Genomic DNA, 113903 nt, shown 5'->3' with positions numbered 1-113903 from the left:
AGAGATAATGGTGACTACAGAGAGATAATGGTGACTACAGAGAGATAATGGTGACTATAGAGAGATAATGGTGACTACAGAGAGATAATGGTGACTACAGAGAGATAATGGTGACTACAGAGAGATAATGGTGACTACATAGAGATAATGGTGACTACAGAGAGATAATGGTGACTACAGAGAGATAATGGTGACTACAGAGAGATAATGGTGACTACATAGAGATAATGGTGACTACAGAGATAATGGTGACTATAGAGAGATAATGGTGACTACAGAGAGATAATGGTGACTATAGAGAGATAATGGTGACTACAGAGAGATAATGGTGACTACAGAGAGATAATGGTGACTACAGAGAGATAATGGTGACTACAGAGATAATGGTGACTACAGAGAGATAATTGTGACTACTGAGAGATAATGGTGACTACATAGAGAGATAATGGTGACTTACATAGGAGATAATGGTGACTACAGAGAGATAATGGTGACTATCAGAGAGATAATGGTGACTACAGAGAGATAATGGTGACTACAGAGAGATAATGGTGACTACAGAGAGATAATGGTGACTACAGAGAGATAATGGTGACTACAAGAAGATAATGGTGACTATAGAGAGATAATGGTGACTACAGAGAGATAATGGTGACTACAGAGAGATAATGGTGACTACATAGAGATAATGGTGACTACAGAGAGATAATGGTGACTACAGAGAGATAATGGTGACTACAGAGAGATAATGGTGACTACAGAGAGATAATGGTGACTACAGAGAGATAATGGTGACTACAGAGAGAGAATGGTGACTACAGAGAGATAATGGTGACTACATAGAGATAATGGTGACTTCAGAGAGATAATGGTGACTACATAGAGATAATGGTGACTAGGAGAGATAATGGTGACTACAGAGAGATAATGGGTGACTACAGAGAGATAATGGTGACTACAGAGAGATAATGGTGACTACAGAGAGATAATGGTGACTACAGAGAGATATGGTGGACTACTAGAGAGATAATGGTGACTACAGAGAGATAATGGTGACTACAGAGAGATAATGGTGACTACAGAGAGATAATGGTGACTATAGAGAGATAATGGTGACTACAGAGAGATAATGGTGACTACAGAGAGATAATGGGTGACTACAGAGAGATAATGGTGACTACTGAGAGATAATGGTGACTACAGAGAGATAATGGTGACTACAGAGAGATAATGGTGACTACAGAGAGATAATGGTGACTTCAGAGAGATAATGGTGACTTCAGAGAGATAATGGTGACTACAGAGAGATAATGGTGACTACAGAGAGATAATGGTGACTACAGAGAGATAATGGTGGTGACTACATAGAGATAATGGTGACTACAGAGAGATAATGGTGACTACAGAGAGATAATGGTGACTACAGAGAGATAATGGTGACTACAGAGAGATAATGGTGACTAAGAGAGATAATGGTGACTACAGAGAGATAATGGTGACTACAGAGAGATAATGGTGACTACAGAGAGATAATGGTGACTACAGAGAGATAATGGTGACTACAGAGAGATAATGGTGACTACAGAGAGATAATGGTGACTACAGAGAGATAATGGTGACTACAGAGAGATAATGGTGACTACAGAGAGATAATGGTGACTACAGAGAGATAATGGTGACTACATAGAGATAATGGTGACTACAGAGAGATAATGGTGACTACAGAGAGATAATGGTGACTACAGAGAGATAATGGTGACTACAGAGAGATAATGGTGACTACAGAGAGATAATGGTGACTACATAGAGATAATGGTGACTACAGAGAGATAATGGTGACTACAGAGAGATAATGGTGACTACAGAGAGATAATGGTGACTACAGAGAGATAATGGTGACTACAGAGAGATAATGGTGACTAAGAGAGATAATGGTGACTACAGAGAGATAATGGTGACTACAGAGAGATAATGGTGACTACAGAGAGATAATGGTGACTACATAGAGATAATGGTGACTACAGAGAGATAATGGTGACTACATAGATAATGGTGACTACAGAGAGATAATGGTGACTACATAGAGATAATGGTGACTACATAGAGATAATGGTGACTACAGAGAGATAATGGTGACTACAGAGAGATAATGGTGACTACAGAGAGATAATGGTGACTACAGAGAGATAATGGTGACTACAGAGAGATAATGGTGACTACAGAGAGATAATGGTGACTATAGAGAGAATGGTGACTACAGAGAGATAATGGTGACTACAGAGAGATAATGGTGACTACAGAGAGATAATGGTGACTACAGAGAGATAATGGTGACTACAGAGAGATAATGGTGACTACAGAGAGATAATGGTGACTACATAGAGATAATGGTGACTATAGAGAGATAATGGTGACTACAGAGAGATAATGGTGACTACTGAGAGATAATGGTGACTATAGAGAGATAATGGTGACTACAGAGAGATAATGGTGACTACAGAGAGATAATGGTGACTACAGAGAGATAATGGTGACTACAGAGAGATAATGGTGACTACAGAGAGATAATGGTGACTACTGAGAGATAATGGTGACTACAGAGATAATGGTGACTACATAGAGATAATGGTGACTACAGAGAGATAATGGTGGTGACTTCAGAGAGATAATGGTGGTGACTACAGAGACCCCTGAAGAGATAATGGTGATTACAGAGACCCCTGAAGAGATAATGGTGACTACAGAGACCCCTGAAGAGATAATGGTGATTACAGAGACCCCTGAAGAGATAATGGTGATTACAGAGACCCCTGAAGAGATAATGGTGATTACAGAGACCCCTGAAGAGATAATGGTGACTACAGAGACCCCTGAAGAGATAATGGTGATTACAGAGACCCCTGAAGAGATAATGGTGACTACAGAGACCCCTGAATGGGGTGTTGAGAGTTCTGGAGGGTTTACACACCTGTAGCTTACGGGCCATGGCCACCACCTCGTGGTCCGGAGGGTTGTACTTGTAACAGTTGGAGAACATTAACCTGACGTCCGTTGCAAAACTTTGAGGATCACTGTACTCTCCTTTATCCATCTTTTTCTGTTGGGGAGACAAAATGCAGAGATGAAGAAGCTGTATGAACTCTGAGTTCCCCATGCTAGAACAATATGCAGACACAAAACACAAAGATGGTGCAACTGTGGACTGCTCAAGGTTCAAGGCTTTTATTGGTCATACGGCTGATCCTTAAACATGGAGTTCACCACCATCTTTAACCTGGACACTCATAACCCATGGCTGTGTGTCGCAGTGACTAATGGGAATGTAGGTGTGGTATTGAATGAGAGGAATTAGTCCTAAACCCTGGCATGTTTCTGCAATAATCAAAAAGTGTGCTTGGTGTGGTATTGAATGAGAGCTACAATAGAGTGGTGCAGGAATTAGTCCTAAACCCTGACATTATTATTATATACTTAAAAGTAATATTATATTTCATTTTATTAATTGCACTATTATCTGTTTTATTGTGTTGCACTGTTGGAGGAGCCTGTGACCTCAGAATGTCCTTGTCATAACTACACTGTAGCTATGTACACGTGACAATAAAAGCCTTGAATCCTTGAAAAAAAGTGTGTGTTTACCCGCGCGCTGCTGAGGTCCATGGGGTGTTTGATGATGTCGTGGTAGTCGTGCAGCTCCAGCGCCTCTGCGTCCACCGGCTTGTAGAAGGGCCAGGCGTAGGCGGCGTGTTTCTTGGAGAGCATTTCCTTCAGGATGGCGTCGCAGTGTTTCATTTGCTCGCCCAGCTTCCCGCCCTTACTCCTGGCGGCCACCCCCCCTCCGGCGGCCCCCACCTCGCCCACCGCCACCTCCTCCACCGTCTCACGCCGGGTCTTAGCGGGCCGGGCGGCCGCTTCACGCCTCGACAGGGCCAGTTTGGGAGGCTTAGTGTCCTGAGCGGACGGAGAGTCGGCTCGTCCTGCAGAGATGGCTGACGTGGTCGGGGTGGTGGTGTCGGCTTTCCTCTTCACACCTTTCTTCTGTTGAAGACACAGACAGATGTGAGAGACAGATGGGGAGAGAGAGACAGACAGGTGTGAGAGACAGACGGGGAGGGAGAGACAGGTGTGAGAGACAGACAGGTGTGAGAGACGGACGGGGAGGGAGAGACAGACAGATGTGAGAGACAGACAGATGTGAGAGACTGACAGGTGTGAGAGAGAGACGGGGAGGGAGAGACAGACAGGTGTGAGAGAGAGACGGGGAGGGAGAGACAGGTGTGAGAGACAGACAGGTGTGAGAGACTGACAGGTGTGAGAGAGAGACGGGGAGGGAGAGACAGACAGGTGTGAGAGAGAGACGGGGAGGGAGAGACAGGTGTGAGAGACAGACAGGTGTGAGAGACGGACGGGGAGGGAGAGACAGACAGATGTGAGAGACTGACAGGTGTGAGAGAGAGACGGGGAGGGAGAGACAGGTGTGAGAGACGGACGGGGAGGGACAGACAGACAGATGTGAGAGACAGACAGGTGTGAGAGACAGACGGGGAAGGAGAGACAGCCAGATGTGAGAGACAGACAGGTGTGAGAGACAGACGGGGAGACACAGGTGTGAGAGACAGACGGAGAGGGAGAGACAGACAGATATGAGGGAGGGAGAGACAGACAGGTGTGAGAGACAGACGGGGAGACACAGGTGTGAGAGACAGACGGGGAGAGACAGGTGTGAGAGACAGACGGGGAAGGAGAGACAGACAGATATGAGGGAGGGAGAGACAGACAGATATGAGAGACAGACAGGTGTGAGAGACAGACGGGGAGACACAGGTGTGAGAGACAGACGGGGAGAGACAGGTGTGAGAGACAGACGGAGAGGGAGAGACAGACAGATATGAGGGAGGGAGAGACAGACAGATATGAGAGACAGACAGGTGTGAGAGACAGACGGGGAGACACAGGTGTGAGAGACAGACGGGGAGAGACAGGTGTGAGAGACAGACGGAGAGGGAGAGACAGACAGATATGAGGGAGGGAGAGACAGACAGATATGAGAGACAGACAGGTGTGAGAGACAGACGGGGAGACACAGGTGTGAGAGACAGACGGGGAGAGACAGGTGTGAGAGACAGACGGGGAAGGAGAGACAGCCAGATGTGAGAGACAGACAGGTGTGAGAGACAGACGGGGAGACACAGGTGTGAGAGACAGACGGGGAGAGACAGGTGTGAGAGACAGACGGGGAAGGAGAGACAGCCAGATGTGAGAGACAGACAGGTGTGAGAGACAGACGGGGAGACACAGGTGTGAGAGACAGACGGGGAGAGACAGGTGTGAGAGACAGACGGGGAAGGAGAGACAGCCAGATGTGAGAGACAGACAGGTGTGAGAGACAGACGGGGAGACACATGTGTGAGAGACAGACGGAGAGGGAGAGACAGACAGATATGAGGGAGGGAGAGACAGACAGATATGAGAGACAGACGGGGAAGGAGAGACAGACAGGTGTGAGAGACAGACGGGGAGGGAGAGACAGATGTGAGAGACGGACAGGTGTGAGAGACAGATGTGAGAGACAGACAGGTGTGAGAGACAGACAGGTGTGAGAGACGGACGGGGAGGGAGAGACAGACAGATGTGAGAGACAGACAGATGTGAGAGACTGACAGGTGTGAGAGAGAGACGGGGAGGGAGAGACAGGTGTGAGAGACGGACGGGGAGGGACAGACAGACAGATGTGAGAGACAGACAGGTGTGAGACAGGTGTGAGAGACAGACGGGGAAGGTGTGAGAGACAGACGGAGAGGGAGAGACAGACAGATATGAGGGAGGGAGAGACAGACAGATATGAGAGACAGACGGGGAAGGAGAGACAGACAGGTGTGAGAGACAGACGGGGAGGGAGAGACAGATGTGAGAGACGGACAGGTGTGAGAGACAGATGTGAGAGACAGACAGGTGTGAGAGAGATAGACAGGTGTAGAACCATTTCAATATATAAAGATTGAGACGGACAGGTAGCAAGACTGCCATCGAAACAGGTAGAGAGAGACGGGTATACAGGTAGAGAGAGACGGGTATACAGGTAGAGAGAGACGGGTATACAGTTAGAGAGAGACGGGTATACAGGTAGAGAGAGACGGGTATACAGGTAGAGAGAGACGGGTATACAGGTAGAGAGAGACGGGTATACAGGTAGAGAGAGACGGGTATACAGGTAGAGAGAGACGGGTATACAGGTGACGGGTATACAGGTAGAGAGAGACGGGTATACAGGTAGAGAGAGACGGGTATACAGGTAGAGAGAGACGGGTATACAGGTAGAGAGAGACGGGTATACAGGTAGAGAGAGACGGGTATACAGGTGACGGGTATACAGGTAGAGAGAGACGGGTATACAGGTAGAGAGAGACGGGTATACAGGTAGAGAGACACAGGTATACAGGTAGAGAGATACAGGTAGAGAGAGACGGGTATACAGGTAGAGAGAGACGACAGGTATACAGGTATAGAGAGACAGGTAGAGAGAGACGACAGGTATACAGGTATAGAGAGACAGGTAGAGAGAGACGACAGGTATACAGGTATAGAGAGACAGGTAGAGCGAGACGACAGGTATACAGGTAGAGAGAGACGACAGGTATACAGGTAGAGAGAGACAGGTAGAGAGACGACAGGTATACAGGTAGAGAGACAGGTAGAGAGAGACGACAGGTATACAGGTATAGAGAGACAGGTAGAGAGAGACGACAGGTATACAGGTATAGAGAGACAGGTAGAGAGAGACGACAGGTATACAGGTATAGAGAGACAGGTAGAGCGAGACGACAGGTATACAGGTAGAGAGAGACGACAGGTATACAGGTAGAGAGAGACAGGTAGAGAGACGACAGGTATACAGGTAGAGAGACAGGTAGAGAGAGACGACAGGTATACAGGTATAGAGAGACAGGTAGAGAGAGACGACAGGTATACAGGTATAGAGAGACAGGTAGAGAGAGACGACAGGTATACAGGTATAGAGAGACAGGTAGAGCGAGACGACAGGTATACAGGTAGAGAGAGACGACAGGTATACAGGTAGAGAGAGACGACAGGTATACAGGTATAGAGAGACAGGTAGAGAGAGACGACAGGTATACAGGTAGAGAGAGACGACAGGTATACAGGTAGAGAGAGACAGGTAGAGAGACGACAGGTATACAGGTAGAGCGAGACGACAGGTATACAGGTAGAGAGAGACGACAGGTATACAGGTAGAGAGAGACAGGTAGAGAGACGACAGGTATACAGGTAGAGAGAGACGACAGGTATACAGGTAGAAAGAGACAGGTAGAGAGACGACAGGTATACAGGTAGAGAGAGACATGTAGAGAGAGACGACAGGTATACAGGTAGAAAGAGACAGGTAGAGAGAGACGACAGGTATACAGGTATAGAGAGACAGGTAGAGAGAGACGACAGGTATAGAGAGACAGCTAGAGAGAGACGGGTAGAGAGAGACAGGTAGAGAGAGACGACAGGTATACAGGTAGAGAGAGACGACAGGTATGCAGGTAGAGAGACAGGGAGAGAGAGACGACAGGTATGCAGGTAGAGAGAGACGACAGGTATACAGGTAGAAAGAAACAGGTAGAGATAGACGACAGGTATGCAGGTAGAGAGAGACGACAGGTATACAGGTAGAGAGAGACAGGTAGAGAGAGACGACAGGTATACAGGTCGAGAGAGACGACAGGTATACAGGTAGAAAGAAACAGGTAGAGATAGACGACAGGTATGCAGGTAGAGAGACAGGGAGAGAGAGACGACAGGTATACAGGTAGAGAGACAGGTAGAGAGAGATACAGGTAGAGAGAGACGACAGGTATGCAGGTAGAGAGACAGGGAGAGAGAGACGACAGGTATACAGGTAGAGAGAGATACAGGTAGAGAGAGACGACAGGTATACAGGTATAGAGAGATACAGGTAGAGAGAGACGACAGGTATACAGGTATAGAGAGATACAGGTAGAGAGAGACGACAGGTATACAGGTATAGAGAGATACAGGTAGAGAGAGACGACAGGTATACAGGTATAGAGAGATAGAGGTAGAGAGAGACGACAGGTATACAGGTATAGAGAGATACAGGTAGAGAGAGACGACAGGTATACAGGTATAGAGAGATAGAGGTAGAGAGAGACGACAGGTATACAGGTAGAGAGAGACAGGTAGAGAGAGACGACAGGTATACAGGTATAGAGAGATACAGGTAGAGAGAGACGACAGGTATACAGGTATAGAGAGATACAGGTAGAGAGAGACGACAGGTATACAGGTATAGAGAGATAGAGGTAGAGAGAGACGACAGGTATACAGGTAGAGAGAGACAGGTAGAGAGAGACGACAGGTATACAGGTATAGAGAGACAGGTAGAGAGACACGACAGGTATACAGGTATAGAGAGATACAGGTAGAGAGAGACGGACAGGTATACAGGTATATAGAGACAGGTAGAGAGAGACGACAGGTATACAGGTAGAAAGAGACAGGTAGAGCGAGACGACAGGTATACAGGTAGAGAGAGACGACAGGTATACAGGTAGAGAGAGACAGGTAGAGAGACGACAGGTATACAGGTAGAGAGAGACGACAGGTATACAGGTAGAGAGAGACAGGTAGAGAGACGACAGGTATACAGGTAGAGAGAGACATGTAGAGAGAGACGACAGGTATACAGGTAGAAAGAGACAGGTAGAGAGAGACGACAGGTATACAGGTATAGAGAGACAGGTAGAGAGAGACGACAGGTATAGAGAGACAGCTAGAGAGAGACGGGTAGAGAGAGACAGGTAGAGAGAGACGACAGGTATACAGGTAGAGAGAGACGACAGGTATACAGGTAGAAAGAAACAGGTAGAGATAGACGACAGGTATGCAGGTAGAGAGAGACGACAGGTATACAGGTAGAGAGAGACAGGTAGAGAGAGACGACAGGTATACAGGTAGAGAGAGACGACAGGTATACAGGTAGAGAGAGACAGGTAGAGAGAGACGACAGGTATACAGGTCGAGAGAGACGACAGGTATACAGGTAGAAAGAAACAGGTAGAGATAGACGACAGGTATGCAGGTAGAGAGACAGGGAGAGAGAGACGACAGGTATACAGGTAGAGAGACAGGTAGAGAGAGATACAGGTAGAGAGAGACGACAGGTATACAGGTATAGAGAGATACAGGTAGAGAGAGACGACAGGTATACAGGTATAGAGAGATACAGGTAGAGAGAGACGACAGGTATACAGGTATAGAGAGATACAGGTAGAGAGAGACGACAGGTATACAGGTATAGAGAGATACAGGTAGAGAGAGACGACAGGTATACAGGTATAGAGAGACAGGTAGAGAGAGACGGGTATATCTGGGGTCATGTGATGCTGTTACCTTGACGACCGGCTGTGCAGACGGCATCATGGTTGCCGGGAGCTGCGGGGCGGAGACAGGGGCGTGGTCTGAACAGGTGTGGGCGTGGCTGAGATGACAGGTGTCAGAGAGGGGGAGGGAGACGGGTATGAGGGGGGAGGGGAGGCCGAGGACTCCGCCTGCTGACTCACTGAGAGAGAGAGACAGGAAGTACTGTTAGTAATCCTCTTCAACATTTAAATACAACATTTATGCAGTGCATTGTGTTTCATTAACATTCTGTACTGCACTGTGTTTATGTACTGCGTTCCATTAACACTGCACCGCGTTCCCTTAACACTGCACCGCGTTCCAATAACACTGCACCGTGTTCCATTAACACTGCAACGCGTTCCCTTAACACTGCAACGCGTTCCATTAACACTGCACCGCGTTCCCTTAACACTGCAAGGCGTTCCATTAACACTGCACCGCGTTCCCTTAACATTGCAACGCGTTCCATTAACACTGCACCGCGTTCCCTTAACACTGCAAGGCGTTCCATTAACACTGCAAGGCGTTCCATTAACACTGCACCGCGTTCCCTTAACATTGCAACGCGTTCCATTAACACTGCACCGCGTTCCCTTAACACTGCAACGCGTTCCATTAACACTGCAACGCGTTCCCTTAACACTGCAACGCGTTCCCTTAACACTGCAACGCGTTCCATTAACACTGCAACGCGTTCCCTTAACACTGCAACGCGTTCCCTTAACACTGCAACGCGTTCCATTAACACTGCAACGCGTTCCCTTAACACTGCAACGCGTTCCATTAACACTGCAACGCGTTCCATTAACACTGCACCGCGTTCCATTAACACTGCAACGTAGGGCTGTGCGATTATGGCAAAAATCATAATCACGATTATTTGGGTCAATAATTGATATCACGATTATTTTGACGATTATTCATTGACCATTTATTGAACTTTAAAACAAATAATATTTTACCAATAAACAAGATCAACAAATATGTTGGAGCACACTTCCAAAACCATACTAAACATATATTATTAATATGATAAATACAAATAAATTAGACCAAAATAAATTAAATCAAACATGTTGCAGTGCAATGTCACAACCTACTGAAAACTCCTTAACATATAGCCAACATTTTGGTAAAACATATTCATTATTCCACTCAGTTAAACGTTGAAGACTGGCCAACCGTCATGGTCCAGAAGTAACAGGAAATAAATGTTGAACTACAATTTAAGACCAAATAAAAATGTTTAGGCCACCATGGCAAATGCTGGTAGGGCTGCTCGTGTCATCTCTTAAAGATGTTTTGCAAGAAACAACAGCCTGTTTACATGGTCTGGTTTCAGAGATGAGCGCAGGCAGGTGACGATATTGCCACCTGTACTGAAGACCCTCAGCCACGCCCTGACACATGGGGTGACGCCGGCCAATCACAAAGCTTTGATGCGTTCATGTGCATTATTCTGGCACAGGAAGATTATGTTACAGGACATTAACGATAAAACAGAATATTGTTGTTCTATTTTTAGACACATCTTGCGATCGACTGGTTGGGCACCCCTGGGCTAGACCATAGGTCCGTTGTGGTCGCAAAGTAGTCAGCTGAAGCCACATCTCTCTCAACTTCCCCACGGCATTTGTCACATAGCGCAGGCAGCGCAGACCTGCTGAAATAATACCGAGACGGCATCGCGTAACGCTTGTCCAACGTGTTGACAAGTTGCTTAAAGCCCTGGTTGCTAACAGTGCTAACTGGGCACATATCTTTAGCGATGTGGAATGTAATGGCAAAGTACTTGCAAATAGTGGAAATAGTTTTACCCTTCTTTTTAACGAGTTGCTGCTCTTGTTCTGACATCTTCGCTCGCGCTGAACACTCACAACACATGTCAGTCCCACGTGGCCGAGTGGGCTTTTAGGGAGGGGCGAAAGCGCACCCAGCAAAATAATCGTATTTTGTCAATTATGCTGTTTTCATAATCGTCGCAAGCCATAATCGTAATCGCGATTAAAATACGATTAAAATACGATTAATTGCACAGCCCTACTGCAACGCGTTCCATTAGCACTGCACCGCGTTCCATTAGCACTGCACCGCGTTCCCTTAACACTGCAACGCATTCCCTTAACACTGCAACGCGTTCCCTTAACACTGCAACGCGTTCCATTAACACTGCGCCGCGTTCCATTAACACTGCAACGCGTTCCATTAACACTGCGCCGCGTTCCATTAACACTGCAACGCGTTCCATTAGCACTGCACCGCGTTCCATTAGCACTGCACCGCGTTCCCTTAACACTGCACCGCGTTCCCTTAACACTGCACCGCGTTCCATTAACACTGCACCGCGTTCCCTTAACACTGCACCGCGTTCCCTTAACACAGCACCGCGTTCCCTTAACACTGCAACGCGTTCCCTTAACACTGCAACGCGTTCCCTTAACACTGCAACGCGTTCCCTTAACACTGCAACGCGTTCCATTAACACTGCACCGCGTTCCATTAACACTGCACCGCGTTCCCTTAACACTGCACCGCGTTCCCTTAACACTGCACCGCGTTCCATTAACACTGCACCGCGTTCCCCACAGCACCGAGTTCCATTAACACTGCACAGCGTTCCCTTAACACTGCACAGCGTTCCCTTAACACTGCACCGCGTTCCCTTAACACTGCACCGCGTTCCCCTAACACTGCACCGCGTTCCCTTAACACTGCACCACGTTCCCTTAACACTGCACCGCGTTCCATTAACACTGCGTTCCCTTAACACTGCACCGCGTTCGAAAATGACATTCCCAGAACAAATGACAAATAACTTCCCTTCTAAAAGGGGTACATTTATCATCTTTTTTCTCAAAGTAATGATAAACCTGTGAGTTGGATGTAGAAAAGTCAGAATCAATATAGATTTTTTTTATCTTAAAGTAAATTCAGATTGAACTTGGTAAAATAATGTAAATATAGTGTCCGTCCAAAAACAACCCATTACTTATAGTGAAAACTAACCTTGGATGATGGTAAGGTAGACTAAAAGCTTTAGGAATCCAAAGTAAAACATATAATAAGTACCCTGTATCAAGATTGATGCAAAACAAGTGACCTTTGACCTTTTTAGACAGATTTAGAAGAAAAAACTCCACCTCTGAGGTGATTTGGGTGGAAATGGGTGTATTTGCCGTTTCTCTAGAACCCATTGGTCGATTTTGGTGATTGACATCTCTTTTTAACCGTTAGAGCCAATAGAATATAAGGGGAATTTCCACACACACGTTACCATTGAGAAATGAGAGCTATGCGCACGCAGTTTGCCCAAAGCGAAACCTATCTTCTGCTCTGAAATCTGAAAACTAGTTTTATTGCTCATGGATGATCAGAAATCATTCAAAGGGACGCAGACACATTGGATTAACCTATGGATTAACCTTCAGCAGCGTTTTTATCGTTTTAATGCCATTGAAGACCACTTTAGATCAGAAAACAACAAAGGTAAGACAATGTCCCGTGTTGGCTACCTAATGCTACGTGGTGTGATGTCTTTGTTAGCTTCTCATGTCGCGAGTTCGGATCGTAATCAGTAATGATACCAATACCTGTCGAATCTGTGCAATCGATATCTTGTTTGTGCAGATACCATAAGTAATAAGGGTATTTTAACGTGAGTTCTGTGCTAAGGTTGTTAGCATTTTTTCACTCAGGGCTAATTCAGAGCCTTTGTTATTACCCTTAAGTTTCGTTTTGCTAAAACTGGTTAATATTGTCTGATAGCTGAGTTTCTTCCCGTTAAGTGAGTATGACACATTAATAGGTTTTTAAATGTTAAGAAGCCCTCAGACTAGGGGTGTAACGGTATCCGTCCCGTACCGTCACGGTTCGGATGTCAGGATTCGGCACATGCAGTCACACGACGAATGCGCCTTTTTTTTTACGAGTGGGAAAAAAGTCTGTCATTCAGGGCAGTATCCACTACACTATATATAATCCAGGGGGCGGTATTGCGCCTAAAAGCTGTTTGCCAGCCGCCCTTAAACAACAAATGAAGAACAAGAAGAAACACAACAACAAAACGAACAAAATACAAGAAGAAGAAAAGTTAGTCTGGCGATTTCAGATAACACACAGGAGCTAGAACCCACCTGCTTCTTTTAAATCAGCTGTGTGGGAACATTTCGGGTTTCCTGTGGACTACAATAACGATGGAGTGCGAATGGTGGAACGGACGAGGACGGTGTGTCGGCGTTGTTCGATAGCGGTGCGGTATGCTAATGGGAACACACGCCAAACATGCTACATCATATCAGAAGGCATCAGCCAGATTTGCCAATCACCGGAGCCCGGCAAAAGACAGTAGCAGTTCAGCAGCTGATCCCCGCTGTTTTTAAGAAGCCAAGAGACATGAGCCGAGAGACCAAAATAAATTAAAACTGCGGTCGCACTTGTGCGCGCAGTGATGAGCGGGCCCTCGCGTCCGTGCGCCTGTCGGGGAGGGCGGCAGGTCGTCCCGGCGTCAAGCAGACGTGCGCGAGTCCTGGGAAATGAGCCGTTTGTCATTTCTCTAATTTTCGCGTCCCAGACTCCCAGGTGCTCCGGCAGCGACCCGGAAACGGATGTGGAAGGAAAACAAATTTCTCTAAAGGCTCGTCGAGGATCGATTATCGAGGAGGCTGTCTGGAGGAGCCGTAACCGAGGATACACTGATTTAGAGGAGAAAGGAGTGTCTCTGGAGGAGCTATAACCGAGGGTACACTGAAGTATTCTCCTGAGACGATTTCAGCCAACAGTGATGTTTAAAAGAGACGTGACGCATGGCTGGACTTCTGTCAAATGAAGCACAGCTCTGCAAACTGTTCCCGTTGTGATTATAAGTTATTTGAGATGATCAAATGTGCATCAGACTTTCTGCCCTTTACAGTTTGTTTACTCACTAATCACATGTCCCCTGGATGTTAGGTGATGTTACAGTGAGAACAGCTGCTGAGGGCAGTGCAGAAAGCAGAACAGTGTGTATAATATATATCGCTCAATAACAAATGTAACAGGCCTACATGTCACACTTTATCTGTAGGCTTTAGGAGATATCTACAAATAAACATTAGGGTTAGGGTTAGGGTTAGTGAGGGGGTGTGTGTGTGTGTGTGTGTGTGTGTGTGTGTGTGTGTGTGTGTGTGTGTGTGTGTGTGTGTGTGTGTGTGTGTGTGTGTGTGTGTGTGTGTGTGTGTGTGTGAGAGTTGATGTGCCAGGCAGACAGGCAGGGCTCAGTAGCTTATCTGACATATAATGGGTCAAAAATGGTACATTCTCCGTTAGCCTACGAGCTCCCCGTTTGAGCGAAAGACTATTCCTTCTCAATGTAGCATGACATTGGATATGCGCTGAAGTTGTCCTGGATTGGAATTTTTCCGATCATTCCCCTAGGAGGAGTTGGCAAGAACGTGCGTAAAATGGCTGAAAACCGCACATTTTTCAAAATGGCCGACTTTCTGGGGGGCGGGGCTAATGGAAGGCAATTTGAAATATGTGTGCAATCATAATAGCAATATGTATACAGCGTTTCGTGAATATTGGAAAAAGTATACGCGAGTAGTTTGGAGTAATTTGGAGTAATTTGTGACATGTGAATCGTCAAAAATGGTGTATTCGCTGTTAGCCTACGACCTCCACGAGTAATTTTTCAAAAATGTGCTCCTGAATTAAGTATCCTATTGGATAGGGGCTAAACCTGTCCTGCATTGGAATTGTTCTGATCATTCCCCTAGGAGAAGTTTGCAAGAACGTGCGTAAAATGGCTGAAAAACGCACATTTTCAAAATGGCCGACTTTATGGGGGGCGGGGCTAATGGAAGGCAATTTGAAATATATGTGCAATCATAATAGCAATATGTATACAGCGTTTCGTGAATATCGGAACAACTGTATCCGAGTAGTTTGGAGTAATTTGCAACATGTAAATCGTCAAAAATGGTATATTCGCTATTAGCCTACGACCTCCACGAGTAATTTTTCAAAAATGTGCTCCTGAATTAAGTATCCTATTGGATAGGGGCTAAACCTGTCCTGCATTGGAATTTTTCTGATCATTCCCCTAGGAGGAGTTTGCAAGAACGTGCGTAAAAATGGCTGAAAAAACGCACATTTTTCAAAATGGCCGACTTTATGGGGGGCGGGGCTAATGGAAGGCAATTTGAAATATGTGTGCAATCATAATAGCAATATGTATACAGCGTTTCGTGAATATCGGAAAAACTATATGCGACCAGTTTGGAGCAATTTGCGCCATGTGAATAGTCAAAAATGGTGTATTCGCTGTTAGCCTACGACCTCCACGAGTAATTTTTCAAAAATGTGCTCCTGAATTAAGTATCCTATTGGATAGGGGCTAAACGTGTCCTGCATGGGAATTTTTCTGATCATTCCCCTAGGAGGAGTTTGCAAGAACGTGCGTAAAATGGCTGAAAAACGCACATTTTTCAAAATGGCCCACTTTCTGGGGGGCGGGGCTAATGGAAGGCAATGTGAAATATGTGTGCAATCATAATAGCAATATGTATACAGCGTTTCGTGAATATCGGAATAACTATATCCGAGAAGTTTGGAGTAATTTGCGACATGTAAATCGTCAAAAATGGTGTATTCGCTGTTAGCTTACGACCTCCACGAGTAATTTTTCAAAAATGTGCTTCTCAATTAAGTTTCATATTGGATAGGGGCTGAACGTGTCCTGGATTGGAATTTTTCCGATCATTCCCCTAGGAGAAGTGTGCAAGAATGTGCTTAAAATGGCTGAAAAACGCACATATTTCAAAATGGCCGACTTGTTGGGGGGCGGGGCTAATGGAATGTATGTACAAATATGTCTTCAATTCCATGAGGAATGTCTGTGCCAAAATTTGTGAAGTTCTGAGAAACTATGAGACTACCACACAATAGGGGGCGCTAGTGAGCAGTATTTTAGAAAAATTACGTTTTTTTTTTACATTCTTGAAAAGGTCGTGGGCTGTGACGTGTGTACCAAGTTTTGCGTACCGAAACACATTTTAGCACATCGTCATAAAAAAAAAAGTACAGGCCACGCCCACATTTGTCATTCGTTGTGACAATTTAAATATAAGTCCATACTCATCCCCAGAGTATGTCTAAAAAAATATATATATATTTCGTCCATCAGTTCATGAGTTATACATTTGTCATGTTTTTGGCGCCCCCTATAGTCCAAAATGGAAATTACTTGTGCCTATTTCCCAATACAGATTGAACATTACCACCAAAATGTGTGTTTTTTTTTTGTACATTGTTGATGAGTTATGAGCATTTCTATCTAAGCCCCGCCTTTTTGCGAACACGTTTAGAGTAATGAGGGCCACATTTATCGACTGAACATGCTCATTTCCTACGATAATGTGTCTGACCCTCCGGCGATACTGTATACTGAGTTTGGTGTTGAAAAACCAAAATTTGAAATTTAAGTGAATATTTAACTGTTTTTCAAATTATGCTAATTTAAAAAAAAATAAAGTAGGCGGAGCTTACGGGTACTTGGACCTTATATGTAGAGCAGGTCCACCCGAGTAAGTGTGAAAAATTTCAGGTCATTTGGAGTTACGGTGCGACTTTGTACATCTTTCCAAAAACGGAAATGGCCATAGGTGGCGCTAGAGAGCATGTTGGACAATTTGAACACATTGAGTCCAGAATATTGTAGTTTTCACCGATTCTGGAATCTGTGCAAAATTATACAACTTTTTCAGCGTCCTAAAGGCCTCAAAAACAGGAAACGCCAGCAGAAAAATAAGAATTAAAACTGCGGTCGCACTTGTGCGCGCAGTGATGAGCGGGCCCTCGCGTCCGTGCGCCTGTCGGGGAGGGCGGCAGGTCGTCCCGGCGTCAAGCAGACGTGCGCGAGTCCTGGGAAATGAGCCGTTTGTCATTTCTCTAATTTCCGCGTCCCAGACTCCAAGGTGCTCCGGCAGCGACCCGGAAACGGATGTCGAAGGAAAACAAATTTCTCTAAAGGGTCGTCGAGGATCGATTATCGAGGAGGCTGTCTGGAGGAGCCGTAACCGAGGATACACTGATTTAGAGGAGAGAGGAGTGTCTCTGGAGGAGCTATAACCGAGGGTACACTGAAGTATTCTCCTGAGACGATTTCAGCCAACAGTGATGTTTAAAAGAGGCGTGACGCATGGCTGGACTTCTGTCAAATGAAGCACAGCTCTGCAAACTGTTCCCGTTGTGATTATAAGTTATTTGAGATGATCAAATGTGCATCAGACTTTCTGCCCTTTACAGTTTGTTTACTCACTAATCACATGTCCCCTGGATGTTAGGTGATGTTACAGTGAGAACAGCTGCTGAGGGCAGTGCAGAAAGCAGAACAGTGTGTATAATATATATCGCTCAATAACAAATGTAACAGGCCTACATGTCACACTTTATTTGTAGACTTTAGGAGATATCTACAAATAAACATTAGGGTTAGGGTTAGGGTTAGGGTTAGCGAGTGTCTTTTGTAATGAATATGCTGCCAGCAAAGGGCGTTGTTGGACTAACAGTGTGTGTGTGTGTGTGTGTGTGTGTGTGTGTGTGTGTGTGTGTGTGTGTGTGTGTGTGGGTTAGGGTTAGCGAGTGTATAGGTGTCTGTTGTAATGAATATGCCGCCAGCAAAGGGTGTTGTTGGACAAACAGTAGGTGTGTGTGTGTGTGTGTGTGTGTGAGAGTTGATGTGCCAGGCAAACAGGCAGGCCTCAGTAGCTTATCTGACATATAATTGGTCAAAAATGGTACATTCTCCGTTAGCCTACGAGCTCCCCGTTTGAGCGAAGGACTATTCCTTCTCAATGTAACATGACATTGGATATGCGCTGAAGTTGTCCTGGATTGGAATTGTTCCGATCATTCCCCTATGAGGAGTTTGCAGAAATGTCCTTAAAATGCATGAAAAACGGCCATTTTTCAAAATGGCTGACTTTCTGGTGGGCGGGGCTAATGGAAGGCAATTTGAAATATGTGTGCAATCATAATAGCAATATGTATACAGCGTTTGGTGAATATTGGAAAAAGTATACGCGAGTAGTTTGGAGTCATTTGTGACATGTAAATCGTAATAAATGGTGTATTGGCTGTTAGCTTACGACCTCCACGATTGAGCTATAAAAAACGTTCTTCTCAATTTAGCATCATATTGGATAGGGGCTGAACTAGTGCTGGATTAGAATTTTTCCGATCATTCCCCTAGGAGCAGTTTGCAAGAATGTGCTTAAAATGCATGAAAAACGCACATTTTTCTAAATGGCCGACTTCCTGGGGGGCGGGGCTAATGGAAGGCAATTTGAAATATGTGTGCAATCATAATAGCAATATGTATACAGCGTTTCATGAATATTGGAAAAAGTATACGCGAGTAGTTTGGAGTAATTTGGGACATGTAAATCGTCAAAAATGGAAAGTTCTCCGTTAGCTTACGAAGTCGTCGTTTGAGCGATCAACTATTCCTTCGCAATTTAGCATCACATTGGAAATGGGCTGAACTTGTCCTGGATTGGATTTTTTCCGATCATTCCCCTAGGAGGAGTTCGCAAGAACGTGCGTAAAATGGCTGAAAACCGCACATTTTAAAAGATGGCCGACTTTCTGGGGGGCGGGGCTAATGGAAGGCAATTTGAAATATGTGTGCAATCTTAATAGCAATATGTATACAGCGTTTCGTGAATATCGGATTAACTATATCCGAGTAATTTGGAGTAATTAGCGACATGTAAATCGTCAACAATGGTGTATTCGCTGTTAGCTTACGACCTCCACGATTGAGCTATCAAAAATGTTCTTCTCCATTAAGTATCATATTGGATAGGGGCTGAACGTGTCCTGGATTGGAATTTTTCCGATCATTCCCCTAGGAGGAATCCGCACGAATGTGCTTAAAAAGCATAAAAAACGCACATATTTCAAAATGGCCGACTTTTTGGGGGGCGGGGCTAATGGAATGTATGTACAAATATGTCCGCAATTCCATGAGGAATATCTATGCCAACATTCGTGAAGTTTTGAGAAACTATATGCGACTACCACACAATAGGGGGCGCTAGTGAGCAGTTTTTTTGAAAATGTACGTTTTTTTTTTACATTATGGAAAAGGTCGTGGGCTGTGACTCGTGTACCAATTTTTGCGTTACGAAAACCATTTTAGCTCATCGTCATAAAAAAAAAAGTACAGGCCACGCCCACATTTGTCATTCGTTGTGACACTTTGAATATAAGTCCATACTCATCCCCAGAGTATGTCTACAAAAAAATAAAAATATTTCGTCCATCAGTTCATGAGTTAGACATTTGTCATGTTTTTGGCGCCCCCTATAGTCCAAAATGGAAATTAATTTTTGTGCTTCTTCCCCAATACAGACTGAACCTTAACACCAAAATGTGTGTTTTTTTGGTACATTGTTGATGAGTTATGAGCATTTGTATCTAAGCCCCGCCTTTTTTGCGAAGACATTTAGAGTAATGACGACCACATTTATCAACTGAACATGCTCATTTCCTACGATAATGTGTCTGACCCTCCGGCGATACTGTATACTGAGTTTGGTGTTGAAAAACCAAAATTTGAAATTTAAGTGAATATTGAACTGTTTTTCAAATTATGCTAATTTAAAAAAAAATAAAGTAGGCGGAGCTTACGGGTACTTGGACCTTATATGTAGAGCAGGTCCACCCGAGTAAGTGTGAAAAATTTCAGGTCATTTGGAGTTACGGTGCAACTTTGTACATCTTTCCAAAAACGGAAATGGCCATAGGTGGCGCTAGAGAGCATGTTGAACAATGTGAAAAAATTGAGTCCAGAATATTGTATTTTTCACCGATTCTGGAATCTGTGCAAAATTATACAACTTTTTCAGCGTCTTAAAGGCCTCAAAAACAGGAAACGCTGGCAGAAAAATAATAATAATACCACGAATAACAATAGGTATCCTTGCACTTCGTGCTAGGACGCCGTTGGGTCCTAGCACTCTCGTGCTCGGGCCCTAATAATTCCACGAATAACAATAGGTATCCTTGCACTTCGTGCTAGGACGCCGTTGGGTCCTAGCACTCTCGTGCTCGGGCCCTAATAACGGAAGCTTTTGGTATATGTTTTTCAACGGCTATGCGCTCTTGAAACAATTTCTTATTATTTATGATGTTATATTTTCAAGACATTCTTTTTAGTTTTACAGCTTAATGAAACCTTTTTGTTTGACATCAGCCATTATAGATAATATGGCCATCTGAGTGTGTGTGGTGCTGTTTGTGGTTTGTTTTTAACTGTGTAATACAGTTAATTATTCAAAATGTTAGAGTTTCTTATTTTTAAACTCAAACTTGCTACTGTTCAAAAGTAAATAACAACAAACCTGGAATTATGCATTTGGGACTTTTTTTTTGCTTTGTCTTGTTGTACCGAACCCGTACCGAACCGTGACCCCCAAACCGAGGTACGTACCGAACCGTGAATTCTGTGAACCGTTACACCCCTACCTCAGAAGCTTTTTCTTGCAGATGTTGCCATTTTTGGGGCTCAACAGGTTAACACTGCGTTCCATTATGACTGCACCGCGTTCCTTTAACCTGTCAAACCCCATCCCTGTTTTTCAGGTCTCAGGCTCGAAAATGACATTCCCAGAACAAATGACCATATCTTCCCTTCTAAAAATGGGAAAATGAATAATCTTTATTCTCAAAGTAAGGATAAACCTGTGAGTTGGATGTAGAAAAGTCAGAATCAATAAAGATGTTTTTTATTTGAAAGAAAATTCAGATTGAACATGGTAAAAAACATCCAAAAATTATTTTGTACTTATAGTGAAAACTAACCTTGGATGATGGTAAGGTAGACTAAAAGCTTTAGGAATCCAAAGTACAACATATAATAAGTACCCTGTATCAAGATTGATGCAAAACAAGTGATGTTTGACCTTTTTAGAGAGATTTAGCACAAAAAAAAAAACACCAAAAACACCTCTGAGGTGATTTGGGTGGAAATGGGGGTTTTACCGTTTCTCTGGAACCCATTGGTCGATTTTGGTGATTGACATCTCTTTTTGACCGTTAGAGCCAATAGAATTGAAGGGGGATTTCCACATACACACCAACGTTACCAAAAAAAAGTGGGAGCTATGCGCATGCAGTTTGCCTAAAGCGAAACCTCTCTCACGCTCTGAAATCTGAAAACGGAAAAGCAGGTTTATTGCTCATGGATTATCAGAAATCATTCAAAGGGACACAGACACATTGGATTAACCTATGGATTAACTCCAGCAGCGTTTTTATCGTTTTAATGCCATTGAAGACCACTTTTTACCAGAAAACAACAGAGGTAAGACATATTGCCGTTTTGGCTAACTAGCGCCACGTGTTGTGATGTCTGTTTTTGTTTATAAAGTCGCAAGTTCTTATCATGGAGTGATGATATATATACCTATCGATTCTGTGTTGTCACGATGCTAATCGATGGGTTGGATTTGCATTTACGATAAGTAATAAGGGTGTTATACCGTGTTTTCTGTGCTAAAGGCGTTAGCATTTTTTCGCTCAGGACTAATTCAGAGGCTCAGCGTTAGCCTTGTGTTTTTTTTGCTAAAAATGGTTCATATCATCAGTTAGCTGAGTTTCTTCCTGTTACATGGATATGAAACATTCATAGTTAATTAAATATTAAGAAGCCCTCAGACACTGTTTCCTGCAGATGATGCGTTTTTCCTTCCGGGGGCGGGGGGATGGTGCTTAACAGGTTAAAACTGCACAACGTTCCATTAACACTTCACCGCGTTCCATTAACACTGCGATGCCTTCATCGCGTTTCATTAACACTGCACCGCGTTCCATTAACACTGCACCGCGTTCCATTAACACTGCGATGCCTTCATCGCGTTCCATTAACACTGCACCGCGTTCCATTAACACTGCGATGCCTTCATCGCGTTCCATTAACACTGCACCGCGTTCCATTAACACTGCACCGCGTTCCATTAACACTGCACCGCGTTCCATTAACACTGTACCGCGTTCCATTAACACTGCACCGCGTTCCATTAACACTGCACCGCGTTCCATTAACACCGCGTTCCATTAACACTGCACCGCCTTCCATTAACACTGTACCGCGTTCCATTAACACCGCGTTCCATTAACACTGTACCGCGTTCCCTTAACACTGCACCGCGTTCCATTAACACTGTACCGCGTTCCCTTAACACTGCACCGCGTTCCATTAACACCGCGTTCCATTAACACCGCGTTCCATTAACACCGCGTTCCATTAACACTGCACCGCGTTCCATTAACACTGTACCGCGTTCCATTAACACTGCACCGCGTTCCATTAACACCGCGTTCCATTAACACTGCACCGCGTTCCATTAACACTGTACCGCGTTCCATTAACACTGTACCGCGTTCCCTTAACACTGCACCGCGTTCCATTAACACTGTACCGCGTTCCCTTAACACTGCACCGCGTTCCATTAACACCGCGTTCCATTAACACTGTACCGTGTTCCATTAACACCGCGTTCCATTAACACTGCACCGCGTTCCATTAACACCGCGTTCCATTAACACTAAACTGCGTTCCATTAACACCGCGTTCCATTAACACTGTATCGCGTTCCATTAACACCGCGTTCCATGAACACTGTACCGCGTTCCTTTAACACTGCACCGCATTCCATTAACACCGCGTTCCATTAACACTGCGTTCCATTAACACTGCACCGCGTTCCATTAACACCGCGTTCCATTAACACTGCACCGCGTTCCATTAACACTGTACCGCGTTCCATTAACACTGCACCGCGTTCCATTAACACCGCATTCCATTAACACTGCACCGCGTTCCATTAACACTGTACCGCGTTCCCTTAACACTGCACCGCGTTCCATTAACACTGTACCGCGTTCCATTAACACTGTACCGCGTTCCCTTAACACTGCACCGCGTTCCATTAACACTGTACCGCGTTCCCTTAACACTGCACCGCGTTCCATTAACACCGCGTTCCATTAACACTGTACCGCGTTCCATTAACACCGCGTTCCATTAACACTGCACCGCGTTCCATTAACACTAAACTGCGTTCCATTAACACCGCGTTCCATTAACACTGTATCGCGTTCCATTAACACCGCGTTCCATTAACACTGTACCGCGTTCCATTAACACTGCACCGCATTCCATTAACACCGCATTCCATTAACACCGCGTTCCATTAACACTGCGTTCCATTAACACTGCACCGCGTTCCATTAACACCGCGTTCCATTAACACTGCACCGCGTTCCATTAACACTGTACCGCGTTCCATTAACACTGCACCGCGTTCCATTAACACCGCGTTCCATTAACACTGCGATGCCTTCATCGCGTTCCATTAACACTGCACTGTTAGGAGAGGGCACTTAGGCCTCTCTACTTCCTTCTTTTGATTAGTTTAGTTTTTCACCCCCTTTCCCTTTAACTAATTTATACAGGAGAGTGCATTTTCGTAGTCACGTTGTGCCTCTCGGCGTATACTTTGACTTTCTGTCTCTTTGGAGAGTGCTAGTATGTTGGATACGTTGGGCTTTTTCACTGTTGTCCCTCTTCACTAGTATCCCGTGTCCCCTCTTCCTAATTTGGGTCTTCATAATTTCCACCCTATTCTAAGGGGAAGCATGATGGTGCCTTTTCTTTTCAATTTCTGGCTTTGTGTTTCTTCACCTCTAACTCGTTTAATATTTAGGAGAGTGCATTTACGTAGTCACGTTGTGCCTCTCTTCCTCTGTTTCTGGCTGCTCTTTTCATACCCTTGTTTCTCTGAGAAGAGAAGAAATTATATTCTAAAAGGAGCTGACACACGGTGTCCCTTCACTTGTACACTTGAGGGGTTAGAGTTCATTTGGTGAGGGATTCCATGAGCGGTATGCGCCGGCCTGTGCCTTTACCTTGGACTTCTAATAGAACTGCTCGGGTCTTGATAGATTGAGTGGGGAAGTTCATGAGATCTTTCTAGAGGGTTATCAAGAATAACTTTTATCCAATGACCTTTCCCCTCTCTGTCTGTGTCTGTGTATTCTCTAGTTCCGATTAACCCAGCTAAATCTTTGTTCTTGTTTTGTATCTATATCTACGTCGGGATCCGGAGTCGAGGCTGATCCTCTTGCTGTAGTCCTGTGTCCTGGATCCTCTATCCTGAGTTCTGGATTAAGTCGTGGACTTCGGGTCGTGGCTGAACCTGTCTCTGCGGTCCTGCCTTGGGTCTCGCCATGCTGCTTCCCTGATGGCTTCCACAGGATTGTAGCTGACATCCTCGTGGATTCATCCTCTTATTACAGACACATGCATTTCCTAACATTCGGTCTATATGCTGTAAAATGTATTATCTCTTCGATTTACACACGGCATCTATTGCACGTCTGTCCGTCCTGGGAGAGGGATCCCTCCTCTGTTGCTCTCCCTGAGGTTTCTCCAATTTTCCCTTAAACTGTGGGTTTTCTCTGGAAGTTTTTCCTTGTACGATGTGAGGGTCTAAGGATAGAGGGTGTCATTTTTATTTCTCATACTGATATTCTGAACAATCTGTGCTGTTGTATTTGCTGTAAAGTGTCTCCACTGTAGGCTAATTTTATTATATGTACAGCACTTTGGCTCGACCAAAAATCGTTTATAAATGTGCTATATAAATAAAACTTGATTTGATTTGACTGCACCGCGTTCCATTAACACTGCACAGCGTTCCATTAACACCACGTTCCATTAACACTGCACAGCGTTCCATTAACACCGCGTTCCATTAACACTGCGTTTCATTAACACTGCGTTTCATTAACACTGCGTTCCATTAACACTGCGTTCCATTAACACTGCGTTTCACTAACACCGCGTTCCATTAACACTGTGTTCCATTAACACCGCGTTTCACTAACACCGCGTTTCATTACCACTGCGTTTCACTAACACTGCGTTTCACTAACACCGCGTTCCACTAACACAGCGTTCCATTAACACTGCGTTCCATTAACACTGTGTTCCATTAACACTGCGTTCCATTAACACTGCGTTTCACTAACACCGCGTTCCATTAACACCGCGTTCCATTAACACTGCGTTTCACTAACACCGCGTTTCATTAACACTGCGTTCCATTACCACTGCGTTTCACTAACACCGCGTTTCACTAACACCGCGTTCCATTAACTCCGCGTTCCATTAACACCGCGTTCCATTAACTCCGCGTTCCATTAACACCGCGTTCCATTAACTCCGCGTTCCATTAACACCGCGTTCCATTAACTCCGCGTTCCATTAACTCCGCGTTCCATTAACACCGCGTTCCATCAACACTGCACAGCGTTCCATTAACACCGCGTTCCATTAACACTGCGTTTCATTAACACTGCGTTCCATTACCACTGCGTTTCACTAACACTGCGTTTCATTAACACTGCGTTCCATTAACACTGCGTTCCATTAACACTGCGTTTCACTAACACCGCGTTCCATTAACACTGTGTTCCATTAACACTGTGTTCCATTAACACTGCGTTTCACTAACACCGCGTTTCATTAACACTGCGTTTCACTAACACCGCGTTTCACTAACACCGCGTTTCACTAACACCGCGTTCCATTAACTCCGTGTTTCATTAACACCGCCACCCATTAACTCCACGTTCCATTAACACCGCGTTCCATTAACTCCGCGTTCCATTAACACCGCGTTCCATTAACTCCGCGTTCCATTAACACCGCGTTCCATTAACTCCGCGTTCCATTAACACCGCGTTCCATTAACTCCGCGTTCCATTAACACTGCGTTCCATTAACTCCGCGTTCCAATAACACCGCGTTCCATTAACTCCGCGTTCCGTTAACACCGCGTTCCATTAACACCGCGTTCCATTAACTCCGCGTTCCATTAACTCCGCGTTCCGTTAACACCGCGTTCCATTAACACCGCGTTCCATTAACTCCGCGTTCCGTTAACACCGCGTTCCGTTAACACCGCGTTCCGTTAACACCGCGTTCCATTAACACCGCGTTCCATTAACTCCGCGTTCCATTAACACCGCGTTCCATTAACACCGCGTTCCATTAACTCCGCGTTCCATTAACACTGCGTTCCATTAACACCGCGTTCCATTAACACTGCGTTCCACTGCTCTGTACTCTGGTCCGTACTGCATTTCTGCAGTGCTCTTCAGCACTGCATTGTGCAGTACTCACCTGTAGTAGCGGTGGCAGGCAGTTTGCTCTTGGTCTTGCCTTTAGGGGCTGGGGGCAGCAGAGCCACTTCTTCTTGAGGCATTTGAGCCACTTTCTGCAGGAAGATCTTCTCCAGAGCCTGAGCCATGAGGACGATGTCGTCTGTGGGCTGAAACACAAAACACACAGCCGAGGGTAAATAAAGAATAATGACAACACAGCCGTGGGGTAAAAATAAATCACCCGCTGTGTAGATGTAGCAGTAGAGTGTGTGTGTGTGTGTACCTGGTTGTAGATGTAGCAGTAGTGTGTGTACCTTGTTGTAGCAGTAGTGTGTGTACATTGTTTTGTGTGTGTGTGTGTCTTGTTGTAGCTATAACCAATTGCCCCTTGCGGGATTAATAAAGTTGTTGATTGATTGATAGCAGTAGTGTGTGTACCTTGTTGTAGCAGTAGTGTGTGTACCTTGTTGTAGCAGTAGTGTGTGTGTACCTTGCTGTAGATGTAGCAGTAGAGTGTGTGTGTGTGTGTGTGTGTGCCTTGTTGTAGATGTAGCAGTAGTGTGTGTGTGTGTGTGTGTGTGTGTGTGTGCCTTGTTGTAGATGTAGCAGTAGAGTGTGTGTGTGTGTCTTGTTGTAGATGTAGCAGTAGTGTGTGTGTGTGCGTGTGTGTGTGTGTGTGTGTGTGTGTGTGTGCCTTGTTGTAGATGTAGCAGTAGAGTGTGTGTGTGTGTGTGTGTGTACCTTGTTGTAGAATTAGCAGTAGTGTGTGTGTGTGTGTGTGTGTGTGTGCCTTGTTGTAGATGTAGCAGTAGAGTGTGTGTGTGTGTGTGTGTGTACCTTGTTGTAGAATTAGCAGTAGTGTGTGTGTGTGTGTGTGTGTGTGTGTGTGCCTTGTTGTAGATGTAGCAGTAGAGTGTGTGTGTGTACCTTGTTGTAGAATTAGCAGTAGTGTGTGTGTGCGTGTGTGTGTGTGCCTTGTTGTAGATGTAGCAGTAGAGTGTGTGTGTGTACCTTGTTGTAGAATTATCAGTAGTGTGTGTGTGTGTGTACCTTGTTGTAGAATTATCAGTAGTGTGTGTGTGTGTACCTTGTTGTAGAATTAGCAGTAGTGTGTGTGTGTGTGTGTGTGTGTGTGTGTGTACCTTGTTGTAGATGTAGCAGTAGAGTGTGTGTGTGTGTGTGTGTGTGTGTGTGTGTGTGCCTTGTTGTAGATGTAGCAGTAGAGTGTGTGTGTGTGTGTGTGTACCTTGTTGTAGAATTAGCAGTAGTGTGTGTGTGTGTGTGTGTGTGTGTGTGTGCCTTGTTGTAGATGTAGCAGTAGAGTGTGTGTGTGTACCTTGTTGTAGAATTAGCAGTAGTGTGTGTGTGCGTGTGTGTGTGTGCCTTGTTGTAGATGTAGCAGTAGAGTGTGTGTGTGTGTACCTTGTTGTAGAATTATCAGTAGTGTGTGTGTGTGTGTACCTTGTTGTAGAATTAGCAGTAGTGTGTGTGTGTGTGTACCTTGTTGTAGAATTAGCAGTAGTGTGTGTGTGTGTGTGTGTGTGTGTACCTTGTTGTAGATGTAGCAGTTGGTGAACATGGTGTTGAAGTCCTGCATGGCTTCACTGGCGCTCCAGTAGTAGTTGTTCTCCAGACGTTTCTTGATGGTTCCCATGTCCATCGGGTTCTTGATCACCTTGTGATAGTCCTGGAATATGGAGGGGTTAGCTTAGACACTGGAAACAGGAAAAGAGCTCATACAGCTTCAAAGTGTCACATCTGAATCAGGTCTGGCAATAGTAACGCTCACTCTGGAAACCTTTAAAGAATCCCCAGAGCGGAGCGTCACAGATCAACACCATGAACCTTTGATTGATTGTGAGGCACTTACAGCCAGGCAGAGTTTGATGGCATCCACCGGCAGGTAGAAGGGCCAGGCGAACTGATGCTTCCACAGCGTCTTCACCACCACATTCTGCATGTACTGCAGCTGGTTGGTCTTCCTGAGGACGAACACACACGATCAGATCACTGTTGGGAGCTGGCTTTATTACAGGGATGCAAACACACGTGAAAAAAGAGAGAACTATTTGAAGCAGAGAGAAACACCGTAATAAACCATCTGACAAAGGCCTGCGCTTTAATGCTTCAATGAACTGTATCATATACTCTGATCAATAGAGACAGAGATGTCAAGTTATAAATCAAGGGTTTTTATTATTATCTACAGCAGGGGGGGGAACATCCTCCGAGGGCCGTACAAATGATTGAACTCTGCTTAAAAAAACTCAAATCACAGCCCATTCATTTGGCCTTTCTTTCATGCTGTGCAAAGAACAAGCAACCTCTTAATTAGGGCTGGGTACCGAGCCCCGGTATCAAACGGGCCCCGGGGCTGAATTATTAAAGACAGTGGTACCGTTATGCTCCGACGTTATCGTTTTTTTATCGGTACTGGAGACATGTTAAATATAGATGTGTATTATTGCTACACAAACATTATATTGCAGTTTTAGTTTCGCCAACTCCGTTTCTAATTCGCAAAAAGACTGCAGAATGCGTCTATGATTATTTTTAGTATTTTCGATCTCTCTCCCCCGCCTGCTTGGGAGGGGGCGGGGCAGTTTACACACACGCGGCTGCTACATGCAACACACACACACGGAGGAGATGGCGCAGAGAACGCGCTCCGAGGTGGTTAAACTTTACCCGTCTCGATGCTCGTTGCCTAAAGCCCAATCAGAGTTCAGCATGTGAGGGCGGGAACACGAGCAATGTGTCTAAACATTTAGCAAAAGTGCTCCACATCCAGACGGAGGAATGCACCGGGTTCCACTGTCTTTCTAGCAGCTCTGTAGCCCCATCCACGAGTAACGTTTCCACGTCAGGTGTTATGTATGCTAGCAGCACCACACGGAGTTAACACCATGATACAAACATGGGTTAATGATTAGAGGGAACTGAGTTATTTATTTGGTTAAAGTTTCAGCTATTCTGTTCACAGTTCTGTCATCAGATTATTTAATACCATTTGTTAAAACATTGTTGTTTATTTTGATGTGAAATATTATTTATTTAATTTAAATAAAAAGCAATGTTAGTTTTGTTTACAATTTGTTTAGTTAGTTAACCTTATTTTTTTCTCCAAAAGAACCGATAAGAGTACCGTTAAAAGACCAGACCGATAAGCGGTATCGATAAAAGTAGTAGTACCGTTAAAACCATAACGATACCCATCCCTGCTCTGAATCCAGATCTCTCACCATGACTCGCGCATGCACGTGCACGGTGTGGCGTGACCACCAAAACAGAAAGATATGGACACAAGATGTGTGCCAATGGATTTAGTTTCCTATCCATGTGAACATGGTTTAATTTGGGGGGGGGAACTAACCTCCTCTAGGGGGGTCCTCATCTCCTCTAGGGGGAACTAACCTCCTCTAGGGGGGGTCCTCATCTCCTCTAGGGGGGACCTAACCTCCTCTAGGGGGACCTAACCTCCTCTAGGGAGGTCCTCATCTCCTCTAGGGGGGACCTAACCTCCTCTAGGGGGACCTAACCTCCTCTAGGGGGGTCCTCATCTCCTCTAGGGGGACCTAACCTCCTCTAGGGGGGTCCTCACCTCTTCTAGGGGGACCTAACCTCCACTAGGGGGACCTAACCTCCTCTAGGGGGGTCCTCACCTCTTCTAGGGGGACCTAACCTCCTCTAGGGGGACCTAACCTCCTCTAGGGGGGTCCTCACCTCCTCTAGGGGGGTCCTCACTTCCTCTAGGGGTGGACGTAACCCCCGGGAAGATTTTTTTTTAAATATTGAAGTTGAAAGCATCAATCTGGTGCACCTTGAGAGCAACATGAGGAGATCTATGGAGACATCTCTCAACACCAGATGAAACAGAACTGGAAACAGATTTTCTCTTTCTTTATGGATATTTTACAAATCACTCTCCTTTCAAACTGGATTCTTTTTAACAACTTTTTTGTTTCTGTCATATAGTATTTGATACCTGTTTTTCATTTAGTCTCATTAATAACTATAATGATCATATCAAGGTGTGCCTTAACCTCCTCACTGAGCTGAGGTTATGTGAGCCTCTCAGGAGAGAGCTCTCTTCCACCTGGTTGTAGAAAAGCTCTTTAAGTTCGTTAGCATAGCTAGCTAACCAGATGCTAACAACAGATCGCCACTGTGCTTACAACTAAAGACACAGCCACGCAAACATGCGTGTGTACGGCTCCTTATGGGTACTGCAATATCTGAAGTGATGGAGGCATTCCGGCAGCACTGCACCACGTGATGACACGTTACGCTCGTGTTGTGTTCAAGGAACCTGTTCTTGGCCAGGAAAAACAGGCACTCGCTTTTTTAATTATTTTGTGGTCTAGATTTCTTAAAAAAAATTTGAAGTGAGAAGTTGTCCATCAGTCCGTGAGTCGGATCCCCCCCAAAACTAAAACTCTTCGGTTCTCCACGAATTACACAAGTCACCGAAATCAGCTTTAAAAAAGCGGGAGGCGCTGAAAAGTGACTAATTTGCATGCATGCTATTAAAGTTGTTCTCATGTTAGATTAGATTTTAAACTTGGGGTTCACAATAAAAAAAGATATCCAGTGATACATCAGCCGTCTGAAAGGCTTCTGTTTGCCGTTCAACACCATTTCTTCCCTGACGACATCTACTGCTCCCATCTGATCTTAGAACAGCAACGATGTTAAGTACATTAAAGACATATCTTCTTCATTTGCCTTATCATTTGGGGCAGTTGTTATTTTTTAGTAGTATCACTGTTCATGTGTTATGGTTCAGAGATATCACTCTTTCTGTTTATACCTTGTTTTTAAGGATGTTATTCTCATTTTCTGTCATACTCTGTAAGGCTGCGTGAAAGATGCTATATAAGTCTGCAGGTGAGCGAGCTCACGCTGACATTATTATATACGTCAATCACTTCTGAGTATTGAGCAAAGGGAAATCAAAAGGTCATCATGAACTCATGTAAGTTCATCCAAAGGCTCATGGAGACGTTGCCTTCAGGGTCCAGCAGGAATACTGCAGCTCTGTATACGACCTGCTATTTAAACTGCTCAGTAACAAAGAGTGAATGTTCAGAGCTGGGAGGAGTGCAAATATTTTGGTAATGTACTCAAGTAAATATTTCTGCTATCAGTACTTTACTCCACTACTTATTTTTCTGACCACTTTCTACTTCTTACATGTTGAACACAAATACCTGTACTTTCTACTTCTTACATGTTGAATACAAATACCTGTACTTTCTACTTCTCACATGTTGAACACAAATACCTGTACTTTCTACTTCTCACATGTTGAACACAAATACCTGTACTTTCTACTTCTCACATGTTGAACACTAATACCTGTACTTTCTACTTCTTACATGTTGAACTCAAATACCTGTACTTTCTACTTCTTACATGTTGAACACAAATACCTGTACTTTCTACTTCTTACATGTTGAACTCAAATACCTGTACTTTCTACTTCTTACATGTTGAACTCAAATACCTGTACTTTCTACTTCTTACATGTTGAACACAAATACCTGTACTTTCTACTTCTTACATGTTGAACTCAAATACCTGTACTTTCTACTTCTTACATGTTGAACACTAATACCTGTACTTTCTACTTCTTACATGTTGAACTCAAATACCTGTACTTTCTACTTCTTACATGTTGAACACTAATACCTGTACTTTCTACTTCTTACATGTTGAACTCAAATACCTGTACTTTCTACTTCTTACATGTTGAACACAAATACCTGTACTTTCTACTTCTTACATGTTGAACTCAAATACCTGTACTTTCTACTTCTTACATGTTGAACACAAATACCTGTACTTTCTACTTCTTACATGTTGAACTCAAATACCTGTACTTTCTACTTCTTACATGTTGAACACAAATACCTGTACTTTCTACTTCTTACATGTTGAACTCAAATACCTGTACTTTCTACTTCTACATGTTGAACACAAATACCTGTACTTTCTACTTCTTACATGTTTGAACTCAAATACCTGTACTTTCTACTTCTCACATGTTGAACTCAAATACCTGTACTTCTACTTCTTACATGTTGAACACTAATACCTGTACTTTCTACTTCTTACATGTTGAACACTAATACCTGTACTTTCTACTTCTTACATGTTGAACTCAAATACCTGTACTTTCTACTTCTTACATGTTGAACACTAATACCTGTACTTTCTACTTCTCACATGTTGAACTCAAATACCTGTACTTTCTACTTCTTACATGTTGAACTCAAATACCTGTACTTTCTACTTCTTACATGTTGAACACTAATACCTGTACTTTCTACTTCTCACATGTTGAACTCAAATACCTGTACTTTCTACTTCTTACATGTTGAACACTAATACCTGTACTTTCTACTTCTTACATGTTGAACTCAAATACCTGTACTTTCTACTTCTTACATGTTGAACACAAATACCTGTACTTTCTACTTCTCACATGTTGAACTCAAATACCTGTACTTTCTACTTCTTACATGTTGAACACAAATACCTGTACTTTCTACTTCTCACATGTTGAACACAAATACCTGTACTTTCTACTTCTTACATGTTGAACACAAATACCTGTACTTTCTACTTCTCACATGTTGAACTCAAATACCTGTACTTTCTACTTCTTACATGTTGAACTCAAATACCTGTACTTTCTACTTCTTACATGTTGAACTCAAATACCTGTACTTTCTACTTCTTACATGTTGAACTCAAATACCTGTACTTTCTACTTCTTACATGTTGAACACAAATACCTGTACTTTCTACTTCTTACATGTTGAACTCAAATACCTGTACTTTCTACTTCTTACATGTTGAACTCAAATACCTGTACTTTCTACTTCTTACATGTTGAACTCAAATACCTGTACTTTCTACTTCTTACATGTTGAACTCAAATACCTGTACTTTCTACTTCTCACATGTTGAACTCAAATACTTGTACTTTCTACTTCGTACATGTTGAACTCAAATACCTGTACTTTCTACTTCTTACATGTTGAACACAAATACCTGTACTTTCTACTTCTCACATGTTGAACTCAAATACCTGTACTTTCTACTTCTTACATGTTGAACCCAAATACCTGTACTTTCTACTTCTTACATGTTGAACACAAATACCTGTACTTTATACTTCTTACATGTTGAACCCAAATACCTGTACTTTCTACTTCTCACATGTTGAACACAAATACCTGTACTTTCTACTTCTTACCTGTTGAACCCAAATACCTGTACTTTCTACTTCTTACATGTTGAACTCAAATACCTGTACTTTCTACTTCTTACATGTTGAACTCAAATACCTGTACTTTCCACTTCTCACATGTTGAACTCAAGTACCTGTACTTTCTACTTCTTACCTGTTGAACCCAAATACCTGTACTTTCCACTTCTCACATGTTGAACCCAAATACCTGTACTTTCCACTTCTCACATGTTGAACTCAAGTACCTGTACTTTCTACTTCTTACCTGTTGAACCCAAATACCTGTACTTTCTACTTCTCACATGTTGAACACTAATACCTGTACTTTCTACTTCTTACATGTTGAACTCAAATACCTGTACTTTCTACTTCTTACATGTTGAACACTAATACCTGTACTTTCTACTTCTTACATGTTGAACACTAATACCTGTACTTTCTACTTCTACATGTTGAACACTAATACCTGTACTTTCTACTTCTTACATGTTGAACACTAATACCTGTACTTTCTACTTCTTACATGTTGAACACTAATACCTGTACTTTCTACTTCTCACATGTTGAACTCAAATACCTGTACTTTCTACTTCTTACATGTTGAACACTAATACCTGTACTTTCTACTTCTTACATGTTGAACTCAAATACCTGTACTTTCTACTTCTCACATGTTGAACTCAAATACCTGTACTTTCTACTTCTTACATGTTGAACTCAAATACCTGTACTTTCTACTTCTTACATGTTGAACTCAAATACCTGTACTTTCTACTTCTTACATGTTGAACACAAATACCTGTACTTTCTACTTCTTACATGTTGAACACTAATACCTGTACTTTCTACTTCTTACATGTTGAACACTAATACCTGTACTTTCTACTTCTCACATGTTGAACTCAAATACCTGTACTTTCTACTTCTTACATGTTGAACTCAAATACCTGTACTTTCTACTTCTTACATGTTGAACTCAAATACCTGTACTTTCTACTTCTTACATGTTGAACACTAATACCTGTACTTTCTACTTCTTACATGTTGAACACAAATACCTGTACTTTCTACTTCTCACATGTTGAACTCAAATACCTGTACTTTCTACTTCTCACATGTTGAACCCAAATACCTGTACTTTCTACTTCTTACATGTTGAACACAAATACCTGTACTTTCTACTTCTCACATGTTGAACTCAATACCTGTACTTTCTACTTCTTACATGTTGAACTCAAATACCTGTACTTTCTACTTCTTACATGTTGAACACAAATACCTGTACTTTCTACTTCTCACATGTTGAACTCAAATACCTGTACTTTCTACTTCTTACATGTTGAACTCAAATACCTGTACTTTCTACTTCTTACATGTTGAACTCAAATACCTGTACTTTCTACTTCTTACATGTTGAACCCAAATACCTGTACTTTCTACTTCTTACATGTTTTACACAAATACCTGTACTTTCTACTTCTTACATGTTGAACACAAATACCTGTACTTTCTACTTCTTACATGTTTTACACAAATACCTGTACTTTCTACTTCTCACATGTTGAACACAAATACCTGTACTTTCTACTTCTTACATGTTGAACTCAAATACCTGTACTTTCTACTTCTTACATGTTGAACTCAAATACCTGTACTTTCTACTTCTCACATGTTGAACTCAAATACCTGTACTTTCTACTTCTTACATGTTGAACTCAAATACCTGTACTTTCTACTTCTTACATGTTTTACACAAATACCTGTACTTTCTACTTCTTACATGTTGAACACAAATACCTGTACTTTCTACTTCTTACATTTTGAACTCAAATACCTGTACTTTCTACTTCTCACATGTTGAACTCAAATACCTGTACTTTCTACTTCTTACATGTTGAACACAAATACCTGTACTTTCTACTTCTTACATGTTTTACACAAATACCTGTACTTTCTACTTCTTACATGTTGAACCCAAATACCTGTACTTTCTACTTCTTACATGTTGAACACAAATACCTGTACTTTCTACTTCTTACATGTTGAACTCAAATACCTGTACTTTCTACTTCTTACATGTTGAACTCAAATACCTGTACTTTCTACTTCTTACATGTTGAACACAAATACCTGTACTTTCTACTTCTCACATGTTGAACTCAAATACCTGTACTTTCTACTTCTTACATGTTTTACACAAATACCTGTACTTTCTACTTCTTACATGTTGAACACAAATACCTGTACTTTCTACTTCTTACATGTTGAACACAAATACCTGTACTTTCTACTTCTTACATGTTGAACACAAATACCTGTACTTTCTACTTCTTACATGTTGAACACAAATACCTGTACTTTCTACTTCTTACATTTTGAACTCAAATACCTGTACTTTCTACTTCTCACATGTTGAACACAAATACCTGTACTTTCTACTTCTTACATGTTGAACACAAATACCTGTACTTTCTACTTCTTACATGTTGAACTCAAATACCTGTACTTTCTACTTCTTACATTTTGAACTCAAATACCTGTACTTTCTACTTCTTACATGTTGAACACAAATACCTGTACTTTCTACTTCTTACATGTTGAACTCAAATACCTGTACTTTCTACTTCTTACATGTTGAACACAAATACCTGTACTTTCTACTTCTTACATTTTGAACTCAAATACCTGTACTTTCTACTTCTTACATGTGAACACAAATACCTGTACTTTCTACTTCTTACATTTTGAACTCAAATACCTGTACTTTCTACTTCTTACATGTTGAACTCAAATACCTGTACTTTCTACTTCTTACATGTTGAACCCAAATACCTGTACTTTCTACTTCTTACATGTTGAACACAAATACCTGTACTTTCTACTTCTCACATGTTGAACTCAAATACCTGTACTTTCTACTTCTTACATGTTGAACCCAAATACCTGTACTTTCTACTTCTTACATGTTTAACCCAAATACCTGTACTTTCTACTTCTTACATGTTAAACACAAATACCTGTACTTTCTACTTCTTACATGTTGAACCCAAATACCTGTACTTTCTACTTCTTACATGTTGAACACAAATACCTGTACTTTCTACTTCTTACATGTTGAACCCAAATACCTGTACTTTCTACTTCATACATGTTGAACACAAATACCTGTACTTTCTACTTCTCACATGTTGAACACAAATACCTGTACTTTCTACTTCTTACATGTTGAACACAAATACCTGTACTTTCTACTTCTTACATGTTGAACACAAATACCTGTACTTTCTACTTCTTACATGTTGAACACAAATACCTGTACTTTCTACTTCTCACATGTTGAACTCAAATACCTGTACTTTCTACTTCTTACATGTTGAACACAAATACCTGTACTTTCTACTTCTTACATGTTGAACTCAAATACCTGTACTTTCTACTTCTTACATGTTGAACACAAATACCTGTACTTTCTACTTCTTACATGTTGAACACAAATACCTGTACTTTCTACTTCTTACCTGTTGAACTCAAATACCTGTACTTTCTACTTCTCACATGTTGAACTCAAATACCTGTACTTTCTACTTCTCACATGTTGAACTCAAATACCTGTACTTTCTACTTCTTACATGTTGAACTCAAATACCTGTACTTCTACTTCTTACATGTTGAACTCAAATACCTGTACTTTCTACTTCTTACACGTTGAACTCAAATACCTGTACTTTCTACTTCTTACATGTTGAACTCAAATACCTGTACTTTCTACTTCTTACATGTTGAACCCAAATACCTGTACTTTCTACTTCTCACATGTTGAACTCAAATACCTGTACTTTCTACTTCTTACATGTTGAACTCAAATACCTGTACTTTCTACTTCTTACATGTTGAACACAAATACCTGTACTTTCTACTTCTTACATGTTGAACTCAAATACCTGTACTTTCTACTTCTTACATGTTGAACACAAATACCTGTACTTTCTACTTCTCACATGTTGAACTCAAATACCTGTACTTTCTACTTCTTACATGTTGAACACAAATACCTGTACTTTCTACTTCTTACATGTTGAACACAAATACCTGTACTTTCTACTTCTTACATGTTGAACACAAATACCTGTACTTTCTACTTCTCACATGTTGAACACAAATACCTGTACTTTCTACTTCTTACATGTTGAACCCAAATACCTGTACTTTCTACTTCTTACATGTTGAACTCAAATACCTGTACTTTCTACTTCTTACATGTTGAACTCAAATACCTGTACTTTCTACTTCTCACATGTTGAACTCAAATACCTGTACTTTCTACTTCTTACATGTTGAACACAAATACCTGTACTTTCTACTTCTTACATGTTGAACTCAAATACCTGTACTTTCTACTTCTTACATGTTGAACCCAAATACCTGTACTTTCTACTTCTTACATGTTGAACTCAAATACCTGTACTTTCTACTTCTCACATGTTGAACTCAAATACCTGTACTTTCTACTTCTTACATGTTGAACACAAATACCTGTACTTTCTACTTCTTACATGTTGAACTCAAATACCTGTACTTTCTACTTCTTACATGTTGAACACTAATACCTGTACTTTCTACTTCTCACATGTTGAACACAAATACCTGTACTTTCTACTTCTCACATGTTGAACCCAAATACCTGTACTTTCTACTTCTTACATGTTGAACACAAATACCTGTACTTTCTACTTCTCACATGTTGAACCCAAATACCTGTACTTTCTACTTCTTACATGTTGAACCCAAATACCTGTACTTTCTACTTCTCACATGTTGAACACAAATACCTGTACTTTCTACTTCTCACATGTTGAACTCAAATACCTGTACTTTCTACTTCTTACATGTTGAACACAAATACCTGTACTTTCTACTTCTCACATGTTGAACTCAAATACCTGTACTTTCTACTTCTCACATGTTGAACACTAATACCTGTACTTTCTACTTCTCACATGTTGAACACAAATACCTGTACTTTCTACTTCTTACATGTTGAACACAAATACCTGTACTTTCTACTTCTTACATGTTGAACACAAATACATGTACTTTCTACTTCTTACATGTTGAACCCAAATAGCTGTACTTTCTACTTCATACATGTTGAACACAAATACCTGTACTTTCTACTTCTTACATGTTGAACACAAATACCTGTACTTTCTACTTCTTACATGTTGAACACAAATACCTGTACTTTCTACTTCTCACATGTTGAACCCAAATACCTGTACTTTCTACTTCTTACATGTTGAACTCAAATACCTGTACTTTCTACTTCATACATGTTGAACACAAATACCTGTACTTTCTACTTCTTACATGTTGAACCCAAATACCTGTACTTTCTACTTCTTACATGTTGAACACAAATACCTGTACTTTCTACTTCTTACATGTTGAACCCAAATACCTGTACTTTCTACTTCTTACATGTTGAACACAAATACCTGTACTTTCTACTTCTCACATGTTGAACTCAAATACCTGTACTTTCTACTTCTCACATGTTTAACCCAAATACCTGTACTTTCTACTTCTTACATGTTGAACCCAAATACCTGTACTTTCTACTTCTTACATGTTGAACACAAATACCTGTACTTTCTACTTCTCACATGTTGAACACAAATACCTGTACTTTCTACTTCTTACATGTTGAACACAAATACCTGTACTTTCTACTTCTCACATGTTGAACTCAAATACCTGTACTTTCTACTTCTTACATGTTGAACCCAAATAGCTGTACTTTCTACTTCATACATGTTGAACACAAATACCTGTACTTTCTACTTCTTACATGTTGAACCCAAATACCTGTACTTTCTACTTCTTACATGTTGAACACAAATACCTGTACTTTCTACTTCTTACATGTTGAACACAAATACCTGTACTTTCTACTTCTTACATGTTGAACACAAATACCTGTACTTTCTACTTCTTACATGTTGAATACAAATACCTGTACTTTCTACTTCTTACATGTTGAACCCAAATAGCTGTACTTTCTACTTCATACATGTTGAACACAAATACCTGTACTTTCTACTTCTTACATGTTGAACACAAATACCTGTACTTTCTACTTCTTACATGTTGAACACAAATACCTGTACTTTCTACTTCTTACATGTTGAACACAAATACCTGTACTTTCTACTTCTTACATGTTGAATACAAATACCTGTACTTTCTACTTCTTACATGTTGAACCCAAATAGCTGTACTTTCTACTTCTTACATGTTGAACACAAATACCTGTACTTTCTACTTCGTACATGTTGAACCCAAATAGCTGTACTTTCTACTTCTTACATGTTGAACTCAAATACCTGTACTTTCTACTTCTCACATGTTGAACCCAAATACCTGTACTTTCTACTTCTTACATGTTGAACACAAATACCTGTACTTTCTACTTCTTACATGTTGAACACAAATACCTGTACTTTCTACTTCTCACATGTTGAACACAAATACCTGTACTTTCTACTTCTTACATGTTGAACCCAAATACCTGTACTTTCTACTTCTCACATGTTGAACTCAAATACCTGTACTTTCTACTTCTTACATGTTGAACACAAATACCTGTACTTTCTACTTCTTACATGTTGAACACAAATACCTGTACTTTCTACTTCTTACATGTTGAACACAAATACCTGTACTTTCTACTTCTTACATGTTGAACTCAAATACCTGTACTTTCTACTTCTTACATTTTCAAAACAGGCTGGTTACTCTAGTTTAACAGCATTCCCACTAACTGTTATTCTACGCACGAAAAGTTTATTATTATTATTCCGCCGGGTTATTTTGGCCCTCTTCTTCTCCCGCATTGAACATCGCAGAAACTCTGTTCAAACATCAAAACGTTCAGCTCGGTCGGGAATCGATGGCTCTTACTTTTCTCATTCATAACTTTCATAATTCCAGAGATACATCTCATAATACATCAACTTTTTAACATTGAAGTCAATGGAGGAAATCTTCAGACTTCAACAAATCTTCATGCGATTCAACTGCTAACTGTTCATTCATACTTTCACTCAGAAACCTCATTCCAACTTTAAAATGTTACACATCTTGTTGACATTATTCGTGTGAAACAACTTTTAAATCTGATTCTTACTTTTAGAGATATTAACATTTGTTCAGACCTTGTTTTAGAGGTTTTCTTCACATTTTAACATTAACTAGAGTGCGTGATGTCACAGCTAGAGGGTGAGAAATCTTGAAATTTGCCTTCATATTTTTTTTTTTAAACTGCCATAATTCCCAAACCCTACATTCCTGGGACATCATTTATCATGATAAACGTAGGAAAACATCTCTTAGCTTGGAAAATGACAAATAATTAAGCAAAAATAATTCAACAAAATGCCTCTTGAGGGCATGAAGTGACAAAAACGTTCAACATGCCTCCATTGAAGCCCATTGTAATTTCAGGCAGATATTTCCTCATGGTAGCAGCCGCACACCTTTAGTTAAACTGCCAAAAAGGCCACATTATTAACTCGAAAGTACACAAATATTACACTTCAGATACTCAACTTCCTTGACATGCTCCACGTTTTGAAATGTCACAGATATCTGTTACGGTTCTTCCACAAAGTGTTCACATGTAAGAGGTTCATCTCTCATAAAGAGCAATGGAAACCTGTGATCTCTGCAGAGCTCGTTAGCTCAACTAGAAACACCTGTGTCATGGAACACGATGCTGTCATCGCTCCAGCTGACACGCTCAGACTTCAGGTACAGTGTGCTAACAGTCCAGCCGTGAAGACATCTACGGGACAGTTTGGAGAGTTCTTCAAATGCCGTTGTCATGGCAACACAATGCTCGCCTTGAAACACGGTTTTCTCATAGCTTCAGTGAAAATACTCCAAACAGCCCAGAACTTCACAGGTTTGATAACGATGCAGCCATCAATGCATCTAAGCGTAGTATGGGGTGTTATGAAATGCCGTTGCCATGGCGACAGACCACTCACCATGAAACACGATGTGGCTGTAAGTCCAATGGACACGGTCCAATCGTCCCCCAATCTTCACTTGTATATCACCGGTCCATGCCTCCACAGCTCTACGCCAACTCTGAGATCTTACCATATGCCGTTTCCATGGAAACGCATCCCTCGCCATAAAACATGATGCCGCTATAACTCCTATGCAAATGTTCAAAAAGTGCTCAGACTTCACAAGTGTGCTAACAGTCCAGCCGTGAAGACATCTATGGGACAGTTTTGAGATTTCTTCAAATGTCGTTGCCATGGCAACACAATGCTCGCTTTGAAACACGGTTTTCTCATAACTTCAGTGAAATTACTCCAAACAGCCCAAGACTTCACAGGTTTGGTAACGATGCAGCCATCAACGCATCTAAGCGTATTATGGGGTGTCATCAAATGCCGTTGCCATGGCGACAGATCATTCACCATCAACTTAGTTCAGAAGATTGCGGTTCAAATATTCTGCTGCTTTTCCAAACCTTTTTACTTTCTTTTCTTCTCTCATCACACATTCAAGCCCCCAGTGTTCATGTATCATTTCAATCTAAATTATTCACTTTCTTCTTACACATTACATTTCAGCATAGCAGTTTAGCGTCAGCTTTTCAGCATAAAGCATTCCCACTAGCAATTTCTTCAGGAATTGCATTCTCTAGTTTAGTTCTGTTATGCTACGCACAAAATTCTTTATTATTCTGCCGGGTTATTTTGCGCCACTTCTCCTCCCGCATTGAACATCGCAGAAACTCCGTTCAAACATCAAAACGTTCAACTCGGTCGGGAATCGATGGCTATTACTTTTATCATTCATAACTTTCATAATTCCAGAGATACATCCCATAATACATCACTCAGAAACCTTTACAGTTCTTCAACAAAACGTTCACATGTAACAGGTTTATCTCTCATTCAGAACAATGAAAATGCTCTCCTCTCACTAATCACCATGGAAACCTTTGATCTCTGGACACGTCGTTAGCTCAAATATAAACACCTGTGTCATGGAACACGATGATGTCATAACTCCAATTGACATCATTAGAGCAGCAGACTCATGACGTGGTCACTGGAGTTGAACAGACTGTCTCAGCCTATTCTTTTCCGTCTGATGGAGACTTCATACTGACTTCAACATGTTCCACATATTTTAGACATTATTGGTGACGTATTATTTTACGTATGCGCTGTCTTTAAACAACTCTCCTATTATCTCCATCAGAACAACCTTCTGGATCCGCACCAGTCTGGTTTCAAGGCAGGTCACTCCACAGAAACTGCTCTCATTGCTGTCACGGAGGAACTGCACACTGCTAAAGCAGCCTCCCTCTCCTCTGTCATCATCCTGTTGGACCTGTCTGCTGCATTCGACACGGTGAATCATCAGATCCTCCTTCGCACTCTCCAAAAACTTGGAGTTTCAGGCTCTGCACTTTCCCTCCTCACCTCATACCTGAAAGACCGTACCTACAGGGTGACTTGGAGAGGGTCTGAGTCCGACCCTTGTCAATTAACTACAGGGGGTCCCTCAGGGCTCTGTTCTTGGTCCCCTCCTCTTCTCCTTGTACACAAACTCGCTCTGGATCAGTCATTAGCCCGCATGGTTTTTCATACCACTGCTACGCTGACGACACCCAATTAATTCTGTCCTTTCCCCGCTCAGAGACCCAGGTCGTCGCACGCATCTCTGCTTGTCTAGCTGACATCTCTCAGTGGATGTCTGCTCACCACCTCAAGCTCAACCTTGACAAGACTGAGCTGCTCTTCCTCCCGGGAAAAGATTGTCCCACTCTTGACCTAACAATCAACATCGGCACCTCAGTTGTTTCCCCGACTCAGACTGCAAGGAATCTGGGTGTGACCCTAGATAACAACCTGTCCTTCACTGCAAACATCGCTGCTACAACCCGCTGCTGCAGATACACGCTTTTCAACATCAGGAAGATACGTTCCCAGCTGACTCAGAAAGCGACTCAGGTTCTGGTCCAGGCTCTCGTCATCTCACGCCTAGACTACTGCAACTCCCTCCTGGCTGGTCTACCTGCATGTGCCATCCGACCTCTGCAGCTCATCCAGAATGCAGCGGCTCGTCTGGTCTTCAACCTTCCTAAATGTTCCCACACCACTCCGCTCCTCCGCTCCCTTCACTGGCTTCCGGTAACTGCTAGAATCCACTTCAAGACACTGGTACTTGCTTACCGTGCTGCGAATGGATCTGGCCCTTCCTACATCCAGGACATGGTTAAACCGTACACCCCAGCGCGTGCACTCCGCTCTGCATCAGCCAAACGGCTCGTTGCACCCTCGCTGCGAGGGGGACCCAAGTTCCCATCAGCAGAAACACGTGGGTTTGCTATCCTGGCTCCAAGATGGTGGAATGAGCTCCCCATTGACATCAGGACAGCAGATAGCTTACACACCTTCCAGACTGAAAACTCATCTCTTTCGACTCCACTTCGAGCGATAGAACTATTAACGAAGCACTTTTATACTAATAAAGGACTGGCTTACCTAAAGCCAGTTGAGTAGCACTTGAAATGTTTTTGCTCTATGAAACCTGATGTACTTTATGATTCCGTTTTCTTCAAGGTTGTATTTTGTTGGTCGAACGCACTTATTGTAAGTCGCTTTGGATAAAAGCCTCAGCTAAATGCAATATAATGTAATAATATTCTGCTGCTTTTTCATGCATTTAGACTTTTATTTTCTTGTTCTTATTTCACATTCAAGTCCCCTCTATTCATGAACCCTTTAAAGTACTCAGCCACATCACTTATATACCACGTGCGACTGTTGCTATGTCAGTTAATCTTTCAAATACAAGGTTGCTTGTTTGATTCAAGCTCTTGTAGTCAATATATTTATCCCTAACGGCCCGTCTACATTACAGGCGTAGAAAAAGCTTGAAGCTGGGCGTGTCTGAGGCTTGGCGATTTTTTGCGAGCAACGCGACCAACAACCAATCACATGAATCTCCCGCCCCCGACATACAAAGCAATAGCAATGTTAAAACGAAGTAAACTGGATATAAAATCCCCAAACAGGCGAAAACCTACCAGTTTCACCCACTGTCTCTGCCACCTCCCTCCATGCCTCGCTCCTCCGGTTTGTATCCCGGTAAATGAACAGAGACTGATCATACAGCACCGGGTGATTCACTACCGCTATAATGAATTTTCCCTCCATTTTTTTGAATATGAGGAAAAGACCTGCGTAGTCTCCCAGCATACACGCGGTTTGATTGGCTAGCTTGTACTGGCAGATTTGCATAAACGGGATTTCATTGGCTGACGCCAGCTTCGAGCAAGCATCGAGCCTCAAAAGTTGAACATTGTTCAACTTTTGACGCCGATAGACGCTCGCGATGCTTGCAACGCCTTGCCATGCTACCCACAATGCAGTTCGGCGAAGTTTGAAAATATCCTACGTCACCCCATTCAAATGAATGGGCGAAGCGTTGAAAGCATTTTTTGACGCCTGTAGTGTAGACGGGCCGTAAGCCATTTGATCAGCTAACTAACGACACACACTATTGCACATCTTTAAACATGACTCTTATAAATCACTTTTAAAACCAGCGATGCACTACAGTGTCAGCTTTTCTAAAATAGAAACTTGGTTTTGGTTCTAGTATGTTCACTGTACTGTAGGTTATTTAGTGGGAATTCTGATACAGCATTCCAACTATCCGTTATGCTACGCACAAAATTATTTATTATTATATCACCATGGAAACCTTTGATCTCTGGACACGTCATTAGCTCAAATATAAACACCTGTTTCATGGAACACGATGATGTCATAACTCCAACTGACATGCTCAGAGCAGCAGACTTCAGATAATGGTCCTGCCCTCAACAGCTCTACGTCAATTATGGGGTGTCATCATATGCCGTTTCCATGGAAACACATCCCTCGCCATTAAAGACGATGTCGCTATAACTCCTATGAAAATGTTCAAAAAGTGCTCAAACTTCACATGTGTGCTAACAGTCCAGCCGTGAAGACATATACGGGTCTTTTTTTAGATTTCTTCAAATGTCGTTGCCATGGCAAGTTGGCAACACAATGCTTGCCATGAAACACGGTTTTCTCATAACTTCAGTGAAAATGCTCGAAATGGCCCAAAACTTCACAGGTTTGATAACGATGCAGCCATCAACGCATCTAAGCGTATTATGGGATGTCATCAAATGCCGTTGGCATGGCGACAGATCATTCGCCATCAAGTTAGTTCAGAAGTTTGCAGTTCAAATATTCTGCTGCTTTTCCAAACCTTTTTACTTTCTTTTCTTCTCTCATCACACATTCAAGCCCCCAGAGTTCATGTGTCATTTCAATCTAAATTATTCACTTTCTTCTTACACATTACATTTCAGCATAGCAGTTTAGCGTCAGCTTTTCAGCATAAAGCATTCCCACTAGGGCTGTGCAATTTAATCGATCCTGCGATATATATATCGATATTTAGTTTTCCGAGAAAGTATCGATATTTCAGCCGCGGGTATCGATACATTAAGTCTGATAACTGTGTTCGTTATTCTCGCGTCCAGGAGAGAAGCTTTAAAAAGGAGACTAATTGAGTCTCTGAGAAGGTTCAAATGTATACTTTAATTAATAAAAAGCGCGGTAATGTTACAAGCAGAAGATGGTTCAGTCAGAAAAACAGCTGTGTTCTGGCTCTCGTGAGCGAAGGGAAGAGAGCGAGCTCCACCTTTCCAGCTGTTAAATATCCTCTGCAGGGGGCCGGCCCTCCACGTCTCCAATGTTCGTTGTTGCGCATTACAGAGGATTCAGACATTGTACATTAAATATATAACTAAACACGCCTTTTCTTCTCCTTATCTCTTTCATGACTTTTCATTTAATACATTTTAAACGCTGTAATCAATACTCTAAAAATACTTCACGGCTGGTATCATTTCCGGTAGTTCCGAATGTTGTCTCATGCTACCCACGTCTGTAAACAAACGTATTCAAATAAACTGTACCTTCATTTAATATTATGTAATAATAATATCTCGACGTCTATAGTTGTAGTGTTGAAATCAGTAGGTTTCGGTGTGCAACACTCCGTGTCATATCGCTACTAAATTCACCTCTATAGTAAATGGTATATTAGCCACATGCTAAATGCTAACCAGAGATGAAGGATTTTCAGAATAAAAGCTTAACAACTGGTTGTGCACAAGAACTTCTGGTTTTTCAGTATAAAACAGCATTTAAACTGACGGTATGTTTAAGGTACTTTATGCCATCAAAACATTGATTTTAATTTCTAACAAGTCCCATTCAAATCCCCCGTGTTCCGCCACCTGCTGCACCTTTTAATTCTCCATTGTGATACTGCACTTTATGTACTTACGTTTCAAAGGCTTGTAAGCTACAGTTTGCACTGTTTCAATAAATGAAACTAATTTTCTCACCACATCTTTTGATTCATTTTGTCCAGCATTTGCAAGCTGTAGACTCTCTGTCGGAGCCATATATTGTATAATTTCAGTTTTCAGTTGAATTAATTCAATCCAAGTCAATGGAACACTCACAAGATGTCACCAAAATCACACTGTCCCTTTAAAATCTTTCAGAAAATGATATAAGTGTATCGAATTATATCGAATTGTATTGTTGGCTGAATATCGTGATATATATCGTATCGTTGGCTGAATATCGTGTATCGTATCGTATCGTGAGATTAGTGTATCGCTACAGCCCTACTGCTCACTAGCAATTTCTTCAGGAATTGCATTCTCTAGTTTTAATCTGTGTTTCATTACATTTATTAGAGCACTTTTCTGAATGCTCAAAGCGCTTTACATCACTACATTACACATATCAGACATGGAACAGTGAATACAGCAAATCAGGTGAAGAGTCACAAGGACACAAAGTTATGGGTACTTTTTACTTAATACATGAGACTTGTACAGCGCTTTTCTAGAAACTCAAAGACGCTTTGACAGAGAATTAAAAAAAAGGATGTGTGTACTTCTACTTGAGTAAAGGATGTGTGTACTTGTACTTGAGTAAAGGATGTGTACTTCCACTTGAGAAAAGGATGTGTGTACTTCTACTTGAGGAAAGGATGTGTACTTCTTGAGGAAAGGATGTGTACTTCAACTTGAGGAGAGGATGTGTACTTCTACTCGAGGAAAGGATGTGTGTACTTCTACTCGAGGAAAGGATGTGTACTTCTACTCGAGGAAAGGATGTGTACTTCTACTCGAGGAAAGGATGTGTACTTCTACTCGAGGAAAGGATGTGTACTTCTACTTAAGGAAAGGATGTGTACTTCTACTTGAGGAAAGGATGTGTACTTCTACTTGAGGAGAGGATGTGTACTTCAACTTGAGGAGAGGATGTGTACTTCAACTTGAGGAGAGGATGTGTACTTCTACTCGAGGAAAGGATGTGTGTAATTCTACTCGAGGAAAGGATGTGTACTTCTACTCGAGGAAAGGATGTGTACTTCTACTCGAGTAAAGGATGTGTACTTCTACTCGAGTAAAGGATGTGTACTTCTACTCGAGTAAAGGATGTGTACTTCTACTCGAGTAAAGGATGTGTACTTCTACTCGAGGAAAGGATGTGTACTTCTACTCGAGGAAAGGATGTGTACTTCTACTTGAGGAAAGGATGTGTACTTCAACTCGAGGAGAGGATGTGTACTTCTACTCGAGGAAAGGATGTGTGTACTTCTACTCGAGGAAAGGATGTGTGTACTTCTACTCGAGGAAAGGATGTGTGTACTTCTACTCGAGGAAAGGATGTGTGTACTTCTACTCGAGGAAAGGATGTGTACTTCTACTCGAGGAAAGGATGTGTACTTCTACTCGAGGAAAGGATGTGTACTTCTACTCGAGGAAAGGATGTGTACTTCTACTCGAGGAAAGGATGTGTACTTCTACTCGAGGAAAGGATGTGTACTTCTACTCGAGGAAAGGATGTGTACTTCTACTCGAGGAAAGGATGTGTACTTCTACTTGAGGAAAGGATGTGTGTACTTCTACTTGAGGAAGGACAGTGTGTGTCTCCTGTCTCTAGTGAGCTGAGTGTAAATGAGGGGTACTGAGTAAAGGTGAAGGTGTTCCTACCTGTCTGGGAGATTGAGGGGTACTGAGTAAAGGTAAAGGTGTTCCTTCCGGCCTGGGGGATTGAGGGGTACTGAGTAAAGGTAAAGGTGTTCCTACCTGTCTGGGGGATACTGAGTAAAGGTAAAGGTGTTCCTTCCGGCCTGGGAGATTGAGGGGTACTGAGTAAAGGTGTGTGTGTGTGTGTGTGTGTGTGTGTGTGTGTGTGTGTGTGTGTGTGTGTGTGTGTGTGTGTGTGTGTGTCCCTACCTGCCGGGCTTGGTGGCGTTGGTGACCTCGGGGGGCTGAGGGTTGGTGACCGTGGGGGGGCTGGGGGGCGCAGCCTCAGGGGCGTCCGACATGGTGGACGGCGGTGACGCTGCAATGCACTGTGGGACGGCAGTGTCTGACCTGAAGGGGAAAACAACTCCCTCTGCAGCCTGAGGGGGTGTGTATGTGTGTGAGGGCACACAGGTACGTTAGTGTGCGTTCAGTCCAGGTCTCGTTGGTGGCGTTGATTCTTCTGCTCGATGTTTCCCCCGAGGAGACAAACTCCCATCGCACAACCTGACACACACACACACACACACTCATTAACAGCTGAAACACAGGAGCCTCAGACATTAAAATACTTCACATTAAGATATTAATTAATCACTAAAGTCCTGTTTCTGCAGGAATATCATTTTCTCTGGGTTTCATATTAAAGGGAATTAATTGATATTATTCTGTAAATGGACGTTTCTCCCCAGAACTATTGACCCATGTTTTGTGAGATGTTCGACAGACTCTTGATATAGCAGCTTCTTCAGAGCGGAGATGTCTCTAAACCGCTCCTCTGTAATCTGCCCTGTTTATATTAAAGTGAATATCTCCATCTTGGACTCTTGCGGCTTTCACACCAGCGCTTTTCCCTTTCTAGTTCCGAGCGGGAGCTTTTCTGGTTCAGCTCCGGTTTCCCCTTTTCTGCTCCCGCTCTGTTCACACCGCCCAGAGCTGCCGCTGCTGCGTCATGACGTCACCGTTTACGTGCCTGCTTCATAAAATCCAAACCGCGTGGAAATCCCTCACATCGACAACAACAACAATAACGTATCCTCTTACGAAACGAAATGGAAGGCATCGGACGACTTTACAAGGGACGACTTTACTTGGAACTTTACAAACATCACATGCGAAATGCAAGACTTCTTTGTTGTCTTCAGCATCTACTTCAACGCCGCCGCCCCCGCCTCGTAAGCGACGCCGCCTCTTAGCTCCGAAGCTCTTGCCTCGAGACCGACAATTTTTTGGAGCTGGAAGTGAACCGGATTCCGGAGCTAAGAGGTGGCGCCTCTGCGGTGTGAACAGGAAAAACCGGTACTTTTCAGGCTCCAGCTCCGAGCCGGCGCTGAATACGCGTTTCTGTGAAAGGGGCATCTGAGACGTAACGTAGAAGATCTGCAGATTAATCCACAATAACAGAGCAATACAGTTCTGATTCAATAACAGACGATTCCAACAAAACCACACATTTCCAAAATGTTAAATCCTAGCAGCAGAAGCGCCTGATGATCAGTTTCAATGTTTATCATTAATACTGATATTTGGGGGAGAAGCAGTGTCTGATCGGACCGCTAGGAACAAGATTTAGATAATACATATCTATCTTTGGATAGCTTGGACTCCCATTTACACACAGTCATATGATGTGTGGTTTTATTAAATGTGCCAAGTGCTAGGACTGTCTTAGGGAAGAAAGCTTTTAGATGTGCAGCTCCACTAACATGGAACAGTCTGCAAAAAGAATGGAAAATGACCAAGCTAGCACCACTACATGTTTTTAAAGCTCGGTTGGATGCTACTCAATCAGATGCTGTTGGTACCTGTACTTGTGGTTAAATATGTAAATTGTAATCCCTGTACATTTTGCTGTATGATGTCCTTTTGTTGTTCTGTTGTTTATGTCTTCTTGTGGAACCTACTGCTGCAGGTCTCCCTTGAAAAATAGATCATTGATCTCAATGGGATTTTACCTGATAAATAAAGGTTTTGAATTGAATTGAATTGAATAAACTAAATACTTGTAGCTCTGGTTGTAATATGGGTCAGAATAAAGAGGATAATTCAGGGTGTCTTTCAGATGCAGACTGTGTTCATGTCTTCAGGAGCAGAGAGGTGTTCAGATGCAGACTGTGTTCATGTCTCAGGAGCAGAGAGGTGTTCAGATGCAGACTGTGTTCATGTCTCAGGAGCAGAGAGGTGTTCAGATGCAGACTGTGTTCATGTCTTCAGGAGCAGAGAGGTGTTCAGATGCAGACTGTGTTCATGTCTTCAGGAGCAGAGAGGTGTTCAGATGCAGACTGTGTTCATGTCTTCAGGAGCAGAGAGGTGTTCAGATGCAGACTGTGTTCATGTCTTCAGGAGCAGAGAGGTGTTCAGATGCAGACTGTGTTCATGTCTTCAGGAGCAGAGAGGTGTTCAGATGCAGACTGTGTTCATGTCTCAGGAGCAGAGAGGTGTTCAGATGCAGACTGTGTTCATGTCTCAGGAGCAGAGAGGTGTTCAGATGCAGACTGTGTTCATGTCTCAGGAGCAGAGAGGTGTTCAGATGCAGACTGTGTTCATGTCTCAGGAGCAGAGAGGTGTTCAGATGCAGACTGTGTTCATGTCTTCAGGAGCAGAGAGGTGTTCAGATGCAGACTGTGTTCATGTCTCAGGAGCAGAGAGGTGTTCAGATGCAGACTGTGTTCATGTCTCAGGAGCAGAGAGGTGTTCAGATGCAGACTGTGTTCATGTCTCAGGAGCAGAGAGGTGTTCAGATGCAGACTGTGTTCATGTCTTCAGGAGCAGAGAAGTGATCAGATGCAGACTGTGTTCATGTCTCAGGAGCAGAGAGGTGTTCAGATGCAGACTGTGTTCATGTCTCAGGAGCAGAGAGGTGTTCAGATGCAGACTGTGTTCATGTCTCAGGAGCAGAGAGGTGTTCAGATGCAGACTGTGTTCATGTCTCAGGAGCAGAGAGGTGTTCAGATGCAGACTGTGTTCATGTCTCAGGAGCAGAGAGGTGTTCAGATGCAGACTGTGTTCATGTCTCAGGAGCAGAGAGGTGTTCAGATGCAGACTGTGTTCATGTCTTCAGGAGCAGAGAGGTGTTCAGATGCAGACTGTGTTCATGTCTCAGGAGCAGAGAGGTGTTCAGATGCAGACTGTGTTCATGTCTCAGGAGCAGAGAGGTGTTCAGATGCAGACTGTGTTCATGTCTCAGGAGCAGAGAGGTGTTCAGATGCAGACTGTGTTCATGTCTTCAGGAGCAGAGAGGTGTTCAGATGCAGACTGTGTTCATGTCTCAGGAGCAGAGAGGTGTTCAGATGCAGACTGTGTTCATGTCTCAGGAGCAGAGAGGTGTTCAGATGCAGACTGTGTTCATGTCTTCAGGAGCAGAGAGGTGTTCAGATGCAGACTGTGTTCATGTCTCAGGAGCAGAGAGGTGTTCAGATGCAGACTGTGTTCATGTCTTCAGGAGCAGAGAGGTGTTCAGATGCAGACTGTGTTCATGTCTTCAGGAGCAGAGAGGTGTTCAGATGCAGACTGTGTTCATGTCTCAGGAGCAGAGAGGTGTTCAGATGCAGACTGTGTTCATGTCTCAGGAGCAGAGAGGTGTTCAGATGCAGACTGTGTTCATGTCTCAGGAGCAGAGAGGTGTTCAGATGCAGACTGTGTTCATGTCTTCAGGAGCAGAGAGGTGTTCAGATGCAGACTGTGTTCATGTCTCAGGAGCAGAGAGGTGTTCAGATGCAGACTGTGTTCATGTCTCAGGAGCAGAGAGGTGTTCAGATGCAGACTGTGTTCATGTCTTCAGGAGCAGAGAGGTGTTCAGATGCAGACTGTGTTCATGTCTTCAGGAGCAGAGAGGTGTTCAGATGCAGACTGTGTTCATGTCTCAGGAGCAGAGAGGTGTTCAGATGCAGACTGTGTTCATGTCTCAGGAGCAGAGAGGTGTTCAGATGCAGACTGTGTTCATGTCTTCAGGAGCAGAGAAGTGATCAGACGCAGACTGTGTTCATGTCTCAGGAGCCTGTTAGTGGTTGGTAGGAGCAGAGAAGTGATCAGACGCAGACTGTGTTCATGTCTCAGGAGCAGAGATTTGAGATCCACGAGCAGAGATTTGAGATCCAGGAGCAGAGATTTGAGATCCAGGAGCAGAGATTTGAGATCCAGGAGCAGAGATTTGAGATCCAGGAGCAGAGATTTGAGATCCAGGAGCAGAGATTTGAGATCCAGGAGCAGAGATTTGAGATCCAGGAGCAGAGATTTGAGATCCAGGAGCAGAGATTTGAGATCCAGAAGCAGAGATTTGAGATCCAGGAGCAGAGATTTGAGATCCAGGAGCAGAGATTTAAGATCCAGGAGCAGAGATTTGAGATCCAGGAGCAGAGATTTGAGATCCAGAAGCAGAGATTTGAGATCCAGGAGCAGAGATTTGAGATCCAGGAGCAGAGATTTGGCCCCGTGTATCTCCTAATCGATATAACCGGCCTGCTCTCGTCTATCCCACGTGCTCCACTGAGATCCATCATCTAGTTTCAGGTGGCCTGTGGAACTGCCAGTCAGCTGTTCCTAAGGCTGACTTCATCTCTGGCTACGCCTCCCTGCAGTCTCTGGATTTCCTTGCTCTCACTGAGACCTGGATTACTCCATCCAACACATCCACCTCAGCAGCTCTCTCCACTGCATATTCCTTCTCCCATACACCCAGACCCACTGGCAGAGGAGGTGGCACTGGTCTCCTGCTCTCTCCCAAATGGAGCTTTTCCCTCTTCAAGCTACCTAACTTTACTCCTTCCACCTTTGAGTTCCATGCCGTCACAGTAACCCATCCTATACAGTTAACCATTGTTGTTCTCTACCGTCCGCCAGGCGCCTTGGGGGACTTCTTGGAGGAATTAGATCATCTCCTCTCACTCATCCCTGAAACTGGCCCTCCCGCTGTACTTCTCGGAGACTTCAACCTCCAGATGGGGAAGATAGACGAACTAACATCTCTGTTAACCGCTTTTGCTTTCTCACTCTCTCCGTCCCCACCGACTCATAAAGCTGGCAATGTCCTTGATCTCATATTCTCAAGGAACTGCGCTACTTCTAACCTCTCTGTAAACCCGCTCCACACATCCGATCACTTCTTCATTTCATTCTCTCTATCCCTTTCCAAACATAACAAACTAATCTCTTCTCATACTGCACTTGTACGCCGTAACCTTCGCTCCCTCTCCCCCTCTACCTTTGCCTCATCGGTGCTCTCAGCCCTCCCTTCCTCTGATTCGTTCCAACTCCTGCCTCCAAACTCTGCTGCAGAAACTCTCCTCTCTACTCTCTCATCCACTCTGGACTCGCTCTGTCCTCTCACATCTCTGCAGGCTCGTCAGTCCCCTCCGGCTCCCTGGCTAAATGATGCACTGCGTGCTAATAGAACCGTCCTTAGGGCAGCAGAGCGGAAATGGTGGAAATCCAAACACCGTGACGACCTCCTAACCTATCAGGCTCTCCTCTCCTCTTTCTCTGCTTCGATCTCTCAGGCAAAAAGCACTTTCTTTCAAGATAAGATCCAATCTTCCTATTCCAATCCTAAAAAACTATTTTCCATCTTCTCCACCCTCTTGGACCCTCCAAAAGCTCCTCCCCCCTCCTCACTTCTGTCAAGCGACTTTGTTACCCACTTTGAAAAAAAGGTTAATGATATTCGCTCTTCTTTTTCTGACTCACCTTTACTCACCGCTGGGTCACCTGACCTTCCTTCCACCAACACACTAACCTCCTTTTCCCCTCTCTCTCCAAGTGAGGTTCTTACCCTCATTACCTCTGCCCGCCCTACCACCTGTCCTCTGGACCCTATCCCTTCAAACCTCCTTCAGACTATCGCTCCTGATATTCTACCGTTTCTCACCCATTTCATCAACACTTCTCTAACTTCTGGTCACTTTCCAAACAGTCTCAAGGAGGCAAGAGTAAACCCTCTCCTAAAGAAACCCACTCTCAACCCGTCTGATGTTATAAACTACAGGCCTGTCTCTCTCCTCCCGTTCCTGTCTAAATCACTTGAACGCGCTGTCTTTAAACAACTCTCCTGTTATCTCAATCAGAACAACCTTCTGGATCCGCACCAGTCTGGTTTCAAGGCAGGTCACTCCACAGAAACTGCTCTCATTGCTGTCACGGAGGAACTGCACACTGCCAAAACTGCATCCCTCTCCTCTGTCATCATCCTGTTGGACCTGTCTGCTGCATTCGACACGGTGAATCATCAGATCCTCCTTCGCACTCTCCAAAAACTTGGAGTTTCTGGCTCTGCTCTTTCCCTCCTCATCTCATACCTGAAAGACCGTACCTACAGGGTGACTTGGAGAGGGTCTGAGTCCGACCCTTGTCAATTAACTACAGGGGTCCCTCAGGGCTCTGTTCTTGGTCCCCTCCTCTTCTCCTTGTACACAAACTCGCTCGGATCAGTCATTAGCCCGCATGGTTTTTCTTACCACTGCTACGCTGACGACACCCAATTAATTCTGTCCTTTCCCCGCTCAGAGACCCAGGTCGTCGCACGCATCTCTGCTTGTCTAGCTGACATCTCTCAGTGGATGTCTGCTCACCACCTCAAGCTCAACCTTGACAAGACTGAGCTGCTCTTCCTCCCGGGAAAAGATTGTCCCACTCTTGACCTAACAATCAACATCGGCACCTCAGTTGTTTCCCCGACTCAGACTGCAAGGAATCTGGGTGTGACCCTAGATAACAACCTGTCCTTCACTGCAAACATCGCTGCTACAACCCGCTGCTGCAGATACACGCTTTACAACATCAGGAGGATACGTCCCCAGCTGACTCAGAAAGCGACTCAGGTTCTGGTCCAGGCTCTCGTCATCTCACGCCTAGACTACTGCAACTCCCTCCTGGCTGGTCTACCTGCATGTACCATCCGACCTCTGCAGCTCATCCAGAATGCAGCGGCTCGTCTGGTCTTCAACCTTCCTAAATGTTCCCACACCACTCCGCTCCTCCGCTCCCTTCACTGGCTTCCGGTAACTGCTAGAATCCACTTCAAGACACTGGTACTTGCTTACCATGCTGCGAATGGATCTGGCCCTTCCTACATCCAGGACATGGTTAAACCGTACACCCCAGCGCGTGCACTACGCTCTGCATCAGCCAAACGACTCGCTGCACCCTCGCTGCGAGGGGGACCCAAGTTCCCATCGGCGAAAACACGTGGGTTTGCTATCCTGGCTCCAAGATGGTGGAATGAGCTCCCCATTGACATCAGGACAGCAGATAGCTTGCACATCTTCCGGCGCAAACTGAAAACTCATCTCTTTCGACTCCACTTCGAGCGTTAGAACGATTAACGAAGCACTTTTATACTAATAAAGGACTGGATTACCTAAAGCCAGTTGAGTAGCACTTGAAATGTTTGGCTCTATGAAACCTGATGTACTTTATGATTCTGTTTTCTTCAAGGTTGTGTCTTCCTGGTCGAATGTACTTATTGTAAGTCGCTTTGGATAAAAGCGTCAGCTAAATGTGATGAAATGTAATAAAAAGATTTGAGATCCAGAAGCAGAGATTTGAGATCCAGGAGCAGAGATTTGAGATCCACGAGCAGAGATTTAAGATCCAGAAGCAGAGATTTGAGATCCAGGAGCAGAGATTTGAGATCCAGGAGCAGAGATTTGAGATCCAGAAGCAGAGATTTAAGATCCAGAAGCAGAGATTTGAGATCCACTAGCAGAGATTTGAGATCCAGGAGCAGAGATTTGAGATCCAGAAGCAGAGATTTGAGATCCAGGAGCAGAGATTTAAGATCCAGAAGCAGAGATTTGAGATCCAGAAGCAGAGATTTGAGATCCAGGAGCAGAGATTTGAGATCCAGGAGCAGAGATTTGAGATCCAGGAGCAGAGATTTGAGATCCAGGAGCAGAGATTTAAGATCCAGGAGCAGAGATTTGAGATCCAGGAGCAGAGATTTGAGATCCAGGAGCAGAGATTTAAGATCCAGAAGCAGAGATTTGAGATCCACGAGCAGAGATTTAAGATCCAGGAGCAGAGATTTAAGATCCAGAAGCAGAGATTTGAGATCCACGAGCAGAGATTTAAGATCCAGGAGCAGAGATTTGAGATCCACGAGCAGAGATTTAAGATCCAGAAGCAGAGATTTAAGATCCACGAGCAGAGATTTGAGATCCACGAGCAGAGATTTGAGATCCAGGAGCAGAGATTTGAGATCCAGAAGCAGAGATTTGAGATCCACGAGCAGAGATTTGAGATCCAGAAGCAGAGATTTGAGATCCACGAGCAGAGATTTAAGATCCACGAGCAGAGATTTAAGATCCACGAGCAGAGATTTGAGATCCAGAAGCAGAGATTTGAGATCAACGAGCAGAGATTTTGAGATCCAGGAGCAGAGATTTGAGATCCAGGAGCAGAGATTTGAGATCCAGGAGCAGAGATTTGAGATCCACGAGCAGAGATTTGAGATCCAGGAGCAGAGATTTAAGATCCAGAAGCAGAGATTTAAGATCCACGAGCAGAGATTTGAGATCCAGGAGCAGAGATTTGAGATCCAGGAGCAGAGATTTGAGATCCAGGAGCAGAGATTTGAGATCCAGGAGCAGAGATTTAAGATCCAGGAGCAGAGATTTGAGATCCACGAGCAGAGATTTAAGATCCAGGAGCAGAGATTTGAGATCCAGGAGCAGAGATTTGAGATCCACGAGCAGAGATTTGAGATCCAGGAGCAGAGATTTGAGATCCACGAGCAGAGATTTAAGATCCAGGAGCAGAGATTTAAGATCCAGGAGCAGAGATTTGAGATCCACGAGCAGAGATTTGAGATCCAGGAGCAGAGATTTAAGATCCAGGAGCAGAGATTTGAGATCCACAATCAGAGATTTGAGATCCACGAGCAGAGATTTAAGATCCAGAGCAGAGATTTGAGATTCCAGGAGCAGAGATTTGAGATCCCGAGCAGAGATTTGAGATCCACGAGCAGAGATTATAAGATCCAGGAGCAGAGATTTAAGATCCAGGAGCAGAGATTTGAGATCCACGAGCAGAGATTTGAGATCCAGGAGCAGAGATTTAAGATCCAGGAGCAGAGATTTGAGATCCACGAGCAGAGATTTGAGATCCACGAGCAGAGATTTAAGATCCAGGAGCAGAGATTTGAGATCCAGGAGCAGAGATTTGAGATCACGGAGCAGAGATTTGAGATCCACGAGCAGAGATTTGAGATCCACGAGCAGAGATTAAGATCCAGGAGCAGAGATTTAAGATCCAGAAGCAGAGATTTAAGATCCAGGAGCAGAGATTTGAGATCCAGGAGCAGAGATTTGAGATCCAGGAGCAGAGATTTAAGATCCAGGAGCAGAGATTTGAGATCCACGAGCAGAGATTTAAGATCCAGGAGCAGAGATTTAAGATCCAGGAGCAGAGATTTAAGATCCAGGAGCAGAGATTTGAGATCCAGGAGCAGAGATTTGAGATCCAGGAGCAGAGATTTGAGATCCAGGAGCAGAGATTTAAGATCCAGGAGCAGAGATTTAGATCCAGGAGCAGAGATTTTGAGATCCAAGGAGCAGAGATTTAAGATCCAGGAGCAGAGATTTAAGATCCAGGAGCAGAGATTTGAGATCCACGAGCAGAGATTTGAGATCCAGGAGCAGAGATTTGAGATCCACGAGCAGAGATTTAAGATCCAGGAGCAGAGATTTAAGATCCACGAGCAGAGATTTGAGATCCAGGAGCAGAGATTTGAGATCCACGAGCAGAGATTTGAGATCCAGGAGCAGAGATTTAAGATCCACGAGCAGAGATTTAAGATCCACTAGCAGAGATTTAAGATCCACGAGCAGAGATTTGAGATCCAGGAGCAGAGATTTGAGATCCAGGAGCAGAGATTTGAGATCCAGGAGCAGAGATTTAAGATCCACGAGCAGAGATTTGAGATCCCAGGAGCAGAGATGTAAGATCCAGGAGCAGAGATTTAAGATCCAGGAGCAGAGATTTGAGATCCAGGAGCAGAGATTTGAGATCCAGGAGCAGAGATTTAAGATCCACGAGCAGAGATTTGAGATCCAGGAGCAGAGATTTAAGATCCACGAGCAGAGATTTGAGATCCACGAGCAGAGATTTGAGATCCAGGAGCAGAGATTTGAGATCCAGGAGCAGAGATTGAGATCCAGGAGCAGAGATTTGAGATCCACGAGCAGAGATTTGAGATCCAGGAGCAGAGATTTGAGATCCAGGAGCAGAGATTTGAGATCCAGGAGCAGAGATTTAAGATCCACGAGCAGAGATTTGAGATCCACGAGCAGAGATTTGAGATCCAGGAGCAGAGATTTGAGATCCAGGAGCAGAGATTTGAGATCCAGGAGCAGAGATTTGAGATCCACGAGCAGAGATTTGAGATCCAGGAGCAGAGATTTGAGATCCAGGAGCAGAGATTTGAGATCCAGGAGCAGAGATTTGAGATCCAGGAGCAGAGATTTGAGATCCAGGAGCAGAGATTTGAGATCCAGGAGCAGAGATTTAAGATCCAGGAGCAGAGATTTGAGATCCAGGAGCAGAGATTTGAGATCCACGAGCAGAGATTTGAGATCCAGGAGCAGAGATTTGAGATCCAGGAGCAGAGATTTGAGATCCGCAAGCGCATTTTTGGTTGACAAATACAAAATGGATTCACAAATGCCTGATCGAAAGTTGTCAATGTTAAAGAGATAATCACAGATCTTTTTTTTATTTGTGAAAATATTTAGCGTATTTGCAGATCTGTTTTACACTTGCACATTTATTTGTGAGTTTGCAAATCTTTTAAATGCATTTCTGGTGTTTTACAAATCACATATTTACACACAAATAATTACGAGACATATCTATGCCCACATATTGGGCTATATAAATAAACATTGATTGATTGAATGTTTGCAAGGCGGAGGTTCCGCGTGGTGGAAAGAACAGAGCTACGTTCAACACGACCAATCTAATACGCCACCTGAGAAACAAACACCATCAACAACACAACGAGTGCAGAGCGGCCACTCAGGGAACGGCACAGACACAACCCACACTTTGAGAGACTTTCAAAAGGAAAGAGAAACTGCCCCAGAACAGTGAAAAGGCCAAGATAGCTGAATTCATCGCGTTGGATGACCAGCCGTTATCTGTTACCTTTTTTTTCTCTTAATGCATTGCATAAAGATCGGATCGGGAAAAATCGGTATCGGCAGATTGTCAAAATCAAATGATCGGAAGCAAAAAAATGTGATCGGGGACATCCCTAACTTTGACTTAAGTAACATTTTGAAGGCAGGGCTGCTACCTGAGTACTTTTGACTGTTGGTACTTTGACTTAAATCAGAAGTCAAAGTACTTCTCCTTGTAAACAAAGCGTCCCACAATGCATCAGTCCCTCACTACATCACAACAGGTCTTTCTAAAAGTTATTCTGTCAGTTTATAAAACGCTGAGTCATGTTGTATCAAATATATGTGAGCACATCCCTGAAGGAGGGGCTGTTTGCATCTGATGACCTCCCCCTTCAAAACCCACCTAACAGCAAAACACACCAATACACTACACTCTGAGAACCCGTCTCACTCCTGCTACCTGTGGACAGCTACACTCTGAGGAGACACCAGTCTCACTCCTGCTACCTGTGGACAGGTACACTCTGAGGAGACACCTGTCTCACTCCTGCTACCTGTGGACAGCTACACTCTGAGGAGACACCAGTCTCACTCCTGCTACCTGTGGACAGCTACACTCTGAGGAGACACCAGTCTCACTCCTGCTACCTGTGGACAGCTACACTCTGAGGAGACACCAGTCTCACTCCTGCTACCTGTGGACAGGTACACTCTGAGGAGACACCAGTCTCACTCCTGCTACCTGTGGACAGGTACACTCTGAGGAGACACCAGTCTTACTCCTGCTACCTGTGGACAGCTACACTCTGAGGAGACACCAGTCTCACTCCTGCTACCTGTGGACAGGTACACTCTGAGGAGACACCAGTCTCACTCCTGCTACCTGTGGACAGCTACACTCTGAGGAGACACCAGTCTCACTCCTGCTACCTGTGGACAGGTACACTCTGAGGAGACACCAGTCTCACTCCTGCTACCTGTGGACAGGTACACTCTGAGGAGACACCAGTCTCACTCCTGCTACCTGTGGACAGCTACACTCTGAGGAGACACCAGTCTCACTCCTGCTACCTGTGGACAGGTACACTCTGAGGAGACACCAGTCTCACTCACTGCTACCTGTGGACAGCTACACTCTGAGGAGACACTAGTCTCACTCCTGCTACCTGTGGACAGCTACACTCTGAGGAGACACCAGTCTCACTCCTGCTACCTGTGGACAGGTACACTCTGAGGAGACACCAGTCTCATCTGCTACCTGTGGACAGCTACACTCTGAGGAGACACCAGTCTCACTCCTGCTACCTGTGGACAGGTACACTCTGAGGAGACACCTGTCTCACTCCTGCTACCTGTGGACAGGTACACTCTGAGGAGACACCAGTCTCACTCCTGCTACCTGTGGACAGGTACACTCTGAGAACCCGTCTCACTCCTGCTACCTGTGGACAGGTTACACTCTGAGGAGACACCAGTCTCACTCCTGCTACCTGTGGACAGCTACACTCTGAGGAGACACCAGGTCTCACTCCTGCTACCTGTGGACAGGTACACTCTGAGGAGACACCTGTCTCACTCCTGCTAACCTGTGGACAGGTACACTCTGAGGAGACACCAGTCTCACTCCTGCGTACCTGTGGACAGGTACACTCTGAGAACCCGTCTCACTCCTGCTACACTGTGGACAGGTACACTCTGAGGAGACACCAGTCTCACTCCTGCTACCTGTGGACAGGTACCACCTGAGGAGACACCAGTCTCACTCCTGCTACCTGTGGACAGCTACACTCTGAGGAGACACAGTCTCACTCCTGCTACCTGTGGACAGGTACACTCTGAGGAGACACCAGTCTCACTCCTGCTACCTGTGGACAGGTACACTCTGAGGAGACAACCGTCTCACTCCTTGCTACCTGTGGACAGGTACACACTGAGGAGACACCAGTCTCACTCCTGCTACCTGTGGACAGCTACACTCTGAGGAGGACACCTGTCTCACTCCTGCCTACCTGTGGACAGCTACACTCTGAGGAGACACAGTTCTCACTCCTGCTACCTGTGGACAGGTACACTCTGAGGAGACTCCAGTCTCACTCCTGCTACCTGTGGACAGGTACACTCTGAGGAGACTCCAGTCTCACTCCTGCTACCTGTGGACAGCTACACTCTGAGAACCCGTCTCACTCCTGCTACCTGTGGACAGGTACACTCTGAGGAGACACCTGTCTCACTCCTGCTACCTGTGGACAGGTACACTCTGAGGAGACACCAGTCTCACTCCTGCTACCTGTGGACAGGTACACTCTGAGAACCCGTCTCACTCCTGCTACCTGTGGACAGCTACACTCTGAGGAGACACCAGTCTCACTCCTGCTACCTGTGGACAGCTACACTCTGAGGAGACACCAGTCTCACTCCTGCTACCTGTGGACAGGTACACTCTGAGGAGACACCAGTCTCACTCCTGCTACCTGTGGACAGGTACACTCTGAGGAGACACCAGTCTCACTCCTGCTACCTGTGGGACAGCTACACTCTGAGGAGACACCAGTCTCACTCCGCTACCTGTGGACAGGTACACTCTGAGGAGACACCAGTCTCACTCCTGCTACCTGTGGACAGGTACACTCTGAGGAGACACCAGTCTCACTCCTGCTACCTGTGGACAGGTACACTCTGAGGAGACACCAGTCTCACTCCTGCTACCTGTGGACAGGTACACACTGAGGAGACACCAGTCTCACTCCTGCTACCTGTGGACAGGTACACACTGAGGAGACACCAGTCTCACTCCTGCTACCTGTGGACAGCTACACTCTGAGAACCCGTCTCACTCCTGCTACCTGTGGACAGGTACACTCTGAGGAGACACCAGTCTCACTCCTGCTACCTGTTGAAAGGTACACTCTGAGAACCCGTCTCACTCCTGCTACCTGTGGACAGCTACACTCTGAGGAGACACCAGTCTCACTCCTGCTACCTGTGGACAGCTACACTCTGAGGAGACACCAGTCTCACTCCTGCTACCTGTGGACAGGTACACTCTGAGGAGACACCTGTCTCACTCCTGCTACCTGTGGACAGGTACACACTGAGGAGACACCAGTCTCACTCCTGCTACCTGTGGACAGGTACACACCGAGGAGACACCAGTCTCACTCCTGCTACCTGTGGACAGCTACACTCTGAGGAGACACCAGTCTCACTCCTGCTACCTGTGGACAGGTACACTCTGAGGAGACACCTGTCTCACTCCTGCTACCTGTGGACAGGTACACACTGAGGAGACACCAGTCTCACTCCTGCTACCTGTGGACAGCTACACTCTGAGGAGACACCAGTCTCACTCCTGCTACCTGTGGACAGGTACACACCGAGGAGACACCAGTCTCACTCCTGCTACCTGTGGACAGCTACACTCTGAGGAGACACCAGTCTCACTCCTGCTACCTGTGGACAGATACACTCTGAGGAGACACCAGTCTCACTCCTGCTACCTGTGGACAGGTACACTCTGAGGAGACACCAGTCTCACTCCTGCTACCTGTGGACAGGTACACACTGAGGAGACACCAGTCTCACTCCTGCTACCTGTGGACAGGTACACTCTGAGAACCCGTCTCACTCCTGCTACCTGTGGACAGCTACACTCTGAGGAGACACCAGTCTCACTCCTGCTACCTGTGGACAGCTACACTCTGAGGAGACACCAGTCTCACTCCTGCTACCTGTGGACAGCTACACTCTGAGAACCCGTCTCACTCCTGCTACCTGTGGACAGCTACACTCTGAGGAGACACCAGTCTCACTCCTGCTACCTGTGGACAGCTACACTCTGAGGAGACACCAGTCTCACTCCTGCTACCTGTGGACAGCTACACTCTGAGGAGACACCAGTCTCACTCCTGCTACCTGTGGACAGGTACACTCTGAGAACCCATCTCACTCCTGCTACCTGTGGACAGCTACACTCTGAGGAGACACCAGTCTCACTCCTGCTACCTGTGGACAGGTACACTCTGAGGAGACACCAGTCTCACTCCTGCTACCTGTGGACAGGTACACTCTGAGGAGACACCAGTCTCACTCCTGCTACCTGTGGACAGGTACACTGAGGAGACACCAGTCTCACTCCTGCTAACCTGTGGACAGCTACACTCTGAGGAGACACCAGTCTCACTCCTGCTACCTGTGGACAGGTACACTCTGAGGAGACACCAGTCTCACTCCTGCTACCTGTGGACAGGTACACTCTGAGGAGACACCAGTCTCACTCCTGCTACCTGTGGACAGGTACACTCTGAGGAGACACCAGTCTCACTCCTGCTACCTGTGGACAGGTACACACTGAGGAGACACCAGTCTCACTCCTGCTACCTGTGGACAGGTACACACTGAGGAGACACCAGTCTCACTCCTGCTACCTGTGGACAAGCTACACTCTGAGGAGACACCAGTCTCACTCCTGCTACCTGTGGACAGCTACACTCTGAGGGAGACTCCAGTCTCACTCCTGCTACCTGTGGACAGGTACACTCTGAGGAGACTCCAGTCTCACTCCTGCTACCTGTGGACAGGTACACTCTGAGGAGACTCCAGTCTCACTCCTGCTACCTGTGGACAGGCTACACCTCTGAGGAGACACCAGTCTCACTCCTGCTACCTGTGGACAGGTACACTCTGAGGAGACACCAGTCTCACTCCTGCTACCTGTGGACAGGTACACTCTGAGGGAGACACCAGTCTCACTCCTGCTACCTGTGGACAGCTACACTCTGAGGAGACACCAGTCTCACTCCTGCTACCTGTGGACAGGTACACTCTGAGGAGACACCAGTCTCACTCCTGCTACCTGTGGACAGGTACACTCTGAGGAGACACCAGTCTCACTCCTGCTACCTGTGGACAGGTACACTCTGAGGAGACACCAGTCTCACTCCTGCTACCTGTGGACAGGTGCACTCTGAGGAGACACCACTCTCACTCCTGCTACCTGTGGACAGGTACACTGAGGAGACACCAGTCTCACTCCTGCTACCTGTGGACAGGTACACTCTGAGGAGACACCAGTCTCACTCCTGCTACCTGTGGACAGGTACACTCTGAGGAGACACCAGTCTCACTCCTGCTACCTGTGGACAGCTACACTCTGAGGAGACACCAGTCTCACTCCTGCTACCTGTGGACAGGTACACTCTGAGGAGACACCAGTCTCACTCCTGCTACCTGTGGACAGCTACACTCTGAGGAGACACCAGTCTCACTCCTGCTACCTGTGGACAGCTACACTCTGAGGAGACACCAGTCTCACTCCTGCTACCTGTGGACAGCTACACTCTGAGGAGACACCAGTCTCACTCCTGCTACCTGTGGACAGCTACACTCTGAGGAGACACCAGTCTCACTCCTGCTACCTGTGGACAGGTACACTCTGAGGAGACACCAGTCTCACTCCTGCTACCTGTGGACAGGGTACACTCTGAGGAGACACCAGTCTCACTCCTGCTACCTGTGGACAGGTACACTCTGAGGAGACACCAGTCTCACTCCTGCTACCTGTGGACAGGTACACTCTGAGGAGACACCAGTCTCACTCTGCTACCTGTGGACAGGTACACTCTGAGGAGACACCAGTCTCACTCCTGCTACCTGTGGACAGGTACACTCTGAGGAGACACCAGTCTCACTCCTGCTACCTGTGGACAGGTACACTGAGGAGACACCAGTCTCACTCCTGCTACCTGTGGACAGGTACACTCTGAGGAGACACCAGTCTCACTCCTGCTACCTGTGGACAGGTACACTCTGAGGAGACACCAGTCTCACTCCTGCTACCTGTGGACAGGTACACACTGAGGAGACACCTGTCTCACTCCTGCTACCTGTGGACAGCTACACTCTGAGGAGACACCAGTCTCACTCCTGCTACCTGTGGACAGGTACACTCTGAGGAGACACCAGTCTCACTCCTGCTACCTGTGGACAGCTACACTCTGAGGAGACACCAGTCTCACTCCTGCTACCTGTGGACAGCTACACTCTGAGGAGACACCAGTCTCACTCCTGCTACCTGTGGACAGCTACACTCTGAGGAGACACCAGTCTCACTCCTGCTACCTGTGGACAGGTACACACCGAGGAGACCACCAGTCTCACTCCTGCTACCTGTGGACAGCTACACTCTGAGGAGACACCAGTCTCACTCCTGCTACCTGTGGACAGATACACTCTGAGGAGACACCAGTCTCACTCCTGCTACCTGTGGACAGGTACACTCTGAGGAGACACCAGTCTCACTCCTGCTACCTGTGGACAGCTACACTCTGAGGAGACACCAGTCTCACTCCTGCTACCTGTGGACAGGTACACTCTGAGGAGACACCAGTCTCACTCCTGCTACCTGTGGACAGCTACACTCTGAGGAGACACCAGTCTCACTCCTGCTACCTGTGGACAGGTACACACCGAGGAGTAAGGCTGCACGATACATCGTGTCGTGACGATAATCGCGTAATGCGCATGTGGGATTTTGACATCGCAGGACATGCGATTTTATTTAATATTTTTAGGACGTGCGATATTAAGTAGACAAATGAACTCAAACACGTCATGTTACAATTATTTTTGCTGCTTGCTACAAAAGGAAAACTCGCACAGCTCTCAGGGGTACTTGAGTGAGTGACATGCAGGCTCTGCATGCACAGCAAACCACCAATCACAACCATTCTTGATCAGATCACAGCAGGATAACCGAGCTAGCTCAGCTTGTTGCTCTGATAGCTTAAGATCCAGAAGTACGTGACTAAAATCCTTCATCCGGTCAAAAATACCAATTGTATAGCACTAAAGTTCAAGAAAGGGTGGTTTGCGGATAAAAAAAATATTTTCTTCAATTCCTGTATTTCTTCACATCGCAATATATATCGCAGGGGGAAAAAATATCGCAATGTCAGTTTTTTTCAATATCGGTACACTCTGAGAAGACACCTGTCTCACTCCTGCTACCTGTGGACAGGTACACTCTGAGGAGACACCTGTCTCACTCCTGCTACCTGTGGACAGCTACACTGAGAAGACACCTGTCTCACTCCTGCTACCTGTGGACAGGTACACTGAGGAGACACCAGTCTCACTCCTGCTACCTGTGGACAGCTACACTGAGAAGAAACCTGTCTCACTCCTGCTACCTGTGGACAGCTACACTGAGAAGACACCTGTCTCACTCCTGCTACCTGTGGACAGGTACACTGAGAAGACACCTGTCTCACTCCTGCTACCTGTGGACAGGTACACTCTGAGGAGACACCAGTCTCACTCCTGCTACCTGTGGACAGCTACACTGAGAAGACACCTGTCTCACTCCTGCTACCTGTGGACAGGTACACTCTGAGGAGACACCTGTCTCACTCCTGCTACCTGTGGACAGGTACACTCTGAGGAGACACCAGTCTCACTCCTGCTACCTGTGGACAGCTACACTGAGAAGACACCTGTCTCACTCCTGCTACCTGTGGACAGGTACACTGAGGAGACACCAGTCTCACTCCTGCTACCTGTGGACAGGTACACTCTGAGGAGACACCTGTCTCACTCCTGCTACCTGTGGACAGGTACACTCTGAGGAGACACCTGTCTCACTCCTGCTACCTGTGGACAGGTACACTCTGAGGAGACACCAGTCTCACTCCTGCTACCTGTGGACAGGTACACTGAGGAGACACCAGTCTCACTCCTGCTACCTGTGGACAGCTACACTGAGAAGACACCTGTCTCACTCCTGCTACCTGTGGACAGGTACACTGAGAAGACACCAGTCTCACTCCTGCTACCTGTGGACAGGTACACTGAGGAGACACCAGTCTCACTCCTGCTACCTGTGGACAGGTACACTCTGAGGAGACACCTGTCTCACTCCTGCTACCTGTGGACAGGTACACTGAGGAGACACCAGTCTCACTCCTGCTACCTGTGGTGGGAAGTAACCATGTACTTCACTTGAGTATTTCCATGCACTACTATCATACTTCTGCCCCCTTGTGTTTTGTGACACTTTTACCAACTTCTGTTTACATACAAGACACATCTTTATGATATAATGCAGTACAATACTGCCAATATGTGTACATGTACTTCTGAGCAGTTAAAAGAAGGCTTCATTTTGTATTCTATAATAAAGTACTTCCTGAACAGCCACGCTGCATAATGGTTACTTTAGAAACTGGAAATACATTTAGCTGAAAATACTTCTATACTCAAGTAATATTTGGAATCCAGGACTGTTACCTTTAGTATTTTCAGACCAAATTACTTCTACTTTTACTCAAGTACAATATATGAGTACTTCTACTTTTACTAAAGTACAAGATCTGAGTACTTCTACTTTTACTCAAGTACAAGATCTGAGTACTTCTACTTTTACTCAAGTACAAGATCTCAGTACTTCTATTTTTACTCAAATACCAGATCTGAGTAGTTGTACTTAAATGCAATATCTGTGTACTTGTAGTCTAGTACAATATGTGAGTACCCCCCCCCCCCCCCTCTCTCCCCCGGCTGCTGCGGGTTAGCGGCTAACAGCTAACAGCTAGCAGCTAACAGCCACGGCCGATCCATAAACTGCACAAACCCCCTCCAGAGAGCCCATCCACCCCCCCACACACCTGGCAGGCTATTATCACCTGGATCTCAGGTGAACCCGCGCGCTAACTGCCCCCCGCTAGCACTAACTGAGCGTGTTGTTCAGCCTCGCGCAGAAGCCCGTTTATCGTTAGAAAGATGGCGGGCAGAACACAAGCTAGGTGGCTAAGCTAGCCGAGCTACTCACCGATCACTAGCCCGCGTTAATATAATAGATATCGGCCGTGGCGGTGTGTGATACCCGGGGGACCGGGGGTCGGGGTGACCGGGGGTCGGTGAGCAGGCACCGCCGGTACCGACAGCCGGGAGCGGGCCGTGGGAAGGACCGGTTATGTGGGTGTTTGTGTAGCTAAAGAGCCGTTAGCCTGTTAGCTGAGCTTTGTCTGGAGGCGCGGAGGATCCTCTCTCACACACTAACACACACAACAACACACTCACACTCACACTCACACTCACACACACACACACACACCCGCGCCGGTACTGTCACTCACGTCGGGACTCGGTCCTCCGGTCCACCAGCGAAGCTCCGGTCAGTTTTTCTGGAAGCTTTTTTTTAATTATTTAGCGAAGTAGCATAATGGATGAGTTATCAGCTGTCTACCGTGTGCGCAGGCGCGGTGGAGAGCAGCATCATGGATGTTGTTGTGATCGGGTTGGCTGCTCGGAGAGTGTGTGGCGCTGTGATTGGCTGCGCGGTGTTTGCGGAGCTATGATTAGTTATTGGGGGTGTTAAGCGCTGTGATTGGTCAGTGAGTTAGTTTAAGTGCAGTGACTGGCTGCGGCGACGACTAAGCTGCTGTGATTGGTCGCGGAGGCTTACCTGGTTTAGAATGTCGCCGCTATTGGAACTACGTTTCCCAGCATGCAGCGCGCCTGAACGGACGCCCGCTCTGCATCGAGTTATAACTGATCGTGTTTATCGATTACCTGACTCATTAAACTAATTAACATGCTTTTTTTTTAATCAATTTACCAACTAAACTACCTAACTGATCTTTATATTGATTAACTGATTCAACTCAATAACTGCTAGGCTACTAGTAATGGTTGACTGTTGAATAAAACAACTGGCAGCATCGAACCAGCATAGCAGCGCGTGATGCTAGTGTATATAAGTATGACCAATACTGAAGTCTTGACACCATGAACTACAGGCGTACACATTACGATACAGACCCTATAGAAGCATTTATTATGGATCAGGGGAAACACAGACTTCCCGTGTTTCCCCTTTAACTGAGTGAATCTAACGTGGCTCATTAACACATGCCTGCTGGCTCATATGTGTGAAACTGAATACAATCATCAATGCTTTATTACATATGGAAATGTGTGAAGAGACTCTCTCTTTCCACAGAGGGGACACATGTCTCTTCTATCAACATGTGTCCTCTCTTCTTCCGTGTCTCTTCTACACCAACATGTGTCCTCTCTTCTCCGTGTCTCTTCTACACCAACATGTGTCCTCTCTTCTCCGTGTCTCTTCTACAACCAACATGTGTCCTCTCTTCTCTCGTGTCTCTTCTACACCACATTGTGTCCTCTCTCTTCGTGTCTCTTCTACACCAACATGTGTCCTCTCTTCTCCGTGTCTCTTCTACACCAACATGTGTCCTCTCTTCTTCGTGTCTCTTCTACACCAAAATGTGTCCTCTCTTCTTCGTGTCTCTTCTACACCAACATGTGTCCCCTCTTCTTCATGTCTCTTCTACACCAACATGTGTCCCCTCTTCTTCGTGTCTCTTCTACATCAACATGTGTCCTCTCTTCTTCGTGTCTCTTCTACACCAACATGTGTCCTCTCTTCTTCGTGTCTCTTCTACACCAACATGTGTCCTCTCTTCTTCATGTCTCTTCTACAACATGTGTCCTCTCTTCTCCGTGTCTCTTCTACACCAACATGTGTCCTCTCTTCTTCGTGTCTCTTCTACACCAACATGTGTCCTCTCTTCTTCGTGTCTCTTCTACACCAACATGTGTCCTCTCTTCTTCGTGTCTCTTCTACACCAACATGTGTCCTCTCTTCTTCATGTCTCTTCTACACCAACATGTGTCCTCTCTTCTTCATGTCTCTTCTACCAACATGTGTCCTCTCTTCTTCATGTCTCTTCTACACCAACATGTGTCCTCTCTTCTTCATGTCTCTTCTACACCAACATGTGTCCTCTCTTCTTCATGTCTCTTCTACACCAACATGTGTCCTCTCTTCTTCGTGTCTCTTCTACACCAACATGTGTCCTCTCTTCTTCGTGTCTCTTCTACACCAACATGTGTCCTCTCTTCTTCGTGTCTCTTCTACACCAACATGTGTCCTCTCTTCTTCATGTCTCTTCTACACCAACATGTGTCCTCTCTTCTTCATGTCTCTTCTTCATCAACATGTGTCTCCTCTTCTTCGTGTCTCTTCTACATCAACATGTGTCCTCTCTTCTTCGTGTCTCTTCTACACCAACATGTGTCCTCTCTTCTTCGTGTCTCTTCTACACCAACATGTGTCCTCTCTTCTTCATGTCTCTTCTACCAACATGTGTCCTCTCTTCTCCGTGTCTCTTCTACACCAACATGTGTCCTCTCTTCTCCGTGTCTCTTCTACATCAACATGTGTCCTCTCTTCTTCGTGTCTCTTCTACACCAACATGTGTCCTCTCTTCTTCGTGTCTCTTCTACACCAATGTGTCCTCTCTTCTTCATGTCTCTTCTAACCAACATGTGTCCTCTCTTCTTCTCGTGTCTCTTCTTCATCAACATGTTGTCCCCTCTTCTTCGTGTCTCTTCTACACCAACATGTGTCCTCTCTTCTTCGTGTCTCTTCTACACCAACATGTGTCCTCTCTTCTTCATGTCTCTTACCAACATGTGTCCTCTCTTCTCCGTGTCTCTTCTACACCAACATGTGTCCTCTCTTCTTCTCGTGTCTCTTCATACACCAACATGTGGTCCTCATCTTCTTCGTGTCTCTTCTACACAACATGTGTCCTCTCTTCTTCGTGTCTCTTCTACACCAACATGTGTCCTCATCTCTTCGTGTCTCTTCTACACCAACATGTGTCCTCTCTTCTTCGTGTCTTCTTCTACACCAACATGTGTCCCCCTCTTCTTCTTGTCTCTTCTACAACACCAACATGTGGTCCCCTCTTCTCTTCGTGTCTCTTCTACATCAACATGTGTCCTCTCTTCTTCAGTGTCTCTTCTACACCAACAGTGTGTCCCCTCTTCTTCATGTCTCTTCTACACCAACATTGTCCCCTCTTCTCGTGTCTCTTCTACATCAACATGTGTCCCCTCTTCTTCATGTCTCCTCTACATCAACATGGTGTCCCCTCTTCTTCATGTCTCTTCTACATCAACATGTGTCCCCTCTTCTTCATGTACTTCTTCATCAACATGTGTCCCCTCTTCTTCATGTCTCTTCTACATCAACATGTGTCCCCTCTTCTTCGTGTCTCTTCTACATCAACATGTGTCCCCCCTCTTCTTCATGTCTCTTCTACAATCAACATGTGTCCCCTCTTCTCCATGTCTCTTCTACATCAACATGTGTCCCCTCTTCTTCATGTCTCTTCTACATCAACATGTGTCCCCTCTTCTTCATGTCTCTTCTTCATCAACATGTGTCCCCTCTTCTTCATGTCTCTCTTCTACATCAACATGTGTCCCCTCTTCTCATGTATCTTCTTCATCAACATGTGTCCCCTCTCTTCATGTCTCTTCTACATAAACATGTGTCCCCTCTTCTCCATGTCTCTTCTACATCAACATGTGTCCCCCTCTTCATTCATGTCTCTTCTACATCAACATGTGTCCCTTCTTCTTCATGTCTCTTCTACATCAACCTGTGTCCCCTCTTCTCATGTCTCTTCTTCATCAACATGTGTCCCCTCTTCTTCATGTCTCTTCTACATCACCATGTGTCCCCTCTTCTTCGTGTCTCTTCTACATCAACATGTGTCCCCTCTTCTTCATGTCTCTTCTACATCAACATGTGTCCCCTCTTATTCATGTATCTTCTACATCAACATGTGTCCCCTCTTCTTCATGTCTCTTCTACATCAACATGTGTCCCCTCTTCTCCATGTCTCTTCTACATCAACATGTGTCCCCTCTTCTTCATGTCCTCTTCTACATCACCATGTGTCCCCTCTTCTTCATGTCTCTTCTACATCAACATGTGTCCCCTCTTCTTCATGTATCTTCTTCATCAACATGTGTCCCCTCTTCTCCATGTCTCTTCTACATCAACATGTGTCCTCTCTTCTCCATGTCTCTTCTACATCAACATGTGTCCCCTCTTCTTCATGTCTCTTCTACATCAACATGTGTCCCCTCTTCTTCATGTCTCTTCTACATCAGCATGTGTCCCCTCTTCTTCATGTCTCTTCTACATCAACATGTGTCCCCTCTTCTTCATGTCTCTTCTTCATCAACACGTGTCCCCTCTTCTTCATGTCTCTTCTACATCAACATGTGTCCCCGTCTTCTTCATGTCTCTTCTACATCAACATGTGTCCCCTCTTCTCCATGTCTCTTCTACATCAACATGTGTCCCCTCTTCTTCATGTCTCTTCTTCATCAACATGTGTCCTCTCTTCTCCATGTCTCTTCTACATCAGCATGTGTCCTCTCTTCTCCATGTCTCTTCTACATCAACATGTGTCCCCTCTTCTTCATGTCTCTTCTACATCAGCATGTGTCCTCTCTTCTTCATGTCTCTTCTACATCAACATGTGTCCCCTCTTCTCCATGTCTCTTCTACATCAGCATGTGTCCTCTCTTCTTCATGTCTCTTCTACATCAACATGTGTCCCCTCTTCTTCATGTCTCTTCTACATCAACATGTGTCCTCTCTTCTTCGTGTCTCTTCTACATCAACATGTGTCCCCTCTTCTTCGTGTCTCTTCTACATCAACATGTGTCCCCTCTTCTTCGTGTCTCTTCTACATCAAACATGTGTCCCCTCTTCTTCCCTTTCGTGTCTCTTCTTCATCAACATGGTGTCCCCTCTTCTCCGTGTCTCTTCTACATCAACATGTGTCCCCTCTTCTCCGTGTCTCTTCTACATCAACATGTGTCCCCTCTTCTTTGTGTCTCTTCTACATCAACATGTGTCCCCTCTTCTTCATGTCTCTTCTACATCAACATGTGTCCCCTCTTCTTCATGTATCTTCTTCATCAACATGTGTCCCCTCTTCTCCATGTCTCTTCTACATCAACATGTGTCCCCTCTTCTTCGTGTCTCTTCTACATCAACATGTGTCCCCTCTTCTTCGTGTCTCTTCTACATCAACATGTGTCCCCTCTTCTTCGTGTCTCTTCTACATCAGCATGTGTCCCCTCTTCTTCATGTCTCTTCTACATCAACATGTGTCCCCTCTTCTTTGGGTCTCTTCTACATCAACATGTGTCCCCTCTTCTTCATGTCTCTTCTACATCAACATGTGTCCCCTCTTCTTCATGTCTCTTCTACATCAACATGTGTCCCCTCTTCTTCATGTCTCTTCTACATCAACATGTCCCCCCTCTTCTTCATGTCTCTTCTACATCAACATGTGTCCCCTCTTCTTCATGTCTCTTCTACATCAACATGTGTCCCCCTCTTCTTCAGTCTCTTCTACATCAACATGTGTCCCCTCTTCTTCATGTCTCTTCTACATCAAACATGTGTCCCCTCTTACTTCATGTCCTCTTCTACATCAACATGTGTCCCCTCTTCTCATGTCTCTTCTACATCAACATGTGTCCCCTCTTCTTCATGTCTCTTCTACATCAACATGTGTCCCCTCTTCTTCATGTCTCTTCTACATCAACATGTGTCCCCTCTTCTTCATGTCTCTTCTACATCAACATGTGTCCCCTCTTCTTCAGGTCTCTTCTACATCAACATGTCCCTCTTCTTCATGGCTCTTCCTACATCAACATGTGTCCCCTCTTCTCCTCATGTCTCTTCTACATCAACATGTGTCCCCTCTTCTTTCCATGTCTCTTCTACATCAACATGTGTCCCTCTCTTCTCGTGTCTTCTACACCAACATGTGTCCCCTCTTCTTCGTGTCTCTTCTACACCAACATGTGTCCTCTCTTCTCGTGTCTCTCTACATCAACATGTGTCCCCTCTTCTCGTGTCTCTTCTACACCAACATGTGTCCCTCTTCCTCATGTCTCTTCTACATCAACATGTGTCCCCTCTTCTCCGTGTCTCTTCTACACCAACATGTGTCCCCTCTTCTCTGTCTCTTCTACACCAACATGTGTCCCCTCTTCTCCGTGTCTCTCTACATCAACATGTGTCCTCTTCTTCGTGTCTTTCTACATCAACATGTGTCCCCTCTTCTTCATGTCTCTTCTACACCAACATGTGTCCCCTCTTCTTCGTGTCTCTTCTACATCAACATGTGTCCCCTCTTCTCATGTCTCTCTACATCAACATGTGTCCCCTCTTCTTCATGTCTCTTCTACATCAACATGTGTCCCCTCTTCCATGTCTCTTCTAACATCAAACAGTGTGTCCCTCTTCTCCATGTCTCTTCTACTAACATGTGTCCCCTCTTCTTCCATGTCTCTTCTACATCAACATGTGTCCCCTCTTCTTCTGGTCTCTTCTACATCAACATGTGTCCCCTCTTCTCCATGTCTCTTCTACATCACATGTGTCCCCTCTTCCTCAGGTCTCTTCTACATCAACATGTTGTCCCTCTTCTTGTCTTCGTGTCTCTTCTACATCAACATGTGTCCCCTCTTTCTTCATGTCTCATTCTACATCAACATGTGTCCCCTCTTCTCCATGTCTCTTCTACATCACACGTGTCCCCTCTTCTTCATGTCTCTTCTACATCAACATGTGTCCCCTCTTCTTCATGTCTCTTCTACAGTCAACATGTGTCCCTCTCTTCTCATGTCTCTTCTACATCAACATGTTCCCCTCTTCTTCATGTCTCTTCTACATCAGCATGTGTCCCCTCTTCTTCAGTGTCTCTTCTTACATCAACATGTGTCCCCTCTTCTCCGTGTCTCTTCTACATCAAAGCATGTGTCCCTCTTCTCTTCATGTCTCTTCTACATCAACATGTGTCTCCCTCTTCTTCATGTCTCTTCTACATCAACATGTGTCCCCTCTTCTTCATGTCTCTCTTCTACATCAACATGTGTCCCCTCTTCTCCATGTCTCTTCTACATCAACATGTGTCCCCTCTTCTTCGTGTCTCTTCTACATCACATGTTGTCCCCTCTTCTCACTGTCTCTTCTACATCAACATGTGGTCCCCTCTTCTCCATGTCTCTTCTACATCAACATGTGTCCCCTCTTCTTCATGTCTCTTCTACATCAACATGTGTCCCCTCTTCTTCATGTCTCTTCTACATCAACATGTGTCCTCTCTTCTTCATGTCTCTTCTACATCAACATGTGTCCCCTCTTCTCCATGTCTCTTCTACATCAACATGTGTCCTCTCTTCTTCATGTCTCTTCTACATCAACATGTGTCCTCTCTCCTAGTCTTCATGTCTCTTCTACATCAACATGTGTCCTGTCTTCTACATCAACATGTGTCCTCTCATGTCTCTTCTACATCAACATGTGTCCCCTCTTCTTCATGTCTCTTCTACATCAACATGTGTCCCCTCTTCTTCATGTCTCTTCTACATCAACATGTGTCCTCTCTTCTTCATGTCTCTTCTACATCAACATGTGTCCCCTCTCTCCATGTCTCTTCTACATCAACATGTGTCCCCTCTTCTTCATGTCTCTTCTACATCAACATGTGTCCCCTCTTTCTTCATGTCTCTTCTACATCAACATGTGTCCCCTCTTCTTCATGTCTCTTCTACATCAACATGTGTCCCCTCTTCTTCATGTCTTCTCTACATTAACATGTGTCCCCTCTTCTTCATGTCTCTTCTACATCAACATGTGTCCCCTCTTCTTCATGTCTCTTCTACATCAACATGTGTCCCCCTCTTCTTCATGTCTCTTCTACATCAACATGTGTCCCCTCTTCTCCGTGTCTCTTCTACATCAGCATGTGTCCCCTCTTCTTCATGTCTCTTCTACATCAACATGTGTCCCCTCTTCTCCGTGTCTCTTCTACATCAACATGTGTCCCCTCTTCTTCATGTCTCTTCTACATCAACATGTGTCCCCTCTTCTCCATGTCTCTTCTACATCACCATGTGTCCCCTCTTCCTCATGTCTCTTCTACATCAACATGTGTCCCCTCTTCTTCATGTCTCTTCTACATCAACATGTGTCCCCCCTCTTCTTCATGTCTCTTCTACATCATACATGTGTCCCCTCTTCTTCATGTCTCTTCTACATCAACATGTGTCCCCTCTTCTTTGTGTCTCTTCTACATCAACATGTGTCCCCTTCTTCTTCATGTCTCTTCTACATCAACATGTGTCCCCTCTTCTTCATGTATCTTCTTCATCAACATGTGTCCCCTCTTCTCCATGTCTCTTCTACATCAACATGTGTCCCCTCTTCTTCGTGTCTCTTCTACATCAACATGTGTCCCCTCTTCTTCGTGTCTCTTCTACATCAACATGTGTCCCCTCTTCTTCGTGTCTCTTCTACATCAGCATGTGTCCCCTCTTCTTCATGTCTCTTCTACATCAACATGTGTCCCCTCTTCTTTGTGTCTCTTCTACATCAACATGTGTCCCCTCTTCTTCATGTCTCTTCTACATCAACATGTGTCCCCTCTTCTTCATGTCTCTTCTACATCAACATGTGTCCCCTCTTCTTCATGTCTCTTCTACATCAACATGTCCCCCCCTCTTCTTCATGTCTCTTCTACATCAACATGTGTCCCCCTCTTCTTCATGTCTCTTCTACATCAACATGTGTCCCCCCTCTTCTCTTCATGTCTCTTCTACATCAACATGTGTCCCCTCTTCTTCATGTCTCTTCTACATCAACATGTGTCCCCTCTACTTCATGTCTCTTCTACATCAACATGTGTCCCCCCTCTTCTTCATGTCCTCTTCTACATCAACATGTGTCCCCTCTTCTCCATGTCTCTTCTACATCAACATGTGTCCCCTCTTCTTTCATGTCTCTTCTACATCAACATGTGTACCCTCTTCTTCATGTCTCTTCTACAATCAACTGTGTCCCCTCTTTCTCCGTGTCTCTTCTTCATCATAACATGTGTCCCCTCTTCTTCATGTCTCTTCTACATCAACATGTGTCCCCCTTCTCTTCTTCCATGTCTCCTCTACATCAACATGTGTCCCATCTTCTCCATGGTCCTCTTCTACATCAACATGTGTCCCCTCTTCCTCATGTCTCTTCTACATCAACATGTTCCCCCCTCTTCTCCGTGTCTCTTCTACATCAACATGTGTCCCCTCTTCTCCATGTCTCCTCTACATCAACATGTGTCCCCTCTTCTCCATGTCTCCTCTACATCAACATGTGTCCCCTCCTCTTCTCCATGTCTCTTCTACATCAACATGTGTCCCCTCTTCTTCGTGTCTCTTCTACATCAACAGTGTGTCTCCTCTTCTTCGTTCTCTTCTACATCAACATGTGTCCCCCTCTTCCTCATGTCTCTTCTACATCAACATGTGTCCCCTCTTCTCCATGTCTCCTCTACATCAACATGTGTCCCCTCTTCTCCATGTCTCTTCTACATCAACATGTGTCCCCTCTTCTCCATGTCTCTTCTACATCAACATGTGTCCCCTCTTCTTCGTGTCTCTTCTACATCAACATGTGTCCCCTCTTCTCCATGTCTCTTCTACATCAACATGTGTCCCCCTCTTCTTCATGTCTCTTCTACATCACAACATGTGTCCCTCTTCTTCGTGTCTCTTCTACATCAAACATGTGTCCCCTCTTCTTCATAGTCTCTTCTACATCAACATGTGTCCCCTCTTCTCCATGTCTCTTCTACATCAACACGTGTCCCCTCTTCTTCATGTCTCTCTACATCAACATGTGTCCCCTCTTCTTCATGTCTCCTTCTACATCAACATGTGTCCCCTCTTCTTCATGTCTCTTCTACATCAACATGTGTCCCCTCCTTCTTCATGTCTCTTCTACATCAGCATGTGTCCCCTCTTCTTCATGTCTCTTCTACATCAAACATGTGTCCCCTCTTCTCCGTGTCTCTTCTACATCAGCATGTGTCCACCTCTTCTTCATGTCTCTTCTACACAACATGTGTCTCCTCTTCTTCATGTCTCTTCTAATCAACATGTGTCCCCTCTTCTTCATGTCTCTTCTACATCAACAATGTGTCCCCTCTTCTCCATGTCTCTTCTACATCAACATGTGTCCCCTCTCTTCGTGTCTCTTCTACATCAACATGTGTCCCCTCTTCTCCATGTCTCTTCTACATCAACATGTGTCCCCCTTCTTCTCCATGTCTCTTCTACATCAACATGTGTCCCCTCTTCTTATGTCCTCTTCTACATCAAACATGTGTCCCCTCTTCTTCATGTCTCTTCTACATCAACATGTGGTCCGCTCTTCTTCATGTCTCTTTCTACATCAACATGTGTCCCCTCTTCTCCATGTCTCTTCTACATCAACATGTGTCCTCTCTTCTTTCATGTCCTCTTCTACATCAACATTGGTGCCGCTCTTCTTCATGTCTCTTCTACATCAACATGTGTCCCCTCTTCTCCATGTCTCTTCACATCAACATGTGTCCTCTCTTCTTCTTCATGTCTCTTCTCTACATCAACATGTGTCCCCTCTTCGTTCATGTCTCTTCTACATCAACATGTGTCCCCTCTTCTTCATGTCTCTTCTCTACATCAACATGTGTCCTCTCTTCTTCCATGTCTCTTCTACATCAACATGTGTCCCTCTCTTCTCCATGTCTCTTCTACATCAACATGTGTCCTCTCTTCTTCATGTCTCTTCTACTCAACATGTGTCCCCTCTTCTTCATGTCTCTTCTACATCAACAGTGTCCCCTCTCTTCTTCATGTCTCTTCTACATCAACATGTGTCCCCTCTTCTTCATGTCTTCTCTACATTAACATGTGTCCCCTCTTCTCATGTCTCTTCTACAATCAACATGTGTCCCCCTCTTCTTCAATGTCTCTTCTACTACATCAACATGTGTCCCCTCTTCTTCATGTCTCTTCTTCTACATCAACATGTGTCCCCTCTTCTCCGGGTCTCTTCTACATCAGCATGTGTCCCCTCTTCTTCATGGCTCTTCTACATCAACCTGTGTCCCCTCTTCTCCGTGTCTCTTTCTACATCAACATGTGTCCCCTCTTCTTCATGTCTCTTCTACATCAACATGTGTCCCCTCTTCTCCATGTCTCTTCTACATCACCATGTGTCCCCTCTTCCTCATGTCTCTTCTACATCAAACATGTGTCCCCTCTTCTTCATGTCTCTTCTACATCAACATGTGTCCCCTCTTCTTCATGTCTCTTCTACATCACATGTGTCCCCTCTTCTTCATGTCTCTTCTACATCAACATGTGTCCCCTCTTCTTCATGTCTCTTCTACATCAACATGTGTCCCCTCTTCTCCATGTCTCTTCTACATCAGCCAATCAGAGACAGGCTCTGGATATATCTGAGACCTGTGATATATTGATGAAGAAGAGGAATAATAGGGGACCTTTAAAATGTTTTTAATTTTATTATTATTATTACATTTTTATTAATTTATAAAAAAAATTTAAGTATATTTTGTTGTTACTCATTTTTATTTACAATATAATATATATAAAAAAAATGTTGTTATATATATAGGGGCTTGAAACAAACTGTGTCACTCTGTCACCCGTCATCTTGCCTCCCCGTCTCTTTGCTCCTTTCACACCAACTCCCGTTCTAGCTCCTCTTGCGCTCTTCTGGTTCGGAACCGGTTGTTCTCTTCAGGCCCGTGTTGTGCACACCCGCCCAGAGCCCGAGTGGTGCTGCGCCATCGCGTCATCGTTTGCCGTCGTGACGTCACCGTTTACGTGCTTCATAAAACCAAACCCCGCGGAAACCCCTCACATCGACAACAACAACAATGGCCGATTTAATTGAAGCGCTGCTCGTTTTGCTTTGGAGGACTTTCACACGAACTTTCCATTCGTCACAAGCGACTCTTCAAATGTTCTACACAATCACTCCCCTCCAGCATCCTCTGGACCTCTTGGGAGAGCAGATTCCCAGTAGGTAGCTGGGGCTCTTCAAGCGGACCTCCTGCTGTTTAAGTTTGGGGTTTTCCATCGTTGTGTACGAAACTGGACAAAACGTGGGCTTGTTGTTGTTGTTCAGGAGGTTGATCCTGCCTCTGACGTAAGCGTGACGTATTGGTTCCTTGCTTCTAGACCAGCGTTTCTCAAATTGTGGGGCGCGCCCCGCTGGTGGGGGCGCAGAGATGTGATAGGTGGGTCGCGAAATACAAAATAAATAAAAAATATGGAATATTGGGTTCAATCCCAGCAGTTATAATGTTGATTTATTCTGAGGTGATAGTAGGCTGACTTAGTAACTGTTTTAATGTGACCATTGCAGTAACACGCTCAGAGTCCATGAACTACACTGTCCTCCTTGGCTCCAAAAACCATTACCTCAGTTTTAATCTTTGTTTATGGAGAAAAGTTCTGACACATCCAGTCATTGATTTGTTCAATGCACTTACTCAGTGTTTGAATGAGACAATAGTCTCCTGGTGAAATTGTTTACGTACATTTGTGTGTCATCTGCATAGCTATGGTAACTTATTTAGTAGTTTTTTCATTATCTGAGGCCAGTGGTTAGCATGTAGATGTTTGTTACGTGCCGTAGTGTTTGTGTGGGTCGTGTGGGTGTTTTTCTCTCTCTCCCTCTGACTCCCCAGGTGCAGCCTGATTGTCCCAGGTGCAAGCCTCTCCCCAGGTGCTCCCAATCCTCAATCAGGGCTTCCATATAGGACCGGAGGAGGACGGCCAGGTGAGACGCTTTTTCTCTCCTTCTCATCTGGCTGCATGTGTGCAGCATGTCTCTGTGTGAGACCCAGCATAGTTGTGTGTTATTGTAAGAGTGTTTTTGTAATTTGGCTGGTGAGCCGCCTTACTTATCCACGAATTAACCTCACCTTAAACTCCTTCAGCATTTAGTTTCCTCTCCTTTTTCTCTCGTCCGGCTATCTTGTGTGTCGCTACTTCGTCCCTTGGTACCCCTAGCATCTACAAGGGAACGTAACATGGGGGCTCGTCCAATCTTTGAGACAAAGAGTGAGTATTTGGGTTGTTTTGTTAGTGTTGATTATTGTGTTTGGTGGTGAGCAGTAGTGTATATAAGTGTAGAATTGGCTGTGAAAGTATTTACTTGTTGAACATCTTCCTCAGTTTAGAGCGGGGAGTGTCTAGCTGGACTGAATCAGTCCTTCCTTCAGGCACTCATTTTTTATTTTGCCTTTTTTATTTTCGGGGTAATCCTGGGTGGGGATTTATTCCCTGTGGGGGCAGGCGATTCAGGGTTTCGGCCGCTGATGTTTGCCTTTTAAAGTCGCCTCGAGCCCGGCACGCCCCAGAAGATAGTTAGGTAAGTTTGGTAGGCAGGATCTGGGGAAGTTTGTAAATAAATATAATAATATTGTAAGTAGCCGTTGCTGAGGATGGTTTTTGTGTTGGAGCAGTTTGTGGCCAGTCCTACTGTGGGTCAGCTAGAGGGTGCAGGAAGGTTGATTTGCGGTTAGTTGCTGACCATTATCATGTTTCTGTCTCCTCGGCTCTGGTAAAAAGTGAACTCAAGGCTACTTTGATAACTGGACTAGTTGAACAGGGGGTTTTGAGGGCGGCCTGCTTTAGTGGAATCTCCTGGCACGGTGGTTCAGAGTGCTACGGAACAGGCAAACATTTTCACCACACCTCAGTTTGACTCGTTTTCGGCAGGATCCTCACCTACGGGGTCTAAATTAGATGCCAGGGTAAAAGTGCGTATGGCTCGTCTCCAGTGTGAGAGGGAGGAGCGTGAGCGAGAGTTTCAGCTCAGGAGGGAGCTGGAGATCAGGAAGCTGGAGATCAGGAAGTTGGAGCTGGAGGCAGACACTGCTGTCCGGATGCGTCAGCTAGAGCTCCAAGCAGCTGGGATGGGTGATTCTGCAGTTACACCTTCTGGTCCTGCTGCCTCCTTTGACGTGAGCAGGCATATTTCTTTGGTCCCTGTGTTTCGGAATCAGAGGTCGATGTCTATTTTGGTGCATTTGAGCGCATTGCTGCTGCCTGCACTGGCCAGAAGACGTGTGGGCTATTCTTTTACAGTGCAAGCTAGTCGGCAAGGCTCAAGCGGCTTGCTCTTTCTCTTTCTGTCGAGGGATAGTTTGGTGTATGAGAAGGTGAAAAGTGCTATTCTCAGGGCATATGAGCTTGTGCCTGAGGCCTACAGGCAGCGTTTCGCGGCATGAAGAAAGCTTTCTGGCCAAACGTATCGTGGACTTCGCGAGGGAGAAGAAAGCGCTCTTGACAGGTGGTGTAGAGCGTGTCGAGCTGATGACATTGCTTCAGTGTGCGAGCTAATGATGTTAGAGAGTTTAAAACACTGTGTACCGGAGCGTACGGTAGTCTATTTGAATGAGCAGAAAGTGACTACCCCTTCAGCAGGCTGCCACTCTGGCAGACGAGTTTGCGCTGATACACAAGAGCGTTTTTTTTCAGCGTGATCCTCCTCGCGGGACACTTAGAATAGAGCTCCTGACAATTACGTTCCATTGTTAGGGTCCCAGGAATAAACAGAGCTTGTCATTTTTGTCTTGACCCAGGTCATATGATAGCCGACTGTGCAGCTTGGAAGAGAAAGCAGACAGTGGATGGCAGGCGCCCAGAAGGGGGTGGGTTTGGTTACAGCAGTGTGTCCTAGTGGACGGGCCACTGTTACAAAGGGCCTGATGAGTGCTGGAAACTAATGTGTATCCTCAGGGCGTTATCCTCACTGTAGGGCTCGTAACGACGTGTCAACACGTGCTGTCAGGTCCGTTCTCTCTCCCAGGTCCGACACTAAGAGATTGTGTTTCTTTTGTCTTGACCCTGGTCATTTGGCGGCGGAGTGTGATGCTTGGAAGCAGCAGGTGGCAGTTTCCAAGCATCCAATGGTATGCTGGTGAACTGGGTGGGGGTGTTGTTGGTAACTGTGACCAAACACTTGTTTGGTTTTATGGGGGAAGTGTTACGTGCCGTAGTGTTTGTGTGGTGTGGGTGTTTTTCTCTCTCTCCCTCTGACTCCCCAGGTGCAGCCTGATTGTCCCCAGGTGCAGCCTCTCCCCAGGTGCTCCCAATCCTCAATCAGGGCTTCCATATAGGACCGGAGGAGGACGGCAGTGAGACGCCTTTTCTCGCCTTCTCATCTGGCTGCATGTGTGCAGCATGTCTCTGTGTGAGACCCAGCATAGTTGTGTGTTTATTGTAAGAGTGTTTTGTAATTTGGCTGGTGAGCCGCCTTACTTATACCAATTAAAACCTCACTTAAACTCCTTCAGCATTCAGTTTCCTCTCCTTTTTCTCTCGTCCGGCTATCTTGTGTGTCGCTACTTCCCTTGGTACCCCTAGCTCTACAAGGGAACGTAACAATGTTTAAGAGAAGAGGCCCAAGATGGAGCCTTGAGGAACCCCACATGTCATTTGTGTCCACTTATGGTGCATTTCCATTACAGCGCGGAGCTGGCTTTAAGCGTGCCGAGGCCCGTTTTTGGTTGCGTTTCCACTTAGCGTAGTACCAGCTAGCACAGGCATGGGCAAACTAAGGCCCGGATATTGGTACAAAATTGTCCAAATGATAGTAAAGACCGCATTCATTTAGCCTTTTTCCTGCAATACCCGGCATTTCAGTTGACCCCACTAGATGGCGCAATCTAGACACAAATTACCTTTGCTGGAGTCATCAACCCACCAAATACGTCACACTTACATTGGAGGGGGTCGAGATTAACCTGAGCAATACAAGTTCATGGCGAGTACAGCGAATACAAATTGTAACAAGCAGTAGCGCTGAGCAAAGTGACTAGAACGCGACCACACACTTATTAAAAACACTTATATAAAGTCAGGCAACACTAACCAGCTTAGTGTGGTTCTGTTTATTTTGTGTAGAAAATGGTTTATGCCACAATATGATAGCAACAAGTAGTTAAGATAGTCTGATTAGCTTCAGTTGCTATATGCTAACATCACCTGTAGAATACCAGAGAAACTTTCATAACAGCGTTGTGATGCCAAACAGCTTTCAGACTGAAACACATTCACTTATTGGGATGGGGGATATTTATCAGCTGCTTGTGACAGTCAGACAGTGAAAACTTTACAGCGGCTGCTGCCGCGAGTTAACGGGAAAATAAACTCCGGTAGACGAGCAGCACTGCAGCGGGCAGTAATGCAGCTGAACCACATTAATAAACAATGCACCACGGCACTCTGGAGAAAGGTATTAGGTTGGAGAAGTCGTTTTTTAATTGAATCTGGCTTCGTATAATTAAAAACTACCCGACGCAGTCCTCTATTGATGTTGTTGTGAGCGGTGTTGCGGAGAAAATCAGCGACGTAAAACGCTGTGTGGGACATAAGAAGGCACGTAAACAGTTACGTCATGACGCAAACGATGACGCAATAATTCACCTTAGAACCTAATTCACCTTTGAACCTGCATCTGTAACAATGAGCGCACCAAAAAAGAAAAGTCAACATTGAGTGCCGAGTGTTTAATGAGGAGTGGACAGCTAAATATTTTTTCACCGATCTGCTACTGGCCCAGCCCGTCTGTTAAATTTTAAAACTCATAGTGGCCCCCGAGCCAAAAAGTTTGCCCACCCTGGGCTAGCGGGTACTATTTCCAGTTTTTCTGGCCCCATAAAATCGAGGTTCTTTCCGGGCCAACAACCAAGCTGAGTATGCTAAACTAGAGAGCGAATCGCTGGCAAGGGGCTACAACTACAACAAGATGAACATATTTGACCGTGATTAAATTGTAATACACGTTTCTAAATGATGCCGAAGTAACAACATACTGATACCGGTTAGTAAAAACCATGAATTAATGCTTTGAGTCTGCAGACAGACGGCAGGCAAAAAACCTTTTGAAATGCGTGTTGTCTAATGGAGATCGGATCGATCAGGCTAAGCTAACGCAGTATATGCTACGACCGTCCACACTCCAGAGTCCTGCATCGGGTCGGGTACCCGACGGGTGACCCGCAAAAAAGGTGATTCGCGGGTGGTATTTTTTCAAACGCTTTTTTCCGGGTTCGGTTCTGGGTAAAACAAAGATGATGCGGGTCGGGTCGCGGGTGTTGCATAATAAATATATTAAAATAATAATAATTTAGTTTAATGTTTAAATCCTCAGACCTCTCCCCCGCGGGACCGCGCATAATCGTAACCTCTGCAGCGCATCAATCTAATGCTGTGTAAATTCTCCACATTCAAAATGGCTGAGGTGAAGCTCTCTAGCGGAGAATACAGCAATTTCAATAACACTTCCTCAAGAGCGAAATCCAACGTCTGGGAGGCTTTTGGTGTCATCCTGGAGAAAATAACCAACATCCCACGCTTTTTGAGACAAATATGCAACTGCGTGTGTTAATAATTGCACGTTTCCACTGCTCATAGGCTATGCGGGTTCGGGTCGGGTTGCGGAACTAATTAGCAATATGTGCGGGTAACGGGGCGGGTTCGGTATTGCACGTCGCGGGTGCGAGGCGGGAGCGGGTCTTGAAAATCAGACCCGTGCAGGACTCTGCCACACTCACAACAACGGCCTACAGACAAAATAAACCAGCGACTGTACTCGCCATGACACAGACAGTCTGTGGTTTGTACTTGTTTCACTTCTGTCTAGTTTCTGAACAGATATGAAGAGCTGTGAGCTCTGAGTGCTAAGAGCTAACGGCTGTGTTGTTTTTCTGGGGTTCTCATTGAAGATGACGTCACGGCTCCGCCTACACTGCGTTACTATAGTTACTGCCCCAGTTCCTAAACTGTAATGGAAATGCGCCATAAAGTGAGCCGGGCCTAACAAGGCCTAACTATACCAAGTGAGGCCGAGCGAGGCCATGTAGTGGAAATGCGCCTGTAGGAGCCATATGTTAAAATGTATAGTCTGATATTTTTGAATATTATAATCCTTTGTTGTTAGTGCTATTATATCATTTATAATGCCCTTAATGGGCAGGCGCCATCTTACCTTAAAGAACTCATTATACCCTACTGTCCTACTAGGGCATTGCGTTCCAAGAATGCAGGGTTGTTGGTTGTTCCTAGAGTCTCTAAAAGTACAATGGGAGCCAGAGCCTTTTCTTATCAAGCTCCACATTTGTGGAATCAGCTTCCAGTTTGTGTTCGGGCTGCAGACACCCTATCTGTTTTTAAGAGTGCGCTTAAGACCTTCCTTTTTGATAAAGCTTATAGTTAGGGCTGATTAGATCCAGCCCCTAGTTTTGCTGATATAGGCTTAGTTTGTCGGGGGACATCTTACTTCTTCCTTCTCTCTGTCTATACCTGTGTACTCTCATGTTCCCATTAACCCAGCTTCCCCACATGTTTCTTTTTGGTGTCTATATACGCCGGGATCCGGAGTCATGGATGATCCTGCGCTCCTCTGTCCTGGATCGCGAGCCCTGGATCTTGAGTCGTGGCTGTGGTCCTGGATCATAGGTCCTGGATGGATATCCTCGTGGATTCATCTTCCTATTATACACACATGCATTTCCAAACATTTGGACTACCTATGTTGCAAATGTATTATCTTTTCAATTTACACACGGCATCTATTGCACGTCTGTCCGTCCTGGGAGAGGGATCCCCCTCTGTTGCTCTCCCTGAGGTTTCTCCCATTTTCCCTTTAAACTGTGGGTTTTCTCCGGAAGTTTTTCCTTGTACGATGTGACAGAGGGTGTCGTATTGTCATACTGATATTTTGTACAAACTGTAAAGTCCACTGAGACAAATGTAACATTTGTGATATTGGGCTATATAATAAACATTGATTGATTGATATTGGAAACAGCCGTGTGAAATTAACGGCATAGACGACCGCAGCTGTTTGTGATTACGAGACGTATAGCCGACGGCAGCTGCTGGGTGATTGGGGTGTGAGAAGGAGAAAGAAGCACCGAGCAACATAGTTTTTGACCTGAGAGAATATGTGTTTGTATTTGATACCTTTTTGTGTAAGTAAAAAACAAACTATCCTGAGACGTATTTTGTCTGAGTCAAGCTTATTTGCTATCTGGGAACCGAATTTTGGATGACTGGAACTACATTTGTCAAAAAACTCCGCTCTGGAGAAGCCGAGCTATGAAGGAGGGATTCCAGTGACGGCGTCGCATGAAAGGTGAAGATAAAGACTGCTCTCCCACACACGGAGATCGGCGCATTAAGTGGGACATCCAAAGAACAAAAGACGGTGAAGTGGCCTGTTGTTAGTTCATGTCTGAAGACGGATGGGAGATCGCTGTGTTTTTTTTGTTTTTTCGAAAATGATTATTATTTTTATTAAATTAAATCAGAAAAATGATTGATTACATGCAAATGTGAAACAAACAAATGTTTGAACAAAAACATAAAGCCAACACAGGTGATATGATTAGGCCAATGGCCAGCACCCATTAGATTTTTTACCTACCCATAGGCTAAATTACTTGACACTTGAGTAGGGATGGGTATCGTTTGAAATTTATCGATTCAGATTCCGATTCCGGTTCTTATCAATTCCGGTTCTATCGATTCCCCGTTTCGATTCCAAAATTGTAAAAGAAAGAGGTCAAACGTTTAGATAACAAAAATATCTTTATTCTTTCAGCTTTAACTGAAATTGTTACAAATAAAAAATATACATGCAATACAAATGTATTGCACAATAGCTGTGCTTTATTTTAACTGAGCTATGCCTGTGGCAAGCTATTAACACTGTGCCCAATTGTCTTTTTATTTTTTAGTGTAGTGGAGCCTCACTTCAGAGCGTTTACCGCGACCCATCTTTGGTGTTATGAGTGACTGAGCTCGTGAACTGTCTACGGGAGGGCGGGGGGAGCCGCTGCGGGGCAACTGTGGACCTCTGTCGCCTGTCAGCGCAACTTACATGATGCCGTTTAAAAAAATTAAGGGCGGTGCCGGCCATCAGCGTACGAGCCGGCCGTCAACGGCCCGCTGACGACCGGCCGTTCTGTGATTCTCCAGGTCCGCCCTGTATTCCACCGGGTCACCGCGGTACAGACGGACCCGCTGGAATACAGGGTCTACGCGTTTAGGAACCGTTAAGCAGAACCGAAAAGGTGTATTTTGTACGGGTACCCGGTACCCGGCATTTTCTTATCGGTTCTCATCTGGAACCGAGTTTCGGTTCCCAACCCTACACTTGAGTGACTTCCTGTTAGCTGAGCCCCCATTATTTGCTAACAGCAAAGTGACAAATGGATCGTTTTTAGTCCTTAAACGTCCACGTGTGGACACTCAATCAAAACCAACTGAAAGCGAGAGGGATTCTGCACATAATAGGCCTCGTGAGTACAAGTAGCTTACTTCTGGGTCTGTTTCATTCAAGGTCTGCTCTGTGTGTGTGTGGCACGAGCCATTTTGTGTGCGTGCGCAAGCGAGCGAGAGAGAGAGCTCGCGCACGGGGTGGTATCTACCGGAGATCGTTGTGGTTAGCATCTGGTGCTAGCTAGCCAAGCTAACGGGTATAAGGAGCTTTTTCAACATCAAGGTGGAGGGAGAACTCTCTCCTGTCAGACGGAGAGTCTCAGGTAACCTCAGCTCAGGTGAAGTAAAGGACTCTGTGTTTAGATAGTTAACTTTAGTCTAGTTATCTCAGTGGGTCTCAAACGGTTTGTTTTAAAAGGGGAGTGATTTGTAAAATATCTATAAAGAAATAGAAAATCGTTTACAGTTTTGTTTCATATGTATGTTGAGAGATACAGTATATCCATAGATCTTCTTTTGCTCTCAAAGTGCCAGATGATGCTTTTAACTTCAATATTTAAAAAAAATCTCCCGGGGGAGCAAGAAAGAACAACTTGTTAAATGTCTTTACAAACGAAAAGCAAAAGAAAATCTCTGGCGCCGCCACTGCTACCAGCTGATTACCTTTTGCTTTTCGTTTGTAAAAGACATTTAAATAAGTTGTTCTTTAAGAAAGACAGTGCAACAAAGACATTTTCTATAAAAACGAAGCGTTTACTGTTGGACACCTTCAGTTGAGTTTAAGCACTGCAGTAAGTTTAATTTGAAAGAGCCATGGAATAAGTAACCGAAAGGAGTCACAAGAGGGAGCTAAAGCCCACGGAAAAGGCCAAAGAGGAGAGGCTCCACAGGCTAAATGGATTAAGGAGAGCGAAGCCGGGCCAGCTCAGCAAGAAGGTTAACGAGCTGAAACGTCTTAAAGAAAATGATAGCAATGTGGATAAAGTGGAAGAAGAAATCCTGAATGACTTTGCTAAATTATAGAGTTTAATGAAATTAACAAGGAGTTTGTAACTCTCTTACCTGAAGAGGAGGCGTCTGAAGATCAGCAACACTGGTTTAATCCCAAAGTCAGCAAACATTGAACAGTTTGTGCATAACCGAAAAATGGATTAAAGGAGTACGCGAAGGCACAAAAGAGGACCATGAAGAGGAAGCCTGCTCATCTGAAGTAGATGATATCAGGCCTGAAGACAGCGCCTCCAGAGCCAGTAACCACACAGTGGCTTCCTCTACTGTACTCGCAGGAGGGCGGAGGCTGAAAAGGCAGTACTGCTAGCTCGAGCAGCATCCTTAAAGAAGAAGCAGGCTCTTGAAGAAGAAGCCTCTCTAATACAGCAGCAAGCAAAGCTCAAAGCTCAAAGAGAACAATTAGAGATGGATGCAGCTGTAGCTGAATGTGATGCAAAGTTAAAGGTGCTTGAGGGTATGAAGACCAGCAGGATGGTATGAGCAGCTACCTCAACGCAGCCAACGTCATGGCAAGTCAGAGACATCTGGCACCGGATCCAGAACTGCTTCAAAACCAGCTAAATATGGTGAGAAACTTGCCTCAGCACACCTGCTAAAAGGAACTGTCATGCCACACCCAACAGAGTCAAGCAGGTGGATGGACACGCAGGATGGAGCTTCTGATGCAGCACACGGACCGGGCCCCAGAGAAGGTCACCGTAGAGGAGAGAGAGGGACAGCTACGATGTGATGCAGCGTCAAAGTCAGATTACAGAGATGCTGGTAAGGCAGCATAACCTGTCTTATCTTCCTAAACGAGACTTGCCTGTGTTCAAGGGAGACCCGCTCACCTACAAGTCCTTTATAAGAGCCTTCAACCATGTCATCGACAGCAAGGCAGAGAGCAGCAGCGATAAATTGTACTACTTGGAACAGTTCACTGGAGGGGAACCTCAAGAGCTGTCCGCAGTTGTGAGCACATGGCACCACAGAGAGGCTACAAAGAAGCCAGGGCTCTACTCCAGAAACATTATGGTGATGAACTTAAGATTGCTACCGCCTATATGGATAAAGCTCTAAAGTGGCCACAGATCAATCTGAAGATGGAAAAGCTCTGAATGCCTATGCCCTTTTCCTGATTACGTGCCGTAATGCCATGGAGGACATAGAGTATATGGACGAAATGAACAATCCAACTAACATGAGAGTCGTCGCCTCAAAGCTCCCATACAAGGTGAAAGAAAGATGGAGGAGTGCTGCTTTCGAGGTTCAAGAGAAAAAGGGACGAAGAGCAAGGTTTACAGACCTAGTGACTATATATACAGACAATCACAAATGGCTAACGACCCCCTTTGGAAGCATGCATGATACTAGGATACGGAGGGAAAAGTAAAAGCTACGGCCACGGACTCTAAAGCTTGGAAGTCAGGCTGGCAAAGGGGAAGCAGTTTTGCCACAGCTGTCGCTCCAATGAGTGAAGAGAAAACACCACCCTCAAACTTAAAGTACAGCTCCTCAGCTACAAATCCTGTCAATGCCTTTCAAAAACCCTGTTTGTTCTGCCATAGAGACCACACACTCGATTCCTGCAGAAGCATCAAAGAGCAACAACCGAAAGACAGGATTGAGTTTCTGAAAGCTAAAGGCCTCTGTTTTGGATGCCTTACACAGGGACACCTTAGCAGAAACTGCAATAAAAGGATGACCTGTCAAGTCTGCTCCCTAAGACACCCAGGAATTCTGCATGTTGAGAAGGACAGTGCTACATTTAGAAAGCCAGATGAGAACATCTCAAATGGTCTCGTGTCACTGAAACATGTGGATACACTGGGGCCGGAGAATGTGTACTTGCTATAGTACCGGTAAAAGTCAAGTCCATAAAAGTGAGAAGGTTGTGGAGACGTATGCCTTCATGGATCCAGGAAGTACGGCGACTTTCTGCACTGAATCACTGAAGACACAGCTGAACGTTCGAGGCAAGAAAACTACGATCCTACTCAGAACTATGGGCCAGGAGAAGCCAGCCCAAAGTTGTATCTTGTCGGACCTGGAAGTGTGTGGACTTGAAGAAAGGAAGTACATTGAACTCCCTAAGGTTTTTACATGTAAAGATATACCGGTCAAGAAGAAAACATCCCCCTGCAGGAAGACCTAAAGAAGTGGCCATATCTGAAAGAGGTGAAAATCCCGAAGATAAAGGAGAAGTCACCATGCTTATAGGAACCAACACCCCTAAAGCTTTGGAGCCATGGCAGGTGATAAACAGCATCGGGCCCTATGCAGTTAAGACTGCCCTTGGATGGGTAGTGAATGGGCCGAGAAGACAGATGATGGCAGCAAGGCAGCGGATGGAGTTGTGTAGTGGACATTTTATTATATCCTGATATGTTTAAACCAAATGCTTCTCATTTGGTTAGATGTGCTGTTTGCCTCTATCTACACTACTTCAAGGCCACAGAGCTGTTTTGGCTACTGAGCTGACTCACACAAAGTCACATGAGAACTTCTACAGCTCAAGGCCAGGTGTCTAATAACAATGTGACCGTGTGAAGATTTCTTACCTTCTCATCTTTTCCTCCCTTTATAAGCTTTGCTATCATATTGAACTGCGCACACTAGCGCAGACTATCCTATACTCTGTGAGACCTGTGTCTATATTTTATTGTATCTGATGTTTGTTTGAGGCCTCGAAATAAACATCACCAGAAAGACAACTCTGTTGGATTCACCATTTATTGTTTTCTGACTTGTACTCTACAGTATTGGGGTTTTTAGATTTCCATAACAATTGGCGCTGCGAGCAGGGTCTCTGCAAGTTCGATGGGAACACCTCCGGACGCTGGTGGTAGCTCCAGGATCCTCGGATTCCCTCTACCCGCGACAAAAACAGTACGGGACGAGAGGACCAGTGGCGGGGGTGGAACTGATTGACTTCACGAGATCAAACGGACTTAAAAAGGCTTTCCAATACTGGGTGAGATGTACAGTGTCTAAATTGTTTAAAGTTAAACGTAATTAAAACTCCATGACATTTATGAGAGGGCTGCTCGAAGATAGGGTTTATCCCGTCGTAGATCGTGGGTTTACGATTAGTTTTTGTGTGATCTGTACTGAGAAACTAATATCACATCAGGGTTGATCCTGTCGTAGCTGGGTTTACGATCAGTTTTTGTGTGATTTGTACTGAGAAACTAATATCACATCAGGGTTGATCCCGTCGTAGATCGTGGGTTTACGATCAGTTTTTGTGTGATTTGTACTGAGAAACTAATATCACATCAGGGTTGATCCGTCGTAGAGCCTGGGTTTACGATCAGTTTTTGTGTGATTTGTACTGAGAAACTAATATCACATCAGGGTTGATCCCGTCGTAGATCGTGGGTTTACGATCAGTTTTTGTGTGATTTGTACTGAGAAACTAATATCACATCAGGGTTGATCCCGTCGTAGATCGTGGGTTTACGATCAGTTTTTGTGTGATTTGTACTGAGAAAACTAATATTCACATCAGGGTTGATCCCGTCGTAGATCGTGGGTTTACGATCAGTGTTTGCGTGATTTGTACCTGAGAAACTAATATCACATCAGGGTTGATCCCGTCGTAGATCGTGGGTTTACGATCAGTGTTTGCGTTGATTTGTACTGAGAAACTTAATATCACAATCATCGACGGATGAAAAAAATAGTGTTTTTAAACACCCCTTGTTTGTCAGGGGTGTTTAGGGTAAACACTTAGAGACTTTGTCATGGGAGCAAAGCAGATAGGGGACTTGTACACTCTCCTGAGGGTTCGATTATAAATGTCATGAGAGTAAAATATGGTGAGGACAGTCTGTCTAAATTAAATATATGGACGGAAATGTTCGGATTTCCAAAGGGAGGTTTTTTGAGTAAATTAAAAATCAAGAACCTAAAGAATAAATTACAAGAAGTAGAAATAAAAATAAAGTTAAAGTAAAAGACTTATATAGAAAACTGGACACTCACAGAAAGTGTTTATAATAAATACTGGGAGGGATTAAGCAGAATGCCGTGAAAGAAGGCAGTTGGCCTTGGGCATTAAAGAAAATATTAAGGTTGAAGATGAATGTGAAGAAAAGAAGGAAAATAAATTATTTCCAAAACACTTGTAAACCCCAACCAGACATCTCTGTGTTCTTCCATTGCAGGCCTGAATGACCTCTCCTCGACTGGGTATCCTTTCCCTCCCCCGGTGTACAACCCTGGCAATCCGGCTGGCCCACCCTCAAACCACTCCACCGCCACTACAAGTCCAGCCATGCAGTCAACAAGCTCGTCACCCCCATCAGCCCCAAGTAGATGGGGACAACAGCGGGATAAACAAACCCAAGCCCAAGCAGGTGTTTGGGCAACACACCCTCCAGTAATGCCTTTCTCAACGGACTCACAGACACAGCGCAAGCTACGCAGAATGCTGGTCGCTCACAATACCGAGGGAGAGGCAGAAGAGGTTTTCCGAGGCAGAAGACGAGGAAGCAAGACCTTCATTTGAGGAAGATTGTTTCAAGTGTGGCAGTGTTGAACATTGGATTATGGGACTGCTCACAGAAACACTGGCTGAAGTGGAGGCAGAGAGGGGGACAGCAAGGACGGGGCCATTCACAATCAGACTGACCTACACCAGATGGGGAGGAGGGGAACCCGATCGAGCGAGATGGAAATTCAGCCAGTATCATCGAACCAGGGAAGTGAATACACACACACACATCATGCTATTGAAAATTGGAAAATGTAGAAGAACATGCCTGTGGTTAAGAGGGTACATATTTGAAATATGACAGTGAAACAGCATTTGAGAAATGTCCCACACTAACTTTAGCTTGTCATGGGTGTTGATGTTCTATAGTAAAAAGGCACAGATTTGCCTGATTGCAAATTTAGTGGTAGATGTATGCCACTCATTAACTAATGCCACTCAATGGGAGCGGCTGGGGTGACTGTAAAGGAGAAGTTTTTGTATCACTTCAGAGTGGAGATAACGGTGATGATAGTAATCCATTTCCCACATCAGTCAAAAACAGTTTCTTTTATCCTCCGTCTGCCTAATAAATTTACTGGGCAGAGATCTGATTCTCCGGTTCGGCTTAGACCTCATTTTTCAACAAATGAGGTTTTAAAGTCCGGCAGCCATCTCCTACGATGGTTCAAAAACTGGCTCATTTGATGATAAAGAACTGTGTGGATGTGTATTAAATGGCTGCTGACATATCCTGATTCTCAGGCGTTGTTGCGTTTTGACTGATCAACGTGTTTTTCCACCTGCTGTGTTCATGGAGGCTTCTCATTTGCATTATACGTGCTAACGTTGTTAAGTTGTTAATCTGTGTAAATGCTATGATGAGTTTTTCTGTTAGAATGTGTGAATGAGGAGCTCATGCTTAAAACTAAGCTTGAAGTTTGCTGCGCAGCTGGTTCCTGTTGCACACCCACACAACACAAACTGTGTCAAATCCCAGGGGCGGTCCACACATTTCACTAGCCAGGGGGGCCCACTGATAGATAGAGGGATTTGGGTCTAATCGTTAAAGATTTGGAGGTCAGTCACTGATTGGACATCTACACACACAGAATATGTTATGTACTATATGTCAGGTGACATGTATAAGATGAAAATGTGCACAAACGTAGCCGTTCTGCGCACATTGCTGTTGGTTGAGGATGATGAGGTAATTCTCATATCTCTGAGCTTCCTGCCGCGCTTCAGATGTGCCACACTCACTCTGTGCAGCTCACAGATATGACGTAGGTTTAATGTCCACGTTGATGGACTCAGTGTTTACCTCTCTGTTTAAACAAGGGGTCATTATTCCGTGTAACGATTCCGGTACGCACTCCAGTGTTTCCTGTCAAAAAGATCAGAGACAAAACCTCCTGACGAGTGGAGATTTGTCCCGGATTTACAGCTGTACATTTTCCACTTTTACCATTGTGAGGCTATTTTTATGCAACTCTGCATGATTTTGTAGCTAGAATTCAGACTAATGCACTACCAGAGGTGGAATAAGTACTCAGATCTTTTACTTGAGTAAAAGTAGAAGTACCAGAGTGGTACAGTAAAAGTCCTGCATTCAAAATGTTCCTCAAGAAGAAGTAGAAAAGTATTATCAAAATATAATACGGTAAAGTAGTCGTTGTGCAGATTGGTCCATTTCAGAATAATATATATGATATGTTTTATAATGATTGATCATGAAAGTGTTCTCAAGCTGGTTGAAGGTGCAGCTAGTTTGAAGTACTTTGTATTCTGCAGGGTAGCTGGTGGATTTTACTCCAGGTGGAACTAAAGTCTGATTTCAACACTTGATTAGATTTCACATCATTCATCCACATCTGTGAAGTAACTAAAGGTATTAAATACATGTAGTGGAGGAAAAGTACACCATGTACCTCTGACTTATGTTCACTGCCAACCTAAAAGCACCTAAAAGAATAGTAATCAATGATGTTTTGAGAAGTTATTTGGCTGATTGTTTTTATATCGGCTCAGCCAGGTTATATGGGAGGCCCAGTCTACGTACACTCTAAAACAAATGCTTGGCTTAACAAAGAGAATCAAGGCAATAGGTTGCATCGATGGTTATTGAGTTAAGACAACTTCTAATGACATGTTGTTAAAGCAACAAAGTTATTTGAGTTAGGGGAGAAGGCGTCTCCTCTACAATCAGGTGTTTTCAATTACCACTTACTTAATCATTGGTAGCATAAACACAAGTTTTAAGTTGATTACTCCAAACGTTCCAACTTGTTTACCGTTATGATTTAAATGTAATCTTAAGTTGTATGTTCTTAATTACCACATGTTGAACATGGACAGATGTTTTTAAGTGGACAGCCATTTGTAAATTAAGTTGCTCCAAATAATATTGTATTCAATTGGGTTTTTCTTTTAGCTTATTCATGTTTTTGCCTTTAAAGAAATAAATTAATTGATTCCACAACAAAAATATTTAGGCAATTCACTTTTTTATTTTTGAACTACAGTTGTTTATTTCACACATGATGTTTCAATCAGGAGAGTTTTGAATTTCAAGTTGTATTTGAATGACGAAAGATGACACTCACCTTAAAATGTCCTTTGTATATTTCTATGTGTCCTTAACTGTGGGAACTTGTCCAGGCTTGTTAAGTGGGAGTGGACTTGAAATCCTTAACTCAAGGTGTAGAACAATTAAGTTATCAAGCCAATTGCATTACAATACCTCAACTTCAATTTAGTTTGAAGTCAATTAACGCAGAAGAGAATCAGAGTTCAAATTACACACAATATTAAGTTGATGTAATTAACAACATTATTACGTCAACACAACTTATAAATTAATGTTGCAACTTAAACTGTTTATCTAAAATCAATTAACTCACATTTTTTATCTTGCAACCAGTGCATTTAATTAAGTGGAGGTGAAGGTCGCTTGAATTGGGGTTTGAGATGTACAGGTCACTCATTTTGAAATATTAAACTTAGTTTTATTTTTCTTCAATTTTTCATCCTCGTGTAGAATGCTATCACGAAACACACATTTGGTTGTTTATAGCATTAAAGAACATCTGAGTTAATGTGAGGTAGGGAAATACCATTTGAGTATGTGCATATAAATATGTAATTTAACAACAGCTGTAAGATGCTTGAAAAGTGCTTGAATTTGACTTTGGAAAAGGTGTAAGAACCCTCTATGCCTTTGCCTGAAGACGGTGACGAACACGACTGTGTGCACACCTAGACCGGACTTAAAAGACGTTCCTCTGACCAACGCTGACCTCATTTTGTATGTTGATGGGTCTGCCTCTCGCCGACCAAGGGGGCACTAATCGGGTGGGGTTTTTCCTGTTGTTTCAGATTCTGCTGTACTCCGTTCCGGACCAATCCCATGTCTCAGCACAAGCAGCAGAGCTCATCGCACTAACTGAAGCCTGCACGTTTGCAGAAGACAAAACCGTGACTATTTACACTGACTCACGGTATGCTTTTGGTGGTAGTGCACGATTTTGTGGCTATTTGGAAGTGTAGACAATTTCTGCAAGCAGTACAGACCCAGTTCCCCTAAGAAATATGGGGTCTGCTAATTTAGCTGCTGACTCAGCCGCAAAGAGAAGAGTCTGATTCCTCTCGCACCTTATACTCATTGTTAGAATGCCTGTCTTCCTCCTTCACTGACAACATGTCGTCACTTCAGCAGCTAGCTACACCAGTTGAGAAGGCTCGGTGGAGGGCTGCTGGGCTGCTTTTGACACATGGGTTGGACAATGTGTCAAAAGGGGGGATGTGTTAGAGGCTATAAATCAGGAGTGGTTCTGAAGGGGGGTGAAGGGGGGTAATTTGCATTAAGCAAAATTCATTTAGCACCTAATGCTGGATTTCATTGAGCTTAGCCCATCAGAGAACATCTTAAATTAGAACAACGGTTCACATTTTGCTAAAGAGGAGAACGGCACAATCAAAAACAAACTATCAAAATGCTGTGCAGACACAGGTCTGTCATGGACACGAGCTCTGCCCATTGTGCTGATGTACATGAGGATGTGGGAACGAACACGGAGCCAACTCAGCCATTTGAAATCCTTTTTGGGGCTCCTCCACAGATTGGACTCAAGGCTCCAGGATGTCCTCTTCCCTCCACAACTTTGTGTGAGGATGCTATGTTGCTATGTTGTATGTTAACCTGTCATCCACTTTAGCGACTGCCACTGGTCCACTTCACCATCTCCAACCCGGCGACTTCGTGCTGCTCAAGGATTTCCGGAAGAAAGAGCTGGAAATCCAATCGTTGGCCCCTACCTGCTTCTGGTCAACCATACAGCGGTCAAGGTCGCCGAGAGAGAGCTACGTGGGTCCACGCCAGCCACTGCAAGGTCATAGTCACAGGAAAGGGGAAACAGAAGCAGATGACAACAAGTGATGTGTCCTAGTCACCAACGGAAGTAGATGACAACAAGTGATGTGTCCTAATCACCAACAGAAGTAGATGACAACAAGTGATGTGTCCTAGTCACCAACAGAAGTAGATGACAACAAGTGATGTGTCCTAATCACCAACAGAAGTAGATGACAACAACGTGATGTGTCCTAGTCACCAACAGAAGTAGATGACAACAAGTGATGTGTCCTAATCACCAACAGAAGTAGATGACAACAAGTGATGTGTCCTAGTCACCAACAGAAGTAGATGACAACAAGTGATGTGTCCCTAATCACCAACAGAAGTAGATGACAACAAGTGATGTGTCCTAGTCACCAACAGAAGTAGATGACAACAAGTGATGTGTCCTAATCACCAACAGAAGTAGATGACAACAAGTGATGTGTCCTAGTCACCAACCAAGTAGATGACAACAAGTGACGTGTACTAATCACCAACAGAAGTAGATGACAACAAGTGATGTGTCCTAATCACCAACAGAAGTAGATGACAACAAGTGATGTGTCCTAGTCACCAACAGATGTAGATGACAACAAGTGATGTGTCCTAATCACCAACAGAAGTAGATGACAACAAGTGATGTGTCCTAGTCACCAACAGATGACAACAAGTGATGTGTCCTAGTCACCAACAGATGACAACAAGTGATGTGTCCTAGTCACCAACAGATGACAACAAGTGATGTGTCCTAGTCACCAACAGAAGTAGATGACAACAAGTGATGTGTCCTAATCACCAACAGAAGTAGATGACAACAAGTGACGTGTCCTAGTCACCAACAGAAGCAGATGACAACAAGTGATGTGTCCTAATCACCACAACAGATGACAACAAGTGATGTGTCCTAGTCACCAACAGAAGTAGATGACAACAAGTGATGTGTCCTAATCACCCAACAGAAGTAGATGACAACAAGTGATGTGTCCTAGTCACCAACAGAAGTAGATGACAACAAGTGATGTGTCCTAGTCACCAACAGATGACAAACATAGTGATGTGTCCTAGTCACCAACAGATGACAACAAGTGATGTGTCCTAGTCACCAACAGATGACAACAAGTGATGTGTTCCTAGTCACCAACAGAAGTAGATGACAAACAAGTGATGTGTCCTAATCACCAACAGAAGTAGATGACAACAAGTGACGTGTCCTAGGTCACCAACAGAAGCAGATGACAACAAGTGATGTGTCCTAATCACCAACAGATGACAACAAGTGATGTGTCCTAGTCACCAACAGAAGTAGATGACAACAAGTGATGTGTCCTAATCACCAACAGAAGTAGATGACAACAAAGTGATGTGTCCCCTAGTCACCAACAGAAGCAGATGACAACAAGTGATGTGTCCTAATCACCAACAGATGACAACAAGTGATGTGTCCTAGTCCACCAACAGAAGTAGATGAACAACAAGTGATGTGGTCCTAATCACCAACAGAAGTATGGATGACAACAAGTGATGTGTCCTAGTCACCAACAGAAGTAGATGACAACAAGTGATGTGTCCTAGTCACCAACAGAAGCAGATGACAACAAGTGATGTGTCCTAATCACCAACATATGACAACAAGTGATGTGTCCTAGTCACCAACAGAAGTAGATGACAACAAGTGATGTGTCCTAATCACCAACAGAAGTAGAAGACAACAAGTGATGTGTCCTAGTCACCAACATATGACAACAAGTGATGTGTCCTAATCACCAACAGAAGCAGATGACAACAAGTGATGTGTCCTAATCACCAACAGAAGTAGATGACAACAGTCACCAACAAGACGTAAGACAACAAGTGATGTGTCCTAATCACCAACAAGCAATGACAACAAGTGATGTGTCCTAATCACCAACAGAAGTAGATGACAACAAGTGATGTGTCCTAGTCACCAACAGAAGTAGATGACAACAAGTGATGTGTCCTAATCACCAACTTGCACCACACTTGCACTACATACACCAAAACACACTACACACAAGGTGTCACAAGCGAGTGCCCAGCTGAGCGGTTCCATATGCTCTCTGGTTCCTCGTTGTGTTACCGGTGTGCGGAGTCCTGACTGTCCGTGTCACAACATCGACCGAGGGAATACACACACACACCCCATGGAGCATTCCCACCTCGTGACACGGCTCGCCTGGGAAAACGATGCAACCGTGAGCAATACTACCGGAGAGCCTGGACAATCATAAAATGGTTCCTCTGCATATTTGCCATGATAATTGTGTTAGGACTAGTCCTATATTTTATGTATCCATGGTCAGCACACAGCATGTAAGCCGAAATCGAGATATCTAAGAGGTACATGGGGAGAGCAGGGCGAACCACATGGACAGAGGGAGAATCCTTTTCTAACGTAGCATTCCCTGATGTTAACCATATTTCCCTCCAACTGGCCTGGCCCAGTGATGCTGGGTTTGGATAGGTACATGCACTCTAGTGGATTTGAATCCAGCAGTCACTGTCCTCATGTCCTTAATGTACACAACACATCATTACCCAGAGTTCCAACACCACGAACACCACAAGGTAAAAAGCCCATAACATAGATACCTTACACGTTCGGCTAGAGAACCTCACTTACGAGACGACGCAAGGCTTCCAGGTCATGCCCCATTCATAATAGCCTCTAGGAATATGCTCATGCAGCACCAATTTGCTCTTGACCTTTTGTTCGCCTCAAAGGGTGGCCTGTGTCATGTGATCGGTGACTCCTGTTGCACTTACATTCCCCGACGCCACCAAGAACATCACTGACACCGTGCTGCATCTTAACAACGTGTTAGCCGACATGAAAGCGGATGACATATCCAACGCAGGCGGCTGGGACTGGTGGGCCTGGCTTACATCGGGCGGGTAGGAAGCATAGCTGGCTAGGATAGTTACAACCCTGACGATCATTTTCGGCCTATTAATCAGTTTGTACCTGTTTGATTATCCCAATACTGAAGAAAGGCTTTTCCAGCCTGGTATCCTCAGCTTTCGTTCAGTATACTGCTATTCCATTACAAGACAATCCTTTGCGCCACAGTGAGATAGACCAGCTAGAATCAGAAGAGTCTGATTCCGACACTACAATATAATCAATATAATCATGTGAATCGAGTGTACTCTCCTCTTCTGCTTACATTATATTGGAGTCTGTCCTCCACAAAAACAGCCAGTTTTCTATTATATATTTGTGATGTGTTTACTTAAACCAGCAATGGAGTGTATTCATTGATGTGTTATATCAGTCTATCCTGTCATTTGTGTTTTTTATTGATCAAGTATGATCAAAAGGGGGGGAATGTAGTGGACATTTTTATTATATCCTGATATGTTTAAACCAAATGCTTCTCATTTGGTTAGATGTGCTGTTTGCCTCTATCTACACTACTTCAAGGCCACAGAGCTGTTTTGGCTACTGAGTTGACTCACACAAAGTCACACGAGAACTTCTACAGCTCAAGGCCAGGTTGTCTAATAACAATGTGACCGTGTGAAGATTTCTTACCTTCCCACCATTTTCCTCCCTTTATAAGCTTTGCTATCATATTGAACTGCGCACACTCGCGCAGAATATCCTATACTCTGTGAGACCTGTGTCTATATTTTATGGATGGGCACTACTGCATTGGCTTACCACTGCGAAACGAGACAGCCAAAATGCCAAACAACCGCTGCATGGCAGAGCAGCGTGCCGCAAGTCTCCAAAGAAAGCTCAGCAAAACCCCGGACCTGTACAAAGATTACAAGGACTTCATGACGGGTATAAATGGAAAAGGCTACGCTGTCAAAATCCCCATAGAACGGTTAAGCCGAGAAGATGGACGCGTGTGGTACATACCTCATCACGGTCTCTACCACCCAAAGAAAAACAAGATAAGAGTAGTGTTCGACTACACCTCCACATATCAAGGAACCTCACTTAACGATCAGCTGCTACAAGGACCTGACCTCACAAACTCCCTTGTTGGTGTCCTTTTGAGGGCGAGAAGAGCCTATTGCTTTGATGGCCGACATTGAGGCGATGTTCTACCAGGTCAAAGTCCCTAACCAAGATGCTGATCTTCTGCGTTTCCTATGGTGGCAGGATGGTGATCTGAACAAACCGATGGAAGACTACCGAATGAAAGTGCACCTGTTCGGCGCTACATCGTCTCCCAGCTGCGCATCATATGCATTAAGAAGCACAGCACAGGATGGAGGAAGCAAAACAACACCCGAGGTGGTGGAAACGGTTCTCAGAAACTTTTATGTGGATGACTGTTTAAAGTCTGTGGATTCAGAAGATCATGCTGTTGCTTTGGCCAAGGACCTCAGACATCTGTGCGCCAGTAGAGGTTTCAGGCTAACAATGTGGGTCAGCAACAGTAGGGCCGTCTTGTCGTCCATCCCTAAAGAAGACAGAACAACGGACGTCAAAGATCTTGACCTGAACCATAAGCAGCTTCCTATGGAAAGAGCCCTTGGTACTCAGTGGTGCACTGAATCAGACACCTTCAGGTTCAAAGTGCAACCACAGGACAAACCAGCTACAAGACGAGGAATCCTGTCCATCGTTAGCTCCATCTAAGACCCCCTCGGGTTCCTGGCCCCATTGGTACCGCCAGCGAAGCTCCTTCTGAGGGACCTTTGTAGGGAAAAGAGAGGTTGGAATGAGAAGATAGACAGTGGGCAGGCCCAGAAATGGATGAAGTGGCTGGCCGACCTTGAACAGCTGTCAAAGTTTTATGTGCAGAGATGCGTCAAACCGGTCGATTAATCGATTATTATTCGCCAGGGCTGCCGAATAATCGATTTTTGATCATGGTCAGTTTTCTGGCAACCCTACTGGATACAAGGCCCACGTTTCCTGTGGAGAAATGAAAGGGAGTGGCCAGAAAGACCAGATCTGTCAAGCAATGTACTGGAAGATGACGATGAGGTAAAGAAGGCACCTGCAGTCTGTCTTACAATTATAGACGAAGGAGTTGCCACAGTGAACAAGCTCATTGATCATTATTCAAAATGGTGTAAGCTGAAGAGAGCAGTGGGATAGTTTCCGCCGGATTAAAGATCTGCTGCTGCAACTCAGTGGAAAAAGGAAAGAGTTCCAAGCCGCCTGTATTAAGTCAGAAGACAACCCTGCAAATCTAGAACCTTTCTTAAGCAGCAGATGAAGAAATACAGAGCCACCACTAAACAAGAATCTGCTCACCGTGGAACATTTGGAGTTAGCTGAAAAAAGCGCTTGTTTCGCTTCAGCCAAAGGCAGGCATATCTGGAGGAGATCAACGCTTGGAAGAAAGGACAGACACATGTCAAGATGAGTAGTCCACTCAGCAGATTGGATCCTGTTCTGGAAGACGGCGTACTTAGAGTAGGTGGACGGTTAAACAACTCTGCTATGCCAGAAGAGGCTAAGCGCCCTCTCATCCTCTCTAAAAATCAACGTGTCGCTACTCTTCTTTGCAACACATCCACAGAGAAGTTGGACATGGAGGCAGGAATCATACACTCTCAAAGTTAAGGCAGAAGTACTGGATTCCAAAGGCTAACGCAGCAGTAAGAAGGATCATAACTGATGGTACAGTGTGCAGGAGACTACATGCTAAGGCTGGACAGCAGACAATGGCCGACCTGCCCAAAGATCGTGTATTGCCAGATGAAACCACCCTTTACCAACGTCGGAGTAGACTACTTCGGACCCTTTGAAATTAAGCAGGGACGCAGCCTGGTGAAACGGTATGGCGTGATCTTCACTTGTCTGGCAATCAGAGCAGTGCATATCGAGGTGGCTTACTCCCTTGATACCGATTCTTGCATCAATGCTTTGCGCCGCTTTATCAGCAGAAGAGGACAGGTGGCGATGATACGATCTGATAAAGGCACCAATTTTGTTGGAGCAGAAAGAGAGCTACGTGAAGCTATTGAAGAGCTGAATCGGTCCAAAATACACAATGCCATGTTACAAAAAAGGAGTCAAGTGGATCTTCAATCCCCCAGGTGCTTCCCACCACGGAGGGAGTGTGGGAAAGACAAATACGCACTGTTAGGAAAATTCTTAATTCAGTGCTCAAACAGCAAGCAATGGATGATGAGGGCCTTCAGACCGTGCTATGTGAGGTGGAGTCCATTATCAATGATCGCCCCATCACAAAGATTTCAGATGACCCCAATGACCTTGAGGCACTCACACCAAACCACTTGTTGTTACTCAAGTCTAAATCAAGCGTGCCCCCAGGGTGTTCAGGAAGGAGGATGTGTATTCACGACGCAGATGGAAACAATCACAATATCTGGCTGACCTGTTCTGGTCAAGATGGACACGGGAATACCTACCTCTCCTACAAGAGCGCCAGAAGTGGACCACACCAAGGAGAAACTTCCAGCCAGGAGACATCATCTTAATTGTGGATGACTCAGCCCCCGTAATTCATGGGTGATGTCCTTAAGACTGTCAGACGCCAAAGGCGCTGTACGCAGCGTCAGCGTGAAGACCAAGACCAGTGTCTTAGTGAGACCGATCACGAAGCTCTGTCTGCTTCTCGAAGCAGTGTGATGCCCCCCCCAAGGAAACAAAACGGACCTCCAGTAAAAAATAATATAAGTTAATTTTAGTAATTGGTATGCTCCCCGCCTAGCCAATTAGGGGCCGGAAATGTAGGAGCCATATGTTAAAATGTATAGTCTGATATTTTTGAATATTATATCCTTTGTTGTTAGTGCTATTATATCATTTATTGGAACCAGCCGTGTGAAATTAAGGGCATAGACGACCGCAGCTGTTCGTGATTACGAGACGTTATAGCCGACGGCAGCTGTGTGATTGGGGTTGAGAAGGAGAAAGAAGCACCGAGCAACATCGTTTTTTGACCTGAGAGAATATGTGTTTGTATTTGATACCTTTTGTGAAGTAAAAAACAAACTATCCTGAGACGTATCTTGTCCGAGTCAAGCTTATTTGCTATCTGGGAACCGAATTTTGGATTACTGGAACTACAGCGCCATTAGAGGTGTAGTTACCGATAGAAACACAGTGTTTTCTTGTCCTTTCAGAAAGGGAAGGATTCAATTAAAGTTCCTACTGAAGAGTTTATGACTCTGTAGTCCACGTTCATAAAGCACAACCTCGTTTTATTGAATTCTCTTAACCACAAGGTCCAGGACTAGTGGTTAGGAGAAGACCAAAGGAGCCACCACAACCCTCTGTCTTCTTCTTCTGATTTCACAGCCATCATGAATCCAGAGCTCTCCACAAACATCAGAATTAATATTGAAAAAGCACAGGAGACAGGAAGTGGTCTGATTATCAAGAAGCTTTATTGAGTGAATATAATTATCAGTTCTGGGCCTTTGTGCTGCCACTGCAGGAGGCTTGCATGCAGCTGAGCCGAGCAGACAGACAGACAGACAGACAGACAGACAGACACAGACAGACAGACAGACAGACAGACAGACAGACAGACAGAGAGAGACAGACAGGAAGACAGAGAGCGAGGAGAGAGAGAGAGGAGAGGAGAGAGGAGAGAGGGAGAGAGGACACGCAGACAGAGAGACAGACAGAGAGGAGAGACAGGCAGACAGAGAGAGACAGAGAGACAGACACAGAGAAACAGAGAGACAGAGGTAGGTTGGACAGACAAACTTTGGGCAGAGAGGTAGACAGGTGGTCAGGTAGTGAGGTAGGGGAACACAGGTAGAGTCAGACAGACAGGTCAGGTGATCTGGATGGAGGTATAAAGAAGACGCCATTGGGATATCCAGGTCGTAGTTTCAACATGAGACTGATGGAGGTTCAGAGAGAGACTGATGGAGGTTCAGAGAGACTGATGAAGTTTCAGAGAGACTGATGAAGGTTCAGAGAGAGACTGATGAAGGTTCAGAGAGAGACTGATGAAGGTTCAGAGAGAGAATGATGAAGGTTCAGAGAGAGAATGATGAAGGTTCAGAGAGACTGAAGAGAGACTGATGAAGGTTCAGAGAGACTGATGAAGGTTCAGAGAGAGACTGATGAAGGTTCAGAGAGAGACTGATGAAGGTTCAGAGAGACTGATGAAGGTTCAGAGAGAGACTGATGAAGGTTCAGAGAGAGACTGATGAAGGTTCAGAGAGACTGATGAAGGTTCAGAGAGAGACTGATGAAGGTTCAGAGAGACTGATGGAGGTTCAGACAGAGACTGATGAAGGTTCAGAGAGACTGATGAAGGTTCAGAGAGAGACTGATGAAGGTTCAGAGAGACTGATGAAGGTTCAGAGAGACTGATGAAGGTTCAGAGAGACTGATGGAGGTGCAGAGAGAGACTGATGGAGGTTCAGAGAGAGACTGATGAAGGTTCAGAGAGAGACTGATGGAGGTTCAGAGAGACTGATGAAGGTTCAGAGAGAGACTGATGAAGGTTCAGAGAGAGACTGATGAAGGTTCAGAGAGACTGATGAAGGTTCAGAGAGAGACTGATGAAGGTTCAGAGAGAGACTGATGAAGGTTCAGAGAGAGACTGATGAAGGTTCAGAGAGACTGATGAAGGTTCAGAGAGAGACTGATGAAGGTTCAGAGAGAGACTGATGAAGGTTCAGAGAGACTGATGAAGGTTCAGAGAGAGACTGATGAAGGTTCAGAGAGAGACTGATGGAGGTTCAGAGAGAGACTGATGAAGGTTCAGAGAGAGACTGAGGTTCAGAGAGAGACTGATGGAGGTTCAGAGAGAGACTGATGGAGGTTCAGAGACTGATGAAGGTTCAGAGAGAGACTGATGAAGGTTCAGAGAGAGACTGATGAAGGTTCATGAGACTGATGGAGGTTCAGAGAGAGACTGATGAAGGTTCAGAGAGAGACTGATGAAGGTTCAGAGAGACTGATGAAGGTTCAGAGAGACTGATGAAGGTTCAGAGAGACTGATGAAGGTTCAGAGAGACTGATGAAGGTTCAGTGAGACTGATGGAGGTTCAGAGAGAGACTGATGAAGGTTCAGAGAGAGACTGATGAAGGTTCAGAGAGACTGATGAAGGTTCAGAGAGACTGATGAAGGTTCAGAGAGAGACTGATGAAGGTTCAGAGAGAGACTGATGGAGGTTCAGAGAGAGACTGATGAAGGTTCAGAGAGAGACTGATGAAGGTTCAGAGAGAGACTGATGGAGGTTCAGAGAGAGACTGATGAAGGTTCAGAGAGAGACTGATGAAGGTTCAGAGAGAGACTGATGGAGGTTCAGAGAGAGACTGATGGAGGTTCAGAGAGACTGATGAAGGTTCAGAGAGAGACTGATGAAGGTTCAGAGAGAGACTGATGAAGGTTCAGAGAGAGACTGATGGAGGTTCAGAGAGAGACTGATGGAGGTTCAGAGAGAGACTGATGAAGGTTCAGAGAGAGACTGATGAAGGTTCAGAGAGAGACTGATGAGGTTCAGAGAGAGACTGATGAAGGTTCAGAGAGAGACTGATGAAGGTTCAGAGAGAGACTGTTGAAGGTTCAGAGAGACTGATGGAGGTTCAGAGAGCTGATGGAGGTTCAGAGAGACTGATGAAGGTTCAGAGAGAGACTGATGAAGGTTCAGAAGAGACTGATGGAGGTTCAGAGAGAGACTGATGGAGGTTCAGAGAGACTGATGAAGGTTCAGAGAGAGACTGATGGAGGTTCAGAGAGAACTGATGGAGGTTCAGAGAGACTGATGAAGGTTCAGAGAGAGACTGATGAAGGTTCAGAGAGAGACTGATGGAGGTTCAGAGAGACTGATGAAGGTTCAGAGAGAGACTGATGAAGGTTCAGAGAGAGACTGATGAAGGTTCAGTGAGAGTCTAATGGAGGTTCAGAGAGACTGATGAAGGTTCAGAGAGAGACTGATGGAGGTTCAGAGAGAGACTGATGAAGGTTCAGTGAGACTGATGAAGGTTCAGAGAGAGACTGATGGAGGTTCAGAGAGAGACTGATGGAGGTTCAGAGAGACTGATGGAGGGTCAGAGAGAGACTGATGGAGGTTCAGAGAGAGACTGATGAAGGTTCAGAGAGAGACTGATGAAGGTTCAGTGAGACTGATGAAGGTTCAGAGAGAGACTGATGAAGGTTCAGAGAGACTGATGAAGGTTCAGAGAGAGACTGATGGAGGTTCAGAGAGACTGATGATGGTTCAGAGAGACTGATGGAGGTTCAGAGAGACTGATGGAGGTTCAGAGAGAGACTGATGGAGGTTCAGAGAGACTGATGAAGGTTCAGAGAGACTGATGGAGGTTCAGAGAGAGACTGATGGGGTTCAGAGAGACTGATGAAGGTTCAGAGACTGATGGAGGTTCAAGAGAGACTGATGAAGGTTCAGAGAGAGACTGATGGAGGTTCAGAGAGAGACTGATGGAGGTTCAGAGAGACTGATGAAGGTTCAGAGAGACTGATGGAGGTTCAGAGAGACTGATGGAGGTTCAGAGAGACTGATGAAGGTTCAGAGAGACTGATGGAGGTTCAGAGAGAGACTGATGAAGGTTCAGAGAGACTGATGAAGGTTCAGAGAGAGACTGATGGAGGTTCAGAGAGAGACTGATGAAGGTTCAGAGAGACTGATGAAGGTGCAGAGAGAGACTGATGAAGGTTCAGAGAGAGACTGATGAAGGTTCAGAGAGAGACTGATGAGGTTCAGAGAGACTGATGAAGGTTCAGAGAGACTGATGAAGGTTCAGAGAGAGACTGATGAAGGTTCAGAGAGACTGATGAAGGTTCAGAGAGACTGATGGAGGTTCAGAGAGACTGATGAAGGTTCAGAGAGACTGATGGAGGTTCAGAGAGACTGATGGGGTTCAGAGAGAGACTGATGGAGGTTCAGAGAGAGACTGATGAAGGTTCAGAGAGACTGATGGAGGTTCAGAGAGAGACTGATGGAGGTTCAGAGAGACTGATGAAGGTTCAGAGAGAGACTGATGGAGGTTCAGAGAGAGACTGATGAGGTTCAGAGAGAGACTGATGGAGGTTCAGAGAGAGATGATGAAGGTTCAGAGAGACTGAGGAGGTTCAGAGAGACTGATGGAGGTTCAGAGAGAGACTGATGAAGGTTCAGAGACTGATGGAGGTTCAGAGAGAGACTGATGGAGGTTCAGAGAGAGACTGATGGAGGTTCAGAGAGAACTGGATGGAGGTTCAGAGAGAGACTGATGAAGGTTCAGAGAGAGACTGATGAAGGTTCAGAGAGAGACTGATGAAGTTCAGAGAGAGACTGATGAAGGTTCAGAGAGAGACTGATGAAGGTTCAGAGAGAGTCTGATGAAGGTTCAGAGAGTCTGATGAAGGTTCAGAGAGAGACTGATGAGGTTTCAGAGAGAGACTGATGAAGGTTCAGAGAGAGACTGATGAGGTTCAAGAGCTGATGAGGTTCAGAGAGGACTGATGAAGGTTCAGAGAGACTGCGTCTCATTCAGATTCCAACTGTGATACTTGAGAGGTGAGACAGGTAGAGACAAACAGACAGGTAGAGAAGGTAGAGTGAGCCTGTTTTAGATATTGTAACTACGCAAGGAATACAACTCAAAGTGGTTACCTGTTACAAATACCTTGGTATCTGGCTTGATGACTGTCTCTCTTTTAAACTTCATGTCAATAACCTGCTTAAAAAGCTGAGGGTTAGGCTAGGTTTCTTCTACAGGAACAAGTCCTGTTTCTCACTTGAGGCCAGGAAAAGGCTCAGTGACCTTTGACCTGTGCTGGACTCTGGTGATCTGGTCTATATGAATGCACCTGCCCATTGCCTGGTCAAGTTAGATGCTGCGTATCACAGCGCTCTGTACAGTCACAAACTGTAAAGCATTAACCCATCACTGTACCCTGTATGCAAGGGCTGGTTTGCTTTCACTAACTGTACGGAGGCTCAGTCACTGGTACCTTTTTATATACAAAGCCATGTTGGGTAAACCTCCATCTTATATCTGCTCCCTGATCTCACGGAGAATTGTAAGTGGCTACTGCCTGAGATCGCATGCTGTGGTTTTATTAAATGAGCCAGCTGCTAGCTGTCTTAGGGAAGACAGCTTTTAGATGCGCAGCTCCTCTGTCTTGGAACAGTCTGCAAATTAAATGGAAACTGAGGCAATCTGGTGCCACTAAATGTTTTTAAAGCTCGGTTGGATGCGACTCAATCGGAAGCTGTTGGTACCTGTTTTTATGTGGATAGTTATGTAAATGATGCTGAATGATGTACTTTTGTTGTTCTGTTTATGTTTTTATGTTTCATGTGGAACTACTTGAGCAGGTCTCCCTTGAAAAAGAGATCAATGATCTCAATGGGATACACCTGGGTAAATAAAGGTTTGAGATGAAATGAAATGAGAGACAGACAGACAGACAGACAGACACAGACAGACAGACAGACGACAGACAGACAGACAGACAGACAGACAGACAACAGACAGACAGACAGACAGACAGACACAGACATACGACAGACAGACGACAGACAGACAGACAGACATACAGACAGACAGACAGACGACAGACAGAACAGACAGACAGACAGACAGAGACAGACAGACACACAGGAGACAGACAGACAGACAGACAGACAGACAGACACAGACAGACAGACAGACAGACAGACATACAGACAGACAGACGACAGACAGACAGACAGACAGACAGACAGACAGACAGACAGACAGACCACAGACACACAGACAACAGACAACAGCACACAGACAGACAGACAGACAGACAGACACAGACAGACAGACAGACAGACAGACAGACAGACACACAGACAGACAGACAGACACAGACAGACAGACAGACAGACAGACAGACAGACAACGAGACAGACAGACAGACAGACAGACAGACAGGCAGACAGAGAGACAGACAGACAGACAGACAGCAGACAGACAGACAGACACAGACAGGAGAGACAGACAGACAACAGACAGACAGACAGACAGACAGACAGACAGACAGACACACGACAGACAGACAGACAGACACAGACACGACAACAGACAGACAGACAGACAGGTGTGGGGACAGGTAGCTATTGTGTATTGCACATACAGGTAGGCATGCAATATAAACTTATTGGCTATCTTCCAGAGGCTCCGCCCCCCTCTCTTCTGTGTCGGCCAATCCCATGTGAGGAGGGCGGGCTCTGCAGGCTGCGGCGAGGGATGTGAGGATGAGGAGGAGCAGGAAGAGGAGGAGAGGGGGGGGTCAGGAGGGGGTTCAGTCTGTAGCCTCTCCCCTCCCCCACCTGACCCGGCAAACTGCAGGTGAGGCGCCTCCCTCTCCCCCCCCTCCAGGTAGGAGAGCTGCCGGAGGTCCAGCTCCATGGAGACCCCCTCCCCCCTCTCTCCCCCCGGACCTCCCCCCCTCCGGGCCCTGCGGGGGAGGTGGGGTGGGGGGGGAGGCTGTCGGGGAGCAGGGACTGGATCTTTGGGAGCCAGCGTTTACGGACCCGCCGGGCGTTGGTTGCACATGTCCGCCGCGATGACGTCATCTCGCTCTCCTTAAAGTGAGGGGCGAAGTTCTGACAGTACACTGGGGAAGGGAGGGGGGAGAGAAGGGGGGGAGGGGTGAGTAAAAAATAATAAGTATGGATACGTTTCAACTTTAACGCAGCTCTCTCAAACCTGTGGAATATTTTTCCGATTAACGTCTTTTAAGTGTTTTTATGCTCTTCACACTCACTGATAATCACATCAAAGTTTATTTATAAAGCACATTTAAAAGAGATTTTTGGTCGGGCCAAAGTGCTGAACAATGTAATAAATACAGATATATAAAAAACACAGGGAAAAGTCAAGAGTCGTGCTCCGCTCCGACTGGAAGGCCAGAGAAGAGAGTGAGTCTTTAGTGTAGATTTACTGGTCCGGGCCGACCTCACATGGAGGGGCAGAAGGTGTCCAGAGCCTGGGGCCAGCTGCTGCGAAGGCTCGGTGGCCCTCGGGTTTTGAGCCTGGTCTTAGGCACTACCAGCAGCAGCTGTCCGCAACCTTAAGGCTCTGGAGCGCTGGAAGAGTTCAGATAGGAGGAAGCCACCCATTTAGGGCTTGAAAAACAATACAAGGAGTTTAAAATCAGTTCTGAACCGGAAGCCAGAGCAGTGAGATGCTTCTCTGCCCCTGGAAGCCAGAGCAGTGAGGATGCTTCTCTGCCCCTGGAAGCCAGAGCATGAGGATGCTTCTCTGCCCCTGGAAGCAGAGCAGTGAGGATGCTTCTCTGCCCCTGGAAGCCAGAGCAGTGAGGATGCTTCTCTGCCCCTGGAAGCCAGAGCAGTGAGGATGCTTCTCTGCCCCTGGAAGCCAGAGCAGTGAGGATGCTTCTCTGCCCCTGGAGCCAGAGCAGTGAGGATGCTTCTCTGCCCCTGGAAGCCAGAGCAGTGAGGATGCTTCTCTGCCCCTGGAAGCCAGAGCAGTGAGGATGCTTCTCTGCCCCTGGAAGCCAGAGCAGTGAGGATGCTTCTCTCTCTGCCCCTGGAAGCCAGAGCAGTGAGGATGCTTCTCTGCCCCTGGAAGCCAGAGCAGTGAGGATGCTTCTCTGCCCCTGGAAGACCAAGCAGTGAGGATGCTTCTCTGCCCCTGGAAGCCAGAGCAGTGAGGATGCTCTCTGCCCCTGGAAGACAGAGCAGTGAGGATGCTTCTCTGCCCCTGGAAGCCAGAGCATGAGGATGCTTCTCTGCCCCTGGAAGCCAGAGCAGTGAGGATGCTTCTCTGCCCCTGGAAGCCAGAGCATGAGGATGCTTCTCTGCCCCTGGAAGCCAGAGCAGTGAGGCCAGAACTGAGGTGATGTGGTCACGCTTATAGATAGATAGATATTATCAACATGTTTAAACCTTTATTAAGTTCTGCAGTGGTGTGTGTG

General features: G+C 44.9%; 2 protein-coding genes across 2 annotated transcripts; both read right to left on the bottom strand.

Annotated features, from left to right (window-relative positions):
- Positions 1-2968: 2968 nt before the first annotated feature.
- Positions 2969-69521, bottom strand: LOC117557572 (bromodomain-containing protein 3-like; the record flags this gene model as incomplete). Its single annotated transcript, XM_034233453.1, is given in 9 exon segments — positions 2969-3097; positions 3640-4038; positions 9421-9482; positions 9485-9589; positions 26666-26813; positions 28196-28333; positions 28517-28628; positions 49308-49604; positions 69343-69521. Coding segments are annotated over 8 exon segments (1185 nt in total), but the record flags the coding sequence as incomplete, so codon positions are not given.
- Positions 69522-112021: 42500 nt separating this feature from the next.
- LOC117557573 (nucleus accumbens-associated protein 2-like) lies at positions 112022-112580 on the bottom strand (the record flags this gene model as incomplete). Its single annotated transcript, XM_034233454.1, is given in 2 exon segments — positions 112022-112241; positions 112350-112580. Coding segments are annotated over 2 exon segments (347 nt in total), but the record flags the coding sequence as incomplete, so codon positions are not given.
- Between the last annotated feature and the right edge of the window lie 1323 nt (positions 112581-113903).

Source organism: Gymnodraco acuticeps, unplaced genomic scaffold (assembly GCF_902827175.1).
Source record: "Gymnodraco acuticeps unplaced genomic scaffold, fGymAcu1.1, whole genome shotgun sequence".
In the NCBI taxonomy this organism is placed as follows: domain Eukaryota; kingdom Metazoa; phylum Chordata; class Actinopteri; order Perciformes; family Bathydraconidae; genus Gymnodraco; species Gymnodraco acuticeps.
Note: the sequence above shows the minus strand (reverse complement) of the source record. Positions and strands in the feature narration are given on the sequence as shown.